Genomic DNA, 144,179 nt, shown 5'->3' on the forward strand with positions numbered 1-144,179 from the left:
GGCGATATGAAGTGCTGCTGTAGCATTCTCTTAGATGTCTTTTTCAATGGAAACTACGCTTCCTCTACCAAGGAGGCTGTTGACCTTTTTGCTGGCTTTTTTAGCTCGAATTTTGTCGCAGTGTCAAGATCAATTAGATGTCATAGAGAGGACACTGCTTCTTCTGTTAATTTTGGTTCTCTCCAGTTAACTGTTCATGATATTTGGGATGGTATTCAGCACAGGCGGCCGCCGTAGCTGAATGGATTGGTGCCTGACTACCATTCACAATTCACAGAGAGAACGTAGGTTTGAATCTTGGTGAAACACCAAAATTAAGGAAAACATTTTTCTAATAGCGGTCGCGGTGGTTGGACTCCGATGACGGCATTCGGGGGTCGGGAGCTTAAGAAGATGGTAAGGGTCTCCCGATGAATATCGTTGATTGTCTGTTTGTACACTGTCCGATCCATTAGCTGTTGGGCTGTTTTGTCCTGAATCTCATCTGCGTAATTGAGAAAGTGCCTCCTGACATGCCTGAGTGGTGGCTCAAGCTCAAGCAAGTGCCTGCATGGGTGAGACCTGCGGTAGCACCCTAGCAGGAACTGCTTGCTGATCAGTTTGTTATGCTCCTTCACAGGTAGGGTACGAGTAGGTCTTCCTCTACGTCTGCTGCCTTGTGGATTCCATGTAATGGCTGATTTGTATAGCGCTTGGCGAATACAATTCCACTTTCGTCTTACAATTTCAGTATTGATCGGTTGCTGTTATGCCACATTTTGTCATTAGTTATTACTATATTGGGCCGAAAGATTTTGATGATTTGGCGAAGACACTTATTGACCAAAATTTGTACTTTCTACATTTTTTTTTGGGAACGCATTCTACGTTTCGCACCCGTACAACAGTGTTGTATTTACGTTTGAATACTTGATGTTTACGCTTGTGCGGCGGGAAATGACGCCTGACTTCCCCACTAGACCTAGAAGGCAGATTAACGAGAGCCAATTAACGACAGCTGCCGAGGAGCCACCACATTTGTCAAGGGTGGCGTCTACGTAACAAGAAATGGTCAACATTTTCCAATGACTTATTGTATATGAAAAAGTGTTTATTACATTCGGTGGTAATTTGGAGAGTTTTACTTTTGTCAGCGTTTTTCCGCAGTCCTACTTTTGTTGCAAAATTTATTACCAATACGATTTTCCTTTTCATGTCTGCATCGGTGCTGCTTAACAAGCAGAGGTCATTAGTGAAGCCCAAATTTTCGAGCTAAATTCAAGCAGCCAAGCAACACAGTGCCCAACACAGTACTGAAAAGTAATAATGATAAAATGAAGCCTTGTCTCACACCACATTTAACATTCACCAAATTGATTTTCATTAAGAATACGAAAGTTGCCGGAGCATAAAGTGCTTTGACAAGCGATATCATATTCTTTGGGTTTCTTTTCATGCCAAAATTTTCCAAAAGGTATCACGCTCTAAGGTGCCGAAGGCCTTTTAAAAGTCGTCAAATACCTTGTAAAGCGGATATATCCACTCTACTGATTGTTCGACAATGATGCGAAAGCTGTTGACGTGATCCACGCATGATTTGTGAGGCCGTAACATGGCTTGCTCGTTCCTCATATTCCGCAATATCACTGCAGCTAAACGCCTGTGCAGGATATGCGCTATAATTTTGTTGGCCATGCTTATAAGTGAGATGCTCCGCCGATATTTTTGATGGCACAATTCGCCTTTTTTTGTGTAGCTTGTCAATTGTGCATTCTGCATGCTCATGTGGAAGTCTCTCTGTTTCCCAAAAAAATTTACGATGATTGGCTGTAGTAGCTCTGCGCTTGTTATGGAGTCAACGCGTAATATTTCGGGGGCGATATTATCGGCCCTAGCTAACTTATTATTATTATACAAAATGGTTTGACGTAGAAAAATAAATGAGGTTTCCGTGTCGCACTGTGGTATCACAACGGGTCTGTAAGGTCTAAGTTAGTTGGTCGTACAGACCGACTATCAACATGATCTAACCGAACTTAAGGTATACAAAGGTTCATATACCGAAAACAACATTTGAGGAGCTGCCACATTTATGGTGTATGGTGTGTATGCTGTTAAAGAAGCGATGAACTTTGTTGTGGAAAACAGACGGAGAGGCAGGTGTGTCTGCAGCGACAGCCAAGCTGCGCTCATGGCTTTAGGCAGCCCTCCAACCACATCAGAGATAGTCGAATCCTGTAAATCTAGGTTCAACTATGTCGCTAAGCATAACAGCCTGATACTAATATGGCTCCCGAGACTTGTGGGTATCGCAGGCAACGAGATCTCTGACTATTTAGCCAGAAAGAGCTCTGAGGCCAACTTCCTTGGCCCGGAGCCCGTTCTGCTACTCCCTGCAGCAGCCATCAAAACCACGGTTAACAAACGAGTTACTTTAACCCACAAGCGAGATTGGCATGCTGAGAGGCTACAGGTGGACAAAACTGTTGTTACCTGCCAGGTCCGATCAACTGTCGCAGTCCTCCGCTCACTAACCGAGGGGACTGTGGGCGGCTCGTTGGACTCATGACGGGTCACTTTCTATAGGCAAAGCTCATGGAAAAGCATCTCAGACAGTGCACTCTGCCGAGCATGTGGAGAGATGGATGAGATGGTGGACGACTTTCTGTGCATCTGCCCAGCTTTCACTCGAATCAGGCTTGAGATATCTGGCATTGATGTGTTAAGAAGCGACCACCTTGGCTTCTTGGTACCACAAGATCTACTCAGATTTCTTCGCAGGTCGAATGCAGTACAATGGACTTAATTGTGGCTGAATGCTGTACTTGCTAGTCTTTTCCGACAAAAAACAAAAAAAAAGTTCTGTTAAATACTTATAGCTATGAGCGTTTGTTTTTTTTTTCCTTGTTCACTCTTCTCGGGAGCATAGGGCCTCGACAAGACTCAGTCTTGCGTTGGTTTTAGGTTTGACAGCCACATCGCATATAGAGACTGCGATGCCACTTGGACCACCAAATAGGTCCGTTGGGTGCTAGTCTTGCGTTGATTTTATTAACCTATTTTTGATTTCCGACAGAGTAGGGGATTAGCTTGCCGCTACTAGCCCTTAGTAGTGGGAAGGCCCACCTGTCGTTGTTCAGGAACAACGCCTTCTTATTGCTTGGAGCGCCATCTGTGTTTCACATTCTTCTGGCAGAAGGATCGCACAGATGGTTGAGGACTTTGCTAAATTTAGTGCGCCATCGTCTACTTTCTCTTGCTGGCGCCACTGATGCACTGCCACTGATTTTGCTTGTTTCAGCAGTCACAATGTCACAAATAATGCGCTGACTATTGTGCGGGAGTAGGGATGGAAAAGATAAGTTTTTGGGGCTGAGGAATGAATTTTTTTTTTTTTTTTGCTTAGAAACAAGGAAAGTAGGTACATTTGGGAAAATGCGAGCACCGTGCTTTAGATGGGATTCAAACCCACAACCTCTGGGATGACAGGCTAGTGCACTAACGCTAGACTACCGAGGCCACCACTTATCGTTATTACTCACAATAAAGTTTCGAGTATTTGTATAACTCGATATTATTCACATCGTACATTTGACTTTACAAGCACAGAGACTTTCAACTATTTCAGTATAAATTATGTAAGTTAACGTTTTCTGCTACAACAAAAAAGAAATGAATTACCTGTTGGTATATGAAAAGCACTTTTAAGTTAAAAATATTTTTGTATGTATTTCTTCATGTGCTCACGCAAATATACTTTGTCTCTACTGTACTCGTACACTCGCTTTGCAAAGAATCCATCAATTACTGATAATTAATTAAAAAATCAACTTTCCAACCATTTTGGTTCAACTGGCCTATTGCCGTGGGTTAATTACACTTCAAAGGCAAATTGTGTGTATTAATGAAATTTTACAGCAAAATGTTCCGCGCTCTCTTCATCTCTTCACCATACGCAGCGATACTTTATGCTCCGGACCTTTGCACTCGCACACTTGAAAATTATGAATATATAATATGATACTTACTTACACGTACATATGTATGTAGATACTTTCACATAATTTTTATCGGATTGACCCAAGCGCTTTAAGATTGGTTCTGTTTCATCTCGCATAGCCTGATTTCTTTTTTATATACTTACAAATATTCCTTATCCGACATACATACATCTTCCGTCTTCCGTTATGCTGGCATGCGCATCTTTTTTGTGTGGTAATAAAATGTCTGTATATTGCTATAAAATAATTCACAATAATTAAAATTATATGCTTCGGGAATGTGAACAATGCCGACGAGAATGCGGCGCATGACTTCATCTTGCAAAGGCTGCTGCGACACAATGACACCAGCACGTCTGTATGTATGAGTATGTATATATGTATATGTCCATAAGTTTTTCAGTAAGAAGAAATGTATGTGCACCAATGTGTGTGCATGAATATCTGAATTCCATTCACTGCTGTCGCCCTACAGGATTCCTGCTGCTCTTCCACAGTAGACACCACCCGAACGCATCTCTCCACAAAGTCGCTTTTCCGCCATCGGCCGTTCGTGTGCTTGTGTTTCCGCTTCGCCCTCTACAATCACAGTCAATTAAAATTATGGTTCACAAAATTATTGTTATTACAGTTATGGTGGGCTTAAAAGCAACAATGGCGTTGTATGCGTCGGAGGCGGTGGAAGCGTCTGAGTATAAAGTTTTGTGTGTGAGAGTGATTGAAGTAGTGTGCACGTGGGCTGTTTGCACCGTTATGTGGTTTAACCACATACATACATTCATACATACATACATGCATACATGTGTATGTGCACATAATTGACATGTAAATTTGCTTTTGCATTTGTGGATGTTGCTTTTGTTTATGGGACATTATAAATTTTTTCATCTCAATACTCTTCATAGTATGTATAGGTATATGTATAGGTGTATGTGTATGTGTATGTATACGCGTATGTGTATGTGCATGTGCTTGTGTTTAAATATTCATTCTCCCACCTGTATTGATGGGTAATATCTGAATATGTGCGTGCTTATGTTGAGTTGTCCTGATGCTGTACAAATTTCTTGTTTTTTGAAATTTCACTGAGGAAAATACAGAAAATGAAGAAAATGATTTTATTACCAAATTAAGATAAATTTTAGATTGCATTATAAATACTTTGCAGCCAAGAGTGTCCTCAGACTTTAAGCTTCTAATCGGTTGCAGATGCTAGACGTAGTTCTCCTCCCATTTATGCAAAGCAAATTTTGTCATTACTGATTAAAATCAAAAAATGTGCTTCGAATTTCTGGGAAGCTCCAGTTTTAAGACTCTAGAAAAGTTAGGTACAATCTAGTCGGAAGAACTAGTAAGCTTTTTGAATATGTCAAGGTGATTAAGAGAAATTGAGCGAAAGAGCTGTAGAAATTTCTTGTCAATATCACAATGAGCCCCCAAGGGAAATATTTTCAAGAAAATATCGGATAAAGTAAACAAAAACAGTCCAACCAGCTGCCTATGGTCCTTTCTACTTAATGACAGCAGAATCTGCGACAGCCGGTCGGACATGACAGATAACATCAGTTTAGTCCATCTATAGCCTCTCTCAGCCTGCCGGGCTCGTTTGTGATTAGAAGCAGCCCGTTCGCTAACCGTGGTGCCTCTCCACCTGTTTTCCACAACAAAGTTCATTGCTTCTTGAACATCATATACCTCCGCTTGAAACACAGATGCGTGCATTCCAAGGCACCATAGCCGGAACTGTGCTTGAGCCTGAAGCCATCCGCAAAAATGGCACATTGAAGGTCCCAATAGTTCACAATGAAGGTCCCCCAATAGATTTTATAACGGAAGACAACATAAAATTTGTCGTCGACTGTTTTGAACCTTACAAATCACCGAGACCAGATGGAATCATCTCCGCTAATCTGCATTTGTTGGGGACATAATTTACTCTTATTCTACTCTTCTTCTTCTTAATTGGCGCTATAACCGCTTACGCGATTTTGGCCGAGTTTAACAAAGCGCGCCAGTCGTTTCTTTCTCGTGCTAACCGGCGCCAGTTGGACACACCAAGTGAAGCCAAGTTCTTCTCCACCTGATCTTTCCAACGCAGAGGAGGCCGCCCTCTTCCTCTGCTACCACCAGCTGGCACCGCATCGAATACTTTCAAAGCCGGAGCGTTTGTATCCATTCGGACGACATGACCCAGCCAACGTAGCCGCTGGATCTTTATTCGCTGCGCTATGTCTATGTCGTCGTAAAGCTCATACAGCTCATCGTTCCATCGTCTGCGATATTCGCCGTTGCCAACGTGCAAAGGTCCAAAAATCTTACGCAGAATCTTTCTCTCGATTACTCCAAGCGTCGCTTCATCGGATGTTGTCATCGCCCAAGCTTCTGCGCCATACATTAGGACGGGCATGATGAGAGTCTTGTAGAGTGTTAGTTTTGTTCGTCGAGAGAGGACTTTACTGCTCAGTTGCCTACTTAGTCCAAAGTAGCACTTGTTGGCAAGAGAAATTCTACGTTAGATTTCAAGGCTGACATTGCTATCGGTGTTAATGATAGTTCCTAAATAGACGAAGTCTTTTACAACTTCGAAATTATAACTGTCAACAGTGTCGTGGGTGCCGATACGCGAGTCCGCCGACTGTTTGTTTGAAGACAGGAGGTACTTCGTTTTATCATCGTTCACCACCAGACCCATTCGCTTTGCCTCTTTATCCAGTTTGGAGAAGGCAGAACTAACAGCGCGGTTGTTAAGGCCGATGATGTCAATATCATCGGCATACGCCAGCAATTGTACGCTCTTATAAAATATTGTGCCTGAGCGATTAAGTTCTGCGGCTCGTACAATGCTCTCCAACATCAGGTTAAAGAAGTCACACGACAGCGAGTCACCCTGTCTGAAACCTCGTTTGGTATCAAACGGCTCGGAGAGGTCCTTCCCAATTCTGACGGCGCTGCTGGTGTTGAGCAACGTCATCTTACATAGCCGTATTAGTTTTTCGGGGATACCAAATTCAGACATCGCGGCATACAGGTAACTCCTTTCCGTACTGTCGAATGCAGCTTTGAAGTCGACGAAAAGATGGTGTGTGTCGATTCTCCTTTCATGGGTCTTTTCCACGATTTGGCGTATTGTGAATATTTGGTCGATGGTAGACTTTCCAGGTCTGAAGCCACACTGATAAGGTCCAATCAGTTGGTTGACGGTGGGCTTCAGCCTTTCACACAATACGCTCGCTAGAACCTTATAGGCGATATTTAGTAGACTAATCCCGCGGTAATTGGCACAAATTGCAAGATCGCCCTTCTTATGGATTGGGCAGAGCACACTTAAATTCCAATCGGCAGGCATGCTTTCATCCGACCATATTTTGCATAGAAGCTGATGCATGCACCTTACCAGCTCCTCGCCGCCATGTTTGAATAGCTCACCCGGCAGTCCGTCGGCGCCCGCGGCTTTGTTGTTCTTTAGCCGCGTTATCGCTATTCTCACCTCGTCATGATCGGGATCTACACTTTCTCGGTGACATGCGCAGCTGCCTCAAAAATTGATGCCCATTTGTTGGTATTTCAATATGGTGGAATACCCTTTAGAATGGCGTGAACATTAAAAGAGTTGACAAGGTCCAAAGACTTGGAACTGTTTTTATAACCGGTACAATGTCACCACACCATCGAAAGCATGTAATATTGTTACCTACAGGCAAAGTACTTTGCGCGCAGTGCAGCAATAAGGCTGAGCACTTTAAGTAAGTGGTGAAACACATACTATTGCCACGGTAAAATACTGGATGGCTCGTTGGACCTCCCCGGACAGGTGGACTATACAGTCCCACCTATACCTGTCATTACAACGTTGACGACCCTTCTACCCTCGAGTGGGTTCGGAACCAAGTAAAGCAGGCCGAGTCCACCCATGCATAGACAGATGGCTCAAAGCTTGAGGGTAGTGTAGGCGGAGGTGTATATTCCGAACATCAGAAGATCTCCTTCAGTTTTCCGCTTCCCGACTACTGTAGCGTCTTTTAGACTGAACTGATGGCAATAATGAAAGCCGTGACACTGGTACAGTGTCAATATTTTTTCAAACTGTTTTTTTTATTTTGAAGATTCAACAATTTCATTTATAAATAAAAAATATTATCGTTCAAATGATTGCCACGACTGGCTTTACAGTAGACCATTCAATCAACCCAATTTTTAAGCACATTTTCGATTGTTTGGGCTCGAATTTCATGAATGGCAACTTCGGTTTCGTATTTTAAAGCATCAATCGTCTCTGGATGGTTCGCATAGCATTTGTCCTTAACGGCTGCCCACAAGAAATAGTCCAACGGGCTTAAATCACAGCTCCGAGGCGGCCAATTGATATCGGAATTTCGGCTGATTATTCGGTTTTCAAAAACGGTAGCCAAAAGTTCGAGTGTAACTTCGGCAGTGTGACAAGTTGCACCGTCCTGTTGAAACCAAATGTCGTCCATGTTATCCTCTTCAATTTTTGGAAACAACTCGTTGAGCATGTCACGGTAACGCTCGCCATTTACTGTAACCGCGGCTCCTCGCTCATTTTCGAAAAAAAAATGGCCCGATAATGCCGCCAGACCAAAAACCGCACCAAACAATGACTCGTTGTGGATGCATTTGCTTCTCTACAGTATCGTGTGGATTTTCCGAGCCTCAAATCTGACAATTTTGCTTATTGACGTAGCCACCGATGTGAAAATGAGCGTCATCAGAAAAGATGATTTTTCGGTAAAAATGCTCATCTTCGGTCGGAGTAGAAGAGTCACCACTTCGGAAATAGGTTTTCAATATTTCCCAATTTTGTTCAAGCTTATAGCGTCCCATTTCGTAAATGTCAAACCTTTAAGTAAATTATGAACACATTTGACATGTCATTTGTGTTACCATACTCAAAGAAATAGGTAGTTCAAAAAGCAAACGCTATATGGCCCACCCTGTACTTATCTTTGAAGAAATTGTAAAAGCAGCGAATGAAATATGACCACATGAAGCCACTTGCAAAATTGCCCAACAGCTGTGGCCGTCTTTCAATGCTAAACACGTGGAACTTCTACTAAGAAGAGCTTCTACACTGATTTCATTTATAACAGGTAATTGCCTAATCAGTAAGCACGCCCAGAGAAGGGGTGTGCAAACGCATGACTTCCGCAGAAGTTGTCTAGACGAGGAAGAGGAAGAGACGATGCCGCACCTTCTGTGCCACTGTCCTGCGCTATCCAGACGTAGGCTCGCCATTTTGTGTAGTCATTCCCTTAATGAATTGGAAGAGAGCTGAATCTTCTTGGAGTTAAGGAACTTATAAAATTTTTGAAAAGTACACACTGGTTTTAGGAGAGATAAGGACAAGTTCCCCACTTCGACCTAACCTAACCTAAGTCACTGCCAAATATTTTTCATGGAACGCCTGGCGTAAAAATACTCCATTTTCCAATGTTTTTGTTTTAATACCTTTTCTAGTTTTGTAAACTTCAAAGTTATAGAAATAAAAAATATTTAAATTCGTTATCTCTGAACTTTTTCTTTAATAATTTACTAAAACAATTAAAGGTTTCGAACACTTTATGGACTGTTTTGTGAATTTACTTTAAATGCGAATAAATGTGTTTTGTGTTTAAATGTAGATGTGTGTTTTTTTATTTCAAATAAATGTTACTAAAATGCTCGCTAATGCAAGTTACTAATAAATTCAAAACTATTTTAAATGCATTTAATTCAAATGTGGGGTCATAAAGGATGAATAATGGTAGTAAAAAGTAGGGTAACGGACGGCGAGTTAATAATTAATAAAATATTTAATATGGGGGAAATTGTGTCATTTGAATATCCACCACCAGCACGTATATAGGTAAATTTTGCCAAACAGTCACCATCAATTCATGAATGCTTAATTATTGAGTACGTCGAGATATCAATGTTGATAGTTGTTCAGTAACACTTTGCGCTTTGAGCAGAAATATTATCAACAGAACGTACAGTTTTCGCTCTGTCAGTGCTTTTTCTATCCTCCCTAATTCTTCACCAAGCTTTGAACTGTCGACTTATTCGGACATTTATTTGCACCAAAAAATCATGAATTTAATTATGTTTTTTTTTTGGCTATTAAAGATCGACCATTTTCATAGTTCATTTTAATGCGTAAAGTGTATAGATTATTTATATCCATTAAGAAATAGGATTTTAAAAATCGGTTCCTGCTTCTGGCTAGAGCCGGGCATGTGCTTATGTCTGGCATACAGGTACCTTCTCTTGCAAGTTGTTCTGCCCTACAGTTCCCTGGTATATCTCTGTGGCCTGAAACCAAGCATAAGATTATACGATATAGCTTCGCCATCTCATTTAGAGATTGGCGACATCGTAAGACCCTCCTTGATGTTGTTTGGAATGCATCCAGGGCTCGTAGGGCAGCTTGGGTGTCTGATAGAATGCAGATATCCATTAAATATATCCTGTTTATCTTTAACCATTTTAAGGCTTCATGAATAGCGTTTATTTCCGCTTGAAAAACACTACAGTGATCCGGTGGTTCAAAGGATTTACTAATAGAAAGCTCTTTAGATCCGTCCGTGTAGCTCTTAACGGGTGTGTTGGGTGTTGGATCTACTTCAAGCCATTCCAGTCTAAAAGAGATTTTCATTAGAAAATTCCTTTCGAAGCAAGGAAAGGTAGGGTGATAATCACAGTCACTGAGTATATCCGTATAGGAGTCTAAGATGGTTGAATGTCCATGTGTGACAGTCCTCCACTGTGAGCTCGCCTTGAACCTTAAAGCGGAGCAGGCCACTGAGTATTTGCAAAAGAGATCTAGGGGTGGCGTCTTGTCCTTATTATATACCCTAAGTGTTATGGACGAAAACCCATAGCTTACTACACCGTCAGATCGCGCCAGTGCGTCCACCGAGTCTTGCAGGCTACGAAAGTAGCGCTTTGGTACTCACCCTTGGGATCGTCCAGCTTTGTGACCTTCCAAGACGATGTAGAAAGCTCCGGATTACATACCCGAAGCAGTTCAAGGCTCCTTTGAGGGTCTGATGTCTCCGCTGGTAACCAGGCCCTAGCTCTTGGGAAACTGGGGATGTCATCTCTTGAAATTAGCTCGAGTTTAGACCCAGGCTATACTTCGCCGATCCTTGAAATGGTTATTTTGTAAAGATCAGTTGATCTCTGATCGGCACAGGCGATAAGCTTCATGTGGCTCTGATGCCATCCACTATCGCGATTGTCAGGCGAAATAGTGCCATCAAGGTAGCTTTTGTCAACCACCGCCCATAGCTGTTGGCCTCTGATAGCTTCGCTGCATGTAGCTGGAGAAGTCTTGGTGTTTCGGGGCTACTTCAACGTGCTGGGGTTGCTGGGTGGGTCGTCCGACAACTGATGTTTTGGGTTCGGTTCAGAACCCTGAGGGGACTCTTCTGTTACCCTTGTCACCCAGCTAAAAGAGTGATTCTGTTTGACAGACCACTCCCCCTCTGGAATCGTTCGTAGGCGTCTGTAGCCTGAAGACAGCACATCTCTCCTTGTAGCCATGCCGTGCAGGCTCTGCTACTGCGGAGATGTCAGTCGTTTCAGACTCAGTTTTACCACCTTTACCAGGGCTAGTCCCGGTGTTAATGGTACAGAAAATTGACTCATTGGCCAGAGATTTATTGTAAGTACCGCCACTTCTGCTGTTGGCAGGGTTGTTCTCAGCGCCAGCTTCCGCCGTACGAAATGGGCTAGCCGTGAAGGGCTTGTACTGTACTGACACTTCCACCAGGCTTGATTATCCCAGCGTCCGTCGTACTAAAAGAAATTTGGTTTGATCCACATTTGGGGGTGGGAGCTATAGAGCTTCCTTTGCATTAAGGGACTGCTCGTCCATAGAGGTTTTTTGTTTGAAGGACTCCATCTGTTTCGTACGATCACCGTCCACCGTGGCAGACATGGGTATCTCATATAAAGGAAGGAAGAGCGCAGCTAAATGCATCTTAATAAATCCTCATACTCACCGTCGTTCCCAAAACATTGCACTGAAACACTTATCTTCAAATATCTGTATATACACTTTAGTTTATTGATTTTAATTTTTGATTTACCGTCGACTTCGTTTACTTCACTTATTTACGCATCTAATTAAAACCTATAACTTATCTGCTATTATTAAGTACAAAAATACTTACAAATTATTTATAATTTACTACATTTACAAGTGGAACATAATCCATAAAACATCCATCTAAAGGCAAAAAAACAGTAAAACAACTAAAGGATATACAAAAAAATGCCAAGTAATATTTTACCAGGAAATCTAACAATTATCAAGTCTCTTGTGCATGCAAAGTTGCAAAAATTGAGCAGCAGCAGCAGCAGCGGCAGCGGCAGCACATACGCCATTCCTTCGCCGAACAATCGAACACAGTTGCGTAGTTGTTTTTGGATTTTTTTTATTTTTTTACAAGAACCCGAAGGCGTACATGGCACTGACTAAGGGGGTGAAGTAGCTGTCTATAGGGAGGAAAATAGATAAAAAAGAAATTGAAAATATTTTTTAGTAACATTTGCTGCAAATCCCATCGATTCTAGGCCAATACCAACCTTCAAATGCGAACCTCTTCACCTCCTCGTTGGCTTCTCAACGGCAAAGGCGCAATGAACAGCTATGCTGTTGCTAATGTAAAATTTATTTCTAATATTTTCTATGACTTAATTTTTTGCTCCATAAATGTAATTGTTTTATTGTGTTTTTGTTGCTAATTTCTTATCTTAAATTACAGTGATTTTTAGCGCATCAGCATTTGTGTTCGCAATGGCCGCTCTCATTTGGTTGAACATTCGAATAACTGTGAATGGCAAGAGAGAATTCGAAATGAAAGCAAAATTAATGTTGCTCATACGCCAGCGGGCGCCCAATAAGCAGCTTATAGCAAAATTATCATACAATTAGAAACGCGTGCATAAATTCGTGTGCGCGTGTATGGGCATATTCGTGTGGGAGAAACTCACTCAACTCACATAGAAAAACGTCAGTAGTACCAGCAGCAGGCGCGGCGTCTGCATGCGTGTGGCAAGTTCATGTTGCATGGCCGCATGCTGCTCACTCTTGATGATATGCACAAATACGCTGTCGGAATCTGTAAGGGAAAATCAAACAAATCAGTATGAGGGATAAGTGAAGTGATGACATCAGTGTGGCCAATAGAAAATGTGCTAGGATATATAAGTGCATACACACATACACATATTTACGTACACACATACATACATGTATTTGTTAGAAATATGAAAATCATAGAGGGCGCAGTCTCAAGTTGTGCATCGTGATTTGCTAATATTCTGAGCTTTTATGGCACCAATGCTCCTGGGATTGTCAATTGTGGCAAGCAAGGGGGGCCTGCTTTCTAGCGACGGTCGCTGGTATGGTTAAATAAGACTACTAGCCCATTCACAAAGCGATTATAGCTCACACGTAACGGCATATGAATGCACAGTGGCGGGCATAAAAATGGTGACAACCGGAAAAGTCAACATTTTTTGATGTTTTGCTGTTATTTCCCAAATAAAATAAAATAAAATAAAATAAAATAAAATAAAATAAAATAAAATAAAATAAAATAAAATAAAATAAAATAAAATAAAATAAAATAAAATAAAATAAAATAAAATAAAATAAAATAAAATAAAATAAAATAAAATAAAATAAAATAAAATAAAATAAAATAAAATAAAATAAAATAAAATAAAATAAAATAAAATAAAATAAAATAAAATAAAATAAAATAAAATAAAATAAAATAAAATAAAATAAAATAAAATAAAATAAAATAAAATAAAATAAAATAAAATAAATAAATTCATTTGAAAATCAGTGGGCGTGCATGATGGCTCAACCAGCACTTAGGCTTTGAAATATCTATTTGCAAAGTGTGTCGCATTTCGTTTAAAGAAAGTTGAAATACAGTAAAAACTAATTGCTAAAGTGGTGAGTGCTCTTTTTACCAACATCAAAGCTTTTATCTGAAAGCTTGTTTTCGCACAGGATGATTGATTACCAGGTTTGTTATTTAGCCATGGTGAAAAAGAAAATTTTGAGGGGAACTTCGGCTGCCACGTCACTTGGGATATTTAGCCGAATTCCCAACGATCTTTTCAGATGCGTCAAGCAAGTAGCTGCTAATTGGGATCATTACTGCGAAAGATTAGCAGATTTTTTCTTTTCTCACATTGAAGAAGATCATGTAGATGAAGGTAGATTCGAAGAGCAGCCAACCTAACTTTCAAACTTTTGCAGTCTAGTGCTTCACTTTTGTAATCGAATAATCAGTAATCGTATCACAAATCAGAACAATCATAGAGAAGGTTGTGCGCACAGAACCTCCAATTCGATCTATAAAAAACCCTTTTTTAATGATCTAAAGGAGTAGCAACAGAATATATAGGAATATATAGAAATAGATACAATGAAATCACAATGGGTATTAAAAACCTTTGTCTTAACACATATGGTTGATAGAGTGGTGATTCATCCAGAATCCAACTAGCGCTTCCGCACCATTTTGTTGCCACATCCTCGTTACCAACTTGTTTAACGGTTATTTACAGCATAACTATATCCAGTCTGTGTGGTTTAGGAACCTTACCAGGTTGTTAACGTCTAAGCCAGACAGTTGCTCGAGACTCTCGAACAGCGGTTTGCCCCGGGTTAACATTCTGTCCTTCCATAGGGCAGGTCATTCGCAGAGGAAATGGAATATTGTTTCCTTTTTTCCGGTTGTTTGCAATTGTGACAGTATGTGTTGTGAGGGATGCCCATTTTGGCGGCTTGTTCTCCGATAGACCAGAAGCCAGTTATGACTGCCTTTAGTCTACAGGCGTCCCGTCGTTTCATTCTTATTAATGCCGGCGATTGCTTGAGGTTGTAGGTGGGCCATAACGTTCTGATTTCAACTTGAGTAAAATAAATTGGTGTGCTAGTGCCTCTAACTCCATTCTCATACCAAATAATGTAACTGCAAACCATGAATTATATCTTATTGATAATATTCTTAGTCTTAATTTATTTCAAATTAATAATTTTGTTAATTCTCTGAATAGAATATTAGACCTCATATTTGTAAGTGATAACATAAACTACGAGATCAATGAATGTTTGAATTCCATAACTCCAAAAGGTAAGCATCATTTACCCTTAGTTGTCAAAATCGACTTTCATAGTTTTGCTACTATTGCGTCTGATGTCAGGCAATCATTCAATTATTCTTCATGCGATTTTGTCAATTTCAATGACTTATTACTTGACATTAATTGGGATAATTTATTTGCTGAACTTGACACATCTAGTAGTTTTTCTGCGTTTAAGTCCATTTTGTCTAAACTCTGCTTAGATAACATTCCGCTCAGAAAGAAAAAGCCCTATAAATTGCCCTGGTATTCTAAGTCTCTGAAGAAGCTTAAAAATCTTAAAAATAATTATTTCAAGAAGTTTAAATCTACGAAGAATCATTTGTACTTCGTTAAATATAAGCAAGCGTTAAAGGATTTCAATGATTTAAATAAATCTCTCTATAACAGCTATATTACCAATATAGAGTTAAACATTAAAGCGAATCCCAAAATCTTCTGGAAATACATAAAATCTAGAAGGAGTAGTGCCAGTGTTCCCACTGGTATGTTTTTCGATAATAGCCAAGCGCGAACCCCAACTGAAGCGGCAAACTTGTTTGCTGAATTTTTTAAATCTAATTTCGCTGACGACGAACTTGATCGCCCATCCGACTTTTCTTCTGACTTAGATTAAACCCTGAACTTTGGAGGTCTTTGCCTCTCTTCTGAGGATATTAGTAATGCTTTAACTAAATTGAAATCATCCTCTCAAACTGATGCTGATGGACTTTCAGCAGTTTTGATAAAAAACTGTCCGGCTTTCGTCTATCCCCTGAAAATTATTTTCAACAAATCTTTATCGTCGGGGTGTTTTATTGACGCATGGAAACTCTCTTTCATTACGCCCTTCTTTAAGAGTGGCAATAAAAATGACGTTAGAAATTATAGACCTATCTCTAAGCTGTCGACTATTTCCAAAATTTTTGAGCATGCGGTCTATGCAAAGCTGAGTTTTGCCGTTAAGTCTTTAATTTGCCCTAATCAGCATGGGTTTATTGCTAACAGATCTACAGTATCTAATCTGGCCGTTTTTAGTGAATACTGCATTGATTCTTTCTCCGCTGGCTCCCAGGTTGACTGTATTTACACCGACTTTTCGAAAGCCTTCGACAAAGTTTCTCATAGAATCTTAGTTAAAAAATTAGCTAGTCTTGGCTTTCATTCTACATTTCTGCAATGGATAAACTCTTATTTGAGCAATAGACGCTGTGTTGTAACAATCGATGGTATTTCATCTACCTCCTTTGCTGCCATCTCAGGTGTTCCGCAAGGAAGTATCTTGGGACCGCTTTTATTTGTGTTATTTATTAATGACATCAAAAGTTGTTTCACATTTGCTAAATTTTTGCTTTATGCTGATGACCTTAAGATCTTCTCAGCGATCAAGACGCAAGAGGATGCCACTAAACTTCAAGCCGATATGAATAGGCTTTACTTCTGGTGCCAGAATTCACGACTTTCGCTGAACTTATCTAAGTGCTTCCAAATATCTTACTCTAAAACATCTAATATTTTGTGCACTAAGTACAGGATCTCGGCATGTGCCCTGCAGTGTGTTAGTGAGTTTAAGGACCTTGGTGTCATCTTCGATAACAAATTCTCTTTTAATAACCATATAAATTATATTACTTCTAAATCTTTTTCGATGTTGGGCTTCGTCAGACGGAACGCCACTAAGTTCTCTGATCCCTATACCATTAAGTTACTGTATTCATCTTTTGTTAGATCTCACTTAGAATATGCTGCTTTTATTTGGAGACCTTGTAGTCAGCAAGCTATTAATAGAATCGAACGTGTGCAAAAAATATTTCTCAAATATGCCCTTCGGTCCCTGAATTTTATTGATCCCATGCCATCATATTCTGCTCGTCTCATGCTTATAAGTCTCAAGTCCTTAGAGATTCGTAGGACTATACTGTGTCTGTCTTTTACTCATAATATTATTACTGGAGTAATTGATTGTCCCTACTTGTTGGAAAGGATTCGATTTAATGTTCCCCAGCGATCTCTTAGGAACTTCTACCCTTACTATGGGGGAAACTTTAAAACTACGTATGCCAGCAATGCTCCCATTACTCGTGCTTTACGGGAATTAAATGCCGTTCATAATGATGTTCTTCTTGATTTCTCGCTTTCAAGAACAGCACTTTTAAATCTTTTGAATTCTATATTATAGTTAGTTAGTAGCTAGTATAGTTTTTAAATACATACTATATAATATATTTGTAGCGTAATCTAAGCAACTTTTGTATCATAGTCTGTAAGGATTGTAATTCATAGACTTAAATAAATAAATAAATAAATAAATAAATAATTTTGCATTTCGTCTGGTCTCTCCACCTACAATCTGCGATTCGAAGGTATTCTAGGGAAATTGCACTCTTGACCGCACCTAATGGTGTGCTATTCATGGCATATCCCCCTATTGCTAGTGCATCGGCTTTTTCGTTACCTTCTATGTTCCGATGTCCCGGAACACAAATTAAGGTTACTTTATGGTTTTCCCTGAAGGTGGTAAGACTATTCCTACTTTGCTCCACCACCTTCGAGGCTTTTACAGCCGCGTCCAGTGCCTGGATTGCAGCTTGGCTATCCGAAAGAATAGCGGTATTGCCCCTAAAAGAGAAATCCGTGATTAGTAGCCTACAAGCTTCCCCAATTGTCAGTACTTCTCACTACACTGCTGGTATTAGGGAGACGCTCAGATTTTTCAATTCTAATATAATGGTTGTTCTCTATAGAGCCCTTTTTTGTTCGGATTACCTAGTGAAACGCTGTCTCCGTAGATTTGCCTTTAAGGTATGCGTGTTGTGCAGTTGATACAATATACCATAGCCCTCCAAAGAGCTTCTGAGGTGTATATCCAAAAGTCTTTCAAAAGTTTTTAACAGGAAAGACGAAAGACTTATTGGCCTGAAGTCCTTCGCTGATTCATGTCTCGTCCTTCCTACTTTTGGTATGAAGACGACCTTGACTAGTTTCCAACTATCTGGAATATGACCTAAGTTGAAACACGCTTTAAAAATTTCCTTTAGTTCAAAAAGTATTGCGAGTTTTGTATTTTTTCAAAAATTATTTATTTATTCATTAATATCAATTTTGTCCCCTTCAAAGTAATCCCCATGAGATATTATTCACTTGTGCCAACGTTTTTCCCAATCCATTTCAAAAAATCATTTTTTTAACTTGTTCAGCTCCTCCTTCGATGCCATCTTTATCTCGACAATCGTAGCATAGCGTCGCCCTTTTATGGGTCTCTTCAGTTTCGGGAGCAAGAAAAAGCCACAGGGGGCCAGATCTGGCTGATACGGTGGCTGTGTGTTTAGTGTGTTGTTTTGGCCAAAAAGTTGCGCACAAGCAACGATGTGTGAGTAGGGGCATTATCGTGATGCAAGAGCCAATTTTTGTTCTTCCACAACTCCTGGCGTTTCCGGCAGATTGCTTAGCGCAAACTGCGCATAACTTGCAGGTAATATTTTTTATTGACCATTTTACCCTGTGGCAAGAACTCATGCAAAACTTTTTCATTCGACCGAACTTGGCGCCCTTTTTTCCATCTTGGTTCGTGCGGCAGCTTCCATTGAGATGATTGAGCTTTGGTTTCCACATCATAACCACAAACCCACGATTCGTCATCAGTTATCACCCTCTGCCTCTGAAGCAAATTTGGGTCTTCGCGGACAGAGCCCAACATCTCATTAGCAATGTTCATGCGATGCTGCTTTTGGTCGAAATTGAGCAGTTTTGGTACGAATTTCGCGGCGACCCGTCTCATGCCCAAATCATTGAAAAAAATCGAATGGCACGAGCCAATCGATATGTCTAGGTCCTCAGCAACTTCTCTAACGGTGATTCGACGATTGGTCAATACCATTTATTTCACTTTATCAATTTTTTCGTCTGTTGTTGAGGTGCTCTGGTGTCCGGCACGCTTTTCGTCCTTCACATCTTCTGGGTCTTCGGAGAACATTTTGTACCACCGATAAACGTTGCTTTGATCCAAAGTAGCTTCTCCGTACGCCACAGTTAACATTCGGAATGCATCCGCGCACTTAATTCCGTTTTTTACACAAAATTTCATACCGGTTCTTTGATCCATCTTTTTGAATAGGTAAAAATCGAAGACGAGCCAAAACACATGCAAGCAAAGCAGCTGTCAACAATTAACTGAACATTCAAAATGGCCGAACTCGTCGACATGAGTGAGAGGCATGAATATACGTAACCAATTCTTCACCTGTGTCTTCAAGGTGAGTAAAATGCGTTTGGTAAGCTTCTAGACTAATCTGGGATACAAATCCTGACTACTGAAAAATAATCCTTTACCTGCAGAAAACAAAAAAACTAAGTCTTTCTTGATTTTGAATACCTAATAAACGAAGGAAAAAAATTAAAAAAAATCACCGTTTGTGATAATAACACGACGCAGGCATTTCCCAAAAATCTAAGCTTGTACTAGAGACTTGAAGCCATCTCACAATGGAAATAGATGACTTTGCAAAATTGTTTTAAGGCCTTTGGTTTACCGATCTTTCTATCTGTACTAATGGCACAACGGCAGGCAAAGCATACCCAATTAGTTTGGCTGTCTACCAAATTAACGGTTTTTCTAATTCAATTATAGGACAAAAGTTAACCTAAACTACATATGTTTTTTCACCTACACCATTCCATCGGAGCCAAATCAATTGAGTTTGTATTCATCGGAAAATAGATTAAGTTAGGTTGAACTAGATTGCACATAGCACAGAAATTTATCCATAGTGAGGCCAAGTGTTTGTATGGAGAATTTAAGAACTTTATATTTTGTCTTTAATATATAGTTGAGGTAATTCAAATAGACTGCTAGTTTTTTGTTCTGCTAGGCTTCGGAGAATGTTATCTGTCGTCTAATCCGAATATGTCCAATTTGAATATAGCATACAACTTCAGAAAGTTACTTTTACGCTTTTTGGGTGTATTTTTACTCCAATGGCTTTTTGACAGAAAATAAATAAGTCTGCTTGTCGTCCTGTTAAACTGTTTGTGTGCTCAATCAATTTTTTTCCACCTTCTTCCAGAAGGAAATTCTTAATATCTTCCGCAGCTTGGAACTGATCGAGCGAAAATATTATATCCTTTTAGCAAGCAAACTCCATACGAGTCTCATTTTCATTCGGACCACGTTTTGCTCTCCGTGGATCCAGTAGCCTGTTCTACCCTACAAAATTTGCTTATTGCTGACCAACTGAGCCCAACTCTGCTACTTCAGTTTCAGTTCGTATAGTAAGAATTTTAAGCTCATCGCCTTCAGTCTTTATCTCATTTTTCACCTTACACAGCACTACCTTAAAATGGTTGCACAACTAATTTATTTAACTCGGATCATAAGGCCTTCTTTTATACTCAGAACAAATACTATTTAGATAAAAAGTAGTCAATTCAATATTTGTATGTCCTTCCAATAGCGTTTAAATTACCTGTTGATATTTCTATGCCCACCACTGTAAAAACATAGCATACATACACAACAAACATGGCAATGCTAGACTATTTTGGCAGCTTCCACAGTAATTGTAAGCCAAACAGGTAAATCAGAAGTAGTAAATATGTTGGAGGTGCCCCCATTTAGGGTTGGTTGATGGTGGTGGGTTATGGTACTCACTTGAATTATCTGCCGAGCATGTGTAATTCCCCGAATCCCGGTGCAGCACGCGCGATATCACCAAATTGCTCATCTTCATCTGCTGCTCCGATACGACGCGTATGCCGCCGCGCGTTGAATCGTTAATTAATTCGCTGTCCTTGTACCACATCATATGCGTGTAGGGCCCGGGCGCTTGCGGTGCGATGCACGTCAAATTAATGTCGCTGCCACTTTGTATAAAGAGTTCGCGATTCGAGAGGATTTGCGCTTTTGATGCTGTTTGGGTACGCGAACCAACGTCATTAAATAACGGCATCACCAGGCGCGCAGCAGCCAACCATTCGTGCAAATTGAACATCGAACAAACCATTCAGCCCATCATTCAATGTATTTGTTTAGTGTTAATGCGTGCCATGCCATGCCGTGCAGAGAAGTGAGTGTAGATGAGTTGTTGGTTTTATGATGGTTCGTTGTGGTTGTTATTGTTGTTGACGTAGTTGTTGTTGTGCATATTTGCCAATAACGGTAACATTGCGGAGGCGTTTGCATGGGCATTGCATTTCATTGCCGTAATCAGCGTTAATTGCGAAAAATGTGGAAAAAAAGAGAACAAAATGGGAGTTAGGGAATAGATATAGAAAAATGAGAAGAAGAAGAAGACCAAGTTTGTGTGATTAGTCACATGATAGGCAGTGAGCGAGCACTAATTGAGTGGGATTTAACTGCGTGCTCGGTTAATTACTGGCGTCCGGCTGTCGCTTGTAGTGTGTTGGTGTGCGTGTGTTTGTTCCACTCACGCAACGAGCGCATCAGAGAAGCCAAGGAGGTGTTTTGGTTTTTGTTCTATGCTAAGTTTGAGTATTCTTGAAGTTTGAAGAAACTCTGAATCATTTTTTCCTTAATCTTCTTTTCAATTTCAAAATACACTCTTTCTCACAAAAAAATTTCTCTTTTACCTGGAGACAGTCTTGCTCATCGCTTATTGTATAAAGGTTGCCACCTATTTCGAATAGGTATTCTTTAACTAATACGCGAATCATAATTATCTTCTTTCTCAATCTTCTATATTGAAATATTTCTGGAAAAGGTTGCCACCTATTTTGAATTCACAGTTTGTTTAATTAATACTCGAATCATGTTTATCTTCTTTCCCACTCTTTTATATTAAAATATTTTTGAAAAATGGTAAAAAACTGAATGGACTTAACATCAAAACAATAAAGATCTTTTATTTTGCTACATTTGAATGAAAAGTCCTCTTCCTATTTGATTCAATTTCTAATTTGAGGAGTTGATTTGAAAGTTAACGAAATTCGGAGTTTAGATTTTTGCGTATTAAAAAAACGTGATTTCAGACTTTTTGAAGTGATCTTAAAGTCGCCATTTTTTATGTGTCGCATATCACAATTTTAATTTTTTTTTTGTTTGTAGTTTCAACTATCAAAGCTTGGTCCAAATTTTATTGATGATTTTTATTACTAATTAAAGGCATACCTTTTAACTAGAAACAGAAAAAGTCTGACCCTTGACCTTACTCTAAAAAAAGTTAACTTTTCAACAAAAAAAAAATTTTTAAATAATCTGTAAAATCGAATATCTCGACAACTGTTAACTTTTGAACACCACTTCAAAAAACCAAATTTAGCAAAAGTGTCCTAACTAATAACATTCTTAAGTTTCTTGGACGAATTTCCCGGTAAACCTGTATTATCCTAAACCAGACATGCTACGCCACTGCTTTTCAGTTGCGGGGTAAGAGATCAATGGAATCTAAGAAACTTTACTTCAAATACAATCAAGTGCTTAATGGGGAACTTGTTTTTGTTGTTCTCAAATGTTTATGCGTTTCATTAAATTATTGCCTCCCCTTCCTAATATCCCCTTTTATTGGCGATACTCACTCACAACCATCAGCTTGTACGCTTGACTGATTTTCGGCTCTGTCGACACCTGACACTCATAAATGCCAGCATCACGCGGCTGCACCGACACCACCTTCAACACCCACTCGTCCGAGTTGTCAATGTGTCGCGCCAAAAAACGCTGGTCATTCGTATACGTCATAATGCCGATGGTGAGAATGTGCAGATCGCGTTTACGTATCCACGAGACGGCGCGATCGCCAAGATTCCGCACACGGCAATGCAACCGAGCTGTTGTGCCGACAGCTGCAATCACTTCGCGTTCGGTGGTATTCTCGAATTGCGGTTCACTGCTACTTCCGACACCTTCGAAACTCTCCACAATAGCGTTGGAGAGTTCAAGCTGTGAGTATGATGCCAACGATGTGGATGCCGATGATGATGATGATAACGCTGACGACGAGAGCGATGAGGAGGATGGCAGCTGGGCTGCTAGTGACATTGATTCTAAAATTTGCTGTGGTAGGTGGTGAACAGTTGACGGTGGCGGCGTGTAATGATGATGTGGCGGATGTCTCGTTGTACCCTGAAATGCTGAAATGGTACAAATGATGTATGTTATTAGAGGCTGAAAAGAGGCAGAGGAGTTCAAGTGCACGTTCAATTGCATACACAATCACACAAAAAGCAAGCAAAACACAAAAATGCAAACTCATTTTTCCGCACTCGGCTTAGCTTTGCTAAATTATCTCACTCTGCTGACAAGCACGTTTTGCAAGAGCCCATTATCCCTGTGCTCATTCAGCTTCGGGTAGGCGCAATCTAGAGCAACGTGCCCTGCTTGCCAATTATCAATTGATTTTTATTGTAGGCTTATTATCATTGCCCATTAAACCGTCATCGATTCATTTTTATGTCTGTGCAAAGGTATATGTGTGTGTGTGTCAGTGTGCTAGTCAACGTCCTTCTTAAGGTTGTCACCAGGCTGCTATTTCCTATTGTTAAAATAACCTTCTGTATTTCGCTTGGCTTCGAAATCTATTTTTTATTACCTCAAGGCAAATAAACCGTTCACCCTTGGGATGTGCCAATGTGCCAAAGTCAGCAAAACGGAAACGGATGTGATAAACAGTATAATAGACATATTACTAATTTGTAAAACAAGAGTAGTGGAACGAACATGAGAAGGCAGAATATAGCAAATAAAATAAGGTTAAGTCCCATGGCGTAATAAAAGTACAAATAATTCAGTCATTTTACTACAGTTTCTTAAGCTCTTTGCACTTTGAATATTAAAAAAAACAAAAAATTAAGTAAAAAATCAAAGCTCATTCAGCGCAAGGGAGGAAAAGGTGAAATTGTCGCATCTTCATTACATAGAAGACTCTACCATAGGCACATTCATGAAAAAAATATTTATTAGCATTTCAAAAACAAGATTTTATGTAACGTTTTTCCAACTAAAAAAACATTTTTTTGTGAAACAATCATACGGTGATCATATATACCACCTACATCCTTGAAGTTTTCCTTTGAGAGCGCTCAAATTTTAAAATTATATAAAACGAACGATATAATTGGCTGAACTGTAGGTCATTTGAAAGATATATTCGCCTAAATTCCGCTCAATTCCAGGCCGGGATAGCGTTCGCCATTCACTGTTACATTGACACCAGCCTCGTCTTTGAAGAAATATGGGCCGATGATTACTCTAGGCGCACCCAACGGTTGTTTTCAATGAAGGTAATGGATGTTCTTAAACAGCTTCAGATTGTTCTTCAGCGCAAGTACGCCAATTTTGCTTATTGACGTAGTCATTAAAGCAAAACTTAGCCCCATCGTTAAATAAGTTGGACTGAGCGCGCGATGTACACTTTTCACAGAGCGTCGCTTTTCGTCCGTTGTTGAGGCGTAAGTCTTTCCATGATGTATTTTGTTTGACAGTATTCACGCGTGATCTACTCGTATCAAAAAACCCTATTGGAAAAAGTGCATCCAATCTGATAACTTATTTATAAGAGTTTCGTTTTTAAACAAGCCAAACCAACTGTGCGTTGCTGTCGCTAAAATTTTTTGTTTTTGCATAGCTCGAAATTTCTTTTTGTATTCAAAGTTTCGTCTGCTTCCAGTAAACTATCTAATGTAATCGTCTGGTCAAATACCCATTTTTTATAGATATTTTTTAAGAATTTGTTTTTAAGAATATAAAATGCCATCGTTTCGATTTTATAGTATGTTATTTTTGATATCAAATAGTATACAAAAACATTTTTTTTTTGACATATTTTTTTGTAGAAGTGTGGCACCAAAGCAAGCGTCTTCAAAAAAAAAGATAGGTGGCTTTTCAACAGGATCTTGGCTCTTCAGAACATCTGAAACGAAAAAGTTAAACTGATTATTGTTCTGTAGGTTTATCATTCTGGCAGGTGTTACAATGGGAAAATATTTTTGAAAAATGGCGAACTTTGAAAAAAGGTATGCTTTTCGGGTGGAAATCAGACTGCAGCTGAAAAGAAACGATAGTAGCACCCGCCAGAACTACTAATGTGTGGAATAACTGATGAGAATTTCAGATCAACCGGTTAAATAGAATTTGCGTTAGGTCGTTGATAGACCAGAAAAACATTGTTTTGAGAAAAACACGTTCAAAGTTTTCGCAATGACATCTACAGTTGCCGTGCGGCTAACAAAACCCAACTACGACGTGCTCTTCAATATGCGCTATAACTTTACTAATATTTTGAATTTTAGTCTAAAATTTTCATATTATATTTTCAATATATTTTAGAACGAAAATATTTTGAAATTAAAAATAGGTTTTTTTTATATATTTTAAAAGTTTTTTTTTCAATTAAGACTACTACCTTAAGCCACAAATTTTCGCTTTTTACGAACGAGTGAAAAATGTCACAGCTTTATATTGTCAGAAACTATACTGTCCCTTGTCTAGTACCAACCCTTGTATAGATCATACATTAATAAATAGTAGTTATTGAGGCACATGCCGTGGAAAAAACTCAAATAGTAGTCACTGGATGGGCTTAGGCTTGGCTGGTTGGTTAGAGTGGTGATTCATCGTACGTACGCCACCACTTTTACCCCACCTGTATTAAGTTTTATTAAGATTTTGCTGATCACACATAGCCAAAGAAGTGTAGATAATACATCCCCCTGTAGAGTGCCCCTGTGGACTTTCTTGGTTATGTTGATATTACCCATATTAGCTTTGATGATCCTGGTTTCAAGCATAGAGAAGACCCAGTTACAAATACAACTGTCCACCTCTAACATTGTTAATGTCGTCTTCTATATCCAAGAATGCCGCCATGGTATAATGTTTGCTCTCTAGAGAGAGCCCTCTGTTGGGCTTAGGCTTTTTAACATAAAAAAATTAAGATGTATATTCCTTCTGTAAGCCCATTTCTATGAAATAAAGTCTATACATCGCACTCAGTTATGCCAAAGTTGCCTATGAAAACGCTATGAAATTTTGATGGTTGCACTGTGGGCCAGAAGACCAAAAAATTTGGCCAAAAGTCATTGAAAGATTTTTCAAAATGCAATATAGTATCATCATATAGATAAGTGAAAGTATTTATTTTGTAAATGTTATAAGTTTTAATGAAATATTTAAGCTTGTATAATAAGTTAATATAAGTGTAAGGCTTAAATGATCACCATATAGCTATTGTTCTAAACTGTCACTGTTTTACTGAAATGTAGTATTTGTCATTAATTATATTGCATTTTCTCATTAGTTGCAATCATGTAGTATGTGAAAATAGTCAATAGCTGAAAAAATAAATCTGATGTTAGAAATATTGAGAATAATTGTGAAAAATTTTGTTTTTTTTTACTACTTGTTAATACGCCGATTGAGCCTTGCGCAAAACTCCAGAAGCTATTAACAATTTCTTTACATTAACGTCTTCAGTAGTTCATGTGTAACAAGCTAAAGGTGCGGTTTGCTGCGGTTTTTCATTTTCTTTTTAAAAAAAATGAAGTTTTACTGATCTATGCGCGAGTTGACTGTATATCAATCATTTGCCAATTTTAACTTATTTATGACTTCATTGAAGAAAAAAGAGGTTCTTCAAATTATGTTAGGTAATAATGACATGAATATAACCGTTGATTCAATTTTAACTAAAATTGGTATCAATAAATCAGATGTAGGTTGTAAAGGATTGGAACGCTTGAAAAATGCTTTAAATAGTTTAAAGTCAAAAAGAAATGCAAAATATCAGCATTGCAGTAGGAAAATAGCTGTCTTTGAGTCACAAAATTCAGAGTGGTTAGATTCTGAATTTACTATTCCTGACTTAGACCTCACAGCTAAAATAAGTAAGACTGAAATACTTAAAAGAGGTCGTCCATCGCTCGATTTTGCAGAAAAATCTATTAGATCGAAAAGACGAGAAGTGTCTAAAATCAGTGAAGAACATGATAATGATCGTCAGAAACTATTAATGGCTACTAGTCATGCGGCACGAGTTTCAGGGGAAGCAGATTTGCGATCGGTACTTAACGAACTTTCAAAAAGCGAGGAACAGGCTAAGAAAATTAGAAAAATAATGACAACATCTTTTCCTACAATAGAAAAGAAAAGCCCAGAAGTGGCTTTAGCATTTCTTTTCGATAATTCTATGTCTAAACAAGTCTATCAGAATATGCGATTAGCGAACAAATCTAGTGGAGTACACATTTGGCCTGCGTATAATGCGATTAGAGAAGCCAAAGAAAAGTTAAGACCGTCGAAAGAGTCAATTAAAATTTCTGAAACGTTAGCTGAAGTATCACTTCAAGAACTTTTAAACCACACGGTGAATAGAATAATAGAACTACAAAGAGAAGTTTTACACTGTCTTATTCAAAAAAATAAAATTACTGAGCTCAAAACTGTTCTGATGTGTTCGTGGGGATTTGATGGGAGTAGTGGGCATTCGCCTTACAAACAAGGTTATGATAGTGTCAATGAGAAACAGACTCCTACAGATGAAAATCTGTTCGTTACTACACTTATCCCCTTAAGGTTATCAAGTGAAGTGGATGTAATTTTGTGGAATAATGTTACATCTCAATCTCCAAGATTTAGTCGCCCTATTCAAATTCGATACGCAAAGGAATCAACAGAAGTAATTCTTGCCCAAAAGAAGGCCATCGAAGAGCCAATTCTGAAATTACAAGCCTTTGAAATTTTGATTGAAGGCTGTCGTCTTAAAGTACAATATACATTATTAATGACTTTAATTGACGTTAAGGTATTAAATACGATCACCAACACGCCATCAATGAAAACTTGTGCTATCTGTCATGCTGGTCCTAAACAAATTAATGATCTATCTAATATAAAGAGTGTGAAATTTATGCCTCATGAGGAGTCACTGTTACATGGAATCAGCCCTTTGTATGCCTGGATAAGAATTTTCGAATTTTGCTTACATGTTTCTTATAAATTGGTTATCAAAAGATGGGATGCCAGAGGCGCTAAGAATAAAGAACAGGTAGCATTAAGAAAACAAGAGGTGCAATCAAGTCTGTGGGAAAAAATGGGACCCAGAGTGGATAAACCAAAGCCTGGAGGAAGTGGTACCAGCAATGATGGAAACACAGCTCGCAGGGCATTTAAAGATAGTACACTTTTGTCTGAATGCCTTGGTCTTAATCACGAATTGCTTCAACGTTTTAAGGTAATTTTAATTAGCCTCTCTTGTCATCTTCCTCTCGATTCAAGTCGATTTGAAGAATTTTGCACCTCTACTGCAAAACTGTACGTCTCGCTCTATTCGTGGTACCCTATGTCTCAAACGGTTCACAAAATTCTTATTCATAGCGGAGAAATAATAAAAAACGGCATCTTACCGGTAGGTATGCTCGGAGAAGAAGCGAGAAATAAGGACTACAAAAAATTTAGACTCCAGCATAGTAGAAAGCATAGTAGGATGGCAAATTTGGAAGACTTGTTTTGTAGAGCTATGGACACCTCTGATCCTCTTTTATCGAGTTTACGTTTAAAAGAACGCCTTCAACAAAAAGTTCAATTATCTCTTCCTAAAGAAGTGCAACTTTTATTGAAAGAGGCTGAAGTAGATTTTAATCAATCAGGAAGTACCAATTACGTACAGGTAAGTGAAGAACTAGACGAATATGAAATTGAGGAAATTAATTTTACAGAAAAAATCTTATATTTAGATGACATAGAATTATCCGAGGAAGAAGACTCACAATCTGATGTAAATGACGATATTTAACCTCGTAGAGCAAGCAATTAGTATTTACCTATTTTTAAAAAAAATTATAAAAAAATTAAAAACCAATAAAAACGTAAAAAAAATTTAAAACAACAAAAAATTAAAAAAAAAGAAGAAAAGGAGTCTGAAGTCGCACTGTAACCTCCTCGTGGTAGATTCCGGAAACTACAACTTATTATGTAGGCTAACTGCAGGCGTGTCTCTTTATCTGACATATTGGTACCACCATTTTCAATTGTTTAAATCTAATTGCAAATTTGTCGACAGCGATACATAAAAGCCCGAGTAACAAGTTTCAAATTAATCAGATAAAATTTAAAAAAAAGGTCCGCATAAGGGATTCGACATTTTTAATTTCTAAAATCTGGCAGCAGATTCGTAATCAGCGCCCCCAAAATCCCCTAAATACTAAGTTTGGTAAAAAATAATTAATTTTAAAAAATTTATGTCCGCCATATTGGATCCGCCATTTTGAATTGTTGAAATCTGACTTCATATTCGTAATCAGAGACCAAAACCCCTAAATACCAAATTTGGTGAAAAAAGTCCAATTTTTTAAATTTCATGTCCGCCATATTGGATCCGCCATTTTGAATTGTTGAAATCTGACTTCATATTTGTAATCAGAGACCATCAAAACCCCTAAATACCAAATTTGGTGAAAAAATCCAATTTTTTAAATTTCATGTCCGCCATATTGGATCCGCCATTTTGAATTGTTGAAATCTGACTTCATATTCGTAATCAGAGACCCCAAAACTTGTACATAGCGGTATTAAAAGTTATAAATTGTTGCCGGTTTGGGAATTATGAATTTTGGCCACTTATAAGGGTCTCCTGGCCCACTGTGGGTTGGAATGATTTGTTCCATATTTGGTGGTACCATTTATGAGCTGCTGAAAGCAGCCGCTTCAATGGAGTATTTAAGGAAATTTGCTAGGAAACTAAGGAAAAATGCGATCAACTATATTTTGGAAATATTTCTAACATATATTTGTAAATACTCAAATGCGAGGGAGCTTGTTGACCACAGATTTTTGCGTAAACTTGCTAAACGAGTTTCGCTGGTTACCATTTCTATACTTTTGAAGAAATTAAAAATTGTAAAAGAAATTTTAATTCATAAAAGAGACAGATTTTTGAAAATAAGTTGGAAAATTGCCTACGAAGTGAAAAAAGCAGTGGCTTGGGATTGACAATACTTCGAATAAATGTAAATGAATTCATGAGTGATTGTCCCAAACAGTATATTTTCCAAAATTCCAATTGGTATCAGTAGTTTTTTGTTTGTGAACTAATCTGTTGTCAATTAAGAAAAAACTAATTCGAGGATGCAGCAAATATGAGTGAGTTTATCATTTTTTCCGCTTCGATATATTTAATTAATATCCACAAATTTCACATTTTAATTTAATTTCATTTCACAATGATTTAATAATCATTTTCACATGATTTAAAAAGTGATGAGTTCACTTCCAGCGAAAAGCGAGAACAGCCGGCCCTTTAAGCTGTCAGCTACAACCTTACGTGTTAGCTTAAGGTATTTAGAGTTGAGAGGGACGAACTCGAGTATGAAGCAGCGGAACCTGTCTCATTCACAGAAGAAGAACTAATAGATGCTGCAAAAGTAATAAAATGCAATAAAGCGCCAGAACCTGTTGGCATTGTTGCGGAAATATTGAAACTATTGGCAATCGAACGCCCTCGTTTGCTGCTAAACATGTACAACACATGCCTAAAAGAAGGAATTTTTCCAGAAATATGGGGAAAGCAAAAACTAGTACTAATCAGCGAGGCTAAGGGAGACCCAACATTAGCGCCCGCTTATAGACAGCTATGTATGCTGGATAGCGCAGGAAAACAATTCGAGAAACTGATAAAGCGTAAACTTAGCGAAGCGGTCTGTCTGACAGGCAGCATGGTTTTAGAAGTGGCAGATCTACCTTAGAAGTCATCCAAGATGTAATAGCTAGCGTAGAACATGCTCAGGCAGGTAATCGATACTCCAAACGCTTAGTATTACTAGCCACACTGGATATTCAACAGTTTGGGACGACGTAATTGAAGCCTTAAAGGTAAAATTCAAGACCCCGGATAATTTATTGAAAATTATTCGTAGCTATCTAAGCAATCACGTGCTCTTATACGAAACCCAAGAAGGATGCAAGACGAAACAAATAACAGCAGGTGCGACCCAAGGATCAGTACTGGGACCTGAACTTTGGAATGTAAGCTGCGAATGAATCCTTCGAATAGAGATGCCTGAGGATGTGCACTTAGTGGGATACGCAGATGACATTGCAGTTGTAATAATCGCCCGAAACGCTCACGAAGCCAAAACGAAGTTAAATCAGGTAATGATTCGAGTTCAGACATGGCTAGAGGACCATGGAGTAAAGCTGGCCACAAGGATTATCTCCTTCTAACAGACGTATCCCATTAGAAGTAGATATACAAGTACTCGATGCCATTTTATCGACAAGGAATACCTAGGAGTACAATTAGACACAAGGCTAACTTACTGGGCGCACATAAACTATGCTGTCACAAGAGCTGCCAAAGTAAGCGGCATGTTAAGTAAGTTCATGGCAAACCTTGGAGGTCTAACGCAGAACAAGCGAAAAAGTTTAATGGACACGATTTTATACGGATGCGAAATCTGGACAGATTCGCTACGGGTGCAGCTGCGCTCTCAGAGTGGCTTCTTCATACAGAACAGTAACTGAAGCAGCAGTTTTAGTTATCAGCGGAACCATCCCAATAGATATTCTAGCACAAGAACACAAACGGAGGTGGGAGGGAAAAATCTCAGGGATTCCAGCACCATGCTTCTCCGATATTAGAATTCAAACGCTCACACTTTGACAGGCAAGATGGAACTCTGAACGGTACGGTAGATAGACAGCGAGACTAATACCCGATCTAAAAAAGTGGGTAGCAAGGAAGCACGGTGAGGTTAACTATTACCTCACACAGTTTTTATCCGGACATGGGACCTTTCGCAAGTATTTCTGGCGAATGGGAAAAGTGAGCCTACCAAACTGCATACATGGAGATACTGAGTATGATGATGCGGAGCACACCTTCTTTAAATGCGAGAGGTGGTACATAGAGAGAACAGCTCTGTAACGAGCTATTGGTGTATTTACACCTGAAGAAATTATCGAGAAAATGATGATAGACGAGAAAAATGGAATGCCGTCGCAAATTTCGTGGAGGATATTATCCGAAAAAAGAAGCGCGAAATGGAAAGCTATGCTGAAGAGCATTGAGCATAGGCTTCTCAAAACAGGCGACCCTGGACGCAGGGTGAGTAAGTAAGTGTCCCTCTTATGCCGCCGTCTTGACCCTCTACCTCGAAGCAATGCGGAAGCAGTCCCGGGGTGGAGAGAAAAACCCAAGAGGAGAGGAGGGATATTTTTATAGGAATCACCAAACACGTAGTAGCGACGGTTACTATATGGTGCGAAGGCATTTTTACCGGTATTTAGAGTGGTGAGTACTTAGCCTTAAGCTAAGTTGATCAGGTTCATGTCCTCAGATATGTATGTATGCGGCACCTCCGAGCTACTAACTAAATTTAGAGTGAAAATTAGGTTTCCTATGGGGCATTCCCGATGCAATTTATCAATTACGAAGAATTGTGTACTAATAATGATTACAAAATCACAAAAATGACAGTTGCTGAGCATCCCAGATGTTTCTGCAAAGTGGCTAAATTAATTGTAACTAATTGCGCTTACAAATCACGTTTTATTACATGGCTTTGAATTTACTTTGCTCATTTTGATAATTAAATTTTTGCGTGTATTTAAATTTTTCTCGGAATTTATTACCTTTATGCAAAAATTAGCAAACTGTTAATAAAATGCCACTCATGTTTCAAATTCTGCTAAGCTTTCATTGCTTAAAATTGCGTGGGAGATGGCACACAAAGGAATTATAAATACAATACGTGTGACCTTCGAATTCCTGTCGCACACGCACACACGCGAATATAAGAAGTGTAAGAAGCAACGCACAAGTATTTTAATTTTTTTTTGTATTAAAGAGATTTTTACGTGAGTATTAATTTTTAATTCCCGCGACTGTAAGTATGCAATTTGAAGCAGTAAGGATGGTTTGCTTTTTCTTAGGTCGTCAATTAACTCAAGCGGCTAAAGAAAGAGTATGGCTTGTCAAGAGACTGTTTAAAAGTTTATTTTTTTGTAGAAAATGGAACTTTTACGTTTCTGTTTAAAAATATATTGTTGGTTTTGGGCTATAATGTTTTTTTTTTGCAACTAAAAGTAAACCAAATATGGAAATCACGTTTTATTACGAGTATTACGACAATTTATTTTATGATAAGTTAAATTTTGCAAGTTTCAAGGATCGCCTTTCATATTTTGCACTTCATAATTAAACTGGACTTTTTGTTTTTCAAAATATCCCCCTTGGAAGTGGATACATTTCTAACATTACCTCAACCAATTTTCAAAGCACTAGTGCCACTCAAAAGTGGACACCTCCACGGCAAGCTATTTAACCCATTTTCGGCAGCTGGTCGATTTTTCGACCACCAACTTCGGACTCCAATATCTCAGAAACTAAATGTAAATTTATTGATCAGTTTTCACAAGTTTTAAATTTGGAATTTAGTTAATTTCTAGAGCATAATTTTTTAAGAAAAAAAGGTTCAGGGCAGATTTTTATAAAAGAATGAAATTATCACTATTTTTAAGTGTTTTTTGTGCAGATGAAAAAATAATGAAAAACAAAGAAACAAATAATTGTTACTAATTTATTGTGAAGAGAAAAGATGAAATTAAGAGAATCAAAAAAGTAACATATCGATATTGCAATAATTTTTACTGTTTCATGGACGTAAACTTTAGTGGTCGAGAAATCGACCGCTGGCCAGGAACTGTCATGTAGGATATAACAAAATCTAGCAATATTTTTTTCTTATTGAAAGAGATGGAAGTAAGTATCTTTGTGGTATAGGAAAGGTACTACCCCTGCAGGGAAAATCACTACTAGTGAACCAAAATTCTAGTTCAGCACTAGTACCTTACCTCCAAAATCGAGCCTGTCCTATATTGGATGGTACGGTACTATTAGAAAATACCTACAAATCGAACTAGTTCTCATTCGTCTAATATCGAACTAGGGCGGAACTATCCTAAAAGGGTTTATTGGAATATTGTACCTATCGGGGTACCATACTTTGCCACACATTGACCACTACTGGTCTGTTGGACCGGACATGGGGGTTCCAATTGTGAAGTAGGCTATAAGTCGTAATCGGTTTAAAAAATTAAGCAGTTTTTCCATCTCGCTGACAACACAAATTTGAACGCAGCAGACCGTTTTGCGAAGGTTCGTCCTATTACTGGCGCTCTCAACAAAAAGCTTATGCAGTCTGGAGTCTTTAGCCATAATCTCTCTATAGACCAACAGATGATTCCATACTTTGGACGCCACTCCAGCAAAATGTTTATCAAGGGAAAGCCAATCCGGTTTGGGTTTAAAACATGGTGCTTATGCTCTGAAAGTGGGTACCTATTTTCTAGTTCATTGTACGGGGGAGCAGCAACCCCTCACGATAAAACTATTGGTCTAGGCGCACAAACAGTCTTAGACTTGCTTACCAACGTATCTGACCATGAGTGCCACATCATTTTCTTTGATAATTTTTTCTCTTCATACCATCTAATGTGCCTTCTGAACGAACGTCGATTTTTCGCAACTGGTACTATACGCGAAAATAGAATGGGCGATTCTCCTTTGAGAAATTTAAAAAAATAAATACGAGGAACATTTGACCAACTACTTGATCATCAGCAAGAAATATTGACTGTTCGGTGGAATGATAATGCTGTAGTCAATGTTATAACTAATAACTCCACAGTCAATCCAATTATTAGCACTAAAAGATATTGTCGGAAGAAAAAACAAACTATCACTATCCCGCAGCCAAAAGTTATTCAAGAGTATAATCATGGCATGGGTGGTGTGGATCTCCATGATAATACGGTGGCAAATTATAGAATATGTATGAGAGGAAAAAAATGGTGGTGGCCAATATGGACAAATGCTCTTGGTAACGCAATGGTCAATGTATGGAAACTTCATTGTATGATGGCAAAAATTGAAAAGATAAAACCACTGTCACAAATTGATTTTCGTTCCAAAGTCACAACAGAATTATTGAATTACAACAAGGACGAGGACGAGTATGAAAACGAACATGGAGATGAAGGTCCATCGAACCTTCCTCGGATCAATGAAAGGGTACACGCCGTCATGAGAAGCATTGAAAACAAATCTCGGCGGTGTAAATTTTGCAAGAAACATACTATTTTTACTTGCAAAAAATGCAATATTCATTTACATACTAAATGTTTTGATGATTATCATAAAAATTTGTAAGCTGACTTTTCTATCAATAAAACAACAAAAAAATATTTGTATTTGAAATAAAATGAAATAAATAGACTTCGTGTGCTAAATTTTTTTCATAAATGTTGTATTTTTTTTTTTAATATACTTGACGGTTTTTGGCCAGCGGTCGATTTTTCGACCAGTCCATATCTAAGCCACCGATGGTCAGAATTTTTGTTTTTTTTTTAATTTTTCTTGATTATGGTCCTATAAGCACTGACTAAAAAGGAAATGGAAAAATTATGTCGAATTCTTGTAGCGGCCGAAGATGGGTTAAGGACTTCAAACGCTTCTTTACCGTTGATAATTGTTGACATTACATTTTATTTTTGATGTTCTGGAACAAAAAGTAATCACGAGGTGCCAAATGAAGGATATAAGACGTATGACCCATAAATTCGCTGATCTGAGTGCTCAAATCTCTCTTTTCTGTGTTAACCGATACGTGATCGCTCGCATTGGCTTGGTGAAGGCCGGTCCGTTTTTGGCGTTTGGTTTTTGCTTAATTCACGGAAACTGGAAACAACATGGTTGTGTACGACTTAGAGTAGACTGTTTTAATTTCCTCTGGTAATATAATTGCATCACGATGAGGTTTTTCGAAAAAACACGGGACCATTTTCTATGAGCTCGTTTTGAAACACCCATACTGTCGATTGCTGTTTGTTTTCTGACTCATTTCCAATACCCAAGATTTGTCACTTGCTACTATATCACAGAGGTGCTTTGAACCACCGGTGCAGTTTTTCTTCAACATTTCTTCACACTAATCGAAACGAGTCGTTTTTTAGTCAACTGTTAAATTTTGCGGTATCCAACGAGTACAAATCTTTTCGACCACCAAATGTTCACGCAATACGCACAAATTCGCACAGACACTTCGGTAGTCGTTATACCAACGTTTTACAATGGCTAAGAGTGGCATTTCAACACCAAAGTTCGATTAAGTAAATCAATGCACTACTCTCTGGATAATCTACGTCAAAAATCATAATATAGTGAAGGGCTTAAGTCTACATGCAGCAGCATATTTTTTTATTTTCCAGCAGGTATACAGTAATTGAAAAGGCCTTTGCTGTAATATTTTTTCGCTGTTTCGAATTTAAGTCTGAACTCTGCAGCGGTGCATTTAGTTGCCTGCGTGCGTAACATAAAAACCATTCATTGACAATTAGTGCAATATGCCTAGGGTCATTGTATTTTTTGGAGAACCTAACCTTGTTCAAGACCCAAGTATTCTACTGGCAGCTCCAAATGTTGTTCCAACAACTTTTGTATTTATATCGGTCCATACTAAGTTCAATAAGGGTAATCTTTCCAACACCACATGCTGCTATAGCTCCCCAACTATTACGCTACCACCGCCGTGCTTGACAGTAAGTACCAAGTTTTTCATTTCCATATCCACATTTCTTCTCCTCCATTACTTCCAAACATATTGCATTTCGATTCATTTGAAATAAAACTTTATACCAGAAATCCCTTGACTTGTCAATCTGTGTCAGTGCAATTTCAGGCCAAAGGCGACGGTTTTTTCTGAAACCAAAGGCTTATTACGTGGTGTCCTGCTGAAATATCCGCTATTATTAAGATATCTCTTGAAAGTAAAATATGAATAGGTCGAGCCAACTAGCACCAAGAGATTTGGTGACTCCTAAAACAGGCAGGCTAAAAAGCCCTTTGTATTTACAGCTCTGGAAAGAGGGTAGATAGTCAAGGAGGGAAGGAGAAAAGTATCAGAGAAAGAGATAGGAAAGTATAGAGACAGAGATAGAGATAGTTAGTCCTGTGAGGATTTTGCAGATTCTTTGGCAAATCTGTAAATATCCTCCAGTTTTAGAGAACGAATATTACTCATTCTTACGACATCGGAACCCAAAACTTGTAGCCGTTCTCTCTACCAAAAGCAGGACACTCACAGAGAAAGTGCTCAGTGCTATCCGCCTCTTCAAAGCAAGACAAGCACACTAGATCCTCAGTGATTCCAATTGTGGTCATATGCTGACCCCATGGGCAGTGTCCTGTAATAATACCGACCATCAACCGAACGTCTTTCCTTCCAAGTTTTAGTAGAAAGTTTAAAAGTTTTCTGTTCGGACTTGTAACAAAACACTTTGGAGTATTGCAGCGTTCTAGACCGGACCATCGCTCTTTATGTAGATTGCCTACATAATCGCTGATCCAATTCATGATTCCTACGGGACTGATTCTGATTATGGGCTCTGGCCCTTGTGGGGGAACCGCTGATGCACGGTTGGCCTTGAACTCCGCAGTGTCCTGGAACCCATACAAGTACAAGCCTGTTCTGTCTTGCGACAGAATTAAGATCCTTCTGACATTCTTGAACAATCTTTGAGGTTTGGTTCGCGTTCTCCAGGGCGTTCAGTGTAGCCTGACTGTCACTAAAAACTCCAATCTGTTTCCCGCTCCATCTCCTCTCGATTATCCATTCGGTTACTTTGAGGGTGGCGAAAATTTCCGTTTGGAAAACAGTTTCCATTTCCCCCCTAGCATAGTGATACTACGATACTTATATCTTTAATAGTATTTGAATTAACACTTTTTCCGGATGTCTTGCCGATATGTTGGACCGATTTCGGAGCACTAATTCTCGCTTAAAATGGAGCTTACCTATCTTCTGGATAGCTTCTTTGCGCGACCGCCCAGTGTGACTTTTTTCACTTTTAGGATGCCAAAATTAATAACAGCCAAACCAATAAAGCAATTCATTTCAAATTTTGCAGTGTGGTTGCAGATACCTAAATCTGATTTGAAAATAAAAATGGGCGTGATATGCCCACTTTTTCTCCTTGCCCACATATAAGGTAAAATTTCACATAATCATATTTTCTACTTTAAAAGCATTTTCCAGTGCCAATTTAAATACAAATTGTTTAGATTTCTTAACTTTAGCTTAGAGGCTTATGACTAATATTTAAAAGATTTCATTCAGCCCCTGGGTACCTTTTTATACTACATTATACTGCTGAATGAAGGAGATAATCACAAATTGTTTCAATGATAAATATGTCACTAATCTTTATTTTACTAATAGTAAGCCAATAAACAATTTCTAAAGATTAAACATAACAAAACATAAACACTTATTCGAAAGCAATTATTCATAATACTTCTTCCTGGGCCAGCAATGCAATTACATCTTGAGGCAAAGTCCCGCGCTTGGTTTTCGATGGCTTACGTAAGCTGCAAATGTAGGGATCGGATGATATTAGAAGCCTGTGCAATAAATCCTCATTGGTTTGAGTTCGTGAACTTTTCATTGTATACCATTTGCGATAATTTCTGACATCTTTATTTCTCGATTCTTGCGCTTCTTCGGAAAGCTGACCAATAGGAACCATGCATGACGGTATTATATGTCTTGAATGGAACAGTATTTTATGCAGACTGACTGGCATATTGTACCACTCATATTCCCGCAAATAAAGATCGCGTCTGTCTCTCACGCATACTTCAAAGGCCTCAGCATTTATCTGAAATTCACACCCTAAGCAAGACAATATGGTGAAAAGCCTTTTTAAGAGACATAAGTTAATGCCTGTAATGTCTGCAGTAACTTCTGCATTACTAAAAAAACGTTGTGCTGTGTTTCCGTCATTTGTATTGCCAGATTTCTCTTTTGGCATATCAATTAAAAGCCCAGTTTCGTTTCTAAATCTGCTTTGAATGCTTTTCTTCCTCTGTTTCAGTTTTTCCTTATTTTCGGCGCCTCTTTCACACCATGTCCTTAGTTCCAACCGATATGCAATGTGCAACATACACTCCATACACCGTATCCATGAGTGAAGTGGTGAAATGCCGAATCTTAGCATGTTTGGTCAACTTTCCGTTCCGACAAAGCGCTAAAATTATTCATATCCTTCGCTGAAGCACCACATATACATATAACACGCTTGAGATGAGGTATATGCTGAAAGTGCATTACATACTTTACCGTCAATCATACACAAAATTAGTATACTAGTAACTTTAAAGTTTAAATTTTCCATCTTAATTATTGTAGGAAGAAGATTAGAAATTTGCTCTTCCACAATCTTTACTTCTCTCACAATAGCATCTCGCGTTTCTTTTTCAAACAAAAATTTAATGGGTTGATGATGGAACAAGGTTCCTCCATATAACAACTCTACGTTCATTAACTAGAGTATACATTTGGAGAAGTACGAGTGAAACAAAAAACATGCTGCTATCAGATTGATTTTCTTCGCTGAACTTTTGCTTATACCGTTTTTGCTCCGAGCCATCGCAACCCCATTTGAAAGTCACGAAAACTTCTTGAATACTGGGAATCGACAGCAGTACTTCTTTTTGTGCGTTACACAATCTTTTTATACTATGATCAATAAGCGCTTGCAACTCAATTTCGGCATACGTTTCGGTTACTGTGATTTTTTCTGGCTAACATAAAGCTTTGGACTTTTTTATGCAGTTATACGACGGATATAATTTGGGATTTATTTCTGCTGTATGCTGCCTATGCATATTATAGTCATGTGTTGAATCATTTGCATCTATTATCAGCGCAAGTGCTTGGTCTGGCGATAAACTTTTGTTCCGCTCTTTCGAAAGTCGAGATTTTTTCAACACAGTACCTCTTGACGGTGAAGACAAACACAGCTCTTTAAATAATATTGCGGAATTTCTCTTACCGTTTGATCTAAGTCCCATTTCTGCCGCCATTAACACTTGTTCGCTATTTGATACTGCTAAAAGACTCTTTGCTTTTCTTTTCTTTGTGCGAAGAGAAGAATCGGAAAACGCCACATGTGGTCTACCTACATTGGATCTAATAGAGGATGAAGTTGATGGCCCAACATCAAGACGGTATTTTCCAAAGTCTTCACTCTTGGAAAACCAACTGGAATTACGGGCTAGAACACGGGCCTTAACTCGGCAAGACCCCTCCCACTTTGAAGAAAATTGGCAACATTGTTTTTTTATATGCTTTCCTAGCTTTTTAGTATCCACGTCTCTTCCGATCACCGCAAACATTTTCTCTAACACCGCATCACGACGCGTTTCTTTTGAGCTCGTCAGCCAAATTTCAAAAAGTTCTTTCCGAGGAATCGCCATGAAAACTTCTTTTAAAGCTGTGGTAGCAAATTGTAGCAAAATTTTATTCCAGTATCTGAAACACAGAATCCTAAAGGTCGTTTCGCTGTTAAAGAATGGACGGAACTCGATGGACCAATATAAGTTTTTCTCAGTAAAATATCAAAAATAATATTAAGCTACGGCTGTTTTAGTGATATTTTACTGAGCGGATTTGTATCGATAGTAAAAACTTTATAATCCTCTTACTTACCCCTGAAGTACAAAATTGTTGAAATTTAATCAGCAAATACTCAATTTTATGAAATTGATACTTATTCCTATTATATCTTTTGACAAACTTCACAGCGATGTTCGGATAATAAATAAAAATTATTCAATTGACGCACCGGCTTGTGTTTGTAAACGGTTATCTTTTTTAGAACTATTGTTTTGATAAATTTTGAGTACACTGTCATAAAATTTGGTCATTTTTACACAACATACCGAAAGAAAATCATTTTCGCAGAACTTTTGTTTTTTTTTAATTTTGGCATCCTAAAACGATAAAAAGTCACAGTGTGGACCGGTTTGCTTTTTATTTTCATACGAATTCTTACCAATTATCAAATGTTTACATGTATGAAATACCAACGACGATTTATTTTCGAATAACGGTACTTTAGAGCTACTTTTTCAATACTTGCTTTGCTTGTGTGAACCAAAGCAAATGCATGTACAGTAGCCCCAAGCGAAACTCGCACAGTTAAAAAAAAATGTATTTTTATAAATCATAAGTAAAACAAACGGTTCAAAAAAGTTATTACTATAGTGGTATCAATCAAGAATAAAATAATTAAACTCAAATTTTTAATTTAATTGCATTTACAGTGAAATGAAAAAATAAAACTCATGTAATTCAATGCCAAGGAGAAACTCGTACATTATATAAAATCAAACATGTTCAGGTTCTATTTGTAATCTATTGGCATACTTTTGAGAAGTTTTTCACAAAAGCTGGGGTAAATTTTTTGCCATTTTTCCTGAAGGACCTTCTTCATGTCATCCTTTGAACTTATGCTATGCTGGAGAAATAATATATACTTCTTAAGTAAAACCAATTAGTTTTTTATTGCAATACTAGTCCCGCTATTTAATGTAAAACCGAATATCTAGGTGGATGTACGAGTTTCGCTTGGAGCTACTGTATGTAGACTTTTGCAATACCCCTTGCCCCTGTGCACCTGGCACTTCTCAAGTGTCTAGCACTAAAGCGCCGTTTCTATACCATTTGCAGACCTCCAACAGGCAGATATCTACAGCCAACCAGAGCTGTTGATATAATGGAGAAGATTGATTGGATTTGGGTTGGCGCATTGCCCCAGGCTGTCGAAGAAAGGAGCTCCCAGTGAACTTAGTCTTCTAGCTGCCAAACCCGGACAATTACTATCGGAGAAAATGTTAATATCTCCTCCTCGCACCCGCGCTCCCTAAGCATTTTGCATGAGTGCAGGATCGCAAAGACTTCTGCTTGAAAAATACTAGCAGTATTCGGCAGTTTAAAGGAGATAGATAAATTGGCTGTTTTAAAGAAAACCCTTGCTCCGACTCCGGATTCCATCTTGGAACCCCTTTTTTGTTGTTCTGTTAATTTTTTTTTTATAAATCAAGTGAAATAATTTAATTTCTGTAAATTTAAGAATAATTATGAATTCCGAAAATACTACATTACAGCCTTTTCAATTATTATATACCTCTTGGGAAATAAGAAAATATGCTGCTGTACGTAGACTTAAGTCCTTCACTGTAAACCATCGCAGGCAAATTTTCTCAAGATAATTCCAATTTGTGAATTTTTAAAGAAAAAATAAAGGTCCTAGGAGCAAACGCTATAAAAAAATTCCAAAATTTTTGACAAATACATCGAATTACAGCTGATCACACGTAGTTTTGCAAGAGTTACACTGTTAAAAGGCAACTCATGATTTGTTTTTTTATTATTTTGCTGTTATTACGTGTGAGCTGCACCCTTCAAGTCCACGACTAATCCACTTTCACAATATTATCGCGGATGGGACATGCGAGATTTTCGAATTATAAGTTCAATATTTATTAGTTTTTTTTTTTGGTACGTTGGAGTTTCAGCTGCTGTACAAGGGGAAGTCCAAAATAAAAAAGATTGGCGTCATAAAAATGGTTTTGATGGCACCATCTCTTTAATGAGTTACTTCGTTGGAAGTTACATTCCCAGCTGACTTCTAGTGAAAGCTTGGCGACATTCGGTTCAGTGGAAGCCAAGTTATTGCGTCTAAAGTGTCAGTATCTTTGAGTCATCGGTACGAAAATGATTTTCAAACAAAGAGCTAATGTCAAATTATGTTTTAAAATCGGTAAAATGTTTACCGAAACATTTGAATTGATGAAAAAAGTTTACGGTGATGATTGTCTATCCCGTGTCAGAGTTCAAGTGTCGTTTGCACATGTTAGAGATGGTTGTGAGAACATAAATGAACGTTTAGTCCGCCCAAAATCAGTAATCGCCGAAAATTCCATCGAAATTGTTCGTAAATTTATCAAAAATGAACCGAAATCTTCATTGAAGTTCATGGAATCGGAGTTGAGTATCTCCAAAACATCGACTAATTGCATTTTAACTGATCATTTGGGCTTACGAAATGCATAGACCTTCACAGGGTTCATTACGCACAAGTTAACTGAGGACCAAAAATTGCTCAGAATTCAACACTCGCAAGACCTCATTAAAGAGGCAAGAAAAGACGAGAACTTCCTTTACAACATTGTAACTGGGGATGAAACGGGGTGTTTCCAACATGAACCTTAAACTAAGCGTCAAAGCGCCGAATTGAGGACCCCAGATGAGGCACCACCCAAAAAATCGCGTTTGGAGAAGTCAAAAATCAAGTCGGTGCTCATTTGTTTTTACGACTCCAAGGGAATTGTCCAGAAGGAGTTCGTGCCGATGGGTCAAACCGTCAATTCGATTTTCTATCTTGGCATTTTCAAGCGTTTGTTGCATCGCATTTGTCGAGTTTGCCCCGAACACCGCGAAGGAGGAGGTTGGCGCTTATTGCATGATAATACCGACATAATGAAGGACTTTCCGGTCAATGACCTGAAATACTCTTTCGAAAAGCTATTATATATAGGTATATATATATATATATAATTGGCGCCTACACCCTTTTTGGGTATTTTAAGCCGACTTACAACGGCAGATATTTTTATGAGGAGCTTTTTCATGGCAGAAATACAATCGGAGGTTTGCCATTGCCTGCCGAGGGGCGACCGCTATTAGAAAAATGTTTTTCTTAATTTTGGTGTTTCACCGAGATTCGAACCGACGTTCTCTCTGTGAATTGTGAATGGTAGTCACGCACCAACCCACTCGGCTACGGCGGCCGAAAAGCTTTTAGATCGCTCAAAACAGTGCATCGAGATCAGAGAGCACTATTTTGATAAGTAAACTCGAAGTTATCAGAACAGAGCTCCTGTCGTTTCCATTTTTTGCTCAGTCTTGTTTACTTTGGACTTCTTCTTGTACATATATTAGGAAATGAAAGAAATTGCTGAGCTAGTAATTATTAGTATTAAGACTCTAAATAAATAATATTCTTTGTCACCAAAACATGTACAGTATACTACATCCATAAATATATTTTGTTGTTGACTTTGCATGCAATAAATAAGGTATTCTTATTGACTCGCAAAAAACCATTCATCAATATGACATCCGCATCCAATTGCGATAATCGATTACATATCTTTGAACCAGTATTCACGAAATTTATAAATTATGTACTTAAACTGAAAGTTGTTATTGGACTGCTTAACGTACACGCATCAATTCTCACCAGTAGATATTTATTTTAATATTACAATGCAAATGCCAGTATGTTTCCTTATTCCCACCTATTTTCTCTTTAGCGGCACACATACACAATAGCATGCCAACCTTTGTGAGGGCGCACACATACAGCCATATACAAACAGATAATTATGTTTGTAAGCCATTAATACAGTTGCTCGTTACTTTACAACTACAAGCACATGAACCTGCCAGGAAATCCTAAGCTCTCAACTGCCTTCGAAATTACTTGTGGACTTATCCATCCATACAAGCAAGTTATGACTTTTTTTCCTTTATTATTATTTTACAGGTTTAGTATAAAAAAATATATTCAATAAAGCTGTTTAACAAAAAACAAAAAGAAAAAGGATTACTTTTTATGTAAGCAAATAACTGAGCCTGATTCAAAAGTGTGAGTGATAAAGAAATACAAAAATTGTAAAACATGCAAATTTATTGGTAGAGTTTTCTTGCTGGGTATCTACTCTTCCGTCCATGTGTATCAATAACGAACAGATTATTTATTACCTCACTTACGCAAAATATCCTCTGCAAACGATAAACGCATACACAATCGGAAATGCGTATATGTGAATGTGTGTGTGTGCAGATATACGGTGTTTACGCAAAAACATAACCCCATCTGGCACAAAAGCCTGAAAGCAGGCATTTTGATTTTTTATTAAATCTTAAATATTTAAAAATTTACCTATTTTATATGTCGAAATTTTGATGGTGGCATACTAATTTCTTGATTTGCCTCACCATCTCTACGTCACTGGGACCACTTTCACCTCGCCGCTCGTGTTTGGCAGGTAACTGAATTTCCTATAGTGAGTTATCTCAAGGTTTATTATTCAATATGTGCGAGTTATCCGCTAAATATCTGCTGTAAATCTGGTAAGAAAACACGTGGCCGCTTAGACGTCAATGCTTAGACTTAATGGAATTACGCTGTGGAAGGCCCGGCGGTTCGGCCCCGCTTCTATACTAAATACTATGCGTAGTTATAATCAAGAAGTCTACTACTCTTTACCTAAACCCGCCTTCGACAGGCTCTTCACGACTAAAATCGCGTCAAGAAGTGAGTGGCAAACTCAAAGAAGAAGAGAGGAAACAACTTTTTGCACGAATGGATCCAAGCTAGAAAATACGGTAGGCTATGGGGTTTTACCAAAAGAAGTAGGACTAGAATGAACTGTCCAGCTTCCGGACTACTGTAGTGTTTACAAGAGCCGTTTTAGTGTCTTAGCCATAAACCAGGTAACTGTGTAACTTAACACACACACTTCAACAAAAACTACGATAAATATCGTCTCGGATAGCCAGGCGGCCATCAAATTAATGGGGGCAGTTATACCAAACTCGAAAGTGGCTCAGGAATGTCTTATAGCTCTAAAAGATATTAGCACCGTCTCGCAGACCAGTCTTACATGGGTTCCGGAGCATAGAGATATTGAAGGCAATTGCAAGGCCGATAAGCATCGACAGAAAGGGTACTAATTTTCCACTGCTCGAAAATGCCAATTTTGGAATTCCTGTAGCAACTTGCAAATTAAAGGTAAAACATAATATTCTCCAGTATGCCAATTGGGCATGGAGAGTAGAAAATACTTAAGTTACAACCAGGTTAATTTGGCAGCAAATAGATGAAAAAAAGATCAGATGAATTGTTCAACCTCTAGAGAGAACATCTCGAAGGTCGTGGCTTGTGCAACTGGCCATTGGCTGTTTGGCAGGCACTCTTCTAGGCTAGGAGTATTTTCTCATAAATACTACAGAAGTTGTAGAGACGAGGAAGAAACAAAACAAGAAATAGAAGACTTCTTCTGTATTTGTCCAGCCTTAGCTAGGAGTAGAGCAAAGCTGTTAAGAAAATATTATTTTGACTCTCTTACGGAACTATCCGTTCTTGGGATAGAACCTATTCCGCGCTTCATAAGAGCATCTAAATGGTTTCATGATGAATAAGCGCTGAGCCTTACACAGTGGCACCACAACAAACTTCCAGGGTCGAAGTGAGTTGTTTATTCTACACCAGCTACCACAAAAACCTCACCTAACCTATGCGCTAGATAACTGAGCATAAAAATCAGCTCATTTTGAATGGTCGTTGGAACTACCAAAAAAAATGTATCATCTGATTCTTCGTTTCATCTATTTTTTATATATTTAATTATTTAGATTTAAAAGATTTACGTCATGTTAGCCCTGCAAATTATTCCTGTGTACGAGGAATCTACACTACTCGTATACTGCACTTTAGAGTGCCAGATTTTGTTCGCACTTTTTCGCACAGCCCAGGAAAAAGAGCAACGAGTGCCCGCTCACCTGTTCAATGCGCATCACTCGGAAATGTTCAATCGTGAGTTCGCGTACATTGAGGTTATGAGAGTATTTCGAGCAGCTGAGAAATTAACAAGTTTTGATGAAATATTATATGGATCTATACGTGGGTATCTGGAGCTTTATTAGGCAGTTCTTGGCATAAATTAGTTTTTAAATTTCTCGCCACGAAAAATTTGTAGTGCACTTGGTTGTTTAGCTATTTCACTCTTTTGTTGCTTGATGTTGCTTTTTTTTACATTTTTCTTACGGACTTGTTCTCATATGAAGGTTAACTCTTCACTATGAAATCGGAATTTGTGGAGCCATAGTTGAACTCATATACAGGTATATCTCTGGTTAACTCTCTACTCAGAAAGCAGCTCTTAAAAATTATATTAAGAGGCATCATAAGTAAAATTTTCGGAAATACAGAAGAATGTATTTTAACCCGAAGGCTTCCTAGCGGGTCGAGCGATTGTTTGCGGGTAACATAGTGCAACTATAGTCAAAATACCTTTTAAAATTGACTAGACACACGAATTTTCTAAATATCTCGATCTGAGCGCCACCTAGCTGACTGCTTTTTTCAGGGAAAGCTTTTTGTTTTTAACCTCAACTTAACCTCTCTTATATGGAGCTGAACTGTTCTCTTATATGGAGTTGAACAGTGAGCAAATGCGCTAAAGGCAAATCACCGGTGAAAGCTCCTGGCATCAGTACAAAGAACGTCAACTCTAAGGGTTGCATCTGCCTACCGCACAGCATCAGAGCCAGCTGTACAAGTGATAAGCGGTTCAATACCAATAGATTTACTAGCCTTTGAGAAAAAACAGTTGTGGCAGTAAAGAACGAGAGGATGGAAGAAGGAGTTAGCAAACGTGCAGCGCGAGATATAAAGGCTACACGAAAGAATAGCGCTATGGCAAGACCGCTGGAGAAACGAAAAAATGCGGCAGATGGACGGCCCGCTAATAAAAGGCGTAAGTAAATGGTACAACAGGAACTTTGGTGAAGTCAATTTTTATGCAACACAAATACTTTCGAGATACTGGTATTTCCAGAAAAACCTGTTCAAAATAAGGAAAAGCGAACACCCCACGTAGATGTACGATAATGCAGCCGAAAATTATGCTGAACATCTCTTTTTCCAATGCATTTGTTGGGAATAAGAACGTCAAACGCTGGAGAATGCAGTCGGTCATACAATCACTAAAAATAAAATCGGCAAGATGCTAAGCACCGAGGAGACGTGGGATATCGTAGGTGGTTTTGCAGAAAAAATTATCCGATTGAAAAAGCGGGACTTGGATACAAACACACAAGCATAGACCATGTAATGAGAAAGCTGGAACTCCACTTCAAAGTAATGCGAAAACGGTTCCAGGGTGGGCGTCGATTATAAACGAGTGGTACTAGAGGTAAACCGCAAGGTGGAGTCCTCTCATCGTCTTTATGGAACGCAGTCATAAAAAAACTTCTGTTAATACTGGAGTCGGTGGGCTGTAAGGTGATAGCTAACGCCGATGATGTTGTTATTGCTGTCTCTGGTAAATTTGTATCTACATTAAGAGACCTAATACAAAATGCTCCAGATATACTTTGCAGATGGGCAGAAAAGTGTGGTCTAAAAGACGACCCAGGCAAAACACAACACATATTGTTCACTAGAGAACACAGAATTCCTCAGCTAAGTCCAATTATGCTCAAGGGGGAAGCTCTTGTGATTTCGGAAGAAACCAAGTACTTGGGACTAAACATAGATAGGAAATTGACTTAGAAGTCAGATATCTTAGAAAGAGTTAGGAAAGCGAACCTAGCTTTTTATTCTTGTAAAAGATCTTTAGGTAAGACCTGGGGAATTTAACCAAAGGTTGCTTATTGCCTTAAACTGCTGTCGTCAGACCCAATCTTCTATATGGAAACGTTGTCTGGTGCAGAAAAAACCTATTCAAATTTATTGAATAAGGTGCTGAGATCAGCGGAATTAGCAATATGTGGCGTCATGAAAACCACGCCATCCATGGCTTTGGACATGCTGCTACATTTGCCACCCCTAGATCTCTTCTGGAAATACTCAGCGGCCTGTCCCACTTTAAGGCTCAGACCGAGCTCACAATGGGAGACTGTCACATATGGACATTCAACCATCTTAGACTCTTTTACGGATATACCCAGTGATTGTGACTATCACCTTCCCATTCTCTGCTTCGAAAGGAATTTTTTAATGGAAATCCCTCCTAGAATGTAATGGCTTGAAGAAGATCCATTACCCAACAAACCCGTTAAGATCTGCACGGACGGATCTAAAATGGACACCGGTGTAGGATCAGGGTTATATTGTGAAGAGCTTTTTATCAGTGAATCCTTTAAACTGCCGGATCACTGTAGGGGTTTTCAAGCGGAAATAAACGCTATTCATGAAGCCTTAAAATGATTATAAATAAACAGAATATCATCAACAGATATCTGCATTCTATCAGACAGCCAAGCTGCCCTATGGGCTCTGAATGCATTCCAAACAACATCAAGGAGTGTTTTACGTTGTCGCCAATCTCTAAATAAGATGGCCACCCAATATCGTATAATCTTATGCTGGGTTCCAGGCCACAGAGATATACCAGGGAGCTGTAGGGCAGACCAACTTGCAAAAGAAGGTACCTAACCTATATGCTACTATAGATTTTTACTAGAATAGAATTGTTTAAAACTACTAACAACTTTCTTTCAGGGCGAGCTCCTTCCATGCCTAAAAAATATCTACATTATTTTTATTTTTTTTTTTCGTATATGAGCTAGCTGGTTCTTCTTCACCGCACCCCACTGTGCACATTTGTAATGGCATAGAATTTTGTGGTTGTATTGTTATTGTGTGGATACCAGTGCTGTATGCTGCTGCATTGATGCTGTTCCGGTAATCTCTGTAAGCTTCGCCTTTCGTTGGCAATGATTTATTTTCCAAGTTATTATTATTTATTTTCGTTTTTTTTTAACAAGAAGAACAGTTCTGGGAAACATTTTGTATGAGCTATGGCATTTGCCAGCTTATCCGTAATCAATATTATTGATCAGATTATTACCTCTTTATGAACTGAAACACTAATACGAATTGATGAGTGCGGCACAATAATCCATTTCAAGAAATTTTCTTTTTGTGCTGCTTTTATTTTGGAGGCATGTAAGTATTTATGTAGTACTCATACAGCCATGCCGAAATTGAAATATTTAATGTTGATGTTGTAGCTGTAAGAGAAGCCCCGTCAGTGTAGAGTATATCACCGGTCGTCTTCTTCGTTAGGCTCATGTAAAGGTAGGCCCAGGAAACCTGCTGTTTCGACAGGTTGAGTGCAGAGAGAGAGGGATATTAGATGAGTGGGTTTTAAAGGGCATGTGAAAAGGTAGTTAGTGTTGTGCGAGGTGCCTTCACATGCCGGACATATCTTTAGTGTGACGGAGTCAATTCTGGATAAGTAGGAGTTTAACCCGCTACAATATCCATAACGTAATTGTGCCAGTGTTACGCGTGTCTCACGGGGAAGCTGTAGCTCTTCATCTGCAATGGGTGGTGGTTGGACTCCAATTACGGCATTCACTGGACGGAGGCTTATGAAGGTGGTAACAGTCTCCCGGTGAATTTCGTTTAATGTCTGTCTAAACACTGTCTGGTCCAGTAGGTGTATGTTTGTTTTGTTCTAGATCTCGTCGGCGTAATTTAGGAAGTTTCTCCTGAAGTACCTGGAAGGCGGCTCTAGCTCAAGAGGTGAAACCTACGGTAGCACCCTAACAGGAACTGCTTGCTAAGCAGTTTGTATGCTCCTTAACAGGTAGCATATTGGCCTCGTTGTGAAGGTGTTGTATTGGGGACATCAGGAGGCAGCCCGTCGCGGTCCGCATGGCAGTGTTTTGGCATGTCTAGAGCTTTATCCACGGCATGTCACTGGTTGCAGCCTACCAGACAGGCCAGCATAGTTATAACCGGTCGGTCAATTGCCTTAAATGTCGGTAGCAACAATTCTTTGTCTTTGGCGTAAATGCAGCCGGCAAGCGATTTGGGGAACTTGTTGCGATTTTGGACTTTAGTGTCAACTGCGGTTGTGCGCGCAGAGAAGGAGAGCAAACTGTCCAAGGTTACACTTGAAGTTTTGGGATTGTTTACCGTCGGATTGTTGTGTCATCAACTTTTACCTTGAGAGGCAGTTTGACGTTCTTTGTCCAAGTGGTAAAGAGGGACGCCGTGGATTTAGTGGGGGGAAAGTTGAACATTCCTCGCAGTGAAAAACGAGAAAGGTCGGTGACGTAGTTGTTCTCTTTGGAGCACAGGCCATCGATGGCATTGCCCGACGCCATTATCGTGCAGGAGACTCCCTCTGGTGGCTGGGGGAGTTTCGAGATGTAGAAGTTTAACAACAAGGGTGAAAGGACACCACCCTGGTTAAGCCCACGGTTTATCTGGGCGTTTATGACGTTGAGTGCAGTGGTGGTGCTATGTACTCGACGGAAACCATGCTGATGTGGGGCTGGCGCCAGATGTTTTGTAAAGAGTGGGAGTAGGAGGGCTTTAAGTGCCTTTACTACTGCGGAAAGTAGAATTATCGGGCGATAAGATTCCCCTTGGTTGGCGGGTTTCCCAGGCTTCAGTAGTGTGACCACTCTCCCTGGTTTCCACTTGTCAGGGATGATGAGAGTGGCCAAGGACAGATTGAAGACCCTTGTGAGAAATCCTACTCCCAGATGTCTCAGGTGCTTCAGCATCAGCGTGTTCAGCCCGTCAGGGCCAATGGCTTTTGGCCAGTAAACTAGCCCTGTCTAGTGAACAGTCTATCAAATATTTAATTTTAACTTGCGGTATACGAAGGAAGGATTAAAACTGTTTTTTACTTTTTTTGTTATTTTCATGCCGTGAGGTGTTTCACGTTTCACTTGAGTCAAAGACCTGCCACACAACTAACCCAGCTGAGAGAGAAAAGCACAGGCTGCTAAGCTAACGCGGGGAAAGAGCAAATAAACTTTTGGATCCTTTTAAGGTCTGCTCAAATAGCACTTTTCCTATGTTGTATTTCGTGTTTTGAAATTGAATTGGCTATATATGCCTTGAATCATGCAGCGGAAAGTTATTGCTGCTCTTTCACCTGAAAGTAAATCTAACTCGAGAGCTGAATATTTTTCCTCCAAATGCTTATGTTTGCTAGTCAGTCATTCCTGCTTCGGTGTGCATGTATGCTACTTATACGAGTATTTCTATACAAAACACACACAAACACATCCGAACATTTTTTAGGCTCGTACACCAATATTTATGATTCGATTTTGTTTGTAGCCATTTGCACGCACAGAATTTGACTTCTCTGACTTGTAACTGGGCCAAACATCCATTAAAGCGTAATGATTAAAAATCCATTTATCATAGTTAGTTTGCGAGTAAAAACTAATCGGAAATTGCGTTCGCAAAATTAAAAAAAGCAAAATACAGCTCAATATTTGTGCACGCATATGATTGCTTTATAAATATTACGTTGAGAAGATAATTAGGGAATAGCAATAAACAATTATTATTTGCAGCCCACTAGCATAAATGACAGTAGATTCTAATTAAAAGCGTGGAACTAAATCAAATATTATGTTTTTCCAGATATGTTTGAATGTGTGAGTATCAAAACCAGAAAAGCAATTATTCTGTAACGATTTTATGCAAAAAGTGTTTTTAGGAAACACGAGAATTAAAAATGATAATACAAAACAGAAATATTGTTGAAACGAATTTCTTTTTGAAGTGAAACTTCTTAGGCGTCGATGGACGAGCGAGAATGGCGAGTAAAATTTCAAGGCCATGCAACGTTTTGGGCATTTTCGTTCCGCGAGAGAGAAAAAAGATATAACGTAGAGGAAAAGGCGAGAGATAGCTATACCTTATATATATCTTAGATACACTTCAGGCTATTTTTTCTGAGTTTTTTCTTGTGGTTGCTAATTTCTAGTGAGAAATAACACTGCCTACTCTTTGGCGCTAATTTGTTGGTGCAAACTTGTAGGAAATATATTTTTGGTGCCTACTTTTTGGCGTTATATTTCCTTGGTGTCTACTGTTTGGGAAGTTTTTTGGTCCCAATTTTTTGGCGTTTTTGTGCCTACTTTTCGGCGCTTATTTCGGTTTCCTGGCTAGTGCTCGTGCGTACTATAAAACGCTATCCATTCCACCGTCGGATTTATTGGTATTGCCTTGCGGTAATATGTGCCGTTGCTGCGATTCTGGAATCGCTGCGTTTGTGCGGGTGATAAACGCTCGGAGTAGTGAGCGTTGTTGCCACGGTTTGTGTCCGGCATTTACCTACACCGGTCGACCCTTCTCCGTTTCTAGTAAATTTTGTCTTCTCTCTCTCTCTCTCTCATTCTCTCTCCCTCATTCTCTCCGTCTTTCTTTGTCTGCCTTGAAAGTTTCTTTTCTGTTATGTCTACTACACGCATTTTTTTTAATGGGATATCCGGCATTTGTCCGCTGTGGCTACGAGTTTCATGGTACATTAGATCCATCCAAGTTTTTACCACTTTTTCCAATAAATCTTAGTACAAAATCTAAGTGAGCTCATTCTGCAAAATTAAATTCTTAAACGAACTGTATTTAATAGGCGCAAACTGTATTTAATTGGTACAAACTGTATTTTATAGGCACAAACTATATTTCATAGGCACGCAAACCAAGATTCTTATGTAAAATTTTCCTCGTATTCGAAGGACAAAGGCTACCAAGATGAGAGCGACAACAAATCGACATTTCGGCATATTCCCCAACACTTCGCTCTATGAAATTCGCGAATAGATTTATTCATATATTTAAATGTCAACGCAGTTTGCTATTCTCAGCTTGCCCTAACCACTATAAATTCGCATCCCTACAATTTGTTCTCATATACATACACTTCGTTGCAAAATTTATAAACACACTGATAGTTTTTTATATACAGGATCCCGTACTCGAAGTGTAACCAATTAAAATTCAAAGTAAAAAATGTGAGAAAGTAATACAAAATTAAGAAACAATTTACTTTTGCTCGATTCGACCACCTTTTACCTTGACTATGGCCTTGAGACGGTCCAGAAACCAATCGCAAGCTGCCCGAATGTGACATGCAAGCACTTTGGCCCATTCTCGTATAATCGCTTTTTTCAGCGCCTCGGGACTAGAGAATCCTTTAGTTCGGACTTTGCTCCCTAAAATGGCTCAATGAGAATAATCCTTCGGACTCGCTCTGGTGAATTTGAGGGTCATTGTGTGGACATTATGAAGTTCGGAACGTTGTTTTTCAGCCTTTTTTGATTCACTCGAGCTTTGTGAGACCATGCCGAGTCCTGTTGAAACGTTCACGTTTCAATTCGCTTCGGCTAAGCGAAGCAACTCTTTTGCTCTCTGAAGTCTGACTTGTTGCTGTTTTGATGTGAGATCATACGTGTTTTAAATCTTATAAGGCTTGACTTTGAGATCATTTTTCAGCATGCGGCGGATGCTACGGCTAGATATTTTCAGTTCTTTCGCCATTTGATTGCCATTTCGTCGAGGATTTCGCTCAAGTCGCTTCTTCACTTTTTGAACCATTTCATGTGACGTTGCAACCTTTTGATGACCACCTCCATCACGTTTTGCGATGCTACTATTTAGTTCTGAGTATTTTGGATTGCAGTCGTTGAATAATGTTAATGTTGCTCTTACTTGCAGTTCCCAGATTTCTATGCCGTATGCCCAGATTGGCTCAATCACAGTTTTGTATATAAGTGTTTTATTGAGCAATGACAGTTTCGAGCGCCTGCCAAGTAGCCAATATAGTTGTCGTAATCTGGTTTTTACCTCATTTCTTTTCAAAGTGATATGTTTTTCCAGAAAAGTTTGAAGTCAATAGTCATTTCAAGGTATCTTCCTTTGGTGTCTATCGGGATTTGTGAATTGTTTATTGTCAGATTCTCGTGCCCTACTTTCTTGTTAGAATAAGCTACATGAATTGTTTTGCCACTATTGATTTGTATACCCCAAGCAGTAAACCATGTTAGTGTTTTGCTCAAAATCTGTTATAACTTTTTTGTTGCTGCCTCTAAGGTTTTATGAGTTGCCAATAGGACGGTGTCATCTGCAAAAGTTGCTATCATGTCGATACTTGCCGGCAAGGGAATATCAGCTGTGTACAGCACATATAGTACAGGCCCTAGTACATTGCCCTGAGGTACACCGGCTTCCATGAGTTGAATGTCTGATTATTTGTCTCTATATTTCACATAGAAGTATCAGTTTACTACAACAAAGAATTGAGGAAATCTAAAAGGGATACTTGGAGGAATCATTGTAAAAGATTTTTAGTCTTCCGAATGCTATTCGTATCCAAAAAGCCCTACCAAAAGATCACTTAAACGGCATTAGTAGCCTGAAAAAGCCAGATGGAAGCTACACAAGGAATCCAGAGGAAACCAGTCAACTTCTGCTGGACACTCACTTCGCTGGATCACTTGTGCTAGAGGAGATCTCTGTGCCGGAAGAAACTACTACATCTGCGAGTGCTGAGAACTTAACACTAGCAAACAAGCTATTCCATGAAAAGCGGGTACAATGGGCGATATCAACATTCAGCCCATACTAATCTCCTGGTCCTGATGGGATATTCCCCTGTCTTTTACAGCAGGGTGCACACCATATTATCCCTAATTTGACCAAACTATACAAAACAAGCTTACTGCTAGGATATTCACCTACAAAATGGTCTGAGGTTAAGGTTGTATTTATTCCAAAGGTAGGAAAAGCCCGAACAATTGCCTAAATCATACAGACCAATTAGTCTCAGCTCATTTTTCCTTAAAACAATGGAAAAGATAGTTGATCAGTATATTAGGGAAAAAAATTTAGCTAACTTCCCACTGCATCGACTTCAATTTGCCTATCAATAGGGAAAATCCACTGAGACTGCAATACACAGCCTAGTAACAGCTATTGAAAATGCTATTGAGTCCAAACAGATAGCTCTGTGTGCATTTATTGACATATCAGGGGCTTTTGATAACACTTCCTATGAGGCAATCTATAATGGAATCAAGGAGGTACCTGAACCCATCACTAGATGGATAATATTCATGTTGAAATCTAGGACGATCAGCACCGAACTAGAAGGAACAATCAAATCTATCAAAGCCACAAGAGGATGCCCCAAGGAGGCGTACTCTCTCCTCTTTTGTGGACTCTAGTCAGAGATGAACTTCTCCACAAACTGAACAACCTAGGTTTTCAGACTCAGGGTTACGCTGATGACCTAGTAATTTATGTATTAGGCTGGCATGAGGAAACCGTTTCGGATCGCATGCAGCAAGCCCTTACAATAATAAACAAATGGTGCACGGAAAAGGGGCTTTCCATTAACCCATCCTAAGCAGTACTTGTACCGCTTACTAGGAGAAGGAACATAAATCTCAAATGTCCGACCCGTAATGGAACAACTCTTCAACTCTCGACAGAAGCGAACTATCTTGTCGTCAATCTTGACAAAATGCTTACGTGGAATTCCCATATTGAGAGAGTTACTTCAAAAGCCACAAGGGCATTCTTTGCCTGTACAAGGCTTTTTGGTAAGACATGGGGACTAAACCCTAGAATGACCTTCTGGACATTCACCACAGTTGTGAAACCCATAGTCACTTATGCATCCTTAGCATGGTGGCCCAAGGTCAAGCAAAGAAAGGCAGCAAACGAATCAAGGAAACTGCATCGCCTGGTATGTGTTGGTATTACAGGGGCTATGAAAACATGTCCCACGGATGCATTGTGTGCTCCTGAACATACCACCGCTTCCAATCTTGATTGAAAGGGAAGCTCGCTCGAGTGCCTTAATATTAAAAGGTATATCTGAACTTAAAAGTGGAGATATGAAAGGGCATTTAAAGATCTTAGAAGACTTCCTACATAGTCCCATTCTTCATAGGGATGATATACTATCACCCAAACCAATACTCTTCAGCAACTTCCAAGTTATAATTAATGAGCGCACTGACTGGGAAACTAATTCTATCACTTTCAAACCTGGCCCTCCGCTATGGTTTACTGATGGGTTCAAATTGGAAAATGGTAGAACAGGGGCAGGAATGGTCCTAAATTCAAAAAATTGATTCCGATGGGACTCTACCCAACAATATTCCAGGCAGAAATACATGCCATTGAAATATGTGTGAGAGAATGCCTTAGCAGGAAAATGAGAGGTACTCACCTCTACCTACTTTCAGATAGCCAAGCGGCTCTAAAAGCCCTTCTACAGGGTGGGCCATATAGCGTTTGCTTTTTGAACCACCTATTTTTTTGAGAATGATAACACAAATGACATGTCAAATGTGTTCACAATTTATTTAAAGGTTTGACATTTACGAAATGGGACGCTATACGCTTGAACAAAATTGGGAAATATTGAAAACCTATTTCCAAAGTGGTGAGTCTTCTTCTTCTTTTCTGATGAAGCTCATTTTCACATCGGTGGCTACGTCAATAAGCAAAATTGTCGGATTTGGGGCTCAGAAAATCCACACGTTACTGTAGAGAAGCAAATGCATCCACAACTAGTCACTGTTTGGTGCGGTTTTTGGTCTGGCGGCATCATCGGGGCATTTTTTTCGAAAATGAGCGAGGAGCCGCGGTTACAGTAAATGGCGAGCGTTACTGTGACATGCTCAACGTGTTGTTTCCAAAAATTGAAGAGGATAACATGGACGACATTTGGTTTCAACAGGACGGTGCAGCTTGTCACACTGCCAAAGTTACACTCGAACTTTTGGCTACCGTTTTTGAAAACCGAATAATCAGCCGAAATTCTGATATCAATTGGCCGCCCCGGAGCTGTGATTTAAGCCCGTTGGACTATTTTTTGTGGGGAGCCGTTAAGGACAAATGCTATGCGAACCATTCAGAGACGATTGATGGTTTAAAACACGAAATCGAAGTTGCCATTCATGAAATTGGAGCCCAAAAAATCGAAAATGTCCTTAAAAATTGGGTTGATCAAATGGCCTACTGTAAAGCCAGTCGTGGCAGTCATTTGAACGATATTATTTTTCATTCATAAATGACAATGTTCAATCTTCAAAATGAAAAAAAAAGTTTGAAAAAATATTGATTAGTTTTTTTTTATGGCCGATTCAAAAAGCAAATTTTACATGGCGCACCCTATAATAGTTTACACAAATTTATTATGGCATGAGATCCATTGTAGACTTTCTCTTGAGCCTGATAAAGGCTATGGGATCTGCAATTAGTTCTGTGACAAGGGGGTTTGAGTGCGATTGGAGTCGTCCCTACTCTATGTACCTGTTCTATTGTTGGATGTTTTCTACGAAATCCGAAATAAGTTTCGCGCTTGTAGTATGGGGTCAAGGCGGTCAAGTATAAGCTTCTCAAAAAGTTTGGATAATGATGGTTAATTGGTATATTATATTATATTTATGTTATTTGTGAGTTGAGCATGAAATTCAGAGTTGTCAATGCCTTGGTTGTTATGTTGATTTGTAAATGTTTTTTAAAACGATCAGCGAGTATTTTTGCCTTTTCTTTTGGTGTTTCCGCCCAAGAATTTGTTTTTGCCCTTAGAGGGGGTTGGTGCATAACTGCGTTATCGATTTTTCTGCGAGCCTTCCATAGTGTATACTTTGTAGCTCCCAGTGATGCGATATATTTTTGAAATTTTTCCTCCTCGTCCACTTTTAATGTATCTTTACTTTCTTTTGTTGTTATATTCAGCTTTTTTTAATATCTGGTGAACGTGAAGATTGCCATTCTAGTTTTCGTTTTTCTGTGATTTTTTCCAAGATTTTGTAGAATAATTTGTGTTTGTTGTTATTGATTTTCATTATAGGTGTGGAGGTTGTTGTTGCGTACACTATACTGTCATTGAAGTATGCGATTGCTGAGTCCAAATTTAAAACTCAATTATCTCTAAACGACTTTTTTTGGCGTGGTGTTTTCAAAAAACAAAAAAAAACCTATTCAGGAGAATTGGCTGAAACTTTAATATGTTGTCAATAACTATCGTCCGTACACTGCAATCATATAATTATTTCAATTATTTCGTACTTTTTTGATTAAAAAACTGAAAAACCCCGATTTTTAGAGTGTGAAATTCAAAACCGCGCCATTTTGCCAAATTTTTCTTTGTCATACTGATTAATATTTTTTTTTGGTTTTTGTGTTTCAGATAAATAGAAGAGCCAAAATGGACAATTAAAAAATTGTTCAAACTAAAATTTTTTTTGTCATTTTTGTATATAAAAGAAGTTAAATAAAAAGCCTAAAAAATTGAAATATCGTTTTTCATTTTTTTATTGCAAAAAAAATTCCTGAAAATACCTTACATTTCTGAGCTCTAGACCACCCCTTAGGGCGCCAAACGCCACGTTAGTTTTTTGCGAATAACAAGCACACATAACATTAAAATAGTATTATGTTCATAATAACTGTACATACGAGTGGATGTAAAGTTTTAGCAAAATATAATTATTTCAAACAAAAAAATGATAAATGGAAATAAGCTGATAACGACTACCGGCATAAAATAATTAGGAACTTGCGCAACCTGTTAAAATTGACTGTGTCCCTTAAGGCACAATTTCTTCATGGGAAATTCTGATACGTCCACGCACACCCTTTAACCGCAGTAGGGCGATGACTTTGAAGTTTTGTAGTAGGGCAAAACAAAACTGTGCTATTTTTCAATAAAACTTTTGTTCAAAACCAATTTCTGAGACGTCAATAATTGCAAAAAGCGCCGCACGCCAGGCAAAGGCAAGATGCAGAATTTTCAAATAGTTTTCTAGCCGCTGGCAAATCATGCGTATAAAGTTTTCCTATTTCATTTTCTGATAGGTTAAGCGAACAAAAGGCAGAAGAATATGAAAGCGCGCACTCGAGGTGAGTTAAAGTTTGGAGGGGAAATATATTAAAGATAAATGATAGGTGCTGGCATCGCTCTCAAGTATAGCTGCGCACAAAACGAAATGGCCGAGCTATGCTTTGGAAACTAGTCTGCTAGTGTGCGTTGCAAATATTTAAAATGGTAAATATTTTTACAAATAGTTTATTATAAAGAATAGCAAGATTTTTTTACGCATGGTGGAAAAAATCATTACTTTATGAGGGTTCACTGCTGTCGAAGCCAGGACAATTTTTCTATAATAACTTGGAAGAAAAATCACTGATTTCTTCAAATTCTTAAGAGTAAAGGTTTTTATTCAAAAGCCGCGCTTGGACGTTGTTTAAAAATCTCATGTCTACAGATAAAATCCGCCAATCAGTCAATTCACGAATGCCTCATTGTTGAGAAGGGTTGTACAGCCACACTACGCACCTTGAGCAGAAATATTCTCAACAGAAAGTTCCCTGAAGATATTCAAAAAAATCAAAATATCAAATTTTATTCCTCAAAAGTGCTATTATCGCCTTCAAAGTACTCTCCATCAACTGCAATGCACTTATGCCAGCGTTTGATTCCACTCTCAAAACTTTTCTGGAACTCCATTTTCGAGGTAGCCATTAGAGCGGTCTTCGATTTTTCCATTGCTTCTTTTCGGCTATTAAAACTCGATCAAACAGAAAAAAATCACAAGGAGCCATATCACGTGAATCCGACGGCTGTTGGATGGTACCAGGTATATACCAATGAAATGGTAAACCTTCCCAAATGTCTTGTTTTCTTCGTCTGTCATCTGTCAACAAAATTCAGTTCATTGTTTGTTACATTTCATACAACAATGCATTTTTTTCGCTATTAAAAATGTCGAATTTCGTGCCTTCAAACTACGATTTGCGGACATAGAAAAACCACTTGTGAAATGCTGCTCTCCCGGTTCAAAAGGAAGTCTTTTTTACATCGAATCGTTACGGGTGGTGAAAAATGGGTGTATTTCTCCAATCCCAAGGGTAAACAACGGCCAAACCAAATGGCTTCGACTGCAAGGCAATGCTGTGTGTTTTCTGGGATCAGCGTGGTATGATTTGGTACGAGCTATTAAAACCAGGTGAAACAGTTGATGGTGCATGCTACCAACGACAATAGGCCGATTTGAGCAGCGCTATACACCGATAAAGCCCAGAATATGCCGATCGGCGTCACAAAGTAATTTTTCTTGATGACAATGCACCGCCACATCGAACAAGAGCGACCCGGGAATTAGTGGAGACGCACGATTGGGGACCGCTGGTGCATGCGGTTTACTCACCAGACTTGGCGCCTTCTGATTATTATTTGTTTGCATCGATGGGCCACGCACTTTCCGAGCAGCGCTTCAATTCTCACGAAGAAGTCAAAAAATGGCTCGATGATTGGTTTGCGGCCAAAGACGGCCAATTTTTTTGGCGCGGCATCCACAAATTGCCAGAGAGATGGGAAAAATGTGTCGCTAGCGATGGCTATTATTTTGAAGATTAAATTTGTAACCATTTATTCGATTCGTTCTTAGTTAAAAGTCCACGGATAATGAAGGCACTGTGCGAGGGTGCGATATCATGGTGCAAAATCCGCGAGTTCTTTTCCCAGAAATCTTTCCTTTTTTCTAGAACTCCCTCACGTAAACGTCTCATATCGCCCAAATGATTGTCTTCATTAACCGTCTGACTTTCTGGCAAAACTCCTTGGTGTACAACACCGTAGTAATCTATAAAAACCGTAAGCATCGCTTTGTGTTTAAGCTGAAAACGACGTTTTTTTTGTCTTGTTGCTACTCTCGAAGTTCTCCACACACTCGCCTGATGTCGGAATTTCGTGTCGTAGTCATAAACCTACGTCTCGTCTCCAGTAATGATGCTTTGATGAATATGGACTCAGGCATGAAAATCATGTCTTGCGCAATATCAACACGGTCCCTTGCTTGCATGACGCACCACCAGGTGGCGCTACAGAGTAGCAACTTCTGCCCCGTTCAACCGATTGTCATACAAATTAGTATGACCATGTATTTGTACACAGAGAAAACGAATATGGCATACCCGTGAGAAGTCGGGCGGGTCGCTAGTTTTAAATAATTTTAATGAAAATCATGGAAAACATGTCCGTTTACAGGTATCTGTCCCCTTAATGTCACTGGACAGGATTCAGCGACTCGCTGCTCTGTGCATAATAGGAGCGATGAAAACCACTCCAACGGCGTCGCTGAAAATGATACTCATATTGACTTAATGGGGGAAAATCTGGCAGCGAAATCGGACTAAAAGTCATGTGTAGAAGTACAAAAAACTGACTCAATTCGTGCTTACGCTCTCACGAAAGGACTGCAGAGTTATTATAGGTATACTGACAGGTCATAATTTGTTGGCCGCACATGCTCACAAAATAGAGATTGACAGCGCGGACAAATGCAGGAAATGTAGAAGAAACTTTAGAACACCTTCTGTACATTTGTTCGGCATTATCAAAAACGCGATTAATATGCCTGGGAGCCCCACTGTTTGAGGGTCTGGAGGACGTTTCAAAAGCCGATCTTCCAGCTCTGCTTAGATTCGCCAAAAGGTTCATAGAGGTCGGTCTCCATCCGGTATCGCTAAGGAGCAAAAGGTTTATGCGTGGCTTAACCCTCCGATGTTCGGTGCCTTATGATGCGGTGAGTGCATCATAAGGGTTTGCCCAGACCCATACAAATAATGTAAGAAATACGGTTTTAAAAATAATTTTATTTATTTATTTGAACGGACTAGTATTAATTACGAAGAGCAATTGGGTTTACAACTATATAGTTGCATGGAATGCTCATTAAGACATATGGGACGATTACATTTGCCGCAGTTATAACGAGTTTTACGTCGCTTTTTCGAAAAAGAAACAGCACAATGGTAGCACGATGACCGTGTTGAAGTAACTTGAGCATATCGTCCCCTTAGTATAACAATAGCCTATGTGCTCATAGGCTATTATTTTTTTATTGAATTTTTGGATTCTCCATCGTCGATTTTATATGTGGTCAAAATTTTGTCAAATTCTAGTTCCACAAAGTGGGTCAAAACGTCAGTCAAAGAATAATAAATATTTACAGACATAACGAGATTTGAGTGAGAGCTACTTTCGACAAAAAGTTTGAAATTCAGTTTCTCAAAACATCAAAAAATTTATAGGCTATTTTAATACTAAGGGGACGATATGATTGTTGCTGTGCTGCATCTGATGTCGATGGTCAAGATTCCGGTACCTAAAAGTATCGAAATAATTTATTTTAAATTCGTAAATATGAATACATGCATGCACATATCTTTATACGCGGAGATATATGTAGGTGTGTATATAATTCATACTCACCTTGATATTGAAAAGATTCATTGCTTGTCTTATATGAGCAAACCTCCATACTAATGGGTTAGTCGCCCGTTTCGTCATATGTGGGATAACTAGCTGCCGTGCCAATTTAATGATAAATGAGCGCCTTCAACATTTCTGCCAAGTTGCATGTTGAAAAAAAATTGTCAGCATAAACAGTCCTACCGCTGTCCATATAATTTTCCATCAATTTAATGACGACCCATTCACCTTGATTCGTTTCTCGCTGGCCACCTGGTGGTTTTCCGGTATAAATTATACCTTTCAAAGTGTAGTTTGAAACAGAGTCACAAATCCACCACACTTGCATGCCATATTTTCCCGGCTTACTCGGAATATATTGGGTGAATCTGAATCGAGTGCGCCCACGATATGGAAATAACTGTTCATTGACGGTTACATGACAATCCGGAGTGTATGCTTTCTCTGAATTGGCCATCAGCGTGAGCCATACATCGTCCAGGGCAGCAGATTTGCTTTGCTTCAACCTCTCAGCACGAGTACCACAAGTAGTTAAGCCCCTGAACCGATTCAATGACATAGTGGCCTTATAAATTGGCATATTGTAACTGGCCCACAATTCTTTCGTTGGCTGAGAATTCGAGTGGAATACACCAGCAATAAGTATATATATATATATATATAATTGGCGCGTATACCCTTTTTGGGTATTTGGCCGAGCTCCTCCTCCTATTTGTGGTGTGCGTTCCGCAAATGGAGGGACCTACAGTTTTAAGCCGACTCCGAACGGCATATATTTTTTTATGAGGAGCTTTTCCATGGCAGAAATACACTCGGAGGTTTGCCCTTGCCTGCCGAGGAGCGACCGCTATTAGAAAAATGTTTTTCTTAATTTTGGTGTTTCGCCGAGATTCGAACCGACGTTCTCTCTCTGAATTCCGACTGGTAGTCACGCACCAACCCATTCGGCTACGGCAGCCAGCAATAAGTAGCATCCCAAAAAAAGCATACATTTCGTCTTCGGTAGTCATTACCCAAGAACGCTGTTTATTACTGGGATGATTTTCATTCCATAGACGAAACGCTTCAACGGCTTTTCTGTTGGTTTCCCGCACAATGATACTTACGATTTCAGGAGACAGCAATAGCTTGAAGAGAGCTTTATGACTCGGTGACGCTCCTCGTAGTGGCCCTTTACGAGTAAAAGTTGTAACATTGTGACAACGAGGCCCTCCAGGTGGTGGAGGATTTGAATTCCACATCTTACCATCTTTCGACCTGTATATAAGGCCCTGGGTAGTAGATGTGCTGCATGATTCCATTGTGGTTGAAGCCTGAAGGGCGATAGCTTCTCTATACAAATCCTCAATATCATCATGGTTTTCATCCAGAGCAGCCTCTAACTCGATTTCCTGTTCTATATCTGATGCTTCACCGAAGTCATTTTCATCTGGAAAATATTCATCATCTTCTACGTCGCCACTTGTTTCAAATGGATCGGACTCCTGTCCCACAATTTCTTCAATTTGTGCCTGAAGTCGCTGACGTTCTTCCGGACTCACATTTGCTGCACTTAGCTTACGAAGCAACTGCGTCATCACATCAACTTCATCCATATTTACTTGTTCCATTTTATTTAAAAGAACACTTCCCACTAATTAAAAAACACGTGTTCACTTTAATTTTCAAATGCCAACTAAAAAATTATCTCTGCCGTTGCCTCCGCTAACAGTTCAGTTGTTTACACCTAACGGTTAACCAATTTACATGAGAAGCTTATATGGGTCTGCACAGACCCATGTAAGCTTAATTAACGAAATTAGTTTAAAATTATTATTCTTACAACAAATATAGCAAAAATCTTAGTTTTGCTACTTCATTGTGTTTAGCACACTACATTTTAGGAAGTTATGGACTAAGAAGCATCAGATATTAAAAATAAAAGATCTACATACATTTAAAGATCGAATGGGTCTGGCCAGACCCATATGAACATCGGAGGGTTAACGCCAACCAGGCTAACCTGATCTAACCCATTTCTGTTTTGTATTAACATTTTAAATTCTCAACTTTGCAGCAACCCGCCGCAAACGCAAATCATTAACTCCAATGCCCTGAATGGATCCATAAGCAATGCTCAAGTCCTTTGTAAGCGCAATGATGATTAATTTGCGATTATTAATCAACTTTTCTCTCACTTTATTGATGTTTCCATCGGTTTCGATGTCCACGGCCTGCCACTACACTTTTCACCATCGATGGACTCACGATCTCTTTTGAAGAATTTATGCCACTCGTACATGACTGTTTTCATTAGAGTTTCATTGCCGAGACAGTCTTTCAACATTTTTCAAGGTTCTCGCACCATTGAATGAATTTTTAACCCAAAATTCCATACAAACTTGTTATTGCAAGTTCAAACCCATTTTTAAAACAAAAAAAGGGAAAAAATTTGCAGAGGTAGATTTTCTATAGGCGGCGTAAATTTTAGAAATACCAAGCGATAAGATTTCATTAGGAATGTTAATCACAAATATGGCCATATAACAAAAACAAAAAAAAAACAGAATTCAAATCAGTTAACTTAGAACGTCCCTGGCGGTTGTTCCGGGAACTTTTGGATCAAGATGGGGCATAGGTGAGCCAGTGTTTGTGCTAAAGCTACAGTGGCGAGTGAGTGCAGAATGATTTTTTTTTATATTTACAATATTATTCGAGATAGATACATATTTTTTTTAATTTCGTTTTTTTTGTTTTTTTTTATAATATTGTTCGTTCTTTAACTAAAACTAATCTATTTAACTATAAGCAAAATATAAAAAAAATTCATCTAAAAAATGTTCACCTCAATTTTTAACTTTTTAGTCTTAATTTGAAGAACGTTTTTTGGTACGGACGCTCATAAGATTTTGGTAAACTAAGGCAAGGTTGTAAGTGGCTGAAAAGTCGCTTTGCATTTTTAATAATTTTTACTCTGATGCCTTTTTGCAATTCATTCTTCAAGAAAATGAGCTTCTGGTGAAAAAAATGCGCAAGACCATTTGTTAAACAAAAATTAAAAAGAATCAACTCCCGGTTTTCGAAATAGCGCTTGTCACATGAGAAACAAAAAAGTCGTCACCAAAAAAATGTTTCAAAATTATGCACTTAAAACTTGCACCTTATTTTATTAAAATTAAATGGGCTTTAACTTGCATACTCGAAAATTTTCTAAAAATTCTAATTAAAAAGCTAAAAATTTAAATACAAATTTGTGGCCTTTTTTAATTTTGTATGCATTTAGAAAAATGGATTTAAGTTAGTAAAAACTGTAAATACTAACAACAATCATCATGCACTCACTTCTGCTCGCCACTGTGCGTATGTGGTAGCTATGATTAGATGATTAGGGATGTATGCATATAGATAAGACTATGACGAAGTAGCGAGGAGGCGCTGAAAAGAACCCACAAATCGTATGTATGCCTATGAAGTATTAAACTCGCATCTTGGCACTGATTGTTTGCTGTGCAAAGTTTTTTTCTCTTCGAAAAGCCATGCGTGCATTTGCGCAAAAGAGACAGCGACTTCGCGCAAAATGTTGGTCTGTGTGTGCGTATTAGCGATAAAATTGAGATTTATTACATGCTTGTTACAGCGTCTTACAGATGTGTTGGGGGCTTAAGGGGAATTGTGTGAAGTTATTTTTCAATGCCAATGAGCTATATTTTCCACAAGCAAATTTAATTATACTTTGTGGTGTCGTTTATTAGATATTTAAAGGGAGGAGACATTTTTTCTAGTTTTTTTTTATTTTTTTTTTTTTTGTTTAAAGGTACACAATTTTTTTTTTTTTGTTTTTTGGAAGGCAACGTTCATAAAGCTTTTGCTCCGATTTCGATTTCTCTGTATTATATTATGTTGCTGTTTTTGAGGGGCTTCGTGAGAAAAGCAATTGAAAATCTCAATTCTCGTATGTCAGCCTGTAGACCTGCTCATGGTAGACATTTAAATTATGCTAGTTTTCATATATAGTTATAAGATCCGAATGCAAATAGTGAAACCTGAAATAATTAAAATTTTTTACATATTTTATTAAAAAAAAACCTCTAGGCGCGTCTTTTGGAAGACCCTATATCAAAATATTTTTAAAAGTTCTATTGATGATAAAAGACAGTGTGTAACTCACAAATTCATGCATATAATAATTAGGTTGTTCAACATAAGATAGGGCAGAGTACGAGGGTCTTAAGATACTTTATTGCGCGCTTCTTCCATTTCATGGTCAATTTAATCGACCCACTGAAGCGGCTATTCGAGCTATTGTGACTAAATTTACAACCAAATTTACATTATTGGACATCAAACAACCAACACGCTTACGTAGAGTGCGAACTGAAGAAAATATCGCAGCTGTATAGGCCAGTGTTAATGATCACCATCAATTATCGATTCGTCGCCGTTCGCGGCAATTGGGCCTCTGTTACTCAACAACGTGGAAAATCTTGGGAATTCTCACGCTACCGTGACATGATATCCAACTTTTTTTACCCAAAATGCAGGAGCTTGACTTGCATGACATGTGGCTTCAGCCAGACGGTGCCACATGCCACACAGCACGCGTAACAATGAACTTGTTGAGAGGAGAGTTCGGTGGACATTTTATTTCACGTTCGGTACCTGTGAATTGGCCACCCAGATCGTGCGATATAACGCCTTTAGATTATTTTTGTGTGGGGCTATGTTTAAGCTCATGTCTTTTCAGACAAGCCTGCTTCAAATAACGCATTGGAAGACAACACTAAATCATTTATGTGTGAGATACCGGCGGAAGCATTGGAAAGAGTATGCCAAAATTAGACTAAGCGGATGGACCATTTGAAGCGCAGTCGCGGTCAACATTTGCATGAAATAATCTTCAAACATTAAATTATATGGACTGTACTATCGATTTAAATAAAAATTTCATGCATTTTTCTCTTAAAAAATCACCCCTAAAGGGTAAGCATCGCGCTTCATAGGAAGGGATAGAATCCATGAAGCGTAAGTTACGCAACTCTAAATGTAAGAATACTTACAAAATCATACAATACGTACGCGTTGAACAAAATTTTCACAAATTATAATATGCAAAAAAAAAAAAAAAATTAAAAATTAAGTTCTCCCTTCAAGGCGGAAATAGGCCTACTTAAATAATTCAAATATGAAAATTTTGTAGTAATTATTTTTGACTAGAATACGTGATCCAATTTGCGAATTTTCACATTCCAAATGCATATGTACAAAGCTTGTCCGTTTTTGCATCCGATTCTCGGCGAATCCAATACATTTTTTCCTTGAATGACGCGCTCTAGCGCGGAGAAGATTGAGACATCTCGTCCAATTGCAGCCAGCAGAAAGACACATACGCTCAGTCCAAACCAGCTCTATCTTAAGTTTAATAAATGAAATGCGTCTGGGTGAGGTATTGCGATGAGTAGAGGACACAAAAGACCATGAGCTCAAAGTGCTGACCTCAAATAAAATATAATCTAGCAAGTCCAGCAGGGATTCTTTACTAAAATTTCAAGGTATATGCGTGTTTGACCTGGGTTTTTTTATTACTTACTTTTATTACTTAGTGCAGATATAATTTTTCCTACGGAGCTTTTCGTTACAAAGAAAACAATCTAAATCGTATCCAAAAGAGGCTTCGAAAAAGTAAAAATTAAAATACTTTCGGACAAGCAATCAGTCCTCAAAGCCTTAGAGCGTTCAGAGTTTTCAAAAAATTGAATTTTTGTTTTATTTTGCATTTTCTTAAAGGATAATATCTTCAACATATTACATGGAAATATGAAGTGAATTCGATAAATACTTTTGGAGTTATTGAACAATTAACAAAGGGCTCTCGGGCGCTCCAGCGCTCCAGCGCTCGGCGCAAAACTTTAAATGCGTTTTTCTAAAATCTATGTTTTTTTGAACTGGTGATCACTGTAACCTAAAAACCGCTTGGTAGATTTCAATAAAATGAATACTGCGCATAAAAAACTCGAAGGATTTTTTTTCCAAATTTCGATTTTTTGTTTAAATTGGTTGTCGGTTTTTTCCCAAAAATCTGAAAAATATTTCTTGAGGCCGCCATATGGTTCATTTTGACAAAAAAGTTTCAATGAGGCATGAGATTATCTCCTAATAAAACTAATTTCTCTTCTCCTATTGATTTTAGATGAAGCTCCAAAGAGTTTTGATGATCACCGCAAGGGACGTCTGGAGAAACTGGCTCCACACAAACAGCGATAACTTTTACAATTATTAATTTTTTTTTGAAATTTTGTTAAAGTTAAGCCGAAATATGATGTATTAATGCTATGTTTTTCTTTTTGTAAAATGAAGCAATTTTCTACCAAAAAAAAAATTATTGAAAATCATGACTCTTTCGGGCCTCTGACTATCCCTAACCCCTTAATTAGATTTAGGTTTAATTCAAAAGTCCTTATAGAGTTTAACAATGCACTCAACAAACTAGTGACTCTTAATCAGATCTCTCTAATTTGAGTGCCAGGACATGAACCACACGAAGGAAACGAGAAGTCAGACTTTTATGCCCAAAATCGGGCGGAAGGGCCATTTATTGGACAAACACCATTTTTCGGCTTTAACAAAAACAACCTAAAACAGGAAACCAAAAAATGGATCCACATAAAAATCAGGGAATACTGGAATGACACAAGTCCAAAAAGTTCCTGAACTTCCATACCAACAGCGCAAAATCTGCTCGAACCCTAAATAAAAAGAGTCTCAGATTACTCAGCGGAGCACCTACAGGCTACTTTGCCTGTAATACACATTTCATTACAATAGGACTATCTCGCTCCACTTTATGCAGGTTCGCTCCAGAAGAGTCCATGGAACACTTAATCACCAATTGCGAAACATTAGGTCACAGCAGACACAGACTCCTGGGCTCGTACCTACTACAGAATAAAGACCTACAATTACTCCCTCCTAAAGCGCTGGTTCGATTCCTCGCAATACTAAATAAGTAAAATGAAGCCTTAGCCTAACCCGTACAACCATTACCATGCATGTTTTTAGTGTAAACGAGTATTTCCTCCGCATCTGGTAAATAGTTATAATATTTATAATACTTGCATTACCGCAATGGCTTACCACATTTCGCTTGCGCTAATTCCGCAAATTCTGTTACAAATCTGTACATTTGTAATTAAATGAATAGCGCGACTTATATGAGGACGTAACAACACAGTGCCATTAATATTCAATTATATAATTAGCTGTGTCTCAATTTCAAAACTCATCTCACTGAATAAGTAATTTTCAATCAGCAGGCAGTTCAAAGCATTAAGGGGACGGATAGATGTATGTACGTATGTATAGGTAATTACACATGTACATGCATCTACTCTTAAAATGACTGCAAATTTTATATCTTCAACGTTATTTGCAAACAAATTAGTTTGGGACACTTGTCCCATGCTGAAGGAAACATATTTTGTGGGATTGAATTCGTTAAGATGAGTACACGAATGGCTATGTTATGCATGTAGTGGAGCTATAGATACCCGGGCATCGAGCAAAGTGAGTAGTTCTGTAGAAGCTCTAATTTCGTTCATTGCGTTAGCTCAACTTTCGAGCTTTTGAACAGTCTGAGCAGCTAAAAAAGTTTTTAATTATTTATTTAGTTATTTATTTATTATTTGTTACTTCTTACATAGAAAGCAATTTTTTAATTGTAATTGAACAACCTTTTTGGCCCCAGAAAGGGCCAAATCCAAAGAGATAATTCAAGTCAGAGGGAGATATAATACAGTCAAGTTCTAACAAATGGCGCATTAGCACTTAATAATGTTTTACTAAAAACTATGGTCTGAAATTCAAATATTTTGGCATAAATCCAAAATTTTTTTTCTTATTTCAGAAAAATAGGTACGCAGTATTAATTGAGACGTTTCAGTGGTCTAAAATATATAAAAAAATATTTGGATATGGCAACTCTGTTCTAAATATGAGCTGTAAAACATGATGCTTCTGAAGCAACAACAAACTTGTAAACAGTTCAGTAAAATATTGTAAGAAAACAGCTGTTCGATAATAGTTAAAAAGGAAAAAAAAGAAATAAACTTATAATGGAAGAATATAAGAAAGGTATCTATTTTTTAACTTAATGAAAAAATGTGGTTTATTGTGTCATATCTGTATAGTGTGGAGTTTTGTTTAATAGCTTTTTTAACCGAAAATTTCGTATTAACCTGTGTTCTGTAGAGTGTAAGTTGTGTGTATTGTCCAGTATTGTTCCAGATTTTTATGTTCGGTGGAAGTTTGGGGTATGTTCTTTAAAATCATGTACGTAACATTTGCCCGTTTTTGCCCCATTTAAGTATATTTGTAATTTTCAGCAACCTTTAAATTCCAACACGCAGAAATGCTTGGAGTTTGGATGGAGGGCGATCGCAAAACTAATGTTGTTTTAGATTGGATTTTTAAAAAAATTAATACTAATGAGATAAGTTTAAAGAAAAAAGATAAAATAAGAAAAAAAAAATATAAAATTTATTAGCATATGTTAGCGAAAAATTATCAAAATGTAATCGTATGGTTAATAGATTTAAAGAGAAATACCCCCAGTGGGTTTCCGCAACAACTATTATGGAAATTTCTGAGAATGATTTTGAAAAACCCTGTTAAAGTAAAGCAGGACGACCAAAGGTTAGCTACACAGATGCGAAAGATCGGCTTAAGAGGAAGCTAACAAGTGATTATTCTTGTGAAAACAATGACGATGTTGATTTTTTGATTAATGCAGCTACTGTTGCGGCAAAAAAATCAAAACAAAGTGATTTTGCATTTATTTTAAAGAAAACTGCGCATCAAGCAGAACAAAGCGAAATAAGAAAAGCTGTTACCTCCAAAAACCCCGAAGCAGTTCCACTAACTCCAGAAGAAGCTCTCGCATTTTTACTTGAAAATGATTTAAGCAAAAGACAATATATCAACATGAGGTTGTTAAATAAAGAAAGCAATTGCAATATATATCCAAGCTATGAGGAAGTACAATAACACTGGATCACAAATTTCAACTTTTTTTCTGCACCAGAGACGCCGTTATGAAATTCCTATGTAAAATCACCGTCTGATTCCGAAAATCAAGGTTATTTTTTATTCTATGGTAACGTTTTTGAGATATTTACGAATTACCGTTATTTCAAAAAAACAAAAAATTGGGCCCACTTAATCATATATATCTCGAAAACGAATTGAGCGATTCCAAAACCGTTTAAAGCTTTTAAAAGGTAATACAATTTCCTATAAACTGTGTGTAAAACACTTTTTGCTAGGCCCTGCAGATTCAAAGATAACGAACTATCATAACGAATTTTTTAAATTTTTTTAGTAAAAATATAAAAAAATTTGTCCTTTGAGAGAAAGGATCTCGAAAACTTTTTACTTTTTCGTGTATTTTTTGTTTTTACTCTAAGCTCTGTTTTATTACAAAAAAAATAAACTTTGATTAAACAAAATCGATGAACTAATACAAAAGTTACAAGCATTCAAGTAAATATATCCATATAGTAAAACTTAAGTACCCTACAAATAGTAGCATATGTACATATGATTCTGTCATATGTACATATGATTCTTAAACTATCTATTTAGGCGACATATGAAATTTATTACACCAATGAAGAGGAGGGAACCAACTTGCCATTCAACGGACTGCTATATTTGTACTACAAAAGTATTTGGGGTTGGAAAGTCAAGAAAAGTAACCTATGCGAGCGTATCTACAGTGTCATTACCAGAACTAAATTCAACGGAAGCTACATTGCCAGATTCAAATTTAACTTTAGTTTCGGCTCCAGTTTCATTGTCAACAGCAGTATCTGATTACGCGGCATCATGTTGTACTGAATTGCAAACGGAAAACGAAAGAAACCCTTTGTCACAAGCACAACTCAATGATTGGATAAGGGATTTGGAATTGTCAAAAGAAAAGGCCAAACTACACGCCTCTCGTATGCAACAATTTAAATTTGTTTCATCCGGTGTTAAGGTAACATATTATATGACTCGTCACGAACAATTCTCCCAGTACTATACGAAGAAGGACAGTGTTTGTTATTGCAAAAACATTGCTGGTCTATATAAACAGTTTGGTGAACCATATGATTCAAAAGAGTGGCGATTGTTCATAGACGGCAATTAATTAAGTTTAAAGGCCGTATTATTGCATATTGGCAACCAAAAGCCATCTATCCCGATCGCGCATGCAGTAAATGCGAAGGAAACATATGAGACAATGCAAAAATTGCTTGAATTAATTAAATACGAAGAACATGATTGAAAAATATGTACCGATCTAAAAGTCGTTGGAAAGCTATGTGGTCTACAACCTGGATACACAAAATACTGTTGCTTTCTATGCAAATGAGATAGCCGAGCACGTCAAGACCACTACATCATAAAGGATTGGCCAGAACGAATCGCGTTTCAAGTTGGGGTGGATAACATAAAATACTCATACTCCGCTCCACATCAAGATCGGCCTTATCAAAAACTTTGTCAAGGCTTTGGACAAAGAAGGCGAAGCTTTTCATTATTTGAAAACAATCTTTCCACAGATTTCAGAAGCAAAAATAAAGGAAGGGATTTTTGTGGGGCCGCAAATAAGGAAAATAATGGTCAATACCCATTTCAAAGAACTATTGTCACCAGTGGAGGCAGCGGCGTGGGACTCTTTTGAAAAGGTCGTTACTTCTTTTTTAGGCAAACACAAAAGTCCTTCGAGCTGATAGAGAACGATTTAATCAAAAACAATGCGGAAATGGGTAAATAAAAAACACATATAAGACCGTTATATATACAATATATATATATATGTATATAAGACCGTTTTCTCAGTTAACTTTAAAACTAAACAAAAAATGTTAAAGCAAATTTTTAAATTTACATGAGAATATATAGCTCTTAATCTAAATTTATTGCCCTGCTCCGAACAAACAAGAACGACCAAAATTTGTTCTGAATTGGAAGATTAACCCAGCCTAAGAAAATTATATGCTAATGTGTCACTTACGTATTTATCTAATTCCTTTTTTAATTTTCTTTCAGGAGTAAGTATGTCTTTAAAAATTCATTTTATGCACTCCCATTTAAATTTTTTCCCGCAAAATCTTGGCGACGAAAGTGACGAGCATGGCGAAAGGTTTCACCAGCAAATGAAAATGATTGAAAGTCGGTATCAAGGATTCTGGGATGTCGCTATGATGGGTGACTACTGTTGGTTTCTCATAAGAGAAACCGATCCTTATATAAATAAGCGTCAAAACAAGACACATAACTTTTTCAATTATAAAATAAGATCATAGAGTTAAGACAGAATACATACAGTACATATGCTATTATTTGTAGGATACTTAAGTTTTACTATATGGATATATTTACTTGAATGCTTGTAACTTTTGTATTAGTTCATCGATTTTGTTTAATCAAAGTTTATTTTTTTTGTAATAAAACAGAGCTTAGAGTGAAAACAAAAAATACACGAAAAAGTAAAAAGTTTTCGAGATCCTTTCTCTCAAAGTACAATTTTTTTTATATTTTTACTAAAAAAATTTAAAAAATCCGTTATGATAGTTCGTTATCTTTGAATCTGCAGGGCCTAGCAAAAAGTGTTTTACACACAGTTTATAGGAAATTTTATTACCTTTTAAAAGCTTTAAACGGTTTTGGAATCGCTCAATTCGTTTTCGAGATATATATGATTAAGTGGGCCCAATTTTTTGTTTTTTTGAAATAACGGTAATTCGTAAATATCTCAAAAACGTTACCATAGAATAAAAAATAACCTTGATTTTCGGAATCAGACGGTGATTTTACATAGGAATTTCATAACGGCGTCTCTGGTGCATTTTGGCTGTAAACCAGTGTAATTAAATGCAAGCTACTTTGCTGGCCTACGGAGATATCTGTGTCGGAGTCTTCAGCAGAAGTATCACTGCAAAATATCTTAGACCATACCGCACAACGCATTCTTTTATTCCAAAAAGATGTTTTGCACGTCATGGCAGAAATTTCGAATGCTGTTTTAATTGCTAGCTATGGGTTTGACGGTACGACGGGACAATGTATGTTTAAACAAAGGTTTGAGACAAGTACACCTCAACTTTTTGACCAATCACTGTTTGTAACTACCATTATACCATTACAAATGTTGGACAGTTCTGGCAAAATTATTTGGAGGAATCGCTCTACGCAATCAGTGCGGTTTTGCAGGCCATTAAAAATGCAATTAGCAAAAGAATCTACAGCTCTAATTCTATCAGAAAATAGTCAGCTAGATATGCAAATATCTTATCTAAATCCATTTGAATATTACCTTGATAACGGAGAAAAAAAGATTGTCACTTGTGATTTGCATATGACTTTGATTGATGGAAAAGTACTAAATGTTATAACAAACACCAATTCTAATCAAAAATACCCAATATGTGGTGCTACACCAAAACAATTCGTAACAACTAAAAATTTTAATTCTGATGTTTTTAAACCCAAACTTACATCCCTTAGATATGTTATTAGCCCACTACATGCATGGATTCGAGTATTTGAATTCGTTGTACACATTGCTTATAGAATCGATTTAAAAAAGTGGCAAATTAGGGAAGCTTTAGTTAAAAAAGCATTCCAACTTCGAAAACAAGAAATACAAAAGAGTTTTTGGGAAGAAATGGGCCTTCATGTAGATAAGCCTAAAGCAAATGTTAGTGGAACATCAAATGACGGCAATACTGCCAGGAAAGCATTTACAAATTTGGAGCTCCTTTCTTTAATTACAAATACTGATATAGAAATTTTGAATAACTTTAGAGTTATATTAATTGCTATTTCCTGCGAGTATCCTATAGATACCACAAAGTTTGAAGATTTTTGCAAAAGAACTGCCTTCTTGTACATGGAAAAATATGTATGGTTTCCAATGTCAGCAACAGTTCATAAAATATTAGTTCACAGATTATAAAAAATTGCGTAATTCATGTTGCTTGTTTTGGTGAAAATGCGTCAGAAGCTCGAAATAAATTATACAAGAGAGATCGCAACGCACACGCAAGAAAAAATACAAGAAAAAAGAGGTTGTCTGTAAAGTCGGTTTACTGACGATAGTTTAACGTGACAACGTCATAAGAAAATATTGATGGAATGGTTGCAATTTTCAAAACAAAATTTTAATTTTATTTGTTTGATAGATATTTTGTATGGATATAGAGGAGGAGGTAAATGGAATTGCAATGGAATAGGTCAAGTTAATACATTTACACAAACGTGAAAAATGACGAAACACTTATCAAATTCATGAAAGATATCTTCAATTTCGCTTGTGCATCAGACGTTAATAAGTCAACAACACTAAGAGGCACCATCATCGGTTTACCTTTTTCAAGACACTTTAAACTCGAAACACTCCCTTTCATTTCCTACTTTTTCTAACATCGTCCTATTCTCAACAGAGAAATGGTTCATTACCATGCACACAGGAAGAAGGCATATGCAAATATAAGTATGTGAATTTATATACCTACATATGCGCATATACATATTATACATGTACATACATATATACGCTCACTTAAATAGGAGAGAGCAAGATGTCGACCGTTGCCTTTCGTTTGCTTTGTTTTCTTTGTCGTTCGTTCCGCGCTTTCGCTTGCAGTTCATTCAAGGTAACGGCAATGAGCAAGGTAACGGCAAATGAGCAAGGTAACGATAAATGAGCAAGGTAACGACACATTTTTTCGTGCGTGCAGCCTGTTAAATCGAATTATAAGACGTTATCACGTCAAAATAATATGACTGAAGTATTCAATAGAGCAATGGATTCTTCAGACCCCCTTCTTCCAGCTTGTCTTTATCCGCTAGAGAAAAATATCGGAAAAGAGAGAAGTTACCAGAAGTAGTAATACAATTGCTTGCACCTTCAAGTGAGCTTCAAATTTTCAACCACTTGCCAGGGGGATCTGAATACGATTGGAGAACGCTTTAGTTTTAGATACGGAAGACTGTGATTTCGAATGATTTGCTTGGTACATATAACTTTTTATATTATATTCAAGTGAATTTAATAATTCTGTAACTTCTCTCTCATTTCAGATGTAGAGCTGATGTTATTATAAAAATAATTGTTTCAGTAAAAACATATGTATAAATATTTGGATAATAAAATTGATTTGACCACTTTTGCCTATCATATGCACATTTTTCATTTTATGAAACCAAATTTTTACTATAAGTCCAAGGGAGGTACTCCTAGGGACTGGCCGATTTCAACTATTTTTGGTAACGTCGATGCGTATTACGAGAATAACATATTTACCAATTTTCGTTAAGATATCGCAATTTTTGGAGCTGAAATTCAAAAAATTTTTCTATAGGTCCAAGAGGGGTACCCCTGGGGAATGGCCGATTTCATTCATTCTTGGAATTTTTCTTAACAAAGTCATATATAACCTGTATGCGAGATTTCAATGGTCTAGTACCACTCCTTCTAATTTATGCCAAAAAATTTGAATTTCAGACCATAGTGCATTAACGAGATCAAAGATAAATGATACTGCCTGAAGAGTACCCCTGTCTCTTAATGGGAAAATACTAATCAATCGATAGCGAGATTCGTATGATGGTGTCGGTTAGGGTCAAAGCGCACAAAGTAAAAGTTTAAAGAAACTATGGGCCTACTCCAATCCGCGCAATAAAGAACATTGCTCTTATTACAGATGTTGCATGCATTGTCTTCAATATTTGAAAACACTTTAAAAAAGCTTTGCAAAATCATATTGCCTTTGGTGCAACCGCAATATGCTGACTATTTTACAGTTGTGACTCTGATACTCCACGCGTAAATAGTAAGCGCCTTGGAAAAGCGTAATCCAACTATTAAATTTATTCTGTGATGATTTTGAGAGATGGATGTGGTAGGAGTGAAGAGTTGGCCTTTTCTCAAACTGCTGGGTGCACAATAATACAATTTTTTTGAAGTCCTATTTGACAAGATGTTTGATGGAATTTGTATTTTTTGAAGGCGACAGGGTAACTTTTGAGTTCTACTAAGAGTAGGATTCTAAACATAAAGAGCATATGAAGAAAATTATCTCCTTCAAGTATTGAATAGTTATCGAAACACAAGCACAAAACCTAGAAGGAATTTATAGAAGAAAGAAAAAGACAGAATTATAAAAGATATGAGAATTCATTGAAGACAAAGCGGCAAAACTGGCACAACTAAAAAAAACAAAAAACGCGAAGACAAAAAATTTTCATCAAAATTTCACACTTCTTATTTTCAGAATTTCTAGAAAATTTTCAAGTTAAAACTGGCTCAAAAATTGTGTTGATGTTTTAAATTAGAACAATTTTTAATTTTTTTTTTTAATTTTTAGAAAGCAACTCTAAAATAAAAAGTATGTTTATAGCATGTAGATTTATTAACAGATTTTGAAAGTTATATTTTTTTTTACTTAATTTTATTAGTTTTTCTATGAAAATTTATTGTTTCTCAAAAAAAAAAATGCAACAAATTTTCATTAAAGTTTCAAACTTTTTATTTTTAGAGTTTATAGAAAAATTTCGATAATGTAGTGTTATAATTCAATGAGCTTTGGTATAAGAATGTGAAGTAGATCAAAACTTGTTTTGATTTAAAAAAATTTTTCGAAACTAAAAAAAAAAATATTTCAAAAAATGTGAAAAAGCAGCTCCATTATACTTTACAAAGCCTTGCATAGGTTATATTGATTACTTCGGAAATATTATTTGTTTCGTTTTTTGATTTAGTTTTGACGTCTTTTTGACAATATAATTTATTCTACTAGTTTACAACTTTGTGAAAATTAATAAAAAAAAAATTAAAAATTTTCAACAAAATTTCAATTCATTTTTTTCCAGAATTTCTAGCAAATTTTCTAGCTTACAGGTTTATTGCACATCAAATTTTATATATAAATATAATAAGCTGCAAGTTACAAGTGGTTCCAAAAGTGCACTGATTTTTGACAAATTTTTCGAAATAAAAAAAAAATAATTTTTTTCTTTAAAAATTTTTGGAAAGCAGCTCCAAACTATTAATTATAGCATAGCTGATTATCGGTACGTTTGAAAATATTATTTGCTTTTTTTTAATATTATTTATTCTAATAGATTTCCAATTTGTAGAAGATTAAGAAAAAAAGTATTCAAAAAATTCTCATCAAAATTTTTTTTTTTTTCAGAAACGTTAGAAAAATTTCGAGCGCAAATTAGATTAAATTTTAGTATAATAAACTGCAAGTTTCAAGTAGCGCAAAAATTGTGTTCCGTTTTGAATTTCTGTGATTTTTCTTCCTGATAATGTTTGGGGTGCTTTCATCAACATAAAAAATGTAGAGCATTCATTAAATGGAGAAAAGAAGTAACAATAGTTTTCAATTTGTGTCACATACACTTTTTAACACATCAGTAGTTAAAGTGTAATTAGCAGAGATGTGATGCCCCTCGGCAGGTAATGGCAAACCTCCGAGTGTATTTCTGCCATGAAAAAGATTCTTGTAAAAAAATATCTGCCATTCGGAGTCGGCATAAAACTGTAGGTCCCTTCATTTGTGGTCCAACATCAAGACGTACTCCATAAATAGGTGGAGGAGCTCGGCCAAACATCCAAAAAGGGTATCAGTATATATACAGGGTTTGATTGAAAAGTCATGAGCCTTATTTTTTTTAAGCAGTTTTATTAAACCTTTTGGCTTATACAACTAATACCCGGAACCCCCATCTTGGCCAATGCAGAGGTGGAGAGGAAGGCGGTGTGCGCCGGCGCATTGTCGTGATAAAGGGTCCAATTGTTGACGAGGTCGGACCGAACCCGGGCGACGCGGTTTTCCAGCCGAAGGAGCACTTCTTTGTAAAATGCCACGTTTACAGTGCTTCCCGGAGGTACAAACCCCTTGTGGACAATGCCTCGAGAGTCGAAAAAGATGATCAGCATGATTTTGACCTTGGATTTCGACATGCGCGCCTTCTTGGGTCGTGGCGACTGGCTCGTGTGCTGCTCCACACTCTCTCTCTTGCCCTCAGGATCGTACTCAAAGCACCAGGTTTCATCTCCTGTGATACAATTGTCTAAAGTATTATCCTGTTCGTCACTTTCCAATACTTCACGACTCTTTTCCACACGCAATTGCTTTTGTTAATCAGTCAAAACCTTTGGAACCAATTTGGCACACACTTTTTGCATTTCAAGTTTTCCGGTCACGATTTCCCGCAAATTGTAATAAGTTAAATTTAACTCTTCACTGGTCTCACGTAGACTAGCACGACGATCAATGTTCAAAAATTCACGAACGCGGTTCACATCTTCGTCTGTTTGCGTCGTTGAAGGCCTTCCAGACCGCTGTTCGTCTTCGACGTCCTCCCGGCCTTCCTTGAACGACTTGTGCCACCGTTTTACCTGGGCACTGGGCAGTGATTGGTCCCCGTAAGCCTTCTTGAGTAGCCCAATGGTTTCGGTACTCGTTTTGTTTAGCTTTACGCAAAATTTGATCGAGTAAATCCTTACACACTTTTAAAACAGCTTTCACCCGCGGAGCGATGTTGACTGCACCGCTGTTGCCAGCGAACTGGGACCGGTTGCTAGTGGAAAGGGAAGGCCCAACGATCATTTTCCCCCACCCTCCGATTCGGTTGATTGCTTGGCAGACGCTCCGCGCGGGAAGGCTCATTACTTTTCAATCAAACCCTGTATATATTACCTACTTTGGACCGAAGAAACACAGAGTAGTGTGCAGTGAAGTACGAAGACTGACGCCTTATAAAAGCGAGCATAGCAAGTAAATTGGAGCGGCATGATTTAAGTATCTAATGAAATTGAGCCTTGAATCATAGAAAACCCCTAAATCTTTAATCACATCAGACGCAGCACGATATGTGTAGTTAATATGATAAGAGTAATTAAAGAGATTTCTGAAGCTAAGAAAATGTGATTTTATGACATTTAGGAATATTAACAAATATACCATTCATTTGGCACCAGTCAAATAAATTATTCAGCTCAGATGGTAGGATGGCTGAATAACTTCAATTTCTTATTTCAGCATAAACCTTTAGATCATCAGCATAGAGAAGAAACGTAGGAAAGAAAAACACTAACAAATATCATTAGTAAGCAAAAAAAGTAACAAAGGTACTAAAATACTACCTCCCTGAGGTACACCAGAGGTGGCAATGAACTGTTTTGACGAAACCCTAACGATAACTACCGTGGAGGAGCTTTTTATTAAATAAGATCCAATCAAATCACGGAAAGTCTAATGGAAACCGATAAATGCTAATTTAGCTACTAAAATCGTATGAGAGATTTTACCGAAGGCTTTAGAAAAGTCCGTGTATATCGCGTCAATGTGGTATCCATTCTGGAAGCCTGCGTAGGAATCTTCAGAAAAACTGATAAGGACTAATTAGATGTTTTACGCTAAAATATAACTTGTCTTTGACAATACGTTCAAAAAGTTTAGATACAACAGATATTTTGGAAATTGGCGTGACAAAAGTCAGCTTCCAATCATAGTCCGAGTGTCTTATCTTAGACAAGCTACCTAGTTAGCCGAACCTAACCTACCATCAGCCTTAGGCGGCTGATCTGCATACTCTTTTCCTCCAGCATGTCCAGGTACTCACATAATTCTTATTGATTTTCTGTGTTAATACGAAATATGACAAGTTTTGCTAATTATATATGCCAGGTTGAACTTGCTAAAAAGTGCTTCTTTCGTCGATTTGCTATCAATTTTATTAACCAGTATTCATTTAGTCGTCCAACACTATTAGCGAATAAATAATTATTAAAACTCCAAAAAATTTACTAACAAAAAAAATTTAAATAATCAAAGCACTGCTCAAATTACTCACTCGAGTTCGCGCTCCAAAAATTTTCGAATCATGAGTTTAAACAAATATGCGGCTACTCGTTGCTCATACGCCCCGGCCCTTTAAAATGTGCGAATAAAATTGAGAGCGCTAATTTTATCTTAATTTTATTTCTACAAATTTTTCTTTCCTTTCACCATCTTTCAATGATTTTTAATTTTTTTTTTTGGTTTTTCTTTGTCAATAATCATCACACTAAAAAAATTAAAAAAAAAATCTACTTCAATTGTAATACTTGAATTTAAGAGTCTGCTCCGATAGCAGTGTAATACCATAATGAAAAAAAAATCAATTGCGCTATGTTTACCTTTTGAAAACCGCATTAAACAAATTAACACTAATAAGCCGACGTGTAAACGACAGAAATTGGTTGATTGCGTTGTTTTCACAGCAAATGCGAAAGTTTGCTGATATGCTTGTGCAAATGTATGCATGTATGAATATATGTATGTATGTATGTATGTGGATGATGATATACATACATACACATGTGCAGATGGGATTAAATATAATTGCACTTCGCTAACCGACTAACAACCGTTACTTCAACACCATTAAATGCCGTTGCGTTTGCAATTATCCCCACACGCACGCACTCACATACACATACAGAGAGAATAGTGCTCTATTGAAAAGCAATAAAAACAAAAACAAACAACAAGCAATACATTAAATGCACAGGGGAGAGGTCAGCATAGCTGGAAATTGAACATAAATCAAGTAATTACTAAACATTTTTTGTTTGCACTCAAAAGTAATATTAATTTATCGCTAAAATTTCACGAAAAAATGTGTGCTTAAATAAACGGTGGTTAAATTTTAAGGGCCGATATTGATTGTGAACCACACCTAAAAACATCAAGTTCTTTTCTACATTTTATTTCACATTTTTCAATTTCAGACTAACTCAATTTGAACCATTGAGACATACGCAATCAAGCAACGCGTTAAAGTTATTCAGGCTTATTATGAAAATGGGCGTTCAAATCAAAATCAAAATCATCTTCAGTGATGAGGAACATTTTCACCTCAGTGGATTATCCAAGAGTAATTGCCGAAAAACCAATGCACCAACAAAGAGTGACTGTTTGGTGCGGTTTATGGCCCGCGGCATCATTGGGTCGTATTTTTTCCAAAATGAGGACGGTCAGGCAGTTACTGTGAATAGTGTCCGTTATCGTGAGATGATAACGAACTTTTTATGGCCCGAACTGAAAGATATGGATGTGGACGATATGTGGCTTCAACAGGACTGTGCCACTTGTCACACAGCTAACGAAACAATGGCTCTTTTCCGTGAAAAATTTGAAGGCCGAATAATCTTACGTCGCGGCTATGTCAATTGGCCGGCCGCCAAGATCATGTGATTTGACACCGTTGGACTTCTTTCTTCTTGCCTCAGCGTCATCGAAAATTTGGACCGTCGGATTGAGGTGTGCCGCCCAGGCCACGGCGGCCATTTGGCCAATATTTTGTTCCATACGTAATTTAGCTATGCCAGTAATATCATAATAAAGAAAAATGACGAAAATTAAAAAAAAAAAATTGTACTTGAGTCAAAATCAACACCGGCCCTTGAAACTTAACCACCCTTCATATACGTTTTCTAGTCTGCTAGGTATAATAAAAAAATCTTTGAACGTGATGTAGATAAAATCGCACGATGACCGAAAAATAACGAACGGATATACAGAATATTTGAAAATTAGTGCTGATATGAAGTCTAAACCAGGAAAAATGGGAGTGGCGAAGAGGAGATTTTGTTAAATTTAATTTTGTAAATTTTAAAAGGTTCACTTGGAGTTTACAACCGTGTACGCGATATTCGTATATGCACATTTCTGCATATCCTATGATCAAAAAGTACCGGCAATGTTTAATTTAAACGAACCGCGCTCGTGTGCAACCGGTCCATAGTTGTTTCTTATGTTGGTAGGACTGTAAGACACATATCTGCCAGTTTTTAGCGCCATCGGATCAATAGTGTCTACCTGGCCGGCCGGAAATGTGGGCAAACAATTCTTGGATTTTGCATGAATGACAACCTGCCCTCGCACCGAGCCCAAATTGTGCTGGATTATTTGACCAAACACTAAGTAAATACCATCGTGCAAGCACTATTTTCACCTGATATGGCCCCGTGGGCCTTCTTTTTGTTTCCCATGTTGAAGTTACTGCTTCGTGGCAGGAGATTTCAGTCGATTTCGTCGGCCTACCAGGGGTGCATGGAGGACTGGGTCAAACGTTGGCACATGTGTGTTGCCTCAGACGAGTCATATTTTGAAGGTGAGAATATAAATTGGCCTGAAATTTAACTCCGTTTTGATTTATTTAAGAGGGTATTCTGGTCTAGAAATTTGAAAAAAATCAGTGTTTTTTGGCATATTTTCAAAGTTTAGACCTTCAAAAATATGCCCTTCAACGGATTTTTCAAAAATTCGTTTTTTCCGGAAAATCTTTTGTAACCCACACAACCTTTATTTACTCTATGTGTATATATATGGGTTGGTTGGTTGGTTTAAGGGTGAGCCCGCATCGGAGTGCCACATAGACCGCAAGTTGGGTCCGTTGTGTTGCTCTAGAGCTCATTATGTTATATGATTTCCCCACCTAACCGAGATTTTTATTGTAGATTTTGGTCAAAGATATTAATTCGTTTCGAGAATTTGATGAGAGATTCGATTTTCAGGTTCGAGAGTACTGAAAGATTGTCAATTGTTGGAGAGCCTAGAAGAGCGAGTCGACTTCTGGGTAGACCGGGACAACTGCACAGCAAATGTGTGTATATACTATATATACTTTATACTTCTATAATATATACCTGGAGGGATCTAAGTTATTTTATTGGAATTGTTGCTCAAACTTCAAACGCGATTTTCTCAAAACTACTTTTTTTGAGATGGTCGTCATGATATCTCAAATACTACTTCACCGATCGATTTGACTGTTAATAAGATTTTTTTATTATACATCTGTCTATCGCGCCTCGAATTTTGAAAAATATAAGTTTGAAGTATTTTTAAAAAACGAGATAAAAAAGAGGGTAAAAAAATTGTTTTTTTTTCAAGTTGACGCAATTTTGTGAATTTTTTTTTCTTTGATTTGGCGTAATCCGTTAGCGACATCCTAACTAATGAAGAATCTTTTTATTTGTTTGTTTAAGATGACTAAAAGGGTTGGAATCATGTCAACCATGGAACACCGTTTTTTATGTAGACTCCGCCGGCCTGTAATTCCACGATTTTTTTTATTTTTTGTTTATTATTTTTTTCTTTATATTTTTCCAATATTAATAAAAACCATAAAAAATGGATAGTAAAAATATTTTTTCATATTTTTTTATCTTAGTTTTAAAAATACCTAAAATTAAGGCGTCTAAACAAGAATACCCTCTTAAACATTCCCGGTACTTTCGGATCATAGGCTATGCGTGCAGACATACAAATACATTAGGGTGGACAAATACATTTGCATGGACTTTAAAAGTAGACTCAAAGTCAATATAAAGAAAGCATATCTTTGGCCATAAAAGCGAATGACGCTTCAATATCTTAGAAGCCAATTCACGGCTAATGGGGGATGCAAAAGTCATAGTTTCACAAGGCTGCAAAAAGCGAGAAACGCATTTGCTAATCGCTGACCAGTGTGGCTAAGTCAACGTGCATAGCAAACTTCGAATTTTCAATTCTGTCCTTCTCTACGCCTGTGAAACATAGTGCCTATCAACCGCTCAAAAGCTGTAAGTGTTTGTAAGCCGCAGCCTGAGGTACGTGCTGCACATTTGGTGGCCAGCCAATGGGATATCGAGCGCCGACTTACACCGACGATGCCCACAAAAACTACTCGCGCAAGAAATCAGGGGTGGTGGTGGTGGTGTAAGTGTCAGTGTAATCGCATCCAAATTGAAGTACTTTGGAAAACAATGACATACAGAATTGACTAAAAATAACCAGATTACAGGGTGAACGATATGGAGTGCTATTCAAAACACCATAACTTTTTTGTGTGAAACTAGTTTTTATTGATTTTAAAGTCAAAATTCTTCAAAAATGATTACAATTTCAAAATATATTCACTTTAGCTCGATATGACCACCTTTTGCCTTGACTATAGCCTGCAAACGGTAAAAAAATGAGTTGTATGCTGCACGAATGTGGTCTTGAGGTATTTGGGCCCATTCTCGTATAATCTGTTCAGCTTTTTTCAGCGCATCCATACAGGCATATTTTTTAGTCCTCACCTTGCTCTCCAAAATGGACCAGATGGAATAGTCCATCGGATTTGCGTCTGGCGAATTCGAAAGCCATTGTGTGGACGAAGTGAAGTCTGGAACATGATTTTTTAACCATTCTTGGTTCACGCGAGCTTTATGAGACGGTGACGAGTCCTGTTGGAACGTCCATGGTCTACGATCGAAATGATTGCGTGTTCACGGCTCTAAAGCAGCTTCTAAAACATTTTCCCGACAATAAGTCGCATTCACTTTGACACCAGGCTCGATAAAAACGATTGGAGGGCGTCCATCAGCGGTCACTGCGGCCCAAACCATTACTTGCGATTGGAAATTGCTTCGAGTGGCCATACGTAGGCTCAAATTCTCGTATGAGCGTTCGGTGAAGTAAATACGATCGTTTTGATTGTTTATGAACTGCGCAATTGGGAAATTTTTTTCAATAGAAAACACAATATTAGGAAATTCGCCACGTTCGTGCAAGCGCAACAACTCCTTTGCCCTTTCGCACTGAACTTTTTTTTGCTGAGGTGAAAGATCATGTGCTTTTTTGAACTTGTAAGCCTTGACCTTGAGCTCATTTTGCAATATGCGTCGAATGCTGTCTTGCGATATTTGCAGTTCTTTGGCCATTTTTCTTCCACTTCGACGTGGATTTCGTTCAAGTCGAGCCTTCACTTTCCGAACCATTTCCAGCGTTGTTGCGGTTTTTTTTGGTCCACATCCATAGCGTTTTGCAATGCTACCAGTATCGTTGTAACGTTTTATAGTGCGATACACAAACATTTTATTCACTATGAGGTGACTGAGCTCACGAACAATGGCTGGTTGTGATTTTCCAGCCAAATATAACGCAGTCACACTATTACGTTTGAATTCCCTCACAGAAAAAAAAAATTCAACGAAACTGGGACGCAAATGCTTTTGATGGCTTATTAACAATACATTGAGCTGTCATTAGAACAATTTTGACGTTGATGTCATGAGCTGTTTTACAGATGCAAGCAGTGTGAAGTTGGTTGGTTCATATCGTTCACCATGTAGAATTACAAATAAAATTCAATCAGAAAACAATCGTTATTGTGCAGCAGTATTGTTGGACGTAGCTTAAGCGTTTGACAAAGTGTGGCACAAAGGCTTACTCCACAAATGACTATCAATGTTCAGATATTCATCACATAAGAGCTGAAGCTCCGCCAGGAAGCGTTCTTGGACCACTGTTATAAGTTTTATTCACCGCAGACATACCACCGCCTGACGAAGCTAATTCATCAATTGCTACGTTCGCAGACGATACAATACTATTGGCATCGGACAATAGCTTAACTATCGCTACTGAAAACCTGCAGCGATACACAAACGCAGTTAAGGAATGGTTCGATAATTGGTGCCTAAAAATAAATGAAGACACATCCGTACAGGTTATATTTACTACCAAAACAAAATTTACTGCAGTTCCAATTAAAATAAATGGTAATAAAGCAATTTCAATTAAACCAACTACTAAATACCTTGGAATACATTTAGATTCGAAACTAAATTGGAATCACCACATAAATCAAGAGATCAAACAAATAAAAGAAAAACCTCGACAACTTCATTGGTTAGTCAGCACAAAATCCAGACTTACTATACAGAAAAAGCTATTAGAAGAAAGCTATGATTAAACCAATCGGGCTATATGGACTACAGATGTGGGGAGCGGCTAAAAAGTCTCACCTAGTAAAAATTCAACGACAGCAATCGAAGATTCTTCGAATTTTGACCATGTCTGACAGGTACACGAAAAATGATGACAGCCACATTACTTTTAATATAGCAACAGTAGACGAAGAGACCAAAAAATAGCAAGAAGGCTCTTTGAAAAAATACAAGAACACAATACTGCAGAAATCAACAAACTTCTGGAAAGGGGAAAAAACATTGAGAGAGGCTTAAAGAGAACTCGACCAAGCGACTTAATGAGTGCTAGAAAACAATAAATGGGCGAAGATAGTTAAATATAATTATTTTATATTTATTAGTTCAATAAATTTAATTACTTGCTTAAATTTTTAATTAATGATTTAATTCAATGAAAAAATTTGAATTGAATTTTTTGAATGAAAAAATGGTAAATCTAATAAGGGGTATTTTTACTTTTAAGGAGGAAATATGATACTAAAATATTTTATTAAATTTGAGAATTAATTATTTAATGCTTTTATTTAATATTTGTTTGAATTTACTAAATTAATTCGAAAAAATTTAATTTATATCCGTTTTTCTGCAAGTTTTAGTTTGATTTATATATTAAAAAAAAAATAAAAACAATTAAAAATTACAAGCACCCACTTTCTTATTAGAATATTAAAAAAAATATATTTAAAAGGCTTTGTAGCGCCCTCCCGGAGTCTTCGAATATAAAATGGATATCAAATATACACTTTTCGTACTAAAAACCCACAACTACAAGTTTGTATTAAAAAAAAAAAACATTCATAGTACTTTGGTCAATATTAAAACAATAAGTAAATAATTGACGCGTACATTTCTGTTAGGTGTATGGCCGAGCTCTTCCTCCTAGTTGTGGTGTGCGTCTTGATGTTGCTCCCCAAATGGAGGAACCTGCAATTTTAAGCCCATACGAATGGCAAATGGTTTTTACGTGGAGCTTTTACATGGCAAAAATACACTCGGGCGCTTGGCTATTGTCTGCCGAGGAGCAACCGCTTCAAGAAAACACTTTTTCTATTATTTTGCTGTTTTATGAACGGAAATTCGAACCTACGTGTTCTCGAATAGTAATCATCCACCAACCCATGCAGCTACGGCAGCCGCCAATATTCATATTAACTGCTTACTAATAAAATATGGCTTCTTTTGAAATTTGCGCTTCTCGAAACTGACTTCTTTTTTTCTTAGAAATTACATAAAATCTGAATCTCTTAGAAACGATGTTGAAAAAAAATTACACGCCCCTAATACAAACATGCACGTATTTATGTTAAGTATATGAGTGTATCGATAAACACTTCGTGGCATACTTGCGGGCGATATCTGTGAATACCAGTAGGCCGCAGACAGCTGCGGGCTCTGCAAACTCGCCTTAAATTCACACAAAGCCACATGCATCCACTTATGTTCACATGACCACACACACACATACACATGCGCGCACATACACACATATGCGCATAAAAGTATTTACGCTTACCCAGCGCTTCGATGTGGCTCCGCTCAACGGTTGTGGTTAATCCGAACACAAGCAGCATCATTACGTATTCCAGCAACATTTCATGCGAAATTCAGATATTAATGCCACTTTTTGTTTGCTTGAGTGCTGCTACTACTAAGCTGCGAAAGGATATCGCAATTACCAAAATGACAGCAATAGCGACAATTGTGACGCTGGTGACGATTGCGAGGACAACGACAGCGTGGCGTTGAATGCCGAAGAATATTCATAAAAAAAAAATGAACTCAGAAAAAATCAAATCAAAACCCTGACTGCTGACTGCTGTAGCTGTTGGCAATGTGCCGTTGTTGTTGTTTTTGTTTGTTGTTGTTTTTTTTTTTTTTTTTTTTTTTTTTTTATCTTAGTTTGTTTGTTGATTCAACTGTATTCAGAAATTGCGTGTGTTTGGCGACAATGCGAACGCGTCAAGGCTGCGTCTCAGCACTTACAAGCAGCGGCAATTGGCGGCTGCTGTTTGGCGTCTGATCACGAACCGATGAGATGTTGATATTATGTTGTCGTTGTTGTTGAGCTCTTCGATTTTTTCTTCATTTACTTGTGCCTCTCATTTTGCATGCATGCGTGCGTGTATGTGTAAAGCTGTCTGTGCGACTACACGCAATCTGACACAAATTGTTATTTGCAGCAATGGCCTTCAACACATACACATGCACAGATTTTTCTGTTTTTCGTTGACGAACACACACACACACACACACTTGCTGAGACGATGGAGCGATAACCGTTTTTCATTACTTATTCATAAAAGTTGTAAAAAATAGTTGTTATAATTATGGGGCTGCTGTTTGGGTGATGGTTGCTGGCACTTGGTCAAGCAAGTGAATTATTTGATGTTGCTTGTTATATTTTTTTGTATCTCTTTTTTTATTTTTATTTGTTATTTTTTAATTTTGTTGTTTTTGTGTTTGTTTAAGCAACAATTATTGCGCTCACCAGCCAGTAGACATGACCAGACACATTCCGCATTCAATTGAGATAATTAAAATAAGAGTAGGCAGCTGCCACACGCAATGCAACTTAAGGACACGTGCGTGACTGAATGAAAAGAACGCGCTTTATGCGATTGACATGCAGTTTCTGTGATTTCATTATATTGCGCTGAGTTGTGCTCTGTCAACGGCCGATTTGTGGTGATTGGATGTTGATTTTGAATTGATTTTAAAAATTTTGCACTGCATTGCTTTCGGGGCACTGAGACGATATAATTTTTTAAGCATTTTAAATATAGGTGTGTTTTTATTTATTATTATTTTTCACTTTTTTCATAATTTTGTATTTGTAATTATTACTATTTTTCATGTTTTAGTTGTTTATTTGTGTGCCTCGCTATTTCGCTTTTTTCGCCATTCCAACAAAATGCCAACTCATTAACTGGTCTCACCACTTTTATTTGCCCGTAAAACTAATTGCATTTGTTGCTCTTTCATTACGCACCCACACATTCATATGAGCGTAATTAATTAAGTATACGGCCACACACCAAAACACATAGAAGCGGTTTGAAGTCACAATCACAAATGCTGAAGTGCTTCTAGTTGCTAGTGCTGTTTTTGTTGTTTTAGTAACATTGGCTGGCACCAGTTTAGAATTCGCAATTTACGCTTAATTCAAGTAAATAAACTGATTTCCGCTCGACGGAAATGAAATAATCTCGCTGCGAACGGGCAAGAACAAGACTTTTGATAGCGGGCGGCTAACTTGGCACCCTTTGCTAAACGGCCACCTAAGTGCAGGTAGTTGGGGACCCTTTTCACATTTCGCTAACCTCACTGTTTAGATGCATAATCTTAGATTTTATTTACTAAACTTTTATTTATTTATTTTTTTTTTTGTTTGCTCTTTTAAATTTAACATAAAATTGATCATTCTCACATTCACCGCTTCACTTCGAAAGCTTCACAACGAATGTGCGCTTAACTTCCTTTTTTATTCCACTTCTTTGTATCTACGCAACACTGCCACTTCAGTTTACTTTTCCGCACTTGGAACACTTGAATGTCCTTTAGCAAGCACTTACACCGGACAACTAAATATATTAGTGATATACAATAAGGATTTAAGTTCAGTCAGTAGAAAGGCCGAGTGCGTCACCTCAATGTTTCGAAAACACTGAAAACACTACGAAGTTTATGTAGAACCTCCGAACGAAGAGAGCGCGTTTTCAATTTGTAGCATACTTTGGCGCGCAAGCGCTTATGAATGTGAGTGAAGCTTTTGGTGCTAAGTAAAGGCGAAACAGAAATGAGTATAAATAAAATGAGAGTGCATAGTACAACATGTTGCTGCAACACAGCTGTGTATATATACAAAAGTGTACAATTTAAGGGGTTATATACCTTGTGGTCCGGTGAAATTAGCGAAAGTTGGGTTTTTTTTAAAGATATGTAGCAATAATTTTATTGTATAAAAGTTTTTATTATTGGATATTACAATGTTTAAAGAAAAAAAAAGGCTTTGTTTGTGTAAAAATATTTAAAAATGGCGGAGTTATGGCGTTTTCCCCCAAGACCCTTTTTTTGGAAGAGGCTTGCGGTGGACGCGATTCAAGTCCACCAAGTCAACTGAAATCAAAAAATCGAAAAGATTTCATTAGTATAGGGTTATATCTTCTTAGTGAACGATCAATATATTAAATATTTTGATTTTTGTGAAAATAGGAACATGTTTTTAAAAAACTCCACTTCTACAGTCCTAAAATTGGCATTAAAAAATTCATATCTGCAAAATAAAAATTTATACATAAAAAGTTGATCGTTCACTAAGAGGCGAAATCAATTACGAACAATTTAAAAAAAAAATTATAAAAATCGGTTGAATACTTTTTTTGCAATCGCGTCCACCGCAAAAGCATTTTTGGAAAAACACGTTTTTGAGATAATCGCGTTTAAAGTTTCAAGCGCCGCATGAGGCCGTACGCTCAGGACGTGACGACGCACAATTTAAAACGCTGTAACTTTCGATCTATTGCTCAGATCTCTATGAAATTTTTGGAAAATGTTCTCAAGGGATTGTACTTTACGATAAAGAAATAAAATTTATTTTGATTTTTTTGAAAAACACAAGGTATATAACCCCTTAAGGCATGCTAGATATTTTTAATAACATGGCCAACATATTCAGAGTATTCCCTAAGCGCGATATGGTTTCAATTTTAAATGAACATGAAAATGAGAGTCGCATAAAAAGGGTGGTTAAGTTTCAAGGCCAGGTGCTGATTTTCAATAAAATACAATTCTTTTAGGAAATTATTATCATTTTGATAATACCGGTCTGGCTCAATTACGAATTGAATAAAATCTTGGCCAAATGGCCTCCGCGGCCTCGGCGGCGCACCTCCATCCGATGGTCCAAATTTTCGATGACGCTGAGGCATAATTGAGGTTCTATGCCGTTAATGTGCCGATTTATCTCATCCTTTAGCTCTTCAATTGTTGCTGGCTTATCGACATACACCTTTTCTTTCAAATAAACTCCAAGAAACAAGTCCAACGATGTCAAATCCCATGATCTTGGCGGCCAATTGACAGCGCCGCGACGTGAGATTATTCGGCCATCAAATTTTTCACGCAAAAAAACAATTGTTTCGTTAGCTGTGTGACAAGTGGCACCGTCCTGTTGAAACCACATATCGTCCACATCCATATCTTTCAGTTCTGGCCATAAAAAGTTCGTTATCATCTCACGATAACGAACACTATTCACAGTAACTGCCTGACCGGCCTCATTTTGGAACAAATACGGCCTAATGATGCCGCCGGCCCATAAACCACACCAAACAGTCATTCTTTGTGGGTGCATTGGTTTTTCGGCAATCACTCTTGGATTATCATTCACCCAAATGCGACAATTCTGCTTATTGACGAATCCTTCTTCTTCTTAATTGGCGCGATAGCCGCTTACGCGATTTTGGCCGAGTTTAACAAAGCGCGCCAGTCGTTGAATTTGAATTTGAAAAGGTCGAGCCAAGGAGCACCAGGAGATTTGGTGGCTCCCAAAACACTCAGGCTAAAAAGCCCATTGTATTTAAAGCTCTGGAAAGGGGGTAGATAGTCAAGGAGGGAGGGAGAAAAGTATCAGAGAAAGAGATAGGAAAGAATAGAGACAGAGATAGAGATAGTTAGTCCTGTGAGAATTTTCCAGATTCTTTGACAAATCTGTAAATATCCTCCAGTTTTAGAGAACGAATATTACCCATTCCCATGACATCGGAACCCAATACCCGTAGTCGCGCTCTAGCAAAGGCAGGACACTCACAGAGAAAGTGCTCAGTGCTATCCGCCTCCTCCAAGCATGACAGGCATACCGGGTCCTCGATGATTCCAATGGTGGTCATATGCTGACCCCATGGGTTGTGTCCTGTAATGATGCCGACCATCAACCGAATGTCTTTCCTTCTAAGTTTTAGTAGAAAGTTTGACAGTTTTCTGTTCGGACTTGTCACAAAACACTTTGCAGTTCTGCAGCGTTCTAGACCGGACCATCGCTCTTTATGTAGATTGCCTACATAATCGTTGATCCAGTTCTTGATTCCTGCGGGACTGATTCCGATTATTGGCTCTGGCCCCTGTGGGGGCACCGCTGATCCACGGTTGGCCAATTCGTCGGCAATTTCGTTTCCTTGAACACCGGAGTGTCCCGGAACCCATATAAGTACAAGCCTGTTTTGTCTTGCGACAGAATTAAGCTTCTTCTTACATTCTTGAACAATCTTTGAGGTTTGCTTCGCGTTCTCCAGGGCCTTCAATGCAGCCTGACTGTCACTGAAGACTCCAATCTGTTTCCCGCTCCATCTCCTCTCGATTATCCATTCGGCTACTTTTGGGATGGCAAAAACTTCTGTTTGGAAAACAGTTGCCATTCCCCCCATAGCGTAGTGATACTTATTACTATCGTTTAAGTACCATCCGGCTCCAGACCCTATTTCAGTCTTGGACCCATCGGTAAAGAAAATATCCGTCAAACCTCCCTGCATGCCTCCTGGATTGCTCCATTGCTCACGCAATGGAAATCTGACATCAAATTTCCTTCCGAATGAAACTGTGGGTATCAGGTCATCTTTAGGTGCCAAAAACAGTGGACACTGCTCCGACAGCAACTTAAAGATTTCTCTGTGTCCCGAAGTTCCATCTTCGTGCCAGAGACCATATTTATGGAGTCTGCACATTGCTTTTATTGCTTCCTGTTGTATCTTAAGATCCAGGGGGAGCAAATCGAGCATAGCATTTAGGGCATCTCCAGAGGTTGTACTCATGGCACCCGTGATGCATAAACATACACTTCTTTGCAGCCTGTATAGTTCCCGGATTGTGGACTTAACCATGCTCCGTCGCCACCAGACCACAGAAGCGTAAGTGATGATTGGTCTGATAAGTGCCGTGTATATCCATAGGACCACAGCGGGTTTCAGACCCCAAGTTTTGCCAAAGGCTCTACGGCATTGCTGAAAAATCTTCAATGCACGATTCACCTTCAGTGAAACGTGTGTCTCCCAAGTCAGCTTCTTATCCAAAATTACTCCTAGATATTTAACTTCGTTGGAAAGACCAAGTGTCACACCTTTCAGTGTTGGAAGACTGAGTCCATCCAATTTCCGTTTTCTCGTAAACAAGACTATGGTTGTTTTGTTCGGATTAACGGAAAGACCTTGTCTCATGCACCAATCATCGATTTTGTCAAGAATCCTCTGCACTTTCGTGCAAAGCCTCCTTAAGGATTTATCCGATGTTAGCGCACAGACGTCGTCCGCATATGCTTGGACATGAAAGCCGAGTTCCTGCATCTCCACTAATAGGGAGTCTACGACGAAGCACCACAGCAGCGGAGAAAGAACACCCCCTTGGGGACATCCTTGCTTGGCCCTGACTGTGATTTGCTCGTCATCGCTCCCACCAGCGGTTAACAGCCTCTCAGAGAGCATGGAGTATATCCATTTTATAATGGCTTGATTAACTCCGTGTCGTTCGGCAGAAGAACATATCGAGCCGAAAGTGGCATTATCAAAAGCCCCCTCAATGTCCACGAACACGCCCATTGTGTATTCGTCAGCTTCCAGCCCAGCTTCAATCTTGCTAACAAGATCGTGTAAGGCTGATTCACATGATTTTCCACTCTGGTAAGCGTGTTGATTTCTACTAAGTGGACTTCTCGGCAATACCCCCACTCGAATATGTTTCTCCACCACTCGTTCCAGACTTTTCAACATGAACTATGTCAAACTGATTGGTCTAAAACTTTTTGCTAGGGAATAGTCATCTTTTCCTGGTTTCGGAATAAATACTACTCTTACGCGTCGCCATAGGGATGGTATATAACCAAATGCAAGACAGGCTGTAAAGATCCTTTTCAGGGCCTCAATCAGCCTGTCTCCTCCTTTTTTAAGCATTGCTGGATATATTCCGTCAGGTCCAGGGGACTTAAAGTTTTCAAAGGAAGATAAGGAAAACCTTATCGATTCCCTTGTCACTATCCGACTAGCAATATACCAGCTGTACCTAGAGGTTCCACCATTGCCACCGTTGTTGTTCATGCCACTCTCACCTTCAGAGAGAGTTCTACTACCCGGAAAGTGGGTTTCGAGTAAAGCATTAAACGTTTCCGATTTGGAAATGGTGTATGAACCATCAGGTTTTCGAATGGAATCCAGCCTTACTGAGCGGTCTAAATGAAGGACCTTACAAAGTCTCGCTGTTTCCCTCATTTCTTCGACGTTACTGCAGAAATTTCTATAGGATTCAAGTTTGGCTTGCCGTACTTTCTTCTTATATTCTCTCTGTGTAAGTCGATGATTGGCCCAGTCCTCTTCTGTTTTGGTCTTCAAGGCCTTATTAAGAAGTTTCCTGGACCGTACACGAAGCTTCGACAGTTCAGGGTTCCACCAAGGAACCGCTTTCCCCTGTCTGCTTTGCCTGAGTGGACACAGTTCCTCGAAGCAATTGATTAAAGTACCTTCTAATTTCTTAGTCGCATCTTCAATCATTTCTGCTGATTTGAGTTTTTTCAGGTTTGGTAATCGCTCTGTTACAAGCTCACCATACCTGTCCCAGTCCACATTTCGAGGATTCCTACCGGAAGGTATTGATATTGTGTCAATTCCCAGTCGGAATTCGATAAGACGATGATCAGAAAGAGAGTCCTCTTCCAAAACTCGCCATCGGTTGATTTGATTTCCAACTGACCTATTGGTAAGTGTTAAATCAATCACCTCTTGTCTCCTTCTGGTCACAAAAGTTGGTTTGTTACCAGTGTTTTGAATGACCAAATCGGATGACAGGATAAAATCCAGTAACTTGAGCCTTTGGGGTTGCATTTGCTGCTTCCCCACACAATGTTCTGTGAATTTGCGTCACAGCCCACTATTAGCCCCAGATTATTGGATTCTGCGTACTTGACCACTTCTCTTAGCTCCCTCGAAGGAGGTGGCTGTACAGAGTCATAGGGTAGGTAGGCCGAAACTATGATAGCTTCGACACTGTTCCCACTTTTCCAGTACTTTATTTTTGCAGCAACGATATCTCCAGAGCATAGCTCTTTTAACATCGTGTGTTCGATCAACCTCGGCATGATAATACATGCTCGCGGTCTCACATTCCCTTCACAATGAAGTATTTGTCCCCACGACATAGCACTTAGACCACAGATACGCTTGTGACATACCCATGGTTCTTGTATAAGTATTATGTGTGGGTTTGTTTGCAGTTTTGCATGCCTACGGCACAAGAGAGCCGTAGACGCTTTGCTATGCTGCAGATTAATCTGTGTAAATATTACTTCAGTCATGAGACTGAGTATATTTACGCTTTGTCCTCCACCTTATCCTGGACGCGGAACTGGATCCGCCCCAGATGTAGGTGAGGACGGCAACCGTACTTCGACTTAAGCACCTTGAGGGACCCAAGATCGATACCCAGTACCAGGTGGGAACCCGTCTCCGAAGTGGTGGCGGATTTCTGCCTGGTGCAGGAGTATACTCTCCAGAGAGTCGTGTCAAGATCCTTGTTCTGAACACGGATGCGTTTGAGGAGTTCTGCTGAATTACAGGAAGGACCCGGAATCCAGACACTCGCTCGTACCAGCCTTTCTTTGCTACTCTCAACAAGAATAAACTTGCTGTTTTCGCAGGCTGGAATCTTTGCTATAGCTTTTTCTAGCCATTCTCGGGAAAAAGCATTGGAACAGTGCACCTTTACGATGCCGTCCACCACGCTTTTCCCCTCGAACGTCGGCGCGTCTTTCGACTCACCGATAGCTTTCCAAAGATAGCTATCAAGATAGTCTTGTTGCCCTTTGGACAGTAGACCATCTTGTTTGTCGGTATGTATCTCCACCGTCATTGCCTTTGCTGCCATTCTCGCGAATGATTCGCCAGACGTTGACGGAAGAGTGTCATTCGACATTTGAGGTCCCTTAGCCTCTGCCTTGTCAGGCAAAGGTTTGTCTGCCTTGGATTGGGTCGAGGATGCAGGCATTTCCGAATTCCGTCTCTCGACTTTCCTCTTCTTTGCCTTTCTCCTCTTCCCTGTCGTTGGCACAGACCCCGTTTCGTTTCCGGAAGAGCGCAGCGCTACAGAGGAATCCTCTGTTCTGCCACGCTTTCCCGTTTCCGTTACAGGTGTCGAAGTTGACGGAGCTTGAGTCCTTGCCTTAGCTAGTGCTTCGGCTTGCCTCGCCTTCTGTCTCCTTCGTTTGATCTGCCTTGCGGTTAGACCAACACCTGCGTTCGAATCTCCAATAACTTCGGTCTTTTTACCGGTACTTACCTGATTCGCACCAGGTTTAACCGTTATCAAAGACTTACTCGGTACCAGAGATCCGTCTGAGTCTACTGAGAGATTGTCCGCCATCTCCACATCCTCCACAACTTGTTCAGTTGCTTCAGATCGTTTCGACGGCGGTGTATCACTCACACTCACTCGGCTCTCCATTGGCATAGCCAATGTGCCATGTTTCACCACTAGTAGTTCGCTTCCTCCGGAACCCTGGGTGTCAGTTCCGGTCATAGGGGAATGTGGGGTTCGGGCCTGCACATCCGATGCCCGAGCCGTCGATTGCTCGACGGGAGGATTTCCCAGAAGTGGGTTACCTCGTGCAGAGAGATCCTTGTTGAGCCTCCACATTGTAGAAAAATGCATTTTATACCTCCTGCCAGGTTGTCGGTACGGTACTCTCCACATAGTACTTGGGTGGCCACCAATTCCGCCGTTCCGCGGTTGAGTGGATACCCAATTCCTATGTGGAGCTGCCCTCTTAGTTCGTGGTAAGTTAATCTCCATAGAATGGGGTTAACTCCCCACTTAAGCCTCATCCCCGCGGCAAGGAGACCGACATGACAAGGGCGCCAGTCGTTTCTTTCTCGTGCTAACCGGCGCCAGTTGGACACACCAAGTGAAGCCAAGTCCTTCTCCACCTGATCTTTCCAACGCAGAGGAGGCCGCCCTCTTCCTCTGCTACCACCAGCTGGTACCGCATCGAATACTTTCAAAGCCGGAGCGTTTGTATCCATTCGGACGACATGACCCAGCCAACGTAGCCGCTGGATCTTTATTCGCTGCGCTATGTCTATGTCGTCGTGAATCCACTGAGGTGAAAATGTGCCTCAACACTCAAGATGATTTTCTTCGAAAATTGGTCATTCACTGTTGCCCAATTTCACAATAAGCCTGAATAACTTTAACACGTTGCACGATTGTTTATCCTTCCATGATTCAAATTGAATTAGTCTGAAATTGAAAAGTGTCAAATGAAATGCGAAAAAAGCTTGATGTTAGGTGTGCTTCACATTCAACATCGGCCCTTGAAATTTAACCGCCCTTTAGAAAAGTGTTCAAAACTTTAGCATCGTCAAAGCGATATTTCTTATTAGTTTTTCTAATTTAACTCAGATATTGCGGTATTGCGTGCTGTCTTCCATACAAAAAATGTCGAGCATTCGTTATTTAGAGAAAATGCACAGAACCGTCAGTAAAAAAAAATTCCCAAAAATCCATAAAGTTTTTGAGTCTCATGAGATCTACACTTTCTTGTGCTGAAATTCAATGGGCTATAAAACTGCATACCAGAAATTTTTCTACAAATTCTTATTAGAAGCCTAACTTTTGATGAATATTTTTGTTTTTAATTTGCAAAAGTTTTCGAAACTGGATTTCTATGGGTTTTGTACAAAAATGTGAACGATATTTTCATAAAAAATTGTCAATATTAAATAAGTAACAAACTAGCCATCACAATTTTCAGTTTCATGGGACTTGGTGAAGCTCTGTGGCTATATCTTATGAATGTTTTACTCGAAACTCACCTCAAGGGACTGAATTGTTAAAGGATTATTCTCAAAAATCAATACTTCACGGCAGCCCACAAAAAATCGAAAGTAGTCAAATTGCAGCTCCAAACTACCACTTGACATTGCCGTGACTGCTGCAATCTCGATAACCGAACTTGATGCGGAAAAGATCGACTGTGCCATAGACTGTGTGGCATGGCCGTACTGCTGAAACACAAAGTTGCCCGACCACATTCAATTCAATTTCCGGCCACAAGGAATCGTTTCTCATGTCTCTGTAGCTGTCACCAATAACACCACCGTTTCAAAATTAGCACCAAACTGTCACTTTTTAAAGATAAATTGGATTCTCAATGAGGATGTGTGGATTTTTCGATCCCCAGATGCGGTAGTTTTGCTTGTTAATGTGACCACCGCGATGAGAATGCGCTTCGCCAACAAATATGAGTTTTCACGCTGAATGGCTGCACATTTCGAGGAGCTCTAAGGTCTAATAAAATTATTTCGCCTTTTCTACAGGCTGGTAAAAATTAATTTCTTAGTATCAAAACTACAACCACATTGGAGTAAAAATACATTATTTTATTAAACTCTTTACCACTATAAAGATAGTCTCTAAATGTGTGGGCTCAGGAGTTTAAAAAGGTTTTGACAGAATGAAAATAGGCCTGTCGGAGTCATGAAGTGAGATTTAGTGTTTGAGTTTTAGTTGAGAAAACGTACACAAGTGGTTACAATACTAAAGGCTACAGAAATTATTATTTTTTTTTTTTATTTTTTTTTTTATTTTTTTTTTTATTAATACTTTTATTTGCAATCTATTCTAAGAACAATAAGCAAATTATATAACATTATGGTTATTTGACATGTATTACTGATCTCCAGAAATTATTAAAATTATTTTTGTTGGAGATGGAGTTGTTGTTGTTTTTTTTTTTTTTTTGTTTTTTTGTCAGGACAACTGGCAGGTACAGCACTCATACGCAATTAAGCTCATTGTACTGCACTCGAGTTCCCTTTTTAATTTCCTTTAAGTCTACCCGACCACCGAAGAAGGCTGAGTAGATCTTGTGGTGCCAAGGAGCTAAGGTGGTCGCTTTTTAACACATCAGTGCCAGTCACAAGTTGGCTAGAGTACACGGTCTAAGAAGCCTACCTTTTCCATGTGTTTCGCCCATAAAAAGTGGTCGTCATCAATCCAACCAGCTGTCTGCAGTCCCTTCTGCTTAATGACAGAAGAATTTGGGACAGTCGGTCGGTCATGACAGATAATATCAGTTTAGTCCACCTGCAGCCTCTCTCAGCCTGCCAGGTTCGCTTGTGAGTTGTAGTAACCCATTTGCTAACCGTGGAAGTTGGCCTCAGAGCCCATCCTAGCTGGGGAGTCAAACATCTCGTTACTCACGATACCCGCGTGTCCCGCGACCCATGTTAGCATCAGGCTATTATGTCTACCGATATAGTTCAGCCTGGCTTTACTGGGCTCAGCTACCGCTGATGTGGTTGAGGAGGGTTGTCTAAGGCCATGAGCGTAGCTTAGCTATCGCTGCAGAAACATATATGTAGATCTGCCTCTCCAGGAGGTGGTGATAGAGTATTAAAACCTTAAAATTTTGCTATTTCGTTACCTACTCTGCAGAATCCGAATTTTTTTCACGAATAAATTCAAAGCTTTCGGCGGCTGTAGCGGCATGGGTTGGGCCGCAAATACCATTCCAGTAACCGGGTTCGAATAATCGGCATGTAGAGAGAAAATAATAGAATAAGTTTTTGTTAATAGCAAACAATGGTTAATTCCTCCGAGTGTATTTTGTACTATGAAAAAGATAGAAATCCTTCTGACATTCGTAAGCGGCGTAAAGCGGTAGGTCCCTCCATTTATTGTAAGCTACCAAGACGATAACTACTAATAGGAGGAGCTCAAATATATTTTGATAAATGGGCGTAAGCAGCTGTGTATAAATAAATTCAAAGTTTCGTCAAGTGATAGTTGGTCTTGAAATAACCCGTCAAAATTGTGGAGATAATTCTTAGATTATTCTCGGACAGGCTCATATATCTTTTAAATATTCCTTAAAACTTGTTACAAAACGCCAGGAGTGCGCTGGGGTGTTCTAGACTAGGTGAAGTGTCCCAGTATAACTTCATATGTGGTTCCTCCTCTACTTCAGCCAGACAGGGTAGCCACCCTCGCCCAAGTCCCTTACCTGTAAGGGGAGTTGATGTTTCTTTTTTTTCGATTTTTTCAGCAATCCCTTTTCCTTCAACGCCAACGTGATTCTGTATTTGGAGAAAAAAGCTTCATAAGCCTATCAAAGTACTCCATTACAAATATCGAGGTTACATGAATGGATTTTAAGGTCTTAATGGCTTCTTAGCTATTAAGGGGTTACATACGACAAGGCAGTGCCAAAAATGCCCTAAAAGGAAAACTGCTTTTAAAGGGGATAACAATAGAAATAAATATAAAAAAATTGTTTACATTGTTTATTAGTACTTAGGTTAGGTTAGGTTTGGCAGCCGCATCGCACATAGAGGCAACTATGCCACTTAGACCACGAAATGGGTCCGTTGTGAGCCGCGGGGGCTGGGCTACATTTCCCTCTTCATATTGAACCATCCTGAGTGATCCGGTAATTTAAAGGATACACTAATAGAAAGCTCTTCGCAAAATAACCCTGATCCTACACCGGTGTCCATTTTGGATCCATCCGTGTAGATCTTAACGGGTGTGTTGGGTGTTGGATCTTCCTCAAACCATTCCAGTCTAGAAGGGATTTTCATTAGGGAATTCCTTTCGAAGCAAGGAATGGGAGGTTGATAATCACAGTCACTGGGTATATCCGTGTAGGAGTCCATGTCCATGTGTGACAGATCTCTATTGTGAGCTCGCTTTGAGCCTTAAAGCGGAGCAGGCCGCTGAATATTTGCAGAAGAGATTATTAGTATTATTAGTACTTAAGCTTTTTAAAAAAATGTATTTTAATTTTTCTTTACAAAAATTAGTACATATATAAAAATCACGGGACCCAAAGTACAATGAAAAGAAAGTTGATCCACGGTCTGCATCATTTCTCCTTGAAATGCTGATGGTGTTGATGGTTCTGTAAAAAGAAAAATGTAAAGAAAAATGCTTGTAAAATAAAGTTGTTGTTATAGTTGTCGAGCCGGATTTTTGAATTTCGAAAACTCTTGCAATTTACGGCATTTAAAAAGAAAAGTATGCGTTTAACGTCATAAATGTCACACTTTAATTACATTAAAAATGTAAAAAATCTATAGAGAAAATACTTTCGAATGTTAAAAAAAAACAGCAACAAAAACTATTAAGAACTGTATGAGTTATAATGCAGATCGGGTCGGAAAAAGTAGTTTAAAGTTTCAGGTACAGGAGCGCGCGGACCGCTCTCTACCTAATTAATGGGCTGTAGAAGTTATAATATTGGGAATTTTCACATGAAAATTTCACTGTATGTTCTTAAGATACTATACTTTCGAAATATTGAAGAAACAAAAAATCCATTTTTGGTAACTTCCGAACGTATGTAACCCCTTAAACAAGATTGTAATGCTACAGTGTCGGTATTGCTGCGTAGTATTGAAGTATGAACATCATTTTAATGGATATATTTCCACTTGAAAGGTGGACATAAGTTTTCCCATGGTTACAAAGTGTCTTGACTTCAGTCTAAATATAGCAATCCCGGCACCACCTTCTTCGCCGAAAGTACTTTTTCTATGAGCCTAAGTTTCAACTAATAGAAATGCGAAACACAGGCACTAACACAGCAACAGATAAGAAAGATTTAACAATTTTATTGGATTAAAAACTGAAAGTTTACCAAAAACCAGGTATTGCATGTCACATTAAAGATTTCGTGAGTTTAAACTATATATTTACACATTTTTTTGTAAAGTTTGCAATACTCGAAATGGTGGCCAAGTTAAGCTTCCGCGCTTCCACAGTTGCTGATGACTCGTCGCAGTTTTGGATTAACACTTCCATGTCTCTTTAGATATTCGAGTAGTTCTTTACTTACTTAAATGTAAATTTATATTTTATATGACACCAATTTTTGCGGCTCTGTTCTCAATATTTACATGTATGTGTGTATGTGGCAAAATAACCGTAAACATGGCGCCGCATAAATTACTTTTCCGCCTTAAATTATGCAAATAGCTTACGGAAATAGCTTAGTTTAAGTAAATAGAACAAATATAATAATTGAATTTCAAAATGTTGGTGGTATTCATTGCCATTAAAAATATTAAAGAGGATAGAGCTCGAAAATTTAAGGTATTTCTTTTACATACAAAAATGAAAATTATTTTTTTTAATTTCAATAATTTTAGAAATGGTGCTTGACCCTCGGAAAAATTGGAACTGGACGGTGTTGTCCATTTTGGCTCTTCTATTTATCAGAAACACAAAAACCAAAACATTATTAATCAGTTTGACCGCAGTTGTGTCTCGTTTTAGAATAAAAAAAAAATTTAAAAAAATGGCGCGGTTTTGAATTTGACACTCTAAAGATCGGATTTTTTTCAGTTTTTCAATAAAAAAAATACGAAATAATTGAAATAATAAAATGATGGGTGACAGCCATTGATGTTGTGAATAACATATTAAAATTTCAGACGATTCGGTTGGACAGTTTTTTTTAACAACACCAGGCCGAAAACAGCACGCGGACCGCTCTCTACCTAGTTAATGGGCTGTAGAAGCTATTATATTGGGAACTTCCGCATGAAAATTTCACAATATATTCTTAAGACACTAAACTTTCGAAATATCGAAAGAGCAAAAAATCGATTCGGATCCCCTTAAAGAAGATCTCACCTAAACGTAAAGATGCTATATGTTTACTACCACACATCCCGCCAGTTTTTAAGATTATTAAAATATTCTTGAAAAACTGGAAATGATAAAATTTATTACTTTTTTTAAATAATTAATAACTGTTCAGTCGCTTTTCATTGTCTCTGTTGTTGTTGTTGTTGTTGTTGTTGTTGTTGTTGTTGTTGTTGAGGTGGTTGAACATTTCTTAGCTGAAACGCTCCTAATTAGTAACCAGCACCGTTTTAATACCACTATCTCGTGAAATGATGAGTTGTTTTTTTTTTTTTTTTTTGGTGTTTCCGAGTCAGATCCATTTAGTGAGGTCCAAGTATAGGAGCAAATCCTTTATCTCGATGACTGAGATCTCCTTAATTTGCTGCAGGAAAGGCTTACCGAAGGATCGGAGTCGTGCCCTGGCTAGTCCCGGACATTCACATAAATAGTGGAACAGACTTTCCTTCACCCCTTCCGCTTGACAGCTTCTACAGATAGGATTGAAGGGTAGGTTGAGTCTAGCTGCGTGATCCCCTACTTTCCAATGTCCTGTAAGGGTTGCAGTGATACGTGAAATGTTTGGCCGAGAACTTCCTAACAGGTCATTCGTCCTTTGGATTTTATATGACGGCCATGTGTTTTTTGTTGTGATACATGTAGGTATTTGCTTCCATCTTCTTTCGGCTAAAGCATGATAGTGTGAAGCAATAGATGCTTTTAGTGTGTTCAGTGGGGTGGAAACTGCCACCGCCTCTGCTATGTCTAGTGTTGAGCCCTTTCTTGCTAGCTCATCCGCTATCTCATTGCCTCGTATGTTCCTGTGACCGGGAACCCATATCAGAGTAATTTCAAGCCAATGGCTGAGCAGTTTCAGCTTCTCTCTACACTGTAGGACCAGTTTGGATGAAATGTAGTTGGAGTCTAAGGCCTTAATAGCTGCTTGACTGTCTGAGAAGATAGCTACTCTTGCACCAACTACCTTGTAGAGTTCTAGGGATTTGCATGCTTCTCTGATCGCTAAAAGTTCTGCCTGGAACACGCTGGCATAATCAGGAAGACGAATTGATTGAGATAGGTTGAGTGGCTCCGAATGGAAGCCAGCTCCCACACCACAGTTCATCTTAGAACCATCGGTATAAATTTCGATGTCGTGTCTTCCAATCACCTCTCCTTTGCTCCACTCGGCTCTCGGTGGAAAACGTACCGTAAAGCCTTTCTTGAAGATGAGGTCGGGGACTGTGTAGTCTTATCCGTTTTTGAGCAGCGGGGGTCCCTGTAGGAGGATCTTGCTGTGACCGTACGGCCTTGTTGTCCAGCTTCCTATGTCTCTGAGTCTCACCGCGCTGCAAGTAGCTATTGTTTTAATGTGTAAATCTAATGGCAATAGATGTGTTAGTACATTGATCGCTTCAGTAGGACTGGTGCTAAGCGCTCCTGTAGTCAAGATACACGCTGTTCTTTGTATCTTGTTCAGCTTAGTTTTGTTGTATTTCCTTTCAGTTGCAGGCCACCAAACTAGTGCCGCATATGTTAGTATTGGCCTTACAATGGCTGTGTAGGACCAGTTGGATAATTTTGGTTGGATACCCCATTTTTTTCCCAACATTCTCTTACATGTGTAAAGTGCTATGTTCGCTTTCTTTACCCTGTACTCTACGTTGGACTTCCAGCTGAGTTTGGGGTCCAGGATAACCCCTAGGTATTTTGCCTGTTTGGTTAGCGTGAGGCTGACGCCGTTTAGTTTTGGGAGATTAAAGTTTGGCACCTTGGTTTTCTTGGTGAATAGCATCAGTTCCGTTTTACTCGGGTTTACACTTAAACCACAGTCCGTGGCCCAATTGCTGAGTAATACCAGAGCTCCTTCCATAATCTCACTGATTGTGGTTGGAAACATTCCTGAAACCATAAGCACTATGTCGTCCGCGTACGCCACCACTTTAATTCCTTTTTGGTTAAATTTGGTGAGGATGTTGTTGGCGACTAGTAACCATAGCAGAGGGGATAATACTCCTCCCTGAGGGGTTCCCCTGTTGACAGAGCGTTTTATCGTGCTGCTGCCTACCTCACCGATGATTATTCTAGTTTTGAGCACATTCTCTATCCATTCGTTGAGACCCATGTCTATGCCTAACATGTTAAGAGCCTCAATTATAGATCTTGTGGTAACATTGTTGAAGGCCCCCTCTATGTCGAGAAAAGCGACTAGTGAGTATTGCTTGTATTCTATGCTCTTCTCAATCTCACTTACAACCTCATGAAGAGCTGTCTCTGTGGATTTTCCTTTGAGATAGGCATGTTGAGATGGTGAAATCGTTGAGTTTGTAATCTTTTCCCTGAGATATACATCCAACAATCGCTCGAGAGTTTTGAGGATGAAGGAGGATAAGCTGATGGGTCTGAAATCTTTCGCTGTATCATGACCGCGTCTACCAGCTTTAGGGATAAAGATTACCTTAACCCTCCTCCAACTTTTTGGTATGTGCCCCAGCGTAAGGCTTTTCCTGAAAAAGACCTCCAGCCAAGGAATCGTCGTTTCTCGAGTGTTCCACAGCATGGCTGGGAATATCCCATCTGGACCGGCTGCCTTATATGGTTCAAAGTTTTTTATCGCCCATAATATTCTATCTTGGGATACGATGTGGTTGATTATAATGGGTGATATTTTGGATGTTTGAACACTGTCAGTATTGTTCTCAATGTATTCTGTGTTGCCTGGGAAGTGTGTATTTATAAGATGTTCTAGTGTGTCGGCCGATGATTTTGTCCACTCTCCGGTGTCTTTCTTCAAGAAGGAAGGGCAGGAGTGTTCCTTGGATAAAAGCTTGCCTAGTCTGGCCGTATCTTTGGTTGATTCTATGGAACTACAAAAATCTCTCCAAGCCTCTGTCCGAGCCTCTTTGATTGCTTTCTTGTATTCCCTAAGGCAGTCTTTGTAGGGTTTGAAGTATTTGTGTTTGTAGCAGATGTTGAAGATTTCTCTTGTCATTTTCCTGAGTTGACTTAGATCTTCATTCCACCAGGTAGGATGAGTTGTTTTACCATATGTGGCAGGGCATGAGGCTTCAAGTCCTTTCGTCAAGGAAGTTTCGAAAGCTCTTACTTTCTCATCTAGGTCTTCCCTTGACGTTATGGTTCTGTTTAGGTGTTGAAGTTTAGACTGGGCCACTCTACGGAATGTGTGCCAGTTTGTTCTTCTAGGATTTCTATATGGGAGAGGTTTCTCAAGCTTGAGATTAATATCGAAGAGAATCCAGCTGTGGTCCGAGAAGGATCTCTTGTCGGATACCCTCCAATTTGTGACTATTTGGGAGTTATTGTTTGTGCATAGGGTAACGTCTAAGACCTCTTCCCAGCCCGGAAAGTTTGCCGAGCTCGGAAAAGTGAAGGTTGGGGTGGTCCCTACATTACATATGTCTAGGTTGGTGTTTAATAGGAATTCAAAAAGTGACTCACCTTTTTCATTCGTCTCTGAACTGCCCTAGAGCTCATTTCTAGCGTTTGCGTCACAGCCCATCAATAGTTTGTCTGTGCTGCTTAGTGTTGTCAGGAAGCGAGCCACTTCGTCTGGCGGCGCCGGTTTCTCGTGTGGCATGTACACCGATGCCAGGTATATCGCCGATTTCTGCAGCTCCACTTTCACCACCGTAAAATCAGGAGTACTAAAATTAGAACACAGAAAAGCTTTTAGGTGTTTTTGGTGATTATGCATGACCGTGGCTTACCGTCTGCTTTGTTGTAGAAAATGTTGATGCTCTTGTTGTTTTGGAACCCCTTGATTTCGTTGTCTCTGACCCAGGGCTCCTGTATGAAACCGATGTCGATGTCCCCTTCGCTGAGGAAGACATCCAAGTTCTCTGTAGCACATTTCGAGTGCTGCAGATTCACCTGTATGGCTCTAGGCATCGGATTTATTGTCGTCTTCAGCTAGGTCCAGCTTTTCTAGCCTTTCTAGCTGTATGTTGTTGTCGACCTCGTCTGGGTCTTCCTCATTTTCATTGCTGTCTGCTTTGAAAATTTTCAGTTTGGCCTTTCTTAGACCAAACCGCATTTTGTTGTCTTGTTGTTTTAGTATTGGCAGGCACTCATCGTTGATCTGCAGAACGAATGACATGCTGCTCTTTTGCGGTTTTTCTGCCTTCACGATTGCCCAGTCGTCCATCGGCACCGCAGGGTTGTGTGACTTGAGGTATTTCAGCACTTCTGCACCGCTCAAGTCCACCACTGGTAGCCAAGTGCGAGCGCGAGGAGGGCAAGGGATGTCTTTGGCCGGAATTAGCTTAAGTTTTAACCCTTCCAGTGTGCTGCTGATCTCAGCAACACACCTTTCTAGGACAACCCTTGACCAGTCGTCGTCGCACTTGATGACCCTGCAGCCGCGAAGTACTCCTGCAGAATCGAAGGAAGGGAGAGTTCCGCCCTGTGCTCCAACCACATGCTTGTCTAGCACGAGCTTGGACAGTTTGGCCTCCACTTGCCCCCACTTCTGCAGGACCACTTTGCCACTGTTTGTGGTTTCATCGATTAGTGCATAAAGGAGGTTATCCTTAACCACCTCACTGAACGGTCGTTGTTTCGTTTCTTCGATGCTGCTGGACACCTTAGGTATCTTCGGTGCCTGATCGATCACGTCCTGTGACCTGTTTCTCTTCAACGCATCGCCTTTTTTCCTGTCGTCTTCTTTAGGTTTTTTGGATAAGAAGTCTTCGTACTCCTTAACCACCTGCTGGTATTTTAATTTGTCAGCCGCGTCGCGCTCGTCAGTCGCTCCAGCGAGTTCATTTTTGGCAATCTTGCTTAGAATGAACCTCGCCTTCGTGTAGCGAGATTTCATGAGGGCACCCTCGGATTTGTGCTTTTTAGCGACCTGACTCTCTCTTTGAGTGCCGTCTGCCGCCTTTTTCGATGCTTGTGGTAGAACGGTTTGTTGTTGTTGTTGCTTGATTGGTAAGGGTGTGCAGGGTATCCTCCTCGGAGGATGGTATTGTGTCGCAGCGCGGCACAAATTTTTTGTTTTGTTCGTTTTTTTGTGTGTTCATTTTCATCTATTTCTTACGGTTGCTTCGCCTGACTACGTCAAGCTCCACAACCAACGAGTATTTAGGGGAAGTAATGGGGTCCTCCGCGGCAGCGCCCCTTACCGCGGTAAGGCCACAGTTACTCTCGAAGGCGGCCAGGTATTCGAGAGGGAAACTCCGTTCGCGATGCACACGTTTTAATTTCCTGCACCATTCAGTCCTCGGCACGATTCCAAGCACACCTTGACTTGGGAATGTGTTGGTACGGTACTCTCCGTATAGATGATTGGACGAGCATCCCACACGCCGTAGCGTGTAAGGGTGTTCTACCAATCCCCATACAGAGCTTCCCTCTTAGTTCATGACAGGTTAAATTCCTAAGAAGGAATTTAGCCTTCATTTAAGCCCCATCCCCGCGGCAAGGAGACCAACCACGATAGGGTTTCATTGTCTCTACTCTTTCTTCACGAGATTTCACGCTCTGCTTTAGGCTTCTAAGTTTGGTCGCAAGCTCTCCTATAAGTAGCAGTATGTGCTCACCTCATTCTCTCGTTGAGTATTTCACTGCACTCACGATTTATGCTTCGAGTTGTGCGGCTCACGCAACACTTGACGAGCTCTCACCTGTTCTCACATTTTGCTCTGTTGTTGGATTCAAACCCAAAGAAGTGGCTATGAGACGATTTAATTTGGTGTGAGTGGTCAGTGTTTTTGTAAACAACTTAAAACAAAAGCGAGAGAGAGAGAGAGAAATCAACAATGCGCTTAACGGCAGCAAGGGCGATATGGATCATAGCAGCGGTAGAGCAGTGCAGCATCAACTGAAGACTGAAAAACGAAAAACAAGATTTGATCGTAGCAGCGGAAGTGCAGTGCAGCATCAACGGAAAAATGCATAACGAAAAACAAGTTTTTGTTTACGTGATTATTTAGTTTTGTTTATTTTATTTTATATATAAAAAATAGCCCTTTTTCTGACAGGTCATCGCTCAAAGAGATTTTGATAACGATAATGATTTAATACTCAAGCAAATTAGAGTTTATTGCCAGAAGAAAACAGCAAAATTTAAATTTCTGTGCGGAGCGAGAATAAAGACCTCTGTGTTCCCGAATTATTCGTATAAATTTTGATTAATCAAGACTAATAAATTCAAAATAAAAGAGGTCGCATAATATTATATTATATAAACATATTTTTTTTTTAATTTATTCAAATGCAATTCATTAAATATCTCAAAACAAGAAATATATGACTTTCACTACGTTCATAATTATGGGCAAAAATTAGTGTTGGTGTGGAGCTAACTAACTTGAAAAGTTAGGGCTAAGCTTCCCATATAGTTTTTTTGGCCGTGGCTGATAATGTAATAGGGTATTTCGCATGTGTTTACTACACAAATGTCAAAACAGAACTGACATTTGGGGCCAATCGCAAAATTTATAGCATTTTCTGATAGGAGGATTACCTTAGCGCCACCTGTTACAACAAATCCAAAATAAGCCAAATTTTCTAGCAAAAAATATAATTTCCGCTGAAAGGTAATCCCCAAGCGGGCATGAAACGCCAAAACATACGCAGACCATTTATGAACAGGAAATTATTTCTATAATATCTGAAATTAAAATAAATAAAGGGTGGTTAAGTTTTAAGGCCCGGTGCTGATTTTGAATAAAATACAATTTTTTTTAAATTATTGTCATTAATAATATTGGTATGGCTCTATTACGTATAAATATCAACCAAATGGCTGCCGCGACCCCGGCGGCACACCTACATCCGACTGTCCAAATTTTCGATGACGCTGAGACATAATTCAGGTTCTATGCCGTTAATGTGCCGAATTATCGCATCCTTTAGCTCTTGAATTGTTGCTGGCTTATCGACATACACCTTTTCTTTCAAATAACCTCAAAGAAAGAAGTCCAACAGGGTCTAATCACATAATCTTGGCGGCCAATTGACATCGCCGCGACATGAGATTATTCCGCCATCAAATTTTCCGCGCAAAAGAGCCATTGTTTCGTTAGCTGTGTGACAAGTGGCATCGTCCTGTTGAAACCACATATCGTCCACATGCATATCTTCCAATTAGGGCCATTAAGAGTTCGTTATCATCTCACGATAGCAAACACTATTCACAGTAACTGCCTAACCGGCCTCATTTTGGAAAAAATACGGCCCAATGATGCCGCCGGCCCATAAACCGCACCAAACAGTCACTCTTAGTGGGTGCATTGGTTTTTCGGCAATCACTCTTGGATTATCATTCACCCAAATGCGGCAATTCTGCTTATTGACGAATCCAGTGAGGTGAAAATGTGCCTCATCACTGAAGATAATTTTCTTCACGAAGTGCGCGATATGCATTTTGATTTAAACGCCCGTTTTCATAATAAGCCTGAATAACTTTAACGCGTTGCTCGATTGTGTATCTTTCCATGGTTCAAATTGATTTAGCCTGAGATTGAAAAATGTCTAATGAAATGCAGCAAAAAGCTTGACGCTTAGGTGTGGTTAACATTCAACATCGGCTCTTAAAATTTAACCACCCTTTACATAAAAACTCACATATAAATTTTTTCAGCCACTGATGCTTAAGTTGCACAAACTGTACTGCATTATCCGCACACTGATTACGAACGCTGATGCATGGCAGATATTCTAAGCTGGATAGCAGATATTCTTCGTCGGTATTTACCCAATAAATTCATAGAATTGAGATAGCATTCATATCATAAGCCCACTTTAAAATTCAATATAAGGCTGGCAGTTTCACATTATGCGAACATGAAACATTCAATCCGCAAGACACGGTAAACGTAGAGGGTGAGAGAGGACATAACTGTCACTATACGGATGTAACTGCTTGCAAATGTTTTGCAGATCAGCAAAAAATCATCGTCGTCGTTCGATGACGACATATCCACAGAGGTAGTGGCAAAAGCATGCAACATTGCGATACACACACACACACACACAAACATTTCAAGTTCAAATGCTTGGAAAATTCAATTTATTCCAACTACAGTTATGCTCTCGTTGGTTACGTTGCTTTTGGTAACTTTTTTGCAAAACCGTTAAATTCAGCGCGCTGATGGCAGAGCCTATGTATATGCTGCCACTCATGCAAACACACACCGACACACGCACAATAGCACATATGCACATTTGTATACTTGTATGACGCCGCCTTTATGTGATGTTCATATTTGCAGTGCAAACGACGTCACTCTTTCATATCGCAACAACAGCTGCATGAAGTGAAGTCGTCGTCCCACCAAACAGCAGCTACAAATTGAATTCGAAAATTCAATAACATCGATACTGTGACGTTAACCCCAATATGCAGGAAATCAAGTGTAAAAATATGTTCATAGCACGCTTTTAGGCGTACGAAATGAATAAATCCCTCCGTAAGCCCATGCTTGGCATACTTTGAATACAAAATACAATAACAAAACAAACAAAAAATATACGCGGCTTATCAACGAAATAAATGTCAAACAAAAACATAAAGCGACAACAAAAAAGGGGAAACTTTAGAATGACAACAAACACCTATGGGAGAGCTGGTACCTAATACACGCATATATATGCATTTGTAAACAAGTATTGGAGCAGCAGAGCAATTATGCGGAAGCAAAATTTTATCAGTATCGTTTCTCCTATATGCGATGTTGAGTCAGTAACACAGGGTGTTGGTGAAATTTTTAAAAATTAAAAAAAAAATTCGCATTTACGGCAATTTCGCATATTCTTTTGACGGGCGAGCGAATGGATTCGGTGTAACCAGAAATATTTCGATGGATAAAACGTTTCTAACACATTGACTTCCACGTCGGTCATATAAGTGTGACACTGTGCTATGCCGTTTACTCCACGTCGGACACATATGTCCGACACGACTATTATTCTCTCTCGCCATGTCACACAGCAACGATTGACGATAAATATGATTTTATTGCAATAATAAAATATATGGCTTCCCATGAAATTTCTGTTATAGTGGCCTCGGAGCAGCTCCAAAAAAAATTTTCTTTTCGACATTCCGTAGCACAAATATTATCAACCAATATAACGCGATCAAGTCTTCTTGATTACTGAGCATGTAATAAGCTTTGACTTGTTTCTGTTTGCAAAAATAACGGATTCAAGCATCAAAATACATTGCCGTCATATAACGTTGTTTGGTGTTTGTTTGCAAAAACAACATACTCCCAATTGTTTTGTTTTTGCAAAACGAAGTAGAGCTTGTATGACGACGATGTATTTTGATGTTTAGCCCATTTTTTTGTCGCCCTGATTCAAAAAAAGTCGGTAGGCGCCACATCGAACATATGTGTGTGACATACTAATTAGTTAAAAACTGCCTGTTTGTAAGAAGAAAATATTACCAGCACTACCCTAAATTCCAATTTTGACGTCTCTGATGAGATTTAAAAAAAAATGATGTGGCCCCAGAGCATCTTATTTGCTGAAAGTGCCTTGGCAGTCAATGTGCTAATACTAATTCTCTAACTCCCTAGCCAAATTGAGTTGAAAAATTGTTTTTTTGAGTTAATTTCCTTGTCTATGTGCATTTGGTGGCAAAAAATAATTAAATTGGAAGGCTAAAAAAAAAGTTTTTGTAAGAGAATTAGCTTTTATTCTGTAAAAATTTTACTCACATCTTGACCTGGTTTTAGATACTGTCAGTGTCAGAAAAAAAGAACCGGTTTTTTTCTTCAAACTTCAAGATATTTCGTTCTACTTTTTCCTGCATAATAGTCCCGCTCAAGAGCTACGACGCAGTGCCAACTCAGGTTAGTGCCGTTCGAAAATTTTCTGTAAACGCAACCAAACAAAAATGAGAGTTTCGAGGCGGTATTCGAAGAACCGAAATTATCTTACGCCGTGGTTGCAAAAGTGATTAAAAAATCAAAAAAGTTTGTTTCGATGTGGAATCAGCGTTATAAAGTGTATAAAAATGTTGATGACTTATCCGAGCGCGGCTTGAAGCAAGTGACGCCAAAAAAGTAGGATAAACTTTTTAACCCTGCATGCCCACCGTGATTTTTTGTACGTTGTTACCAATGTTAGTCGATTCGACTAACATACTCAAAATATCGATGCTGCAGAACTACCTATGCTCATAATTTTTAAAAGTTACTGAAAAATTTAATTATTATTCCTTTCTTTATTCAAAAGTAAAACAACATTTTCAATTGTTTCTGTTTTTCATTTATTTTTATTATTATCACATTTTGTTACTCTTCAGTCTTAGATATCTTACTTAGGGTTACAAAAAAAAACAATTAAAAATTAAAAAACCTTAAAATTAAAAAACATTTCACTGCCGATATAAAGTTAAAGAATTCTTTTATATTATTTAAGCATAAAAAGAGTTCAAAATAAAAGTTTTGTACATTAGGCACAAGTCTCAACTTTTAGCTTGAAAGCTTAACATTTATTTATTGCTCAACACGTGATGTTGAGAAAAAATTAAAAATAAATTAAAAAGAACATAAAAAGTAACAAGGCTTCCTGCCTTTATAAAGTTTAAGTAATTTCATTAAATATAAAGTTGATAAAAAATGTTAATTGTACATTAAAGTTTTGCACAATAGGCACAAATCTCGACCTTGTGCTCACCACATATGTACATACATGTTTCATGCATTTTGAGCATACACTCTTCGTCATTCGGTGTTTTTGTAAGGACAGATAGAACCAATTTTTCATTTGTTTTTCTTTTTTGAGGGTACATTCTTAACACTTGCCTCCTCAACTGGCAGGGATAAAATATCTCGGATATTCTGCTGTAATTCCGAGTGCAGATTAGGATTCTTTAGGCGTTCTGCCATGTGCGGTTTAACTAGATCTGAATGAAGTTTTTTCATGAATTCCCGACGTGAAAGAGGTTTCGTTTTCGCGCTTAATGCGTTATGAACATACCTATATCACATAACTATTAACAAACGCGATATTAAGAATGCCATAGAACGCACATTCGCCATCTCTTCGTTTTCCTTGAGCACGACATAACACTACACATTTGATCAAGAGAGGTCAAATGATTGTCTTTCATAACAGCGCTCAATATTAAGATACCCATCAGTGCTTCAAGTTCTCTTTTGTTCACCGGCTTTTTGGAAAATCTCCATTCCTTTTTTCAATTTCGATGTTGGTGTAATGAACTATAATACTTAACATTTCATCAGTGATAAATAATTTAAACACTTCAGCGCAATCCGTAACATTCTTTGCTGCTCCTGTTGGACCTTTGTCATGATGCACTATGTTAATTGCACACCGACGCCGTTTTCCTTTAGTTGTCGCCCATTTATATTTATTTTTACCACGCAAAAATCTTTTGGAAAATGGTATTATATTATCCTGCGGCGCCTGAGGTGGTGGTTCTTCATTCCAGTCCTCCGAATTGTCCGAAGAATCATCCTCCGAAGAATTCATACCCTCTTCTAGTAAATTCGTTTCGAATTCGCTTTCGGAAATACTGAAATCCTCTTCATCCTCATCCTACATAGACAAAATTTTTTCAATTTCTTCCTCACATATTTTAGTCGACCTCATTTTCAATGCTAAAAAAAAGTTGCACTAAGCCCAATGTTAGTCGTTTCGACTACGCAGTTTCTACAAATACATACATACCACTTAAGCCAGCCAAACAACAAGTCCCTACTGATCAGGAGCACCTTTGCAACTGAATAAACTCTCTCAACGTTAAAAATGAAATTGATACAATGAGAGAAAAAGAAATTACAAATGTAAAAAGCAGTGATGTTAGTCGAAATGACTAACAGTGGGCATGCAGGGTTAAGCGGGACTCTTCTTTGCGACTACGCCAAGCACAATCAGTTCTTGCCAAAATGGGAATAGATGTGAGTATCAACACCATCGAACGTCGACTGAAGGAGGCGAACATATTCTACCGTCCTACATCATCAAAACCACTGCTCTCAGAGAACAACAAAACAAGAAAATGGCGTCAGAGTATTGGTCTGGTCTTCCCAGCCCCCAAACACCAACCCCATTAAAAATGTGTGGGGAAGTATAAAAAGGCATCTTGCCACAAGGCCAGTCAATGATTTAGAGCAACTCGTGATTCAAGTTCGCAAAATCTAGTCTTGCTTGTCGACGAGCTACACAGAAAAGCTGGTTCAAAGCATGAAGAAGTTGCCAGGCTATGCTCGACAACGATGAAGACTACACGGCTTGTTGAGTAATTGCGACTCGTAGTTTTGTACATAATTTCATGTAAAAAAAATTCTAAATATATATCTGTTATACTTGATGAATAATCGTGGTTCCTTTTTTCTGTTATAATAAAAAACCAAAAAAGTGAGCTACGACGAATCACAGAAAATAGTCTTGCAAAGCAATTTGGGCACCACTTTTTTCATTGAAATTTAACATATAAGATTAGAGGTTATTTCGCTATTAAACATAGCTGTAAGACAAAGAAAGAGAAGTTATAGGCAAAGGGGTAGAAGATATAGCCACGCCTGTGGTACTCCAGAATCAGTTCGGACTACAAAATATATTTTTTTAACTACTGTCACATATGAAGATTACCGGGTACTGAGGCGTTAAAGCGGTTATCGGCCGGCTTTTTTCAGCTTCTTTCATTGTATCGAACATTAAAAATACAGAAGTTTTATTTTTTACTATATATATGTAAATATCATGCATTGGCATTGCAGCAGCTAGCTAAAATGCTTTAAAACTAACAGTTTCACAATCTGTGTTGCTCTGCTCCAAAAACACCTCCGACGTAATAAAACTTTGTCGACAGTCTTACAAATTTCTGTTGATTGGCCATAAAAAATTAAGCGTCGATCGAATGAACTCGATTCTTTCGAGGATCTAAAAGTTTGTAATTTGAATTCAGGATTTTTTCTATTAATTTGCTGCGAAAAACGAAAGGACTCAGCTCAGTTGGGAACTATAAAAGTATACATTAGCTGAACTTAATATAGAATGATAGAAAAGCACAGTTTCAACCGTCTTTACATTTCTTAAAATAGCATATTTCTTTGAATATCAAAATAACACCTCGTATTGGAAAACCCTTTATATATAATTGGTTCTTACACTCTTTTCGGATGAGTAACTGAGCTCCTCCTTGTAATAGAATTTTGCGTTTTGAAGTTGTTCAACTGATTTAATATAAAAGAAAGACAGCTTTTTAAAGAATCTTTTTTCTCATAAAAACCCTCATTCCTATTGGTAAAAAACTGAGGTTGCCGACTTTCACCAGCATCTCTTCAGACGAATTTATCATAATCATACAGATATTATTATGCTTAGAGCGTACTCTATACTTGGTTTTATAAGAAAGAGTAGCTGGCACTTTTCTGGCCCTTTTACTCTTAAGATACTGCTAACTAATTTCGAAACAGCTAGAAAGTTTGAGAAGAGAGAAGATAGATTTTGTCACTGTTTCGCCATTCCCCCTCTCGCTGCCGCTATGCTCAATTAACTTGACGAAAAATTATCACGCGAAAGCAACAATAAAGTTATCGAGTAAGATTCGCCGCTAGCGAGTATGGCTGTATCTCCTTAGGCCGCACTGCCTTACCAACACATGTAATTTAAGGCAGCTCTCTTCCCGCATTGTCGACATATGTTCGTTTGCACCAATTGGCTCATCTATTTGCCACTTTTGGCGAAACGAAGAGGCCTATTATCAGGGGGCAGATTGGGTTTTACTTTCTTCTAGAAATGGTGACGTCACGTTTTTCCGAGTTGTACAGTGTTGCCAACCATTTGCTCTACACAATAAATTTAGTGAGTTTTTATACCCAAAATGCGAAAATTTTGAAGTTTCGTGTTTGAAATGGTTCCTTTTGCGGTAACTATCAGGTCTAATAAAAAAATAGTAATAAATGTCCGTTTGTCGAATAGGTGGAGAACAAATTATGCCTGCAATGCCCCTATTGCTCGCTCTCCTCATGAGCTAAATGAGATCTCACATACTATTGAATTTGATTTTACTTTATTTAAGCTATATTTTTCTGCTCATTAATTCATTTGTTGTTATTAGCTTTTTGCTAACGATGTTTTTGTAATATAATTTAACTTCATGCTTTTGTTAAAAGTAATTTTGTACTTTGGCAATAAGTAGTCAGTAAGAACAATTGTTTTTTGATTTCAGAATAATTAAATAAATAAAAATAAAGTTTAAAATTGAAATTCTCTGCTTATTTTTTTTTTAATTTCAGCTCAACAAAGCACTTCGAAAAGGCTGTTCCTGATGGCTATAACTTCCCAAAGACTTCGTATATTGAAAAATAACATTAAGTTTGCAAATATATTTATGAACTAATTAATGCAACAAAAAAATTGTTTGTTTTAAAACAATGTTGCCAGGTTCACTGTGTTAGCTTAATAAATTACAGTTTCTTAGCCAAGCTTTCTTAAAATACGAATTGACAGTCGCTGTGTGCGGTTGTGCCTAGATTTGTGCTCTTGAGCTCCACTGAAATTAATATAATTAGTAGATAATTGAAACGCGTAAATATTTTGTGCAGTGCTAATTTGCAATAAATAAAACTAATGAGATAGTGACTCTGTATTAGTTTAAACCAATATTATAAATTCTCGATATGCCGTGCCTGTGTGGTCATAAAGATGAACGATGGTCGGCTAAGGTTGAATGTGCAAAGTGCAATGATCGCTTTACCCTAAGTCATAGGTGGGCACTTTGCAGTAACAGTAAAAATGCAGTAAATATAATATTTTACTGATATTGCAATTTAATTTTCATTACCAGTAAACTTTTACTGATTACTGAACAAAATTTGCAGTAAAATTATTTTTATACTGATTACTGAAAAAATTTGCAGTAAAAATATTTTTTTACTGATTACTGAAAAAAATTGCAGTAAAAATATTTTTTTACTGATTACTGAAAAAAAATTGCAGTAAAAATATTTTTTTACTGATTACTGAAAAAAATTGCAAAATATTTTTTTACTGATTACTGAAAAAAACCAGTAAAAATATTTTTTTACTGATTACTGAAAAAAATTGAAGTAAAAATACTGTTAATATAATTTGATTTGCTATTAGCTATTAGCCTTTCTTAACACAAGCATTTCAAAATTTGCATCGCTGAGTTTTTGTCTTCTGGACCGATTTACAATTCCAGCTAATGAAAACAACCGTTCTACAGGTGCAGATGACGGTAATGGGGTATTGTATTTTAAAAATACGTTTTTAATAGCCTGATATTTATTTAGACAACTTGTTGTTTCTTCTCGTTCGGCCAGGTATAAGAGCGTTTCTTGAAGATAATTTTCCGAGTCAGTGGAACTACATTGTATGCTAATATCTATTTAAGTAAATATATGCGTAAAACAAATATTTAATTGAAAACCAAGTGTAAAAAGTTTACCATTACTTCATACCCGAAGTCAAACAATGTTTTTTGAGGGGGTTGAGGTAGAATACGAGTTTTGGCACAGGCTACTTTTCCATACTTGACCACATAAGTGTTCAACATTTTTTTAACTTCCTGTTTGCGTTTTAACTGTTTCTAAAAGAGCTTTCACAAATCGCAACTTAATGTCAGGGACAGAAGTAGCGGCAATAACAGCATCCCAAGCGTCAGGCTGAATCAGGAAGTACTTTTCAAATCTTTTAAGCAAAGCTTCATGCATTTTTTTGCTACTTTCGGTTAAATACTTAAAACTTTTAGGCTCCAAACGACGCATTTTTATTCTTAAGGACACTATAGTGGGTGTGAAATAACCAAAATACATGGTCTTTTCACCCTGAAGGAAGTCGATTGCTTCTGCAATAGGTTTCATAAGCTTTACGTATTCCTCTAAGTACTCAAGCTCACCACTGAGAATGGTAGGAATTTTTAAACGGAAACACAATTCCGCTAAATTGGTTTTGTGCTCCAGTAACTTATTTACGGAATCATAAAGCGAGTTCCACCTTGTTATGCATGGAGTTATTAAATTCGCATTTATCACTCCATTAACTACTTCTGCAGATTTCGGTCTATTGCTTTTATTCCAAAGTTGTGTGCATCTGTGCAGTGAGAAAATATGTAAATATAAAAAATTTCAATTAAATTGAAGGATTTTTTACCTTTGGAAAGAAAGAAAATAAGAGAAACCAAAAAAAAAAAGAAAAAATTATTGAGTACATAAAGGATTGAATTTCGTGATGAGAGTGTATTACATTTTGACTTCCCATAAACAGTAAATATTATACTGATAATGCAAATCAAATTATATTATCAGTAATTTTACTGCAATTTTTTTCAGTAATCAGTAAAAAAATATTTTTACTGCTTTTTTTTCAGTAATCAGTAAAAAAATATTTTTACTGCAATTTTTTTCAGTAATCAGTAAAAAAATATTTTTACTGCAATTTTTTTCAGTAATCAGTAAAAAAATATTTTTACTGAAATTTTTTTTCAGTAATCAGTAAAAAAATATTTTTACTGCAAATTCTTTTCAGTAATCAGTAAAAAAATATTTTTACTGCAATTTTTTTCAGTAATCAGTAAAAAAATATTTTTACTGCAATTTTTTTCAGTAATCAGTAAAAGTTTACTGGTAATGCAAATTAAACTTCATTATCAGTAAAATTTTACTGATTACTGCTATTTGTAATGCAGTAAGTTTATAATGCAGTGTGCCCACCTATGCCCTAAGTTGTGTAAACATTTTGCCATGTAATGTTGAGTTTTTGCTCTCCTTGAATAGTGAGTTTCAATTTGTTAGTTAGGTTTATTGAAATAAATTCTTAAAGTTTCTCTATATGTTTCAGCCTCTACAGTGACTTGTGCACTAAATAAAATATATTCCGGAGCTTGGATTTGTTTTTTTTTTTTTGTGTTTTTGACTACCAAAACACCCTTTGTGCCATTTCAGGAAGTTTGTCATTTTTCGACATACCATTGCTGAGCGTTTATTTATGGGTTCATTTTGAATATAACGAACGCACTAAGATGGTTATTGTTATGTAATGGCAACACATTCAAAACGCTCACACGCATTTTCTGATATCGTTCACACACAAAAAAAACTAACACTTGCGAACTTACATTGCCCTCCCTTCAAAACTCGAAAGCCTATGATGAATACACTTGGGAATACCCTGCAGAGAAAACTGGCACAAGTGAGGCAAATTTCTGATTTAGGACTAGTCCGATTTTCTCAATTATGAACCACTTCGGTACATATATTGTCAGTAGTGCCATCTGACTTGGTGAAGGAACTTTGCGCTCATTACGACAGTGGCGTCGTGTCTTGACTGTGTTTTCAGGTAGATTAAGTTGATAGGTAGAGTTGAGCTCATTAAAATATGAGCTATCAAATTTAGGATTTACAAGTTAGTAATATAATATAACAGTAATAACTAAAGAAGTAGAAGCTAGGAGTCTATCGAATTTGACACTGGAACGAAACTATCGAAAAAGAGACTCAAAGGAAACGACACAACTGACACTTGCTAGGTAAGGTTACGTTAACATAAACGGCTAGCCTGAAAGAAAAAGGTACCACATGAAGAGTTGGGATTGGAAAAACTGAAGATATGTAAAGAAGAAAATATAGATAAAAGAACATAACCCAACACTGTCTAGTTAGGAACTGAGAAAACGAAAAAGAAAATTTCGCATTGACTAATTCCGCCAAAATACCTAAATGTTAGCATCGAGTTAACAGGACAGCTGGAGTAGATGTTGGCATGGTTCTACCTTACCATCCCTTATACAGCTACTACAGAAGGTGCTTGGAATTACGTTCAATCTGGCAACATGGATTCCACAGAGAATTATTCCATTAAAACACCATCCAGTAATGAGAGATCGGGTTGCGATAGCTCCAAAAGTTCTCTGGACTGCTTAAGATCAACATGCGACTTAAATAATTTTGCCACTCTACCTCCACGTTTGAGGAGAGTAACCTTGTAAGAGTGCCTTGTCAAGCCAACCATGTCTCGAAAGGTCCGCAAAGTGCCTGCTGATTCATGTAGCGACGTCCATCGTATTATGCAGCTTAGTCTTATAAATGGTGGTTAAATTTTAAGGGCCGATGTTGAATGTGAACCACACCTAAACGTTAAGCTTTCTTCTGCATTTCATTTGACATTTTTCAATTTCAGCCATGTCAGCTCAATTTGAACCATGGAAAGATACACGATCGACAACGCGTTAAAGTTATTCAGGCTTATTATGAAAACGGGCGTTCAAATCAAAATGCATATCGCGCACTGATTTCTGTGATGAGGCACATTTTCACCTTAGTGGAATGATAATCAAAGAGTGATTGCCGAAAAACCAATACACCCACAAAGAATGACTGTTTGGTGCGGTTTAAGGGCCGGCGGTATCATTGGGCCGTATTTTTTCCACAATGAGGCTGGTCAGGCAGTTACTGTGAGTTAGTGTTCGCTGTTGTGAGATGATAACGAACTTTTTATGGCCTGAATTGGAAGGTATGGATGTGGACGATATGTGGTTTCAACAGGACGGTGCCACTTGTCACACAGCTAACGAAACAATGGCTCTTTTGGGCGAAAAATTTGATGGCCGAATAATCTCACGTCGCGACGATGTCAATTGGCCACCAAGATTATGTGATTTGACACCGTTGGACTTGTTTCTTTGAGTTTATTTGAAAGAAAATGTGTACATCGATAAGCCAACAACAATTCAAGAGCTAAAGGATGAGATAATTCGGCACATTAACGGCATAGAACCTCAATTATGCCTCAGCGTCATCGAAAATTTGGACCATCGAATGGAGTTGTGCCGCCGAGACCGCGACTGCTATTTGGCCAATATTTTCTTCCATACGTAATTGCGGTATACCAATATTTTCATAATAAGGAGAAATGAGAATAATTTCCTAAAACAAGTTGTATTTTATTCAAAACCAACACCGGGCCTTGAAACTTAACCACCCTTTATTTCGCATGCTGCAGGTTTGCTAACTCCTTCTTCCAACCCCTAGTTCTTTAATGCCCACAAATTTATCCTCTCGAAGGCTAGTAAGTCTATGAGTATAGAACCGCTTATCATTTGAGTAGCTGGCTCTGATATTGTGCAGTAGGCAGATACAACCCTCTCGTTGTGCCGATGCTGGTAGCTTACACCTATGATTTCCCTTTAGCGCATTTTCCCACAGTTCAGCTCCGTATAAGTGAACGGAGAGCACAGTAGCCATCATTATTCCCGGCTTCCTTTGGGTTGTTCCCCTTTTGTTTGGCATGAGTCTCCTAAGGTTTTTGTTTTTAGCCCAGAAAGTTAGTCTTGGGTGCAGTCTTATGCCTAGGTACTTTGGGACCTTTATTGTGGTTACCGTATTTGTGCCAGTTTGCATGCTAACTTCTAGCGGGATATTCTTCTTAGTTAGAACTATTAGTTCCGTTTTCTCTGTGGCAAATTTGAGGCCACAGGAATCTGACCACGCTTGTGTCGCTATCAATACTTGGCTAAAGCTTCTACGAGCTTCTTAAAGATTTCGTGCTGTGATGACTGCGACGATATCGTCTGCTTATTTGATTATAAAGGCACTTTGAGTATCTGGTCGTAGCTGCTGTTTTACAAGTCGGGCCAGGAGTTATATCTTTTGCCGTTCCGGATGTTACGTCTATACATCGAGAACCTTCTAACGTTTCATAGACTTTGATAGACGGAATTTTGAGCCTAACTCTAAGGCAGCTAATATGTCCACTAGGCCGAGTCGATTTGTGGGGAGACAAAACAATCGCCCATTGCTCTGTGAAAATCATATTCTAGGGACCAAAATAAGAAACTTTGCCGAAGGAACCATACCTCTATAACGAATTGGGGGACATCATCGACCCGCCCTAATGTCTACCCATCTTACGCTGTTGAACGCTTTCTTTACATTTAAGCTGGCAAGGAGGACTACACTTCTGGATTGAATACTGCCCTGTTCCGCCGCTCCTAATCTGTTTTTTACGGGTTTCGATTGCCCCTATTGTGCTTATCATGATGGAGAGTCAAAGAGACTTATTAACCAATCACTCCATCAAAATTTTAACCATCCGTGAACTGATTTTTAGGGCTTTGCGACCAGGTATTACGTGAAAAATAATCTGATTATTGTATATTCAACATTCCAGCGGTAATGAATTGAAAGTTTGCAATACCCGCATCTTAAACCAAACTTGTAACTAATCCTATCGGAGGCTGTTTACCACCCTCAGACATACCGACCAATTCAATTCAGTTAGTTAGATGGCACAGTAAAGGAACAATAACTAATTCTAGATCTAAATTTACTAGTGATAAACCAGCTTTGTGCAGGTGAATTTTCTTACAGGGTAACTTTGCGACATAACACAAAAACGGCAACCAAAGGTGGCACCGTAAATATAGCGAGTGAATACGCGGGTAAGCTTGAACGGATTACAACAGGTGCTGTAGGAGTGCCTCGGAGCGTACCAGCAAGGTGTTGCGGATACCTGATGTGGCAGCTCCAGGATGACGCAAAATGGCTGTTGTTTGCCCTACACCACACTGCCCGTTGTTTGTAGATGGAGCAGTGAACGCTTTTATTTGTTGTTAACGTTTTTTTTTGTTTGTTATGATTGTAACACTTCTCTTTCAACCCTCTTCATGTTGAAGATGGTTGTGAGCGATTGAGTTATGCATATAGGCGTGCGAACAACTACACGCACGTGCCACTACAGCAGAGGCGTTCGAACAATATCAATAACAGCGCTGCCAGTGGTGATGCCAACTACAACCGGCAGCGAATGAAAAAACGCGCACAGGCAATTTATCACTAACACGTTCACAACAACAACTATTACAATACCTTATCTGCATGCATCAACATGCAGAAGCATAACAACGACGACAACAACAACTGAAGTTGCCAACATTTACATTTGGCATGCAGCAGGGCAACAACGCCGACTCGCAAACACCCGCGCAGCTATTGCTCGATCTGCCGCCGCTGTTAAGGCTGCTGCGAGGCGTTGGCTGTAGGCAGTTTGTAGCGGCAGTTTAGGCGTCATTTATAATGCTTGGGCTAACAGGACAACCAGCGGATGTGTAGTTGTTGTTGGTTTGGGCTTTTGTTGTTTTGTTATTATTATTGTTTTTTTGTGCGCTTGTGCTGTAAAGCTGCCGTTATTGCGTTTTCTGCGTAGGAAATCAGTAAAATTTTGTGTGATATCAATCGCGGCACAGATGTTGCATTTGATATTGCCTTTCCTCGTTACAATTTTTATATATTTCTATGCACATGCATATGTATAAATATAGAAACGTGCTCGCAATTACATAAATACATTGACAAAAAAATATTTCCATGGGAAAGCCAGTTTGATGTTTCACTGATTTCAAATTTACGCCGAATAGCATATATATAAATAAATAATTTCAACAAACTCGGAATTGGATAAAACATTACTAAAATTAAAGGTGTAACCCTCTCGTCCCGTTTAGAGCTTGTCGACATTCTCTAACCTTTCGAAATATTTAACATATTTAATCATAAACCTGTTTTGATTTAGAAATCCCTTGAAATATGTCGAGAAAATTAAATGAAGAGGATATATTCGCCCAGCTAATGGAGTGTGACGAATCTGGTGACCTTGGTGACGTCGATTTTTCAGACGGCAGTGGCGATAATTACGAGCCCTCTGAAGAGGAAAGCTTCTTATCAGAAAAATCTAGCGAAGATAACGGAAATAATACTTCTTCTGAAAATGATGAGTCGCAATCAACGGAAAGTGGTAAAATTAATTATGTGTCGACATTTGAAAATGTGACAGTTTGGTCAATACCTGATGAAAATTTGGAATCACGAAAGTCTGTTCAAGCTCAACGAACCCCCATCATTCCTTCACATATCGGACGATGTGAACCAGTAATAAAAATTTTCGGTAAAACATTTCCTAGGAGCTTGCTTATTTACATAGCACAGTGCACAAACGAGCGCCTCGAGCTATTGCGTAAATCTCCGAAGTATCGTTCTTTGAAGCCTACCGATATCGGTGAAATCCAAGTTGTTATCGGTTGTACACTCATGTCATATATGCGTCTACTTGCGATGAGACACTACTTATCCAAACATAAAGCAAAGGGAAACGAAGCTATAACATCGGCGATTTCTCGCGATCGTTTCTTAAGTATTTCTTCGAAAATGTATTTCTCGTCTCCGGAAAAACTTGTTGGTGCTAGCAAAACATATTATGTAGATGATATGGTAAAATGTTTGAAAAGCCGATTCCAAGCAACTCGCGCCGGCAGCCCTTGTCAAAGCATTGACAAATCAATGACAAAATTCAAAGGGCGTTCATCTCTGAAGCAGTGTATGCCACTGAATTCAACAATAATAGGTGTAAAAATGTGGATGCGTTGCGATTCTCAGACAGGTTATTGTTATGACTTTAACATATGTATACTGTGGAAAAGAAGAAGGGCCTACTATTGAAACGCTAAGTGAACGATTAGTCAAAACCTTGGTAAGCACCATACGAGAACCAGATGTCAGATCATGTTTTGATTGCTTTTTTACAAGCGTTAACCTTTTAGAAAGTTTGGCCTTTCCTGCGCTTGGAACTTGTATGACAAATAGGAAAAATTTGCCAAAGATACCACAAAAATTGAAAAAAACCGCTTCCCCGGTATTCAGGAGCAGCAGCTCTGGACTAATGTACACGAAATGTCTGGATACAAAGAAGTTATCGTCCTAAGCAACTGCCACGATGATGAAATGACAACCATAGGAAGAAAGCAGAGGGTTGGCCAAATAATAGCTACACCATGTCCTAAGATGATACAGTTTTATCGCGAAATTATGGGAGGAGTCGATAGAGCAGATCAAATGGCCGACTTATATGATTTGAATCGAAAATCCAATATGTGGTGGAAGAAAATTTTTTATCGACTTTTGATGATATGCGTTATGAATTCATGGATTTTATATTCAGAGCTACGTCGTCAAAAGATGCCATTTGTTGATTTTATAGTAATTTTGGCAGAAGAGCTGATTGCCGAAGGTCAGAAAACGGTCGCCAATATTCGCAGTGGAAGATTTGGTTACATTTCCAAAAAGAAAAAGACCTATGGGAAGTCCGCTACTCATCTACCAATCGAAGAAAGCACAAGACGACGATGCGCTGGCTGTCGCCTCAGAAATGTTGAAAGGCTTACTAGAACAATATGTGAAGAATGTGAAGTTCCACTATGCAAGAATTGTTTCGCTCCTCATCATAAGCGTTGATTGCTATATTATCTGAATGAAACATAATTTCACTTAATTTTTGTTCAAAATGATATATAATTCCACTTAATTTTTTTTTTCGAAATAAATAAAATACATTATTTTAGTTGATACGAAACATCCAACTTATTATTTGGTATTTACTTATTAGTATGATATAGAAACCTAATGGGACTTAAAGGTCCCGCTCAAAACACCTAATGCGACACATATATCCTACCCCTCCTAGAGCCCCTAGAGGGGGTGGTGGACGCCTTTTTTAGATTTTCTAACTTCAGAGCCTGTACTGAAGCTAAATATATCACTAAACTCGAAATGTTCCCGCTGGTTGTTTTCCGGTTCGAAAGGGTTAAACTTTTCACTTGTTATAAATAATTTATTCTTGACAAGACCGTTCTTGTTATAAAATAGCATTTTTTTCTTTAAATGTTTTAGATTTTTTTAGATTTTTTCGATTATTTAAATTTCGAGCAGTGCTTAGAATCTACATTCCGTTTCGTCGGGCTACCTGTTGAGTAGGATTCAATTATTTTATGAATGGTACTTAATTTCTTATATTTTTAACTTTGCCATTCCCGTTGATTCGTCACATATGGTATATATTGGCAATGTATTTGATTGGCATATATTTTAGTAATTTCCGCAACTTTCGCTACGTTTCACAAACGCTTTGACGACCTGTGTCTTAAAAAGTAGAAGTCTCCCACAAAAAATATATAATATTTACATATTTTACCCATTCTCAGAAGACTTATATTAATCCAGGTACGAATTTTGAATTCGGAAGCCTAACGAGCTGTTTTGGTTGGATCTTTCAATTTTTTAATCTGCCCTCTTTGTCTCTCTCTTCTCTTCTCTCTCACTCTTCTCTCTCTCTCTCTCTCTTAGTTTCACAGTCTGTGGTGGACCTTAGCTTCATCAACAATCCTCCTCCAATTCAGTCTCTCTCTTGCCTCATTTCTCCAATTACAAACATTCGTCGTTTTTAAGTTTGCCTCGACGTCATCAAGCCATCTCTTTCTTAGTCGGCCTCTCTTTCTTCATCCAGTTGGACGCAAAGTAAGCACCCTTTTTTGAAATCTTTCGTTGGGCATTCTTACATATCATGTGGCCAATCCATCTAATCCGCTGCGCTGTAATAAAGCCTATTATATTTTCTCCACCATTAAGGTTTTCAATTTCGTTGTTGTAACGGATGCGATACGTGCCGTTTTCAAGCCGAATAGGATCGTAGATTTTTTTGATTATGGTTCCATCAAATTGCAATGGCTGGGTTATATTATTAACTTTCAGTGTCCAGATTTCAGCACCATAGGTAATCGGCACATCAGAAAGTATTTGGCTGACATTGGATTTGAATTTATTCAGTTTCACAAGTCGTTCCTTAAAATGGGCCAATTTTTTTCCAGATTTTTCCATAATTCGTTTTAATAAAACTACTTTTCTTAAATAAAAAAGGATTTACTCTGTTTGCGTAAAAACGTCAACCAAAGGACGGGACTTCTTGAGCTCATTCCAACAACTCAAACTTCGCAAAATCTTCGCTCTCCTCCAATTGGGCCCGATCTCGAAATCTATTGCCGAACCATGATGCACGCAGCCTTTTTCGCCAAGTTTCAGTGCAGTGTCGGCTATGAGCAAACTTACGCCCTCTTTTGTCCACGTTTTGTGGCACAAAAAATAGTATTGCCTGCTAAGTTTTTTTAGCAAAAGTTGTAATTTCTATGCTTATGAGTACTTTTGCTTTAGAATTTGCTCTGAATAAAAACGTATTTCTTCCACGAATTTATTAAGGCACCTTTTTGGTATAGAGACGTGAAAACTGAAGATATTGAAAATTCAAGAAAAACAATCGGTATCAATTTAAAATCGTTTTATTCACTCAACCAATTCTTTATTATATATATATTTCTTTTTTTTCCAATGACAATAATAAAAAAAGTTCCTTTCGCTGACGTAACACATGCCACTGGCGTAACTGATTGGGCTGCTCAGGTATGTCTGAAAAAAAAAAAAACAGTCTAACGGTTAGACGCGATAGAAGTGAAACCTTCCATAAAACAAACTGAGAGAGAATGAGACGAAAGCAGCATTAGGAGCGGGATAATTATAGGTTCAATATAATATTGCTATAAAGTTCATATGTTATTTTCTTCATTTTATTATTATTCATCCTCAATGTTTTCAAATTCAACAAATGATACGAGTGGCTTATGATAGATAAAATATGATACAAATGCTTTGGTTTCGATGTTGTCAACATATCTTTGAAATACCACGTCAATTGTTGTTTTTGATCGTGTTGTCGATTCAGTGCGATTGTTACACATTTTTAAATTGAATGTTGTATTGAGAAAGTCAATTAAAGGAACCGCTGTGTCCAATGCAAAATTTACATTAAAATCGCCCACTTAAAATCATTTGAACTTTATCGTAATCTTTTCTAATTACACTGGATCACAAATTTCAACTTTTTTTCTGCACCAGAGACGCCGTTATGAAATTCCTATGTAAAATCACCGTCTGATTCCGAAAATCAAGGTTATTTTTTATTCTATGGTAACGTTTTTGAGATATTTACGAATTACCGTTATTTCAAAAAAACAAAAAATTGGGCCCACTTAATCATATATATCTCGAAAACGAATTGAGCGATTCCAAAACCGTTTAAAGCTTTTAAAAGGTAATAAAATTTCCTATAAACTGTGTGTAAAACACTTTTTGCTAGGCCCTGCAGATTCAAAGATAACGAACTATCATAACGGATTTTTTAAATTTTTTTAGTAAAAATATAAAAAAATTTGTACTTTGAGAGAAAGGATCTCGAAAACTTTTTACTTTTTCGTGTATTTTTTGTTTTCACTCTAAGCTCTGTTTTATTACAAACAAAATAAACTTTGATTAAACAAATTCGATGAACTAATACAAAAGTTACAAGCATTCAAGTAAATATATCCATATAGTAAAACTTAAGTACCCTACAAATAGTAGCATATGTACATATGATTCTGTCATATGTACATATGATTCTTAAACTATCTATTTAGGCGACATATGAAATTTATTACACCAATGAAGAGGAGGGAACCAACTTGCCATTCAACGGACTGCTATATTTGTACTACAAAAGTATTTGGGGTTGGAAAGTCAAGAAAAGTAACCTATGCGAGCGTATCTACAGTGTCATTACCAGAACTAAATTCAACGGAAGCTACATTGCCAGAATCAAATTTAACTTTAGTTTCGGCTCCAGTTTCATTGTCAACAGCAGTATCTGATTACGCGGCATCATGTTGTACTGAATTGCAAACGGAAAACGAAAGAAACCCTTTGTCACAAGCACAACTCAATGATTGGATAAGGGATTTGGAATTGTCAAAAGAAAAGGCCAAACTACACGCCTCTCGTATGCAACAATTTAAATTTGTTTCATCCGGTGTTAAGGTAACATATTATATGACTCGTCACGAACAATTCTCCCAGTACTATACGAAGAAGGACAGTGTTTGTTATTGCAAAAACATTGCTGGTCTATTTAAACAGTTTGGTGAACCATATGATTCAAAAGAGTGGCGATTGTTCATAGACGGCAATTAATTAAGTTTAAAGGCCGTATTATTGCATATTGGCAACCAAAAGCCATCTATCCCGATCGCGCATGCAGTAAATGCGAAGGAAACATATGAGACAATGCAAAAATTGCTTGAATTAATTAAATACGAAGAACATGATTGAAAAATATGTACCGATCTAAAAGTCGTTGGAAAGCTATGTGGTCTACAACCTGGATACACAAAATACTGTTGCTTTCTATGCAAATGAGATAGCCGAGCACGTCAAGACCACTACATCATAAAGGATTGGCCAGAACGAATCGCGTTTCAAGTTGGGGTGGATAACATAAAATACTCATACTCCGCTCCACATCAAGATCGGCCTTATCAAAAACTTTGTCAAGGCTTTGGACAAAGAAGGCGAAGCTTTTCATTATTTGAAAACAATCTTTCCACAGATTTCAGAAGCAAAAATAAAGGAAGGGATTTTTGTGGGGCCGCAAATAAGGAAAATAATGGTCAATACCCATTTCAAAGAACTATTGTCACCAGTGGAGGCAGCGGCGTGGGACTCTTTTGAAAAGGTCGTTACTTCTTTTTTAGGCAAACACAAAAGTCCTTCGAGCTGATAGAGAACGATTTAATCAAAAACAATGCGGAAATGGGTAAATAAAAAACACATATAAGACCGTTATATATACAATATATATATATATATGTATATAAGACCGTTTTCTCAGTTAACTTTAAAACTAAACAAAAAATTTTAAAGCAAATTTTTAAATTTACATGAGAATATATAGCTCTTAATCTAAATTTATTGCCCTGCTCCGAACAAACAAGAACGACCAAAATTTGTTCTGAATTGGAAGATTAACCCAGCCTAAGAAAATTATATGCTAATGTGTCACTTACGTATTTATCTAATTCCTTTTTTAATTTTCTTTCAGGAGTAAATATGTCTTTAAAAATTCATTTTATGCACTCCCATTTAAATTTTTTCCCGCAAAATCTTGGCGACGAAAGTGACGAGCATAGCGAAAGGTTTCACCAGCAAATGAAAATGATTGAAAGTCGGTATCAAGGATTCTGGGATGTCGCTATGATGGGTGACTACTGTTGGTTTCTCATAAGAGAAACCGATCCTTATATAAATAAGCGTCAAAACAAGACACATAACTTTTTCAATTATAAAATAAGATCATAGAGTTAAGACAGAATACATACAGTACATATGCTATTATTTGTAGGATACTTAAGTTTTACTATATGGATATATTTACTTGAATGCTTGTAACTTTTGTATTAGTTCATCGATTTTGTTTAATCAAAGTTTATTTTTTTTGTAATAAAACAGAGCTTAGAGTGAAAACAAAAAATACACGAAAAAGTAAAAAGTTTTCGAGATCCTTTCTCTCAAAGTACAATTTTTTTTATATTTTTACTAAAAAAATTTAAAAAATCCGTTATGATAGTTCGTTATCTTTGAATCTGCAGGGCCTAGCAAAAAGTGTTTTACACACAGTTTATAGGAAATTTTATTACCTTTTAAAAGCTTTAAACGGTTTTGGAATCGCTCAATTCGTTTTCGAGATATATATGATTAAGTGGGCCCAATTTTTTGTTTTTTTGAAATAACGGTAATTCGTAAATATCTCAAAAACGTTACCATAGAATAAAAAATAACCTTGATTTTCGGAATCAGACGGTGATTTTACATAGGAATTTCATAACGGCGTCTCTGGTGCATTTTGGCTGTAAACCAGTGTTATCCGCGATACTTCTGGTGCATACTTTAATAAATTTTCGTGAATGAATTCAGTGATGCTATTTATTGATTGATTCGGTGAAATATAAATTGCCACAATTAAAACTGTTTTTCCATTGCTCAATCTGGTTTCGCATGCACATATTTCTCCCACTTTAGAGAGCTGAACAGACAGTGATTCTAGTTGCTGTACATTCAGATCTATCTGTGGAGTTACAATACGAGCACCGTCATTTTGATTGTGGTATATTGCAACACCGCCTGCAATTGTGGTAAATATTTAAAAATGAAAATATTTACGAATATAAAAATACGGACGCAATACAGCACACGCGGTTGCTATTATAAGCGTCGTAACGCGTATAATACACAGACGTACTAACATACACACAAACATTCGTAGGACGCTTGGTCTAAGCAAGTATTAGGTAGTGTAGTATAGGTATACATAATGCCTTCTCGCTCACCGTGGCTCCGTAATACGCAGGCGCGCACACATACGTACTAGCATACATACAAACATACATACGTATGACGCTTGAACTAAACACCAAAGCAAGTAATAGGCAGTGTAGTATACATACTACAATACTCACTATACTAGCGTGGCTCAGCAGTACGCAGCCACATACTATATGTATATCAACATATAACGCTTCATAGCCATAGTGTCGCTTTTTCGTTTCATCGAGTCTCAAATCACTCCCAACGATTCTAAAGAAGTTTTCACTTCAAAAATTCGGGCGAATATTCATCAGGAGATATGCCGCTATGGTGGGTAACCGTCTGCGGACGGCTGCAGTTTTTTTCTCTTCTAAGGTCGCAGTAAATTATCCAGGAATTTACTGCGGAAAGCATTAGTGGACGGTAGAAAACCTTTCTCCACCATTTTGTAGACTTCCTATCGTATTCGTAAATTCCTGCCATTTAGTCGGCGCGATCTACTCCTTCCATTGCTTCATAGTAAAACTTTATAGAGTCAGGGCATGATACTGATATTTCTTTCCATCTTTCAACGTTTTATTAACTGTTATCATTGTTGCCGTTGACAATTGCTTAGCACCGTAACTTCCTTGGTATCTTGCCACTTAACGCAAAGAAGGCCAGATGTGCTGACCCTGAATGAAGACTCTGTTTCACATGCATGTTCCTAAAGTTGGGAACTCTAGAGTCTCAAGTAGATTCACAGAAGTAAAAAATCTATCGAAACATACCGTCACATCAACCAAGCTTTTAACCACACGTTTTCCCAAAGTACCATCGCACTGATTTTGTTCCCTTCCATTATATATTAAAATCATATGTATACCCGGTCTCAGAGTCGCATCGCAGCCACATTTTTATACCACGTTTTACTGGCTTTAGTGGCATATATTGTTTTAAGGACGATCTTCCTTTAAATTTCGTCATTGATTCATCAATACTCTGCCTAGTACTATCCTGCCGGTATTTCTGAAATGTATTTTTCAGACACTCGACAACATCATCTATATAGTATGTTTTGCTACAGTCTATTGGCTTTTGAGGAGGTGCGAAATATAATTTTCATGATAAAAATTTATAGCGGTCACGAGATATAGCAGACTTAATAGAATAATTACTCATGGACGGATGGTTTGACCAGTAATGTTTCAATGCCAGAACTTTGTTATAAGACATAACAAACATACAGCCTAGGAGAATTTGTATTTTTCCAATATCAGTTTTCAAAATATTAGTCCGTTTTTTTGCTGTTCGAAATTAATCAATGCGCTCATTTGTGCATTGTACGATATATAATACATGCATAAGCTACGGGGAAACAGCTTATGAAAAATTTCGATTGCCGAAGAAGTACGGGGGATTCCTGGATTTATAGTACACTCACGATAATCACTTACGAAATGCTTAGGAACAAAATTTCCTTCAGGAGAAGACCATTACATTCCTTGTTGTTAATGGGGTTCTTCTAATTCATCCATCGAAATGGTGCTTTCAACTTCTGACAGTTCACTTTTCGACGATGAAGATAAACTAGATTCCTCGTCCTGCAAACCCGATTCCGGCTCATAATTGTCATCACTTCCGCTGGAAAAATCACTTTCTACATTTTCGGCATCTAAGTCCAGTATTTCATTCAGCAGCATTTCCGTTATTTCATCTGTCCTTAGTTTTTTCGACATGGTATCACTTTATAAAAAAAGAGGTCACTTAGTTACTGCAAATAAGCACTGCTGGTAGACATAGGTACCGCTACAAAAGACTGCTGGTACGTATAAGTACCACAGTCTTAAAACCCCTCAAGAATATGCAAATCAAAATATTATTTTCATTAATTATACTTACATTTGAAGAGGGAGTGATTATATCCAATTTTATCAATTTTTTTGGCACCTCACACCTTCTTTTACAATATTTTTAGCACAAAATCAAACACGTGTCAGAAACCTTCGCTATTTCACTCAAAACAGTGCACGCTACGAGAGAGAAAATGAATTAATGTTTCCATGTACCGTTAGATAACATAAAAAGCCTGCTTTGGTACATTTTCTATTGAGTTTGGCATCGATTTTTGGGATTTAGACCTTTATAAACATTTAGTGGTGCATATGGTGTACCAGGAGGCTCGAAAGGGTTAAGTAGCTCAAAAGGGCCGCCACAGGGGGAAAACTAGACAAATTACATCACCTTCAATTGTTGCTTCATGACGCATTAACTTGTTTTTATTCATTTTTTTTATTATAATTTTTGTTTTTTTGAACAGTCATTTTGTTGTGATTTCGATCAAAGCAAAAAGCCGACTTGTGGTGGACTGCTAAAGCACTTGACAATTTTTCGTATATTTTCTGCAAGTTTTTAAGGGGTTGGTGGCAGTCAGAATTTTCAAATAATTGAACTTTTTTGGCATTTTCGCAAAGTCAAATATCTTAAAAATATTGTGTGAAAAGTTGAAGTGAATCCAGCAAATACTTTTTGAGTTATTCAGCAATTTACAAATGGGTGCTCGGGTGCTCGGGAATCGATAGCAAAACTTGAAATGCGTTTTTCTCAAAACTATGTTTTTTTGAATTGGTGATCACTGTAACTAAAATCCGTTTGGTAGATTTCAATAAAATGTATACTGCTTTTGAAAAACATAAAAAATGCGTGCCCAATCGAAGGATTTTTGTTTTAATTGTCGATTTTTTTCTCGAACATCTGAAAAATATTTCCTAAGGCCGTCATATTGTTAAATTTGGAAAAAAAGGCTTCGATCAGGAACACGATTTTCTATTAATAAAACTAATTTCTCTTGCCCGATTGGTTTTAGATGAATGTGCAAAGACTTGTGAAAGCAAGTGCGACGTTCGGGCGAATGCATACAGTATGAGGGAGTGCGCAAATCTCCAGGCGCACTAAGCTACGAATATTCGGCTCATATGTAAAGGCAGTATTGTTGTAGGGAAGCGAAACATGGCTGGTCTTTAACACCATCACACAGAGGCTACAAGCCTTCATCAACAAATGCCTCCGCATCATCTGCAGAATATTCTGGCCAAACACCATCAATAACGACTCACTGTGGATACTAACGAATGAGGAACCCATCCTTAGACAAATCAAACGCAGAAAGTGGCGATGGATAGGTCATCACACACAGAAAACCACCAGATAGTATCACGAGAATGGCACTGGACTGCAACTCGGAAGGGAGTAGAGGTCGCGGTCGACCAAAAACCACTTGGAGATGATCGATGTTGCGCGAACTAGCAGATGCCGACATCTCATGGAACGGTGCAAAAACAGCAGCACAGAACCGTGTACGATGGAAGAGTCTTGTCGCGGCCCTATGCTCCCGAGAGGAGTGAACAAGGCAAGAAAAATTATCTTATAATAACACTAATTTATCTTGCCCGATTGATTTTAGATGTATCACCAAGGACTTGTGATGATCACTGCAAGGGGCTTCTGGAGAAACGGGCTCCAAACAAACAGCGATAACTTTTACAATTACTTGCTAAAGTCAAGTCGAAACGTGATGTATTAATGCTATGTTTTTATTTTTGTAAAATAAAGCAACTGACTAGCGAGAAAAAGTTATTGAAAATCATCTTTTTTTCGGGCCTCTGGCTACCCTTAACCCTTGAACCCTATTTTGCATATCATTTGTAGGAATATTAGTCAAATCAGCATAGTAAAAATTGCGGCTATAAAAATATTTCAATTCATTTCTTTAACTTCGCTAATGCCACCATAATTTTTAATCAGTTTGGCAAACTTATCCCTCACAATTTTCAAGTGGGTGTGCCGTCAACGTAATGTCGTCTAATGCGGGTTTGCATGATAGCCCTCATCGGATTAAAACAAAGGCGATTCATGCAAAAAATTTGAATTTTAAATTCTCCGAAGAAAGGCCAACATTGTCTTATGTATTTACTGGTTTTTATACACCCACATGCATACATATACAAGCATAATATTGTGAACTAACAAAAAGTTATCCGCCGAAATCCGCAACAGTAAAAGATTTGGTTTTTGTATTGCGCAATCAAATCAGAAAAAATGAAGAGAAGGCAGAACAGACAAGCGCGCAGCAGCGCCCACATAAAATCTTTTTCAGTTGTAAAGCGGCATGGAAAAAATGTGATAGTGGCAGTCGCAACAAAGTCATAAAAGCTGTACGACATCTTACTGCCCTTGCCCCACAGACGCTTTTGCATTGGCAATATGGCCATTCGCTTTTTCCATTTTATATACACGAGTATCTGTGTGCATATATGTGTATATGTGCATGTATTTGTACAGTTTTTTTGCTTGCCTTTTTGCCGCCACCACCACATCGACCGCGCAGCCACAATGCCCTCAATCCTACCACCAATTCGCTTTTAAAACCAAATCGACCAGCAATTTATACAATTCTCGTGTTAGGTTGGCTGGTTGAGGTGGTCGTTTAGTTGGCTAGATTTCCTGGCTGGCCACGCGTCTAGCGTATTTTATTATTGCCATGGCTTTGGCACTTTCGCCTATACAAAAACGAATGAATGAATAAGAAACAAAACACAAAAAGAAAACAAAAAAAAAAACAAAAATGGTTGTGTAGGTTTTGCTATCTCGCCACTTTGCTGCCTACCGTCCATTAGCTACTTTCTGTCTGAACCTTCGTTGTTGCCACTGCTGCAACTACAAGTAGTAGTTGAAGTATTGCAAAATCTAACAGTCATTGTTTGGTCATTTCGTCATTTTGTTTATTCAAGCATCACAAAATACCGGAAATCGAACGTAATTCCAAATTCTGATAGTGATTTGCTACGGTTTACTCCTTTCGCAATCAAGTACGTATGCCTGTATGTGTTCATATGCGCTTTTAGTTGTGTTTCCACTTGTGAGCACTCCTTCTACAATACGCTCCCCTTCCTGGTTTTAGTCTTAAGTAGTAGTTTCCAATATAGATTTTTTTGTTAACATTGATTTGAAGAATACTTTACGAGGGTATTGTTTTAGATAAGAGAAAACTGTGACAACACAAAAAAATGTCTTATTTTAAACGATTTCTTTTCTTATCATTTGCAACAATGAACATTTTAAGTGGCGGTTGCCGACACGAAAAAGGGGAACGGAAAATATCTGAATGTGCTCAAGTCCACTGATGAGATTTAAGAAAGAAATTGTAAGACTGAAAAACAATTTTGCAAAGCATCTAGCATTACTATACAAACATACATACATATACACATACATACATCCGCACGGAGAAGTAGACTTCTATCTCTGTCAAATCCTAAGTGCTCACGGCTGCTTGAAAGCGTACCTTCACCGCTTTGGACACGAAGAAAGTCCATACTGCGAGCAGTGCACACCAGCAGTTGAGGAGTACGCAGAACATGTGCTTCTCACGTGTCCCCACTTCAGAAGAGTAAGGTCTAAACTGGACGACAGCCCTGGCAGCAGCATCACGCCCAAGAACTTAGTGTCACTGATGTTGAAGAGCCAGAACAATTGGAGCAAAGCCCAGCGCATGGCTGCTGAAATAATGCAGCAACTCCGACATAGCGAGCAGGCAAGGAGGATGCGCGAACGCCAAATAAGATCGTGAAGCAGCAAACGTATCCAGAGATGTAAACGCAGGTAAACTGACGATACCACTATTCGAAATTAACTTTTCTATGGTAACGAACTGGGACATAGGGGAGGGGCATATAGATCCGACAGGGGTGGTTCTCATCAGATATGACTAAACAGTGGTGGTAATAGGCAGATGCAGCTTGTGACATTTTGCATCAGAACAGTAACTGACGTTGAGTGCAACGGTCAAACCGCCTCCTAACGAAATACTTGACGGTAGTAACAGGGGGGATCGGTACTTTGACGGTAGGAGGTTTAGTTCGGGTTAAAGACCCACACTGACGGGGTAAGGCTTTCGATGCTTCCTCCTCACAAAAAAAAAAATAAAACTTACACACATACATATATATATATATAATATATATAATTGCCGCGTACACCCTTTTTGGGTGTTTGGCCGAGCTCCTCTTCCTATTTGTGGTGAGCGTCTTGATGTTGTTCCACAATTGGAGGGACCTACTGTTTCAAGCCGACTCCGAACGGCAGATATTTTTATGAGGAGCTGTTTTCAGGGCAGACATACACTCGGAGGTTTGCCATTGCCTGTAGAGGGGCGACCGCTATTAGAAAAATGTTTTTTTTATTAATTTTGGTTTCACCGACACTCGAACCTACGTTATCTCTGTGAATTCCGAATGGTAATCACGCACCAACCCATTCGGCTACGGGGGCCGAATATATAACAAAAAAGTCTTGCGGTATTTCCGCAAGCTTATCTTTGCAAGCGCGTAATTCTATTTGTATTCGTCGCATCGGTTCACGCTAGAGCTTTTTGGAAAGCTCTTTTCACGTGCTAACACGTGTTTGATTAATTGTTGTTTACTTTTAGTCGTTCGTGAGTTATAACGTCGCAAACATGGAGCAAAATAAAGAGAAAATACGGCATATTTTACAGTACTACTACGATAAAGGCAAAAATGCATCTCATGCTGCCAATAAAATTTGTGTAGTTTATGGACCCGATACAGTTTCCATTTCCACCGCACAACGATGGTTTCAACCTTTTTGTTCTGGTGCAGAGGTGATCGAAGATGCGCCACGGTCCGGAAGGCCTGTCGTCGAAAATTGCGATAAAATCGCTGAATTGATCGAAAGAGACCGGCATAGTAGCAGCCGTAGCATCGGCCAAGAGCTGAGCATGAGTCATCAAACCGTTAAAAATCATTTGAAGAAGCTTGGATTGAAAAAGAAGCTCGATGTATGGGTGCCACACGACTTGACGCAAACAAAAATTTTTGCCCGTATGGATGTATGCGAATCGCTTCTGAATCGCAACAAAATCGACCCGTTTTTGAAGCGGATGGTGACTGGCGATGAAAAGTGGGTCACTTACGACAACGTGAAGCGAAAACGGTCGTGGTCGAAAAGCGGTGAAGCTGCCCAGACGGTGGTCAAGCCTGGATTGGCGGCCAGGAAGGTTCTTCTGTGTGTTTGGTGGGATTGGCAGGGAATCATCCACTATGAGCTGCTCCCCTATGGCCAAACGCTCAATTCGGACCTGTACTGCCAACAACTGGACCGCTTGAATGCAGCACTCATGCAGAAGAGGCCATCTTTGATCAACAGAGGCCGAATTGTCTTCCATCAGGACAACGCCAGGCCACACACATCTTTGGTGACGCGCCAAAAGCTCCGGGAGCTCGGATGGGAGGTTCTTTTGCATCCACCGTATAGTCCGGATCTTGCACCAAGTGATTACCACCTATTTCTGTCGATGGCGAACGAGCTTGGTAGTCGGAAGTTGTCCACAAGAGAGTCCTGTGAAAATTGGTCCCCGAGTTTTTTGACAATAGGGAAGCGAGCTTCTATAAGAGGGGCATTATGAAGTTGGCATCTCGTTGAGAACTCATCATCGAACAAAACGGCGCATATTTGACTTAAATCGCATTATTATAACGAATTTTATGAACAATTGAAAATTCAATAAAAATACCGCAAGACTTTTTCGACAACCTTATATATATATATATATATTTACACATGTATGAATAAAGTTGAATAGAAAGCTTTTGCTGAAGAGCACACAGTCCTTCATACTACCTTGACCAAGAAGTTCCCTGAATATATTCTAAAAATTCAAATTACAAGTTTATACCTCAAAAGTACTATTGGGTTGTCCGGAAAGAAATTGCCGATTTTGTAAAAGAAAGTAAATACATTTTTAATAAAACTTAGAATGAATTTTAATCGGCTATAGATATATGTGTATGTATTTTCCATTTTGTTCGATAACCTTTTGCCATCTTTCCAGCAAATTCATTATATCGCGCTCATAGAACGTTTGGCCTTTATTACCAAAAAAACTAAATCAAGTTCGATTTTATAGCCTCGTCATTGACGAAAGCATTACCATTTAAGGAGTTCTGCAAAGACCGAAATTAATGGTAGTCTGATAATCCGCATTAAAATCGGATCGACTTCATTGCGTTTAAGATGCATATCACAAGCGTTGATTCGGTTTGTTAAATGAATTTATTTCAATTCATGTGGTACCCAAATATCAAGCTTTTTTACCACTCCCAGACTCTTTATATGCTTATAAGCTGTTGATTTTGGTATATTTAACTTCTCTCCAATCTCACGCAAAGTTGCATGACGGTCCAATTCGATTAAAGTGAATGGCGATTAGTAACTTTCCCCAATTGCGTAAACTTCTACATATGGAACCGTCCTCCTGGTCACCTCGTCTACCCAATGCTAACCAAAATTTGCTACATTTAAAAGTGCCGACTGTCTTCTTCAAGGCAAATAAGCAAGTATTGCAGCGAGCGCCATACAACCGATAACTGGAACATAACGCGTGGCGTGTTTGCGTGGTCGATGCAGCTGCGTTGGAGGCGGTATAATGCTTTTTCATGACTTAAACAGCTTTCGAACTGCTTCAGCTTTCCTTCAATAATAATTATTAGTATTTTGTAAATGGCCCTTCCAGTTACCGCAGACGCGTAGGCTGCCTTTTTTTCGGAAGTTTGACGTTGAGGCCTTTGATTCACGCATTTCGCAGCTGCTCATTGCGGAAATATGCGGGTGCTGTAAATCAGTTATTGTTTGTGGGTCTACTGATACAGGGTGGGCCATATAGCGTTTGCTTTTTGAACCACCTATTTTTGTCATGTCATGTCAAATGTGTTCATAATTTACTTAAAGGCTTGACATTTACGAAATGGGACGCTATAAACTTGAACAAAATTGGGAAATATTGAAAACCTATTTCCAAAGTGGAGCGTCTTCTCCTGCTTTTCTGATTTTCACATCGGTGGCTACGTCAATAAGCAAAATTGTCGGATTTGGGGCTCAGAAAATCCACCAGTTACTGTAGAGAAGCAAATGTATCCACAACGAGTCACTGTTTGGTGCGGTTTTTGGTCTGGCGGCATCAATGTGCCATTTTTTTTCGAAAATGAGCGAGGAGCCACGGTTACAGTAAATGGCGAGCGCTACCGTGACATTCTCAACGAGTTTTTGTTTCCAAAAATTGAAGAGGATGACATGGCCGACATTTGGTTTCAACAGGACGGTGCAACTTGTCACACTGCCAAAGTTACACTCGAACTTTTGGCTACCATTTTTGAAAACCGAATAATCAGCCGAAATTCTGATATCAATTGGCCGCCCCGGAGCTGTGATTTAAGCGCGTTGAACTATTTTTTGTGGGGAGCCGTTAAGGACAAATCCTATGCGAACCATTCAGAGACGATTGATGCTTTAAAACACGAAATCGAAGTTGCCATTCATGAAATTGGAGCCCAAACAATCGAAAATGTGCTTAAAAATTGGGTTGATCGAATGGCCTACTGTAAAGCCAGTCGTGGTAGTCATTTGAACGATATTATTTTTCATTTATAAATGACAATGTTCAATCTTCAAAATAAAAAAAAAAAGTTTGAAAAAATATTGATTAGTTTTTTTTGTTATAGCTGATTCAAAAAGCAAATGTTAGATGGCCCACACTATATAAACTCCCGTTGCATTCCATCGTCAGAAGCTGCTTTATTTAATCTTAGCTTGGCGACTGCATCCATCCTTAATTTCTTCTATACTTGGAGGTTCAGTAGTTCACTTCCGTTGTCCACATTGCTCGTTAGCTTAAAGTGCTTCTCTATCTGCGGGCTTGGTTGGCAGAAATGGTAAGCAAATCACCGTTCAGATTCTTAATTTACTGGTTCTCGTTACCTTTTCGCCTGGCTAAGTTGCCCACTATGCGGTATAGCTCGCGGCCTTGTTGTTCATGCCACTTCGGCATCGTAGGCAAGCTTTTCCACGAAGCGTCTTTTGTCATTTATGGTGGCTTACTTCACCTTTTTTGGTAAGCCCATGTATGCAGTTCGAGAGCTGTCGTAGTTGATAAGTTTCATCTTCAACTGGTCTCGTTGTTGGACTATGTCCCAAATAGCATCCGAGATCCACGGAGCAACACCTTTTATATTACATGTATATTAAATTTTTTTCATAAAATAAAATTTGTTAGGGCTGGTTACCTATTAAAAGTTTACGCAGGTAGCATAGGCACAATTTGATCTTGCAACTACATCCATAAATCCTTGGAGTGTGTGCGCTGCAAGCAGCCCTTATAACAAAATCAAAGTACAAAAGCTTACATTGAGAATACCGTTTAACCAACCACTTTTTTCTACCGACTTAGCTTCTTCTTCTCATTATATATACATTGCTGTCGGCGCCTATACTCAACTTGGATTGCTTATTATCGATTCGTATGTATTTTTTAATACATTTATGTTACCGTTACACACACATATGTACATATTTGTGCATAGTCTAGTAATTTGTCCTGGAGCGGTCTGGCCATTCGACTGAATTTAGACTCAGCAAATATCTCCCTGCACAGCGCGAAAAATGCGTGGATATTTCAGGACACGTACCAGCGTCAAATTGATTAGAATCTTATTGTCAGCAATAATCCAGCATCAAATAAACAATAAACAAGAATACGAAAAACAGGCACTAAGTGGGTGCAAAGATGCAAACGAAAGCAAATAAAGTAGGGGGAAAAATTGCTAGTACGACGTGAGTATTAGTGAGCCAATCAGGCGTGTATACATTGGTATACGCATATATATATGTGTGTGTGTGTGTGTGTGTACTTTTTTCCATCGCCTGCATCGCCTAAAGGTATTCGCTATCAATTTTGTATGCAAACAATAACCAAATTGAAGCGATGGATATACGAATAGTGAGGAAAAGTTGCACAACG

At 38.3% G+C, this 144,179-nt stretch overlaps 1 protein-coding gene across 1 annotated transcript; it reads right to left on the reverse strand.

Moving 5' to 3' along the window:
- Positions 1-12,759: 12,759 nt before the first annotated feature.
- LOC129251459 (hemicentin-2) lies at positions 12,760-89,466 on the reverse strand. Its single transcript, XM_054890807.1, has 5 exons — positions 89,167-89,466; positions 22,662-23,216; positions 20,779-21,036; positions 12,987-13,105; positions 12,760-12,814 (listed from the first exon to the last, which is right to left on the reverse strand). Exons 1-5 carry the CDS (start codon positions 89,243-89,245, stop codon positions 12,791-12,793), a joined length of 1,035 nt encoding a protein of 344 aa, XP_054746782.1. The 5' UTR covers positions 89,246-89,466; the 3' UTR covers positions 12,760-12,790.
- Between the last annotated feature and the right edge of the window lie 54,713 nt (positions 89,467-144,179).

Source organism: Anastrepha obliqua, chromosome 1, assembly GCF_027943255.1.
Source record: "Anastrepha obliqua isolate idAnaObli1 chromosome 1, idAnaObli1_1.0, whole genome shotgun sequence".
NCBI classification, from domain to species: domain Eukaryota; kingdom Metazoa; phylum Arthropoda; class Insecta; order Diptera; family Tephritidae; genus Anastrepha; species Anastrepha obliqua.

Coding starts and splice junctions, on each gene's coding strand:
- LOC129251459 (XM_054890807.1), bottom strand. CDS start 89,245: ATGTTGCTGGAATACGTAATGATGCTGCTTGTGTTCGGATTAACCACA. Junction 13,106..20,778: donor ATGCTCGGCAGATAATTCAA/GTGAGTACCATA, acceptor TTTCCCTTACAG/ATTCCGACAGCGTATTTGTG. Junction 12,815..12,986: donor TACTACTGACGTTTTTCTAT/GTGAGTTGAGTG, acceptor TGCCATTCACAG/TTATTCGAATGTTCAACCAA.